We start from the raw sequence: 144,179 nt of genomic DNA, 5'->3' as shown, positions 1-144,179 counted from the left end.
TGGTTTTACAGCTAGTGGCTATGTCACAGAAGGATGGCTTCAGCTGGCCATTCACCCCCAGCCCGGGACCCTCAGCTAGCCACGCAATGGCAGGCTGATTTATGCCTGCCTTTACCGCAGTCCTCTAAGAGCATGCAGCCCGATGCCTCAGACACACAGTGTGACCATGTTGCTGCCGCAACTGAAATGCCTCAGTAAGTTTGTAATGCTCGCAGGCAAAAAAGACAAATACTGGACTTGATATGTATGTCTGCATGATCTCACTGCTTCCTGCCTTTCCTACCTTGTTCCTTGCACATTCAGTCTCGCTTCAAAAGCCTTTACATATGCTGTTCTCTCTGGGTGGAATTTGTTCTCTTTTACCTAATGAATTTCTACTTTTTCTTCTGATTTTTGCTCCATTATGACTTCCTTATCTCCATAATTCAGATAATATTTCCTGGGTTATGTTTTTATATCACCATATATAATACAAATACAAATACAAATAACAACTGCAATTTTACAGTATTTTTTCCATCTAATTTAAGTCTCCCTAACTAAGGCAGAGATGTTTTCCCCCTAGTGTATCTCAAGTTCAGGCATTCTATTCAATATATTTTTTAAAATGACTAGAACTACATAATTCTTTCCTTTTTATTTTATTTCACACAAAATTAATCACATCATCTTTACTAAAAGAAGAGTAATTACAGACCCTGAAACAACATATCTAAATTAGGATGTAATGTACAAGTTGAAAGTTTTCTGTGTCCCTGTGCTGGTAAAAAGTTTTTGTTTTGTTTCTTATAATGTATCTTTTACTTTTTAAAATTTATTATCTTATTTAAGTATAATTAGTATACAATCTTATATTGATTATATTTATTTCAGGTGTACAATATAGTGATTCAATATTTTATACCTTACAATGTGATCAACCCACCAATTGTAGTAATCATCTGTCACTGTGTAAACGGATCATAATATTATTGACTATATTCCTCTTCTTCTTTTTTTTTTAATGTGTCTTTATTGATTTTGAAGAGAGAAGGGGAGAGGGAGAAAGAGGGAAAGAAACATCAATGATGAGAGAATCAATGATCGGCTGCTTCCTGCAAGCCCCCTACTGGGGATTGAGTCCGCAACCCAGGCATGCACCCTGACCGGGCATGGAACCTCAATCTTCTGGATCATAGGTCAATGCTCAACCACTGAGCCACACCAACTGGGCTCTTTCTTCTTTTCGTCCATTTCTCCACTCCTTCCCTCTGGTAACCATCCCATTGATCTCTTTTTCTATGAGTCTGTTTTTGTTTTGTTTTGTTTTGTTTGTTTGTTTGTTTAGATGCTACATATAAGTAACACCATATTGTATTTATCTTTCTCTCTCTGACTTGACTTCGCATAATACCCTCTAGATTCATCCATGTTGTTAAAAATAGCACAATTTTATTTTTTGTTCTTGCAAAATATTCCCTTGCATATCTTCTTTATCCATTCATCTACCCATGGAAACCTAGATTGCTTCCATATCTTGGCTACTGTAAGTAATGCTGCAGTGAACATAAGGGTGCATATGTCTTTTCAAATTACCACTTTTATTTTCTTTGGATAAATACCTAGAAGTAGAATTGCTGGGTAGTATGGTATATCTATTTTTAGTTTTTCAGGGATCTTCATACAGTTTTCCATAGGAGTTGCACCAATTTGCAGTCCAACCAACAGAGCACAAGGGTTCCCTTTTCTCCATATCCTCACCAACATGTTATTTGACATTTTGATAATAGCCCTTCTGACTGGTGTGAGGTGATATCTCATTATGATTTTGATTTATGTTTTCCTGATGATTTGTGGATTTTCATATGTCTGTTCCCCATCTGTATGTCTTCCTTGGAGAAATGTCTTTACATGTATTTTGCCCATTTTTTTTTATTGGTTTGTTTATTTATTTTTTGCTATTGAGTTTTATGAGTTTCTTTTATATTTTGGACATCAACCCCTTATCTACTATATCATTCACAAATATTTTCTCCCTTTCTGTAGGTTGCCTCTTTGTTTTGTTGAAGATTTTCTTCACTGTGCAGAAGTTTTATAGTTTGATGTAGTCCCATTTGTTTATTTTTCCTCCTGTTTCCTTTATTCAATGCTACTCAGATTGAGGTCAGATAATTTACTTCCTATGTTTTCTTCTAGGATTTTTATAGTTTCAGACCTTACATTTGCCTTTCACCCATTTTGAGTTATTTTTTTGCACATGGTGTAAGAGCGTGGTCCCGTTTCATTTTTTTAAATTTTTTTTTGCATGTATCTATCCAGTTTTTCCAACGTCACTTGAGAAGACAGGTATTACTCCAGTGTATATTTTTACTTCCTTTGTTGCAAATTAGTTGACCATATAACCGAGGTTTTTTTTCTGGATTCTCTATTCTGTTCCATTGTCTATGTGTCTGTTTTTTGTGCCAGTACCATACTATTTTGGTTATATGGATTTGTACTATAGTTGGAGATCAGGGAGTGTGATACCTCCAAATTTGTTCTTTTTCAAGATTGTTTTAGCTGTTTGATGTCTTACATGGTTACATACAAATTTTAGGATTATTTGTTCCACTTCAGATAAGAATTACATTGGTATTTTGATAGGAATTGCAATGAATCTATAAATTGCTTTGGGTAGTATGGTCATTTTAACAATATTAATCCTTCTGATCCATCAACGTGGTATATCCTTCCATTTACTTGTGTCTTCAATTTCTTTTTTCAGTGTTTTATAGTTTTCAGAGTATAGGTATTTTACCTCCTTAACTAAGTTTATTCCTAGGTATTTTATTCTTTTTGACACAATTATGAATGGGATTGTTTTCTTTATTTTTCCTTCTGATTGTTTGTTATTAGTATATATAAAACATAATAGATTTCTTTATAGTTTGTATTCTGCTACTTTACTGAATTATTTCATTAATTCTATTAACTAACAGTTTTGATTTTAAGATTTTTGAGACTTGGAAGATCTTCTCTTCACACATTTGATATGTTAACATCTACACTAGTCTTTCTCAATCCAAACATTTTAAGTAACGTTTTCCTTACATATCCTATAACTACATGTGTAAACATATTATTTGTTCAAATTAAATCTTTTATTCTCTAATTGTGACTATTTCATAGTAACTTATTTTCATTTTGTGGGGAAATGTACTCTGTAACCTAAGTATTGAAAATTTATGGTCTAATATATGATTCTTTGTATTTTGTTTTTTTCATTTGTGGGTTTAGACCTTTATTTTTAAATAATTTTCCTTCTGCTTGTATCTCATGATTTTATTTTATATATATGCGAAAACTAAGTTCACATTTATAAATTTAAGAATACATCGTTAATTAGTATGTAGGTAGCTGTTATAGATTATGTTTACATTTTTGTTCTGATACTTTTAAAAAAGAAGAGATTCTTATTATCTGGTCCCAGAGTACTTTAATGGTGTTTATTTCTGGATAGAACTACTTTTTCTTTATTGTCCTATATTCTCATTATAAATGAACAAGGTTATCTCTAGATTTTATTTTCTTCATGTTGTGTCTCCAAAAAAGTACTCAACACTCTCCAAAGACAAATGTTAATTTGTTTAGAAAAATTCAGAGTTTAGTTGACAAATGCTATGGTCCATGGGTTGGCATATGAAGAAATTGGTAAAATAATAATATAAGCAACTCATAAATATAACATTTTCTCATCAACAGATTTACAATTTATTCTGTCTCTTTTGCCCACTCTAAGTTTAGATCCTCTCAGAGCTTGTATGGGAATAAATTCTCCCAACACCACCATTGCCTCTTTGTTGTACTTATGTTTTTTGATGCTATGAATTTTCCTTAAGTACCATCTTATTTTGTTTTACACCAAGTAAACTTTGAATATACTCTTACTATAGTGGGCTTTTGGGAGAAGCCAATGGTAAACACCCCAGCCTTTCAAAGCTAGAAATAACTTTTCTCACATATGAATGCTATTGTGGTTTTACTTGAGATTTGAATGATTATATAGGCAGCAGCCTGGAAGAATGCACTTCGGGAGCTTACAATCTTTTTAGCAATTTTTCTTTTAAGTATATCCTGTGGTTTGGGATATTGTTAGACTCTCAATAAACTTTCTTAGAGTTTGTAAGCCAACTCCTAGTCACTAAGGGGTAGAAATCCGTTGGTGTCTGGGAATAGAGTCATGCGATTTATTGCAGTGCAGTGGATAAACAGTTCTTTTTAACAATTGCTTCAACATGAAAATGCCATTTAATTTTGTTAAAGTATTTTTCTTAAATTTAAGCATAAATTTTTTCAATGCTCTTTAAAAAATTATATTTATTAGGATAACATTGTTTAATAACATTATATAAGTTTTAGGTATACAATTTTATAATATATTATGTGTACATTGCATTGTGTGCTCATCACCCAAAGTCTAGTCTCTTTTCATCACCACATATTTTACCCCCTTTACTCTCTTCATCTTACCCCCACCTCCTTCCCCTCTGATAAACACCCTACTGTAGTCTGTGTCTATGAGTTTGTTTATTTGTTTTGTTTGATTATTGCTTTCAGTTTTATATCCTACATATGAGTGAAATCATATGGTTCTTGTTCTCCATCTGACTTACTTAGCATGATAATTCAAGATCCATTCATGTTTTCACAAATGGTAATATTACATCATTTTTTATGCCTGAGTATATATGTACCACACTTTGTTTATCCAGTCATCCATCAAAGGACACTTAGGTTGTTTCCATGTCTTGGCTACCATGCATAATGCTGCGATAAACATAGGTACCTACATCTTTATGAATAAGTGTTTTCAAAATTTTTCAAGTTGATATGCAGGAAAGGGATTACTGGGTCATATGGTGAAGCTATCATTTTGATAACTTGATATGAATATAAGTGCTGAAAAATAGCAAAAGATTGCTTTATGTTTTTAAATTAATTATTTGATTTAAAACAAAAATAAATCTGTTGCTTCTGGCCACGACAAGGCAATTTATACCAGACTTTCTTTCTTTCCTCAGTAGCTATTTAAATGGACAACATATATATGAGGGATTGTTTTTACTCACCCGACAACAAGTACACCAGGATTGTGGTCCTTAAGGAAAAGGAGACATCCTTTTCACTCTGGCTTTCTGTCTGAGGGAGTTCTGAAAATGAAGCATACTGCAGCGGAGCCCAAGTGGATGGAGCATTATGGTCTCTTAGCTGATGAAGCATCGTGAAGTTCTGGAGCTGCTGGAATGCTGGGTACCAGAAAGGAAAGAGCTACAACAAGGAACAAAAAGCTGAAAGTTTTCACAGTTCCCAGGGCAAGTGCATAGCTTCACATTTAGGCTGAGACTCAAGAGGACCTAACAAAGAAGAGCTTCTTGGAAATAGTGGAACTTCATACATCCTGAGTGAAGAATCTTCACTGATCATCTAGAAATGTTATGTGTAAAGGCCTCACACTTAACCAAGTTCCATGATCCAAGACTGTGAAAAATAATAAATCAGTCCCAAAAAAGCACAAAACAAATACTAAGAGGCTCAACAATATTTTTCAGTAATCTGCGTTCCTTCTAGAATAAAACTAAACATGTATTACACAAAGGCTATATAATACATTCTTTGAAAATCACCTTTCAAATATTCAGCATATAACAAAAAATTATGAGATGTGTAGTGGAGCAGAAAGTGTGATCCATAATTAAGGAAAAAAATAGTTAATAGAAGCAACCTTTGTATGGCACAAGCATTAGGAATGATAGAGAGGGCTTTAAAACAAGTGTTTCAAATAGATTCAATTGCATATGGGAAAATAGGAATATAATGAGTGAATAGTGAATCTCAGCATAGATATCACAATTATTTAAATATAATTATAAAACTGAAAAGTAAAATATCTATCATAAAAATTAACTGAATGGGCTTAAAGGCAAACTCATGAATTGATAAATGAAATTAACCTATCTAAGTACAAAGTTTTTTTAAAAAATAGTCTTACAACAATGAAAAGAGACTTTTGAGTATCTGAGGATGATAGTGGTAGCATACTAAGTATCTTAAAAAATAACATATTCTCCAAAGCATAAGAAAACAACAAGAAGAGCAAAATAAGTTCTACACAAAATCATGTTCTCAGCACAACTTGAAAATACTAAAAATGTAAAATATTGGTGATTAAAAGAGAAACGTCATCAAATACTAGTGTGTGCTTTCCCATGCTCCTCTGTTTCAGTCCAATGCTTTGTGGTGAGGACAGAAAGACCAAACAACTGTGGAGAAGAAAGGACAGGAAGGTTGTCAAAAGAGCTTACTGCTGCTATAGAATGACCACAAAAAGAGATTAAACACACTCTAAATCTGAAATCACTGGAAACAGAGCTAGGCATACAAGAAATCAAACCACAAGGAAGAAATTTTAAAGTATGCACAATTTAAAATACCAGACGCCATTTAAAGTGTGAGGCATGATTTAAAATAGCATAATGAATGCATGTTTAAAGGGACAAACTTAGAGAGCTTAAAGAAGGCCACTTTGAAATGCACATCATTAGGGGAATGAAATAAAGGCAAAAAGGAGAATAGATAGGCTCTTTGACAATAGATGATAAAGGGACAAAGAAGATATAGAGGGCAGATTGTTGTTCTGCCTGAAAATAAGAATCATAAATTAGAGAATGTATAACTTTTTCCCCATTACCAAATCAAAAAAGCAAACAAAAGTCTATTTAAGTACCTAGATTTTGCTATCCTGAAAGAAGAGGGTACAATTAAACTAGAAATATTATAAAACACTGTAAGATGAACAAAATAAGTAGAAATCAATGCAGAGATTTTGCAGAAAATTAGAAAATAAACATTTAAAAATATACACTAATAAAAATTCTTCTCTAAAACAACCAAGATACAGAAGAAAATGGTAAATATCCTAAACAGAATTAAATAGACATAAGCATTTGAGGATATAAATATATCACTTCCCATAGAAATTAAAAACAAAAGCAGAAATAGAATCCAAAACAGGTGGAAACTTTTTTTGAAGATAAGTGACTTAATTCAGGAATGAAATGGTAGAAAAAGAAAAAATTACTTTGGAAATAAAGAAAAAATAGCAAAATAACCAAGAGAGAATAGAGTCAAGTGAAAATTGAGTAAGCAATAATCAAGAAAGTCAGTAAAACCCTCAAGAGGAGGACAATGACATAAAGAAAGAATAAAGAAAGTAAAAGAGTTAGAAAGAAATACAAGAAATGAAAGATACACAAAGGAAGAAGGAATAATTATTGGAGTTGGTGGAAAAGAACAAGGCGAAAGAAGTAGAACAGAGCTATTAATCAAAACTATAATCCAAGTAAGCATGATTATTCAGATTAAAAGGATTCGTTGATAGCTGGGAAAATGAGCTCAGTACAGTCACCTCTGAGAGATATCATAGTACAATTGATTTCAAAGGTCAAAATTAAAAAATCCAGGGAATGAGATCAAATTTTCTAAAAAAAAGAAAAAAAAAAGAAGAGGAATTAGACTGACATCAAACTTTTCAAAACTAACAAAGAATGCCAGGCAACAAGTGATCAGAATTTATAAGAACACAGAACAACAAAAATACTTAATGAAAAAGTAAATCAATGATTTTATATCTAGTCAACCTGTTCTTTAATATCAAAGCTACAGAAAAAAAGATTTCTAATATACAAGAAATTAGGAGGTTATGTATTCACCAACTCATTTTTGAGGAACCTGCTAAGCATTGGGCTTCATTCAATAAAATGGTGACTGGGAAAACTTCATCAAAAGGACTATGAGCATTTAAAAATACATAACTGTGCATCTACAATTAAAACAAAGGTGGGGATGCAGGTGGGAGAATAATATCAGAATACTCTGAATTGTGATGAAATAAAAATAATGCAACTACAATATTGGTGGAAAATGCAGTGAAAAGAAGAAAAAATGAAAAGGATTGTTGTGATATATATCAAGAGTCAGCAAACTCTTTTGGTAAAGGAACATATATTTAATAATATTGTCTTTTATAGACCATACAGCTTCTGTTGCAAGTACTCAACCCAATGCAATGTGAAAGCAGTCATTAACAATAAGTAATGAGCATGATTGTGTCCCAATAAACCTTTATGTATAAAATCAGGTGGCAGGCTGTAGAGGTAATATGTATAGATAATAAGTGGGTTTTAAATGGTAATGAATAAAAGCCTTGTAAATCTAACATTAAAAAGTTAAGTTTAAAAAATATAAAAAATAATCCAGGAAACTAAACACATATAAATTTTAAAAGTAAACAAAAGAACTAAAGCATACAACTTTTTTAAAAATATATGTCTTTATTGATTTCAGAGGGAGAGATAGAAACATCAATGATGAGAGGGTCATTGATTGGCTGCCTCCTGCACATCCCCCACCAGGGGTCAAGCCCACAACCCAGGCATGTGCCCTGACCAGGAATCGAATCTTGAACTCCTGGGTCATAGGTCGATGCTCAACTGCTGAGCCATGCTGGCCATGCAGCATAAAACTTTTTCAATACCAAAAAATATATAAATAATAGAACAAAAACATATCTTGTAAAGAAAGAAGCAGAGAAAATGAAACTATTAGATGAGTCAGGTACAGAAACCCAGGTATAGAAACTCGGGTTCAGAGACTCACCAGGGAAGAAAGCCCTGTATGCTTAGCAAGGGGCAAAACTGGGAAAACAAGAACCTTTTCCTCTGGATAACCTATCCTCCCCCAGTATATTTCTGGTCATGCTGTTTATACCCCCTGAGCATTTCTTCCATAAAGATAACATCTAGGCTCAGAAAAGCAGCAAAACCAAATAAGTGGCACTAAGGTTTCCTCAGGATCAGCTACATTGATTAAGGACCACCTGCCCTTGCACCAACCAATCAGTGGAGACCTTGACCCTGAAAGAATACACCTGGAAAGCTGATGAATATTCTATTGAGACACTATCCTGAGACCTCCCTTAAGATTTTCTACCTGCAAAAAAGAGAAATATGCTCAGGACAAAGTACCCAATGCACACTCCCCACTAAGGGAGCGTGCCAGCACCACCTCCATTCCCCTTTTTGCCTCCAAGGGGACCCCACAAGACTTGCAATCAGGGGAGCAGTGGGCCATGGTGGCTCATCCCAGGCTTACATTCTGAACCTGTGGGCAATGCCCCCTTCTCTCTCTCTCTGACTTTTCAGTAAGCCAAAGCAGCCCAGCCTAGGTTCTCCTATTGCTTCTCCTCTGCCCTTCCTTGTTTCACTGTCCCAAGTATATTTTTGCTGCCACCATGGATCTAATACCCTTTGACTCAGTGCTGTGTAGCCCTTCCCTTTGGATATCCTTATCCCCCATACCCTTTTCCTTAAATAAATCAATTTTTTCTTTATTCACCATCTGAGATGGCTATTTAGCCTCCCTGCATACCACCAACCTTAACCTTTCAAAAACCAAATAAAAATAATTATAAACGATTTCAGATTTGAGAACCAACTTATCGGTCATATCAAAAGTGTGAATGAATTTAATTTTTAAAAGAAAGGCATTTAAATTTCTCTCAGATCAAAATTCAGCTTTGAACTTTGTGGTTCAGTGTGGCTCAGTTGATTGGAGCACCATCCCATACACCAAAATGTTGCGGGTCCTATTCCCAGTCAGGGAAGATACTGGTTGTGGGTATGATCCCCAGGTGGAGTTCATGTGGAAGTCAGCCAATGGATGTTTCTCTTACACTGATGTTTCTCTCCCCCTTCCACTTTCTCTACAATTAACAAAAACATATCCTCGGGTGAGAATTAAAAAAAAAAAAGAATAAAAATATTTAAAAAAAAGATTCAACTATTTCCTGCATACAAGAGATGTGACTAACAAAGTGACTCAGCATGGCTAAAAATAAAGGGATACACTAAAGTATTCTAGGATAATGGAAACAAAAAGAGAGCCATGCAGTTATCCTGGCACCAGAGAAAGAATTCAATCTCAAAAGCTATAACAGAGAAGGATTCTTTGTAATGCTAAAACTAACAATTGACACTGGAGATATAACACTAATGATATAGTATTCCCTAAATAATTCAGCAGCAGCCTTTATGCAGCAAAAATTATAGGAGATGTAAAGAGAAATAGAAATACACATAACTGGAATCTTTGCTATTCCATGCTCAATACAAGACAGATAAGAGCATGTACACACACACACACAGGGTAAAGGGATAGAAGATCTAATCAGTATAAATAAGAATGTAGATCTTATGAATATAAATCAAACTCTACACCTGTGTGTGTGTGTGTGCATGGCCTTCATTATGTTGATGTACTTGCCTTCTATTCCTATTTTATTGAGTGTTTTAATCACAAATGGATGCTGTATCTTATCAAATGTTTTTTCTGTATCTACTGATGAAATCATACAATCTTTATCATTTCTTTTATTAATGTTGTAATTACATTGGTTAATTTATGAATGTTAAACCATTCTTGGAATAAAGGATATCCCTGGAATAAAGCCCACTAGATCATGGTGTGTTATTTTTTTAATGTATTGCTATATTCTATCTGCTAATATTTTTAAGATTTTTACATTTGTGTTCGTCAGCCATAGTGGTGTAGTTTTCTTTGTGTTATTCTTGCCAGGTTTTGATATCAGGGTATGTTGACCTAAAATGTGTTAGGAAGTATTGCCTCTTCAAGTTTTTGGAAGAATTTAAGAAGGCTACATTTTAAATCTTCTTTGAATGTTCAGTAGAATTCACTGGTGAAGCCATCTGATCCTGGGCTTTTATTTTTGAGAGATATTTATGGTTGCTTCAATTTCATCACTGATGAACATTATATTTAGATTTTCCAATTCTTGATTTAGTCTAGGAAGGTTATATATTTCTAGGAACTTATCCATTTCTTCTAGCTTATTGAATTAGGTGGCATATAGTCTTTCATAATATACTAGCACGATCCTTTGTATACCTGCGATGTCTGTGGTAACTGCTCCTCTGTCATTTCTGATTTTTTTTACATGGATCTTTTCTCTTTTTCCCTTTGTGAATCAATTTTATTACTCTTTTCAAAGAACCAGCTCTTTGTTGTATTAATTATTATTATTATTTTGGTATAAGCTTTTTGTTCTCTATTTCATTCAATTCTGCTCTAATTTTTGTGATTTCCTTTCTTCTGCCGACTTTGGGTTGCTTTTGTTCTTCTTTTTCTAGTTCTTTAAGATGTGATGTTGGGTTGTTTATTTGGGATTTCTCTTGAAATTTCTAGAGATAGGCCTGTAATGATATAAACTTCCCTCTTAATACTGCTTTTGCTGCATCCCAGAAGCCTTGATATGTTGTATTATCATTCTCATTTGTCTCTATATATCTTTTGATCTCTTCTTTTTTTTCTTCGTTGACCCAGTCATCTTTTTAGTAGTATGTTGTTTTATCTCCACATATGTGTGGGTTCTTTACTTCCTTTTTGCAGTTAACTTTTAATTTCAAGGCTTTGTGTTCAGAGAATATGCTTGGTATTATTTCAATTTTGGAGGGTCTAGTTCTGTGACTCAGCATATGGTCTATCCTTGAGAATTTCCATGTGCACTGGAGAAGAATGTATAATCCGATGTTCTGGGATGAAAGGCTCTGTAAATGTCAATTATGTCCATTTGGTTTGATGTGTCATTTCTGGCTGATATTTCTTTATTGATTTTCTGTTTGAATGATCTATTTAAAGCTGTCAATGGAGTATTAAGGTCCCCAACTATATTTTGATCTGTTTCTCCCTTTAGTCCTGTGAGTAGTTGCTTTATATGCTCTCTGATTGGGTGCATATATATTAAGAAGTGTTATGTTTTCTTGATATAGCGTCCCCTTTATCATTATATAATGTCCATCTTAGTTTCTTGTTAGCTTTGTTGTCTTGAAATCTATTTTGTCAGATATAAGTATGGCTACACCTGCTTTTCTGTGGATGTTATTTGCTTGGAGACTCATTTTCCACCCTTTCACTTTGAACTTAGCTTTGTCTTTGCAGCTTAGACGTGTCTCCTGAAAGCAGCATATGGTTGTTTTGTTTTTTGATACAGTCTGCTACTCTGCGCCTCTCTGTTGGTGAATTCAGTCCATTTACAATTACAGTAATATTTGATGTTTGAGGATTTTCTATAACAATTTTATCCTTTGTTTTTTGGTAGCTCTGTGCCTCCCATGGTCCTTTTCCCTTGTGTTTCTGTCTGTTGGTTTTGTTTGGTGGTGTTTCATACTTCTTTTCTCTGTTTGCTGTATATTTAAGCTATGTGTTTCAGTTTGAGGGATTTCTGTATGGCTACATTAGTTTTACGAAAAAAGGTGCATATATACAGTTTTTTTTCTTTTGAGTGCCCCCTATCTCCATACTCCTTTGCAAATTCAGACCTGTACCTCTTCCCCTTTTATGTTTTTGTTGTCACAAATTATCCCTGTTTATGCTGTAAGTTTCTTGGTGGTCTTACTCTTAGTTTTGTGACCTTATGCTCTCTGTTTCAGGTAGATTAACCCCTTTGAGTGTTTTCTGCATTGGAAGTTTTCTGGTAATAAATTCCCTCAGCTCCTATGCATCTTGAAAAGTCTTTACTTCTCCTTTATATTGAAAATATAACTTTATTGAATATGTTCTTACCTGGTAATTTCTCTCTTTTAGTAGTTTGAATATTTGATTCCATTCTTTTCTGTCTCATAGAGATTCTGTGGAGAAGTCTGATGATAATGTGATGGGCTTCCCTTTTCAGGTCATTTCTTTGTTTCCCTGGCTGTGTTGAGAATTGTTTTTTTGTCATAATTTTTTGACTGTTTTGATACAATGTGCCTTGGAGAGGGCCTCTTTGGGTTAAGTTAATTAGGTGTTCTATTTGTTTCTTGGATTCAAGGATCTAGTTCTTTCCATAAGTTGGGGAAGTTTTCATCCACTAATTGTCCTAATAGGCTCTCTGTTCCTTCTCTGTCTCTTCTTCATCCGGTATGCCTATTATTCTTATATTGCTTTGGCTGATGGAGTCAGTGCTTGTAGAGCTCTTTTTTTTATGCTCAAGTCTCTCTTTTCTGTCCTCTGTATTATTTCTAGATTCCTATCTTCAATATCATTAATACTTTCCTCCTTGTGATCAGCTCTATTTCCTGTGCTCAGTAGTTCACTCTTGATTCCTTTTATTGAATGCTTTATCTTCAGAATTTTCTGTTTAGTTCTTTTTCAAATTTCAATCTCTGGTAAAGTACTAGTTATGTTCACTAATTTGCTTTCTAAGTGTGTTAAATTGTTTGTATTTTCTTCCATCTCATTGAATATTATCAAAACTGCAATCTTGAATTCTTTGTCATTTATGTCACATATTTTCATATGTTCCAGTTTTTTTTTCCTGGGGATTTTTCATTTTCCTTTTTTGCTTACTTGCTACCTTGGTTATTCATAGTATTTCATGGGCTCCTTCTCTGTCTAGGCATCTATGTATTGGCATTTCTCTAGCAGATTTCTATGAAGATGTCTTTCTACTATTTTCCAGTAGGTGGTGACGAATCACAAGATTTTTAGCTCTGTGGAATCCCAAAGTTGACCTCTGAGGCTGCAGTCAGTATAGTTGCACTGCTTGAGGGTGAGCTTTGCTCCGTCCTCTCAGTAATGGTGACCTTAGATCTCTGTATGGTCTCCCCTCCATCTGCCCCAACTGGTAATCAGTCACAAAGTGAAATAATAATTCTGCAGGAATAGTTCTTGGTTTCCAGATAATGTGCTCTGTAACCATACACCAGGGGCAATAAAAGGCACGTTTTTGGAGTCTAAGGGGTGGCAGGGCTCTCTGCCTATTCCTTTGTTTGGAATGCCTACCTCCTGACAGCAGATACTTGAGGCAGAACCTCTGTACTGTGCTCTCACTTGGGTCTCTCAGCTGCTGTCACTGTTAGCACCATTCACTCCTGATGGATTACCCATCAAGACCCTGTGTTTCTCTTTGCTCTTCCAGGAAGAAGGAAGTGCTTGCTACCGCTCATTTTCTCCCCTCTTCAGGCAGAGTCCACCATGAACTCTAGGCTATGGTCAGCATTCATGGCCAGTTTGAACTCTCCTCCCTTCTCTCCTCTCCTGTTTATTTCCATTTGCACACCTTTAGATGCTTCAATTAACTAATCTCTCAGGTACACCTGTATGTTGAGCAGAGAATCCTTTGTTGAATTATAGCTGATCAACTTGTTGAAATTTCAGGGGGAGAGAACAAGAGGAGCTCTCACATCATCATTCTTCTGATGTCACTAATGCTAATGATTTTAAAAGAGATAGAAAACACAAATATACAAAGTAACAAATATAGTGAAATAATAGTTTATCAGTAGAAATTTAAAAATGAACAATCATAAGTGTCTACTTATAGACCTATTTGCAAATAAAACCTGGAAAAATAGGTAATACATATTACTGATGTTGCACTGAGAAGGATATATCTAAATTCATGTGATATTCATTCTTCTCCCAAATACATAAACTCAACCTAATTATGAAAAAAATTGAAAAACCCAAACTGAGAGGTGATCTACGAAATAACAGTCTAGAATTTTTCAAAGGTATGAAGGTTGAGAAAGACAACGAAAGAAGGTGGAACTGTCACAGAGTGGATAAGGTTGAGACAAAAACAATTAAGTGCAATGTAGGATCCTGGATTGGATTCTAAAACAGAAAATGACATTATGGGAGGAAAATTGGTGAAATTTTAATAATATCTATAGTTTAGTTAATAGTCCCAATCTTAATTACCTGATTTTGATAATTGTGTTATGATTTTTAAAGTTGCTGACATAAAAGATAACTGAGTAAAGGATATATAGGAATTCCTTATACTATTTTAATAACATGTTTATAAGTCTACTATTCAAGATACAAAGTTTAAAAAAAAGAAAAGGAAACTCAGTAGCCTATGATGATATATCAAGCAGTTTAGTGTTTGTTTAATTAGAATCTTGGCAGAAGAGAAGAAAGACAAAAAAAAGAAAAGAAATATGGATAAAAAAATCCTAAAATTGATGGCAAACATCAGTCTCTGAATCCAAAATGTCCAGCAAAGCCCAAGCAACTAAAATTTAAAAAGATTATGCTTAAATACACCATTGTGCATAGGAGCACCATAGTTAACTTATTGCAAACCATGGCATCTTGAAGCAGAATAAAATTTATGTTGGGCTTTCTAATTATTTTCTGCAGCTAGTCAATGTTTTAAAGGGAAAGTGATAATTCATGTACTTTTTAAAAAATTCAAAGAGACTGTCTGGTGAATTCTTTCTGACAGTTTATGGCACAGATTCCCAATTTTTTGTCAGGTTAGGTTACCTTTTTAAACTCTCATTAGCCACTCAAGTTTTTCTAAAGTGACATGACAGGCAACTTAATAGCATTTGGCTGCATACTCTATACTGTACTTTTCAATTTTTCTTGCACCAGAAATTATTTTTTTATTACTTAGCTTGAATATTTATAATTGAATAACTGCATGCCATGTAAAACAAAACTTTGCCCAAATTATGCTGTTCATTTTCCAGCAAGATCTTTCTTTTTAAAAAATTTTTTATCCAAACCCTTGCATCATTTTTAGTTTTTTTACTTATAGCTTACATCTACTCAATTAGCATCTTTTAAATTTTTTTAAATTATTTTTAAATTTTTTAATTTATTGATTGATTTTTAGAGAAAGAGAGGAAGGAAGAGAGAGAAACATCAATTTGTTGTTCTACTCATTCAAACATTCATTGGTTGATTCTTGTATGTGTTCTGACTGGGGATTGAACTTGCAACCTTGGTGTATTGGGATGATGTTCTAACCAACTGAGCTACGTGGCCAGGGTCAATTAACATCTTTTATTTCACTCATTTCAAAGAGTTTTAAAAATATTATTGAGAAGTAAAACAAAAAGGCAAAAAGTTCAAATGACTATAAGTCATTAATTGTGCATATGTGAGAGATTAATTCCTCTAAATTCATGGAGAAATTATGAACTCTCACAGTATTGATATTAAACAAACTTCCTGAAGACTGACACTAACTCAGTCATTATCCATTCCATCACCTCTAAGACTGTAAACATGCCTAATAAACCTAAAGTCATCTTAATTAATGACTTTTTAAATAATATTTATAATTTGCCTTTCCCTTAATATTTTCTGATCTCCTTAATTCTATGTGACTCACCTGTTTGCTTAATTTTGCTTCTGCTTTTTTGCTTTTTGACTCATTTCTGGTCTATAATTAACATTAGTTTTTACTTTTTAAAATATTTATCACTTTCATTCTGAGATTTCATTAAACGTTCCTTGAAACAGCAAGCCCTCTCCATAATGTGATAACTTGGCAACTTGACTCTCTATCTCTAGACATGCAAAGTTCATAATCATAGTACAAATACATAGAAAACATTTTTGGCAAATATTAAGAGGAACAGTGTGTGACTCAGCATTTTAGGTAAATGTATGAGCAAGTTAAGTACTGCCTCATACTTTTCCTTGAGTGGCATGTCATTTGCAAATCAGAGCTTAACAATTTATCATACCTAAATAAAAATGTTTAAATTATATTTAGATCTACTGATGCAGTCTGAAACGTAGTCATATCAGAACTATTCCCACAAGTAATTTGGACACTGTCATTTCCTTACTGGTTTATAGGAAATGTGCCAAATCCTTAATTATTAACTCTATTTCCTGTGGAGATGTGGAAGACTTCAAGAGAAATTCAAATACAAGGTATAGCCATGTCCTCAGATTTGACAAGAGGGAAATCCAAAGCTATATGAGTCTGGACTTCTGCCGTAAGCAATCTTGAATAAATAAATCTGAATTTAGGATATACAGACACACTGAGATTCAAATGAGGGCTCGAGAGTTGCAAGGTCCATTAAAACCCCTTAGGATAAAGCATGTTTAGTGGTGCTCCAAATCCTCCAGCTGATTAACTGGGGCCATTGCCTGTCTATATCCAATTTAAGCCTAAAGTAACTGCTTATTCTGTGTACATATTAGAGTTATATGGATTTAAAAAAGTATTTAAAGACAAAAAATAATAAGTTGTTCATAATAAAATATATTTTCCTTAAAAATAATTAGTTATAAGTCTATGATATAAAGGCATATGAATTGATTTGTTTTGCTTAATGACAAAATAACATTTCCTTGATTCACATTTGTTACATCTGCCATCAATTCCCAATGTTTGTTAAAAACAAAAAAGGAACACAAAGGTGTTACATCCATTAAGAACTGTACACAAGGTGAACACCTTTGAGAATGATAAATATTACTTTAGAATATCTCATAATATGAGGCTTTCCTGAGCAAATCAAGACATATGATCCCTTAGGTTTTGGAAGGTGTATATATACTGACTAGTCTTTTTGAAAATAACAAATGTTACCTTCACTAGGGATTAATCAATACAATCAATTGTCCTACACTCACAAGTAGATAAAAGTGTTTTAAATAAAACAAATAACTTGGATCCATGTTATTTTATTGATTTAGTCTTATGAAATTTTTAAACATTTTTTTCATTTTCTATGGCTTTTGAAATATATTTGGCAATTATTTCTTGGTTTTTAAAGATAATAATCTGTTTAGATTTTATTCTAGTAATGAGAACATAGGTCATACTTAACAAAAGTTTAATTGGATGCAAATCAAAATTATTTATATAGAATAAGAGAGAAATTTGGATGCAAATTTATTTAAATAATATTAGGAGGAATATAAACTTTTTTCCTAAATAACAGTTTATTGCTAGTTCTTTCAAATATTTCTAATGCCCAATGAGATCCATCATTGTAATGATTTTTAGTATGATAGGTATTCTAGTGTTTCATTGGAGGTATTTATTTTACATCACATGTGCATTTATTTTTTGTTTTTACAATTACTGGAAAGATAGTTTGAGAACTAATATTTTATTGGAAAAATCAAGCTGGCAACCATACATTTAAGTAAGTCACATTATCCCTTTGATACAGTGGTGCAGAGCAGACATGTAACATTCAGTGTGGCTTCCTATAGCCCTTAATCATACAGTTGTGTGGCTTTTGAGAAAGGAGCCAAAATAAAATTTCCCCCAAGAGCTCCTTTATCTAAGTCAACTTTCATCATGACAACCAAATTTACTTATGGTGATTGGCTATTACATTTAGATTTATTGAAATTTGTTTTCAAATTCTAGGTGGAGAAGTGTTTGCTTTTGTCTCAAGGCTATAAAAAGAAGATTTAGTTAAATGAATTATTGTTACTACATTTAATAGGTATATAATATCCATGAATCTCTCATAATCTATCATTTCTTTCTTTAATATGTTTTGAATTGCATAACAACTTATATTCTAGCCCCTGTTAGAATCTACTGGCCCACTGCAAGTTAGAGGCTGTCCTAGGTCTAATTATATAATTATATGACTGCTCTCTTTCAGTTTCAACATTGATTCTAGGGGCATAATCCATAAGACAAGATGTACATTTCCTACTTTAAGAGTGGATGTTCTGGAAAGTTTTACTTATGTTCCAATGCCCACACTTTGAGGCAACATTATTCTTTCAAAATGTACCTATTTTTATTAATATGATCATATGATTTTTGCCCACAAGGTATCTTTTGCCTGAACGTTTTTTTCAAATCATGAAATAATTCTCAACTTCATCTCACACTCATATCAAGCTAATTGTAATTAATCTACTTCCCAAGTAATTCTAAATAGAAAACTCCCACATCATGAAGAACTTACCATTTCATATTCTAAAAGATTATGTGATGGGTGATTTTTTGCTGAACCCTTTTGACATCCTAATACTTATATCAAGATCTGTCTTGAAATGAAAAATTCTGAGGACAATGAAATTATTTTAAGTTGCTTTGGACAATATCAAAATGCTGCTAAGTGCAATTTGATGATTAAATATATTTTTGGTTCATGAAAGTAATGTGTCCTTTGAGGACAATTCTGTCCCTAAGTAGATTGGCAACACCAAAATAAGTGGGGGTTTTTTGTTTGTTTTTATTTTTTAGTCTTTTTGGTATAGTTATAACAGTTGCTTAATGGATAAGTAAAATCTGAAATGTATCTAATTATTATTTCTACTTTTCACTGAAAAAGTTCTTATAAATGGAATTGTCTTTATTATATTTTATCTTAGTAAAATTAAGTTTACTCTAAGGAAAAATGCTCAATAGTTTAATAGGCCTAGACAAAATTCTTTACTACATAAATCCTACTACAACTCTATGTCGAGGGGCATGCACTTAAATAAATGCAGAGGATACCTAATACTTCTGAAGCTATTTACATTTCAGCATGAAAAAGGTAGTTAATTGGTGACATCAGTGACATGAAAGGCTGGAATTAGTGCAGTATTCTGTCTAATGCACCTGTTCAATTATCTCTAAAATATTTTATTTCTCAGTAGAGGAGAGGTTTTAGTTACACATATCATTTATGCATGAACTGTACTACCATTGGAAATTAAAAGTAGTTATGGTGCATTTCAGCATAGTAGTTCATGTACTTACCAGAATGGATGATACACAGGCACCTTTTCAGATGTCTGAGTCTATAAGAGAGCTCTCTGCTTATGTGTGACTTTTACATCTTGGCTCACATTTCTAAATGCAAATCCAACACTAAGGGACATTGGGAATTAATGACACATGTTAGATCTGTTATTCCTGTGGACAAAGCTTATGCTTCTCCGTATATTTTTCTTTTTAATGAGGAAAAATGATAGACACAAAAATTGAGGGTGTATTTTAATTAAAGTAATTTGTATGGGGTTGATTCAGTTTTTTAAATAAGAATCTAATACCTATTTTATTTAAATTTCATCTCTTATTTAATGAATGAAAACATAAATTCTTTCATTTGCTGTATGGCTGGTAATAACTGGGGGATGAACAGAGAGTCATACTAATGATGCTAAGGGAAATTGTAGAATTACTTTCTTAAAACACATGAATTAAATTCCTGTGCCTTCCTTTGTTCATTTCAACCTATATTTTTGGGAGTATGAAAATCCTAGTTTGGTAATTAAGTATAATTCCATGTGGTAAAGAAAGGGAAAGTTTAAATGACAAGTGTGTTTTTCTGATTCAAGTAACTACAATGGTAAAGCTTTTCTTAAAGCAAATATTTCCATCCAGTATGTGACAAGACAGTATCTTCTTATAGACTTTGGTTTTACACCATTTTATTGAATTTAATGAAAATGTTGTTCAGAGCAAAATACTACTTGTTTTTTTGTCAAAACATGCAACATCACTCATATAGCGAGAGACAGGTCTAATAATTTAAAATGAAATGAAGTCTTTATTCTTTATGAGTTTCAGTACTCACCAGGTTCTCTACAGAATGAGGCTCTGTTTCTATTCTCCTTCAGGCTGCCCTACTATCTAACCTTCTACATGAAAGCTATTTTAATTTGCCTGAAAAATTACAGTGTAATAATGAAATTATAGAATAACTTAATAAACATTCTAATAGTTATTCATGATGAAACTAATGAACATGTTTTAAAAAATGGTTTGTAACAGACATATAGATCAGTGGAACAGAGCAGAGAACCCAAAAATAGACCCAGGCCATTATGGTCAATTAATATTTGACAAAGGAAGCAAGAACAATGGAGTAAAGACAGTCTCTTTAATAAATGGTGCTGGGAAAATTGGACAGCTACATGCAAAAAAATGAAACTAGACCACCAACTTACACCATACACAAAAATAAACTCTAAATGAATAAAATAATTAAATGTAAGAAGTGAAACCATAAAAATCCTAGAAGAAAATGTATGCAACAAACTCTCAGACAACTCTCATAGAGATATGTTTGCCAATACATCTCCTAGGTCAAGAGAAACAAATGAGAAAATAAACAAATAGGACTACATAAAATAAAAAGCTTCTGCACAGCAAAAGAAACCATCAACAAAAATGAAAACATGAATGAAAATATGAAAACATTACAACATGAAAAGGGAGCCCACTGTATGGGAGAACATATTTGCCAATCATACATCTGATAAGGGGTTAATATCCACAATATATAAGGAACTCATACAACTTAACTAAATGAAGACAAATAATCCAATTAAAAATGGGCAAAGGACCTGAATAGACACTTCTCCAGAAGACATACAGATGGCCAAGAGAAATATGACAAAATGTTTAACATTGCTAATCATCAGAGAGATGCAAATTAAAACCACAATGAAGTATCACCTCACACCTGTCAGAATGGCTCCATCAACAAATCAACAAACAGCAAGTGCTGATGAGGGTGTGGAGAAAAGGGAACCCTAGTACACTGCTGGTGGGAATTCAGATTGGTGCAGCCACTATGGAAAATAGTATGGAATTTTCTCAAAAAAATTAAAAATGGAACTGCCATTTGACCCAGTGTTCCCACTTCTAGAAATATACCCTAAGAAACCCAAAACAGTTATCAGAAAGAACTTATGCACCCCTATGTTCATAGTAGCACAATTTACAATAGCTAAGATCTGGAAACTGCCCAAGTTTCCATCAGTCAATGAGCGGATAAAAAACTGACAAATTTACACCATGGAATGCTATGTAGCTGTAAAAAAGAAGGATCTCTTATCCTTTGGGACAGCATGGAGGGAACTAGACAGTATTATGCTAAGTGAAATAAGCCAGTCAGAGAAAGACAAGTACCACATGATCTAACTTATATGTGGAATATAATAAACAAAATAAATTGATGAGCAAAATGGATCCAGGGACATAGAAGCATGGAACAGACTGAGGGATCTCAGAGGGAAGGTGAGGGTGGAGGAGTGTGTTTATAAGAATAACCCATGGACACTGGTGTGGAGAAAGCCTTGGGGTGGGATAGATGTGAGGTGGAGGGGATCAATGAGAGAAAAAAGGGGATGTCTGTAATACTTTCAACAATAAAGACCATGATTATTCCCCACTCCCCCAAAACCATAAACAAACAAAAAAATAAAATAGTTTGCATGTGAATAGATTAATGTCTTTATAATGAAAATTAGATAATGGTCCTTTTGTATGTTACTGCTTTCATGTTTCTCACACATGCTGATGAATAACTGATAACAATATTGAAACATGAAAAAGTGATAAACTGATAAGCTTGACTGATTTTAGAGAATTTTACAAAATTTAGACATCTTATATGCTATTTTAATTCAGTTTAAGAAAGATTGTTATGTGACTGACTAGGTGACTTTGGTGATATAAAATCAACTTCCCAGATTGTTATTGTTTTCCGTTTCCAGGCTTCTCCATTGTTTCCTTCAACTTGAAATAAACTGGTACCTTAGAAAACTTGAAGTTTCTCACCTGTGCCAATTCCTGGCATCTTCAAGTACAACATTAAAATGTCAAAAAATAAATAGATAAATCATAACTCAATTACCATGCATGATAGAGGCTTAAAGCAAATTGAATCTTAAAACAATCAAACAAACAAAAAGAGGCAATAATCTAAATCTGCAAATAAGTTTACCGTTAAATTTCTTTCATTCTCTTCTATTCTTAACACTTCCTGATGATGTGTCTTCTTGCCTTGCCCACCTAAATACCTATTCATTAACTCATTCTGTTTCTACTAGCTTTTTTTTTATAACATATGTATTCATTCTTATATCATAGTACACTGATCACAGATATTTCCATAAAGATGATTGTACAACTCTTTGGACTTTTGACTGCTATTAACTTTGAGAAGGCATTGTAACAGCTTGGTATGCTGAGCTATGGTCTATCAATCACATTAGTTTGCTGTTGTTGTTTGTTGGTATTATTATTATTATAAATAATTTATAAATTAATCAAAGTAAGTGATATTAGTAGAACTGTGCACTCAGGATGGGTAAAGGACAGTAATTAAATGTACCTTTGTATTAATTATAATCTACTTACTTTACATATTTATGAAGTCTTAAAATATACCAAAGAATCTATGAGGCAAGTATCCTCACCCAAGAAGTTTACTCTTTACAATGCCCCACCCCTCTCAATTTATATTTGGTAGTACTGACTTTGTGTTCTTACAATACTGCCTTAGTCAATAAGTTTGAGGAAGTGAAAATTACTATCGTTATTTTGTTTCATGGACCTTGATTTTGTAGAATTGAAAGAAACATATAGCAGCAAAAAACAGCATGAAGAAATGTGGGTTAAAGGCAATGACTAAGATGCAAGTAAGGATTCAAAGTAAAGGCAGTCCACTTTACCCTGAGTTAATCAAGAAACATCTAAATGGAACTATTAAGAAGTGATAAATTCTCCCAAGATATTTAAACGAATGTGTAGTCAAACAGGGATATTGTAAGGGTATTTTTTGTCAATGAAATGCAATGAACTTAAGCCTTGAGATATGAAATAAAGGATATGAAGTAACATTATTTGGTGAATGACTATGATAGATACCTAACCTGTATTTCTAAAGCTTAACACTTTGTAGGAAGATTAAATGTAATATATGTATACATTACACTTGAATATAGATTTTAAAAAACATGATCTTAAATACAAGACAGAGTAATTTGGACTTTATTTAATAGAATTATTTCATGATGATGCTATGTTGCCAGCTCTACAGACCTAAAAGTATATAAGCAATAGGCCAGTTAAGAAGGGGACATCTGTAATATTTTCAAGAATAAAAATAAATTTTAAAAAAGAAGGTATTGCAATTTCAAATGCAGGAGATAATACTATATGAGGTAGTAAAATGGCTATAAGACTAAAGGAAAAATGGATTTTGTAAAATGAAAAAAAAAATCAATAAAATTTTATTGCTGGTTCTGAAGAGTACATTTGGTATTCATAGTTCAAGTTAGTTATATTGTTGTTGCATTTTCAGCTCTCAAACTACATCAAATTGTTTTACTGATCATCCTTTTTTTACTATTTGAATGGTGCATCAGCAGCTTATTAGAAATGCTTGTTATAGAAAATTTAATAACACTTAACCAGATATATCATAATGAACCTCAATCCAGCACAGACATATACAATATATATTTGAAGTACACTCCTGGCCATGTTTTTTTGTTGTTGTTGTTTTGTTTTTTAAATTTAACTTTATTGTTGAAAGTATTACAGACATCCTCTTTTCCCCCCCAGTGACCCTCCACTTCTCCCCAGGCCATCACCACACTATTGTCTGTTCCCCTGGGTTATGCATATATGCATATAACTTCTTTAATTAATTGCTTCCCACCTCTCCCTTACCTCTGAAATATGTCAGCCTGTTGCATGTTTCGATGTCTCTGGTTCTATTTTGTTCATCAGTTTGTTCTTTAGATTTTACATAAAGTGAGATCATGTGATATTTGTCTTTCTCTGACTTTGCTTAGCATAATACTCTCCAGGTCCCTCCATGCTGTCTCAAAGGGTAAGAGATCCTTTTTACAGCTGCATTCCATTGTGTAAATGTAACACAGCTTTTTTATCAGTTTATCTACTGATGAGCACTTGGGCTGGTTCGAGATCTTAGCTATTGTAAATAATGCTTCTATGAACATAGGTGTGAATATATTCTTTCTGATTGGTTTTTCCAGTTTCTTAGGATATATTCCTAGAAATGGGATCACAGGGTCAAGTGGCAGTTCTATTTTTATTTTTTTGAGGCAACTCCATACTGTTTTCCATAGTGGCTGCTCCAGCCTATATTCCCACCAGCAGTGTACTAGGGTTCCCTTTTCTCCACATTCTCACCAGCACTTGTCCTTTGTTGATTTGTTGATGGCAGCCATTCTGGTAGGTGTGATGTAATACCTCATGGTAGGTTTAATTTGTATCTCTCTGATGATTAGTGACTTTCAACATTTTTTCATATGTCTCTTGGCCGTTTGTATGTTCCTCTTTGGAGAAGTATATATTCAGGTCTTCTGCCCATTTTTAAATTAGATTTTCTTTTGTTGAGATGTATGAGTACTTTATGTATTTTTGAAATTAACCCGTTATCAGATGTATTGTTGGCAAATATGTTTTTCCATACAGTGGAAACAAAACAAACAAGACAAAAAAATCTAACACTTACTGTCAAGAAACAACTAAAGAATATGTTCTGGTTTTCCACAACATAAGAATAACCATGATCTACTGTGTTTGGATAGAGAAATGATATGCTTCATAACTGGAATGTGTAACACAGTGAATATGATATAATTAATGACACCCCAAAGTACAAAAACCAAAAGGCATTTAACAGTGTTAAGGAGATATTATCCTGGGGACTGTTTATCTCTTGGAGGAACTTCTTTTGAACCCAGATCACAAGTTGGGGTATATAATTGCCATTAAGTAGAAGTCTGGCTATTGTCATGGTATACTCAGCACACAAAAATACTGAGTGATGCTCCTTCTAACTTGTCTGCCTCAATACTGAAAATGCTTTAATAGAAACTGAACTGCAGAACTGCAGGAAGGCATTGGAAATACTGCAATCAACCATTTTTAGGACATAATGAATCTCCCTTCATATACTCCTGATAGAATTTGATACTTAAAAGGTGTGTCTAAATAATGACAGAAGTATAATTTGAGTACATACAAGGAAAAATACAACATAGAAAAATACATCAACCATTTGAAGGAATAGCATATGTTCCACAAAGAATCAGCAAAGCTTGTAGAACACTGAAAAACATATGTACTGAATTTAGACTTGAATCAAATTCTAGCAGTACAAGTTAAAAAATATCCAGTAAAGTAGAAAACGTCAGTGTTCTACCTACACAATTCCCCCAGTATGTATATTCTTTAAAGCCTGTTATTAATGTCCACAAAGAGATGCACAGGTTTATTCATTGCTGCTTGTCTGCAAATGGAGTCCATTGATAGGGAAATAAGTAACATATACACATTACTTGTAATAGTAGTTTAATGAGTATGAAAATCAGTAGCTGAAATAAAGCTTACCAACTATGTATATTGATATGGAATAAGTACAAATAATTTTTATCTAGCATGGCACTATGTACATAAACTTGAACACACAAAAATGTTATTATGAAAAAATGAAGAGTCTATATAAAATGTAAAATTATGGATAAGAAAGATATACACCAATTTGTGCGAATGATTGCATCTAAGGTGGATGAGAGGAGAAATGAGACTGAAGAGTCCCACAAAGTGGACTTTAATTTCTTATCATATCCACAAGATATGAAACAAATATTATTTTAACCTGTGTTAAATTGTACCAGTATGTAAATGTGCATGTGCTATAATAGTCTGTGGGAATTTCTTTATTTAAAGACAATACAGAAACAATTTTAAGCATTAGGCCAACTCTTACCAAGGAGTATAGGCCTTTCAGGGGAGATTACTGAATTAATTACAACGCCATTTTTCATACTTACATGAATGAGGGTGATTCTGCCTTCTTGTGAATAATGCGTTAAAAAAATTTAGGAATGGCTCAAAGACCAAATTTCATGCTTGAAGAGTTTATGGATTAGAACACACCAACTCATACAGTATTCTCTTTGCATTTATAAATTCCTGGGTTTAAAGATGACATTGATTTGAAAGAAAATACTAAAGTATTATAAATTCAACAACCACTTTAGTTAACCTATTATTTTAAATTATGCACAATGTTTGAATACATACAAGGAAAAATACAACATAGGAAAATATATCAGCCAGTTTTAAGAATAGCGTACATTCTACAAAGAATCAGCAAAGCTTGTAGAACAGTAAAAAACATTTGTACTGAAATTAAACTTGAAGCAAATCCTCCCAGTACAAGTTTACTTAAAAATAATCACATAAACCCTGTTTAGTTGCTAATCTAGAATTAAACTTTCGAATATTATACCACTTCCTATTTTTCACATACATTTCTCCATATCCTCTATACTGAATTTTCTTAATTGTATAACTATTTGATTAGTAACAATGGAGGTGGGAGAATTTTGTTATAATAACATGTATTTAAATTTTATAATCTTCATATGTGATCTAAAGCTTGAATTCCTAATAAAGAGCAGATATATCCAGATAAAAATGCAGTCTTTTCCTTTCTTACATCCATCATGTAAATTTTGAAGACTAATCACCAGGGGGTGGAAAAGATTTAGTCTTCAATCACAAAAGGTGTTAGGTATTTTATTTGTGTAGACATTAACACACCCATGTCTATACATATGATATATTTATCAACATTTTAATTTGGGGTAATATTGCTGATATAGATTAAAGTTAATTATCTTATGATAATTTGAATTATTTTAGAACATAATTAATAGGAGAAAATTAGAAAGGGTAATAATCCTGTAGTTCCATCTTTTGAATGTGTCAGCACATGCACACATATGTGCACACATGTGTGCACCTTGAAATTCATCCTAGAACAAGATTTTCAAGCAAATGACCATTTAACCTAATTTAGACATTGCATATAATAACATGTCTCTTTGGTAAAGTTAAAATAAAAAGAAATTTCTATTAATAGTTGGGAGGTTTGAGAGATTCTAACATATTCATTGATAAGGGATGGAGGTCTCTGAATAAATATTTTAAATACAAAGTAATACTAGAAGCAAATTGTGAGTAACATACAGAGTGTGCCTGAAGGGTTTGTGGATTAATAATTTGAGATGTTGCCTTTTAATTTTTTGTTTGGCAAATGTCAGTTACCTGCACTGTGACTAAGACTAGATCTCTCACCTAAGAGAAAAAGTTAAGGATTATTTTCATTGGTTAGAAATATCAAGCCTCACTTAGGGATGGCTACAATCATAGCTAAAGTCCAAGTGTCAGATCTCTGATGGGAGGAAGGCATGTACCGCATCAATAATTTACAAAAATGCTTAAGCAACCTTTGACCATCTTGTTTTCTAATTGTGCAGTGTTGCTTATGCTTAAGATTGACTATTTGAGATATTTTGTTAGTTTAAATTCATATTGTATGATACAGATATTTAGGATTTGCTTCAATTATAAAAGAAAATTGTTTTATAGTTATTACTGGGTATTCTTGTTAGTGTCTACTTCTCTTTCTGTATGTATTCTCCTTTGAGTCAACTGCTGCTCAGTCAGCCAAGATAATTAACCTTGGCTACTCCCCATCATGTTAGAGTCACTTCTTATTTTCAGCACTACCTTCAGCAGACGTTTTCTAATATAAGGATGTGAAATGCTTAAATTTAGTGGTTTGTGTCTACAACCTTTTCCCCTCCTAACAAGCATATTCTTTCATTAGCCATCTAATCACCACATCATATTGCAACTGAAATAAATTAGACAATACCCTGAGAAAAACCAACATAAAAGAAAATAATATTTTATCTCAGACTTTAAATAAGTGAAAGGAAATGCAATTTCAAAAAATGAAAAATGTATAATTAATAGGTTTTTAAATGTCAACCTATTATATTGGAAAATATTCTAAAATATGTTTACCAGTGAATTCAGAAAACAAGTTAATTAAAAAATTAATAAGAACAATATAATTCTTTAACTCAGAAATAACATTTTTATTTTACCATAATTATATTTATTCAAGTTGCCAATAAAAATTAGAACCTTAAGTGTATTAATATCACAAGTTTAAAAATCCTACTGTGATTAGTGCTAAGCACAACAACTTAAGGTTATCTTATATATCTTTAAAACAGATAAAATAAGTAAAAAAGTAGAAACGGGCTTCCTAAAGATTTCTTCAATTCTGCAATTTTACTTTTTAGATTAATTTAAACTTGTGGTTTTTAATTATTTTCTTTTTTATTTAGCTTTATTTGACAACTATAAATTTTTGTACATTTAAGGTGTAATTAAGGTATACAATTTGATGATTTCATATACATATACTTTGTGAACAAAGCACCACAATCAAACTAATTGGGTATCCATCACCTCAGCTTGTTACCACTTGTTTTTGTGTGTGATGAGAACACATAAGATCTACTCTCTTAGCAAATTTCAAGTATATAGTAATGTATTGTTAACATTAGTCACATTGCTGTATATTAGACCTCAAGAACTTATTTATCTTGCATGGGTAAAACTTTGTACCCCTTGAACAACATCTCCCCAATTTCTCCCTCCTCCAGCCCCTGGTAACCATGTTTCTACTCTCCTTCTATGAGTTGGATTATTTTAGATTTCCCATATAAATGAGAAATGTGGTTTATAAATATGTAGCAGAGATTCAGAACTGCCTAAGTCTGTTTATAGTAATACAAATACAAGTAATTTAGAAAGTTATTGCTTCATTAGGATGTAAAAAGTGTGTTAGTAAGAATTTTGGAATTTTTTTTAAATATTACAATTCCCAGAATGATATAATTTAACATAAAAATAGCTTTAGGGTATAATTATTAAGTATATACACACTTAAAATAAATTAGCAAAAAAATATTAAGAAAAAATATAAAACATGAAAGGGTGAATTTGGAGAAGAAACTGGAAAAGTAATTAAAGAAATTACATAAGTTTAATATATTAACCCTGGGGATAGAAGTCTATAAAGTATTCATTCTTTCCTCAAGGCTCCCAATTTGTTATATTTTTGTCATTATCATTGAATTTTATCATGGGTACATGTTACCAGTGTAGTTTATCACTTTTTGTAAGTTGTGATAAACTATACATACCAATTTACTATATTAAACATATAAGATGTATTGTTTTTATATGCTTATATGCATAACCCATGGACACAGACATTGGTATGGGGAAGGCCTGGGGGTGGGGTGGATGCGGGGTGGAGGGGACCAATGGGGGGAAAAAGGGGACATCTGTAATACTTTCAACAATAAAGATTAATAAATAAGTAAATAAATACATCAACATTTCAAAGAAAATTCTGTTATTCTGTGGCATTAGGTACATTCACATTGCTGTGCAACCATAGCCACCAAATATCTCCAGAAGTTTTTCAGTTTCTCCATCTGAAACTCTGTGACCATTAAACACTAAACCCTCATTCCCCCTCCACCTTCTTTTTTTTTTTTTTTTTGAGACTTTTAATGAGAAACCTCTTGAACCTGAAACACTTTCAGGTTGATTGGACAGTGAAAATAGTATCTTTCTTGATTTTAAAAGATCTCACAAATTGTTTTCTGGATGTTCTTTTATTAATTGCTTATTTTCATAAAAAATGAATTATCCTTAATGCATATTGATTTAGGCTTTTCTTTTAGTATTCCATCTCTTAAAAAGACATTTATTATTTTGGCAGTTTATTAAAATTCCTTTGCTGGCTGGAGTTCATAATCATGGCAAAAACTTACTTCTGCATTTTGCTTCATTCTTCGTATTTACTGAGTAAATAAGTATTTTAACTGGTAGATATGATACTCTATTTTTAATTATTTGATAATTATTTCTTAATACTTTTATTAGCCCTTTTCTGCTGTTTCTTTTCCTTAAAATTACAGACCACTAAATTATTAATAAGTATATTGGATGTGCACTCTTCCATTACACTGCCTCAATATGTAATTTCAGACATTATAATGTTAAACTAACATTACATATTTTTGTGTTTAATAATATTAGTCACTTGGTAAATATTCACCAGTGCTTTTAGAAAATCCAAATATATTTGTACTTAATAGATTTTTTTAAAAACTAAATATTCTCCATTTCTGTACTTGGTACATGTTAAAATGCTTCTAAAAAGTCAAGTGACTTCAAAAGGTACAAAGAGGAACAATAAGTTAAGTTTTTTTTTCCACATACATCTACTTCACAGTAAGCAAACCAAGGCATTTCCTAATATTGTTAAACAAATGGCTACTTTTATTACTTATAGTGTCAAAAAGTTTATTCTTCAAAATAAACAGATTTTGTTAAGTTATAGGCACTCAAAGAAAAGCAATGGATAAATATTCACTGCTTACCAAGTTGATTTAATGTTAATAAGTATTAGATGCATAAAAACAGTTTCTACACATTTGTTCTTTTGTAGGGCTAATATGGAAAATCATTTTAAATTATTATATATTAAAGCCACCTTATAAAAAGCAAATTAAATTCTTTGATATATAAGCTAAGTGAAAATGCTCATAGTTGATTTAAAAGTAGTATCTATGTTCACATGTACTACATTATGAAATACTAAAAACAAATTAGTTGTCATCATAAAACCATTATGGTGAATGTAAAAAGGATGGAAGAACAAGAAAAGAGATTAAGGGAAATAAAAGCATTGATATTGGAAAGTTATAGAAAGGAAATTGAGAAAACTGTAGGCTCCTCATTTGACATTAAGAGATAAAAGAAAAAATCAAGACAATGTTTAAAATAAACATTGATTTTTTTCAAACAACCATTGTTTGCACACTAATACCTGTGTTCTGAAGTACATTCAGAAAATCTCTGGAGCATCACAACCACTCATTAAGATAGTGTTTTATCTTCACTCATAAAAAATATAATTATAATTTAAAATATTTTTAATTGCCTAAAATGTCAAGGAACAGAACTGGAACTAAATAGAATTCAAGTTTTTCAACTTCATATCCAATGTAATTTATGCCAAATTTCCTGCATCTGTATTGAAAATGCTTTTTGAAATATTTTGTGAAATGAGCCAAAACCAACCATAAGACACATAAAATTAACAAGTCAAATTTCCATTAAGATTTACCAGTGTATATTGATGTGTGACTAGAATTTTAAAAAATAAATACATTAACAAGTCTTGAAAGAAACTGCCAACATTTATTTTTTTCTTTTAATAAATGAATGTTATTTTGATATTAAAATATTCTCAACTAATTGCATAGAGGAGACCACATTTAAATGATTTAATTGATTTTCTATGAAAATAATCAATATAAACTCATAAAGATTCACTGCTTACCTAAGTTGATTTCATATTAATAACTATTAGATGTGTTTAGAAACATATACATGTGAAGAAGAATAGACAGGGTGTCCCAAAAATGTATACAACTTTAACAGCTGATAGCTCAATTTTGTAAATGAAATGTACTTTAATAAACACTGCCTTTATAACTATTCAAAGTGTGTGCATACATCTTTTGCAACACCTTATATTAAGTTTAAAAAATAGAAAACTAAGATTCTATCAAGGGAGTTACAGTTTATTATTATATGGGAAGTTTACATCTGGGATAGTGTTTAATTCTATATATTGCTGATAGCTTTTAAAAATAGTATTTTTTAAAAGATTAATTAAATACCTAGTGTGTATTAGCCAATGTGTCATTATGTAGGTGCACAAAGCAAAACAAGACAAAATAAGATGCCTATGGTCTAGTTGTGATAATGTGTAAAAATACACATCTTTATTTGTAAAACAATGTGCAAAACATATAAAATAATATTTTTATGAACCTTAATTAGGCTTTAGTCCCTAATTAAGATAAGTAGAATGAATCTGAGTACTCTCATATAAATAATTATTATAAAGCAGCGATTTTCAACCTGTGTGCTCAAGAATTTTTAGAACATTCAATACCTGACTATTTAGTCAGGGGCACTGACCTTTTTTTCCCTTAGACTGTCAAATAAAAAAATTATATTATCCAACACAACAATAGCTGTCCAGTGTGAATTAATCAAAAGTATACTTATTTACTTGTCAGATCAGAAAAAAATAAAATTTTTTGGTGCGCCATGCAATTAGTGTATGTGTGCCATGAAATGTGAAAGGTTGAAAATATCTGTTATAAAGTATGGAAATAGTTAATATGAATTGTGAAGATTGTAAATTGCCTTATAATTTAAAATGTTTTCATATGGAAAAAATCTTATACTACATAATTCTAATAATTGGAAATTTATGTAATTGTTTTGTAATTAAGTACAAAGATATTCTGAGAGATCCATTAGACCTCAGTATCATAGAAAATATTTCAAATAATCAGAATATTCCCAAACTTAATATATTATTCAAGAAAGTGAGCTCTCTGATATTGGAAGTGTTCAAAGAGAAGCTGAGTCATCTTCTGAGAGAGAAATTACACATGGAATGACCTGTGTGGGCTAGTGCTTAGACTAAATTACACCTAAGGACTATTTTTATTCATACATTCCATAAGTGTGGCAAACCCTTGCTGGGAATTGATTATGTCACTTATCATAAACTACCAAACCCAGAACTGAATTATTAAATGAGTGCCATTAAATTTATTATATCTTATTAAGATTGACAAAAAATGCACTTCTGGAAAAAATATAAATCTTGAATAATAAATAGTTTAAGTTAATAGGTTGATAAGGGGGTTGCAAATATTACTAATTCTGTCCTCTGTTCCTTCTTTTAACTCGCTCAGGAAAAGTAAATGCATGGACACTAACTTAGAGTTTTAAAAGAGTGAAGTCATTCAAGATAAACTGACCTAATATATATACGCCTCTCTAGTGTGGAACAGAGCAGTAAAGAACTATGTTAATTGATGTTAACAATAGCTTTATTAATATGATGATAAGTGAAACATGTTTTTTACTTAAATTTGATATCTTTAATGATACATCTCTGTTAGTTCCTAGATTATCATCTATTTTCAAACCATACATTTGAAAGCTGTGAGAAACAATTTCTAAAATATCTCACATGACTGCTATTTTTCATTTCTTCTGACATTCTTGCTCTCGATTATCATTAATAACCAGACTATAATATTTTAACCCACCTTTAAGAGTCAATGCATGAATAAAATAGGGTGCTCTATTTTCTTTGATCGTACTTGACCCCAATGACTTGGAGAAATTATGTGTGTGGCTTTCCTCTTTGTTATATACCAAGTTCCCGAGCAGTGACTTCTTTTTCATCTTCCTACTGGAGTTCTGTTTGTTAATGTGGTTCATAGAAATCATACACAAAATGTATATTAAATAAAACTATGATTATAAAAGTCAAATGAATTAAAATATGAGACTATGATGTACTTCATTATAATTATACAGTGTTGTAATGGACACCCTGACTTTTGTTTGTTTGTTTATTTTATTATTTATTTATTTATTTATTTAAATTTATCTTTATTGTTGAAGGTATTCCAGGTGTCCTCTTTTTCCCCCCATTGGCCCCTTCTACCCCTCATCTGACTCCCCTCCCTAGGCCTTTAGTACACCTTTGTCTGTGTCCATGGGTCATGCATACATGCACATAAGTTATTTGGTTAATATCTCCCCATTCACCCTCCCAAGCCCATCTTCCACCTGAGAATTGTCGGTCTGTTCCACGCTTCTATGTCTCTGGGTCTATTTTGTTCATCAGTTTATTTTGTTCTTCAGATTCCTCATATGAGTAAGATCACATGTAAGATACTTGTCTGTCTCTGACTGGCTTATTTCTTTTAGCATAATACTCTCCGGGTCTCTCCATCTGTCTCAAAGGGTAAGAGATCCTTCTTCTTTACAGCTGCATAGTATTCCATGGTGTAAATGTCCCACAGCTTTTTTATCCACTCTTCTACTGATGGGCACTTGAGCTGTTTCCAGATCTTAGCTATTATAAATAGTGCTGCTGTGAACATAGGGGTGCATAAGTTCTTTCTGATCAGTGTTTTGGGTTTCTTAGGATATATTCTTAGAAGTGAGATCACTGGGCCAAGTGACAGTTCATTGTATGCTTTCTTAATGAGAAAAGTACTGGTTCTTTCCTTTGCCTGGGATATATTTCTCCCATTTTACTGGGCTCACACCTTCACTACCTTCAAATTTTTGCCTCCCAGTGAGACCTAAACTGACCACTCAGAGTAAAACTGTAAAACTCTTGATCCCTTTCCCCTGTTTTACTCTGTGTTTGTTCCATAGCAATTGTCTGCTTCTAAAATACTATATAATTTACATATCATTAGGTTTTTGTTCATGGACTGTCTTCCCCTTCTAGAATATAAGGTATAGTAGGGCAGGGATCTTTATCTGGTTTGTGTCTGATGTTTCCTATGCACTTTAATACCTGACTCTTGAAGGCTCAATTAATATTACTCTACCTACTGAGTGAATAAATGTACGGAATTGAACATTTAAAATTTTCAGTCCAGTATATTACTTTACTTGTGATATTCATGGAGTGAAAAGAGTAAGCCATGCTTCCCTTTGTCTTCTATTTAATGTATTTCTTCATATTGTTAGTTAAAATTCAAGCTTGTTACAAGAATGCAACAAAAAGTACATAGATAAGAAATCAATCACCTCGTCCTCTGTTTCTCCAATCTTGTATCTCTCTAATTAGCCAAATTTAACAACCTGGAATATTAATTTTAGCATTTATCTCATGATTTTACATATGTATATATTTATATAGATGCACACCAATATTTGTTATGATTTTATTTTCATAATATGAAGCGTATATTACATTCATGAATTTTCAACTTTTAAACATAATTTAACAAAATACGATGAAGAAAACATCAGCTGTGCAGAAACAGTGATAATTATTTGATTTATCTATATATTCTGAGAGGACAAAAAAAGCATTATTTAGATACAATTCCCCAACAGTCAGTTGTTTGTTTGTTCACCTCCCACAGTGAAAAAAGTGCCAGGATGCAATATTTTTTTAGTATAAATTCCAAAATTGAGATCACTTAGTCATAGAGTACATGGATTTTTAATTTTTATGATTATTTTCATTTGTTTTACAAGTATTTTAACTTTTTAATTAATCCACAAAACTCATTTGCATTAATTCACTTGTCTTTTTTTTTTTTCTTAACCAGAACACTTAGTAGTTTAAAGCCAACATAGAATTTGAGATTTGAGAAACATTTATAACTTTGGTCATACTATTTTTAATTTTAATTTTTTTATTAAATGTATTGTGGTGACATTGGTTACTAGGATCATATAGGTTTCAAGTGCATATTTCTATGATATAACATCTGTATATTGTACTGTGTGCCCACCACCCAAAGCCAAACCACATTCTGTCACCATATATTGGGCTCCCTCCAGCACCCACCCCCACCAGATCCCTTGCCCTCTGGAAACCACCACACTACTATTTGTGTTTACAAGTTTCAGTTTTGTACCCCACATATGAGTGAAATCAAATGGTTCTTACCTTTTCTGACCAACTAATTTCACTTAACATAATATTATCAACGCTTATTCATGTTGTTGCAAACACAAGTTTTTCATCTTTTCTCCTGGCTGAGTATTGTTCCATTGTGTATATGTATCAAATCTTTATCCAATCCTCTATCAAAGTACACTTTGATTTTCTTCATGTCATGACCACCTTGATTAATGCTGCAATGTACTCAAGGGTGCATGTAACTTCATGCATACATGTTTTCAAGTTTTTTCATATATATCCAGGAAAAAGGTTTCTGGGACATATGAAAATTTTATTCTTAATTTTTTGAGGAATCACCAGACTGCTTTCTATAGTGGCTGTAGCAGTTTACATTCCCACCAGCAGTGAGTGAGGGCTCCCTTTCCTCCACAACCTCTCCAACACTTGTTATCACTTGTCTTGTTGATAATAGCCACTCTAACAGGTGTGAAGTGATATCTCATTGTAGCTTTTATTTAAATTTTCCGAATAGCTAGTGAAGTTGAACATATTTTCATATATATGTTAAACACTTGTATGTCTTCTTGGGAAAGGTGTGTGTTCAGGTCCTCTGCCCATTTTTTAATTGGATTGCTTGTCTGTTTGGTATTGAGATTTATGAGTCCTTTATATATTTTGGATATTAAACATTTGTCAGACTGCTGCTTGCAAATATCATCTCCCATTCAATCAACTGTATCTTTGTTTTGTTGTTAGTTTCCTTTTCAGTGCACACTTTTTTTTTAATTAAATTTGATGTGTTCCCATTCATTTATTTTTGCCTTTACTTCCCGTGCCTTTGGAGTCAATTTGATAAAATATTCTCTAAGACCAAGATTCTTAACTTTGGCACCTATGTTTTCTTCTATGGAATTTATTGTTAAAGGTCTTTGATCCACTTTGAATTCATTTTTGTACTTTGGGAAAAACTGTAGTCTAGTTTCATTCTTTGGCATGTGGCTTTCCAATTTTCCCTACACCATTTATTTAAGAGGCTTTCTTTTTTCCATTGTGTGTTTCTGGCTCCTTTGTGGAAAATTATCTGCCCATATACGTGTGTTTTTATTTCTGAACTCTCAATTCTGTTCTTTTGACCTGTGTATCTTCTTCTGTCAATACTATGCTGTTCTAATGATCATAGCTCTGTAGAATAATTTCAAGTCAGGTAGTGTGATGCCTCCAGCTTCATTCTTTTTTTCTCAGAATTGCTTTGGCTATTTGGGGTCTTTTGTGGTCCCACACAAACCTGATGATTCTTTGTTTTATTTCTTTAAAAGAATGACATTGGTATTTTGATGGAGATTGCATTACATCTGTATATTGCGTTGGGTAATATGGCCATTTTAACTATGTGGGTTTTTCCAATCCATGAACACAGAATACCTTTCCATTTTATAATATCATTTTTAATCTCTTTCAATAATGCTTTGTAGTTTTCAGTATTTAGGTCTTTCACATCCTTTGTTAAGTTTATTCTTAGGTATTTTATTCTTCTGATTGCAATTGCCAAAGAATTATTTGTTTGTTTTTTCATTTCCTTTTCTGAAGTTTTCTTGTTAGTATAACAGAAAGCAGTGGATTTTTGTACATTTATTTTGTATTCTGTAACTTTACTGTATTTTTTTATTGTTTCTAATAGTTTTTTGGTGGAGTGCTTAGGTCTTTCTATGCACAGAATAATGTTGTCTGCAAAAAGTGACACTTTTACTTCTTCCTTTTCTGTGTGGAATCCTTTTATTTCTTTATCTTTCCTTATTACTGCTCTGGCTATGACTTCCAGAACTATGGAGTTAGAGTGGTGAGAGTGGGGATCTTTGTCTGTTCTTGATTTTAGAGGAAAAGTTTTCAGATTTTCATGATTGACTATCATATTAGCTGAAGGTTTATCATATATGGCCTTTATTATGTTGAGGTACTTTCCATCCATTCATATTTTATTGAGTGTTTTAATTATAATGGATGTTGTATTTTACCAAAAGCTTTCCCTGCATCAATTGATAAGACCATATGATTTTATCCTTTCTTTTGTTAGTGTGATGTATTACATTGACCCATTTGTGTATGTTGAACTATCCTTTTGCCCCTGGAATGAAGCCCACTTTATCCTGATGCATTATTTTTTAATATATAGCTGTATTAGATTTGCTAGTGTTATGGTTAGAATTTTTGCATCTGTATAGATCAGAGATATTGGTCTATAGTTATCTTTTGTATACTATTCTTACCAGGTTTTGGTATCAGGGTTATGTTGGCTTCATATAATGAGTTAGGGAGTATTACCTCTTCTTCAATTCTTTGGAAGAGTTTGAGAAAGCTAGGTTTCAAATCTTCTTTGAATGGTTTAGTAGAATTCACTGGTGAAGGCATCTGTGACTGGGTTATTTTTTGGCAGGGGAGGTGACTGATGATTGTTTCAATTTTCTCACTGCTGATGGGTATATTTAGATTTTCTAATTCTTCATAATTTAGTCTAGGGAGGTCATATATTTCTAGGAACTTATCCATTTCTTCTAGGTTATTTAATTTGGTGGCATATAGTCTTTTCTAGTATTCTAGTATGATACTTTGTATATCTGTGATGTCTGTGGTATCTTTCACTTCTGATTTTGTTTACATGGGTCTTTTCTCTTTCTTCCTTAGTGAATCTAGCCCAGGATTTGTCAATTTTACTAATCTTTTCAAAGAACCAGCTCTTTGTATAATTAATTTTTTGTATAGTCTTTTTGTTCTCTATTTCATTGAATTCTGCTCTTATTTTTATCATTTCCTTTTTTTTTTTTTTTGCTGACTTTGGGTTGCTTTTGTTCTTTGTCTAGTTCTTTAGGATGTGATGGTAAGTTTGTTTACTTGGGATTTCTCATTTCTTGAGATAAGCCTGTAATGATATAAACTCCCCTCTTATTACTGCTTTTGCTGCATCCTGGAAGTCTTGATATGTTATATTGTCATTCTCATTTGTCTCTATATATCTTTTAATCTCATCTTTATTTCTTCTTTGATCCAGCCATTTTTTAGTGCTATGTTCTTTAATCTCCACATATTTGTGATTTTTTTACTTCCTCTTTGCAGTTGATTTTTAATTTCAAAGCATTATATTCAGAGAATATGCTTGGTATAATTTCAATCTTCTTGAATTTGTTGAGGTTAGTTTTGTGACTCAACGTATGATGTATCCTTGAGAATGTTCCATGTGCACTGGAGAAGAAAGTATAATCTGATGTACTGGGATAAAAGGCTCTGTAAATGTCAACTATGCCCATTTGGTCTAATGTTTCACTTATGGCCAATATTTCTTTATTGATTTTCTGTTTGAATGATCTATCTAAAGCTGCCAATGAAGTAATTAGGTCCCCAGTTATGATTGTGTTTTGGTTCTGTTTCTCCCTTTAGTTCTGTGAGTAGCTGCTTTATATATTTTGGTGTTTTCTGGTTAGGTTCATGTATATTAAAAAGCGTTATGTGTTACTGATATAGTGTCCCCTTTATCATTATAAAATGTCCATCTTTGTCTCTTGTTAGTTTTGTTGTCTTGAAATCTATTTTGTCAGATATAAGTATGGCTATACCTGCTTTTCTGTGGATGTTATTTGCTTGGAGACTCATTTTCTACCCTCACTTTGAATCTATCTTGGTATTTGCACCTTAGATATGTCTCCTGAAGGCAACATATTGTTTGCTTTTTTTTCTAATCCAGTCACTTACTCTGTACCTCTCTGTTGGTGAATTAAGTCCATTTACTGTTAGGGAATTATTGATTTATGAGGATTTCCTATAGCCATTTTATCCTTTGATTTCTAGTAGCTCTGTGTCTCCATTGGTTCTTTTTTCTTGTGTTTCTGTCTGTTATTTTTTTATGGTGGTATTCCATACTTCTTTCTTCTGCTTCCTGTGTTTTTAAGCTATGTGTTTCAGTTTGGGGTTTTTGTGTGTGGTTACCATTAGGCTTATGAGAAGAAAGTTGAATACGTACAGTAGTTGTTTTTGCTTGAGTGCAATTGATCATCCTACTTTGAAAATTCAGACCTTTACCACCTACACTTTTATGTTTTTGTTGCTACAAATTATCCCTGTTTATGCTGTAAGGGTTTTTTTTGGTTATATTACTCATACTGTTGTGACTTTATGCTCTTTGTTTCAGATCAGATAACCTCCTTGAGTATTTCCTGCAATGGAGATTTTCTGGTGATAAATTCCCTCAGCTTCTATATGTCTGAAAAAGTATTTTTCTTTCATATTTAAAAGGTAACCTTGCTGGATATACTATTCTTGTCTGGTAATTTCTTTCTTTCAGTAGTTTGAATATTTGGTTTCACTGTCTTACAGAGCTTGTAGTGATTCTGCTAAGAAATGTGATGGTAACCTGATTGGCTTTCCTTTGTAGATCACTTCCTTCTTTTCCCTGGCTGTTTTGTCATTTTTTAATTTGCAATTAATTTTTGACAGTTGTAATATAATGCACCTGGAGAGAGCCTCTTTGGAGTCAAATAACTAGGTCTTCTATTTTCTTCTTTGATTTGAGGAAGTAGTTCTTTCCATAGTTTGGTAAATCTCTCATCCACTAATTGTTTAAATAGGCTCTCTGTTACTTCTCCCTCTCTTCTTCATCTAGTATGCCTATTATTCTTATATTGCTTTTTCTGATGGAGACAGATAGCTCTTATAGAGCTATTTCGTTTTCTTTGTTTTTTATGCTCAGATTTTTCTTTTTGTCTCTGCATCATTTCTAGATTCTCATCTTCAATATCACTAATTCTTTCCTCTATATAATCAGCTTTATTTCTTATGCTCAGTAGTTTCTGATCTGTTTTATTGAATGTTTCACCTCCAGTGTTTATATTTGGTTATTTTTTAACCTCTTAATCTCTTTTATAAATCAATTGTTTAGTTTATCAATTTGTTTTCTGAATGCATTAAATTACTTTTCTGTATTTTCTTACATCTCACTGAAATTTTTGAGAACTGTGTTCTTGAATTCTCTCCCATTTATATCACATATTTACATGTGTTCTAAATTTCTTTCTGGAGATTTTTCATTGTCTTTCTGAGCTGCCTCGCTATTTTGGTTATTCATGGTATTTGATGAGCTCCTTTTCTGTATAGGCATCTATGTATTGGTACTTCTCTAGATTTCTATGAAGACATCTTTTTACTTTTTTCTAATAGGTAGGACTGAATGTCAAGTTTTTAGCTCTGTGAAATCCCAAAGTAGACCTTTAAGGATGCTGTCAGAATAACCATGCTGCTTGGGGTGTGGTTTTTCCTCAGACCTCTGTGGGGTTTGCTTCCATGGTCCTCAACTGGGGATCACAGTGGGAAATAGCAATTCTATGGTAATACTTCTTGATTTTGGAGATAATTTGCTCACTAACCCAACACCACGGGTGATGAAAGGAGAGTTTGGGAGTCTGAGGACTGGCAAAGCTCTCTGGCTCTGTTTCTTTGTTTGGGACACTAACTACCTGAGAGTGGACAGCTTGCAGCAGAACTCCTGTGCTGTGTCCTTGCCCAGTCTCTAGCCTGGCTCAGCTGTAGTTTGCACCTCTCCCTCCTGGAGTGCCCACCAAGACTCTCTGCTCTCCATGGCTGAAGCCAGTTTCTTCTCCTTTCTGGGCCAAACTGCCTGTGAGCTCCTGGCTGCTAGGCTGCCTTCCTTGACTGTTTGAGCTCTCCTTCCTTCTCACCTCCTGTTTGTTTCCACTTGTCCACCTTTATTTCAAGGGGAGAAATCAAGAGGATATCTCTGATGTACTGATTGCACTGTTGTTTTTTTAAATTTATCTTTATTGTTGAAAGTATTATAGATGTCCCTCTTTTTCTCCTGGAAACTCCCCTCCACCCTTCTCCTCCCAGGCCTTCACTATTTTTAATGAAGATTGTTGACATGGCTCAGGCTTATATTTAGACTTGTGGAGCTATTTTCGCTTTAATTACTTACTGTTATTCAAAAGCCTGAAATTTTCTTGCATGCAGAAGTTGCTCAGTAAGTTCCCATAAATTACTAAAAATCGATCACTTGTCCTTAGCAAGTAAATTCTCATTAAAAACAGCCACAGCTTATTATGGCCAGCTGCTTAGTCTTTTTTCTTGGTAATAAGTTTACTGTCTCTATGTGCCTTTTGTAATCCTGAAGTACTACCTTAATCCATAAACTCTTTAGTTCATCTTGTTTGACACTTTTAATAAGTTAAGAATATGATATTTTAATAATATAATTTTATTTTTCTTTTAATACCATATTTTCTTGAATTAAAAATTCAATTTAAAAACTTAACTTGAGAAAATTATTTATTTACTACAGTTCATCTGTTTCACTTTACTTTTTTTGTCATTGACAATATTTGTGTGTGTTACGTGCTGTTGAGTTGGCTCCAGCTCCTGATGACCCTTTGAATGTGTGATGTCCACAGTGTTCTGTCCTTAGCAGCCCTGTTCAGCTACTGGAGAATTATGCCTGTGGCTTCTTGTACGGAATCAATCCATCTTATGTTTGGTCTTCCCCTTTTCCTGCTGTCTTCTATTTTTTCCCATATTATTGTCTTTTCCAAAGATCCCTGCCATCTCATGATGCGCCCAAAGTAGGACAGCTTTAGTTTTGTTATTTTTGCCTCCAGTAATGTTTCAGTCTTATAACTTTCACATCCATATCTTGTCATTGGAAATGTGAGGGTGTAGGTGATCTCTGCTTTTTTTTGCCAATTTTACATCTTTGCCTTTGGTGATCTTCTCTAATTCTTCCACTGTTGCCCTCTGAACCTCATTCTTTTCTTGATTTCTTGGCTACAGTCTCCACTGATGTCCAATTAATGACAAAATTTAGGTACTGTTACATTTTTCTAAATACACTGATAGGAAGAAATGATGATGACCATCTTATTAAGTACTTCACTGAATTTATGAACAAGCAAAGCATTAGCACTTTATAGCCTATTTCTGGCAGAAATATACCAAGTACCACAAATTATTGGTGCCAAAAAACAGCAAGTTTTGATATTTATTGATTAGGGTTGGGAGGGGTGAGGAGGGTGAGGGGTGGTGGAGATACCACTCCACTACCCAGGTGTGATTTACCACTGAGAATGAAACCTTCTAGAACCATGAATTTTCAGCCAAAGAGAAACTAACTACTAAAATAGAGTTGCTGTGTCAGAACAAAAGTGACTCTGGATGGAATCTACCTTCAGTGAGTGTTGACATAAGGAAAATTATCATGATAATTATCCTCATTGTGACTTTGAGACTCTGTAGGCCATTATAATTCTAAGGTAACTCAAATTAGTTATTACATTTAAAAAGTCATTTTCTAAAATAGAGTAATTAAACCTCTTTTAAAAGCAGACATAGTTATGATTTATACAGAAACATTATAAATTGAAACTTTTTCAGAAGCTAAAGTGTTATATTCTGCAAACCTGTTGGAAACCAAAAGCTGCAGGTGCTTCTTTGAAAAATGACATTTCCATCATCTACCTGACAAGCACAGCTGAAATATCAAAGTTATAAACATGCTGCTTCTGTGTGCCAGCTGCTGTTACCGTGGAAACAGACTGAATTGCAAAAGGAAAGTAAATGTCCTTAACATAAAATTGTGAGGTTTTGAATATTTTGCTAAATATGTTTTTGGATGTATCTGACATTTTAGAGATTATAAAAATGTTCATCTTAATTACATTATTTACATATGTATACATCTATATATATAAGACCAAATGCTATTAAACTATTAAATAACATTCACTTTTATTTTAACTTCAATCTTACATGATTTAAATATAATGTTATAGCATAAGGAATTATACTTATCAAAAATATTATTGATTTAAATATTGGTAAATATCATTGACTGTTCAAAATCTTTAAAAACATAGAGAAAAAAAGAAAATATGTAATATGTTCTTTATATTTTATTTTTTAAAAATATGTCCTGATTGATTTCAGAGAGAGAAAGGGAGAGAGAAAGAGAGATAAAAACATCAATGATGAAAGAGTCATTGATCGGCTGCTTCCTACATGCCTCCTACTGGGAATCAAGCCCACAACCCAAGCATGTGCCCTGATGGGGAATCAAATTGAGATCTCCTGGATCATAGGTCAATGCTCAACAACTGTACCATGCCAGCCAGGCTGTTCTTTATATTTTATATAAATTAGCAACAACTAAAACATAAGTGAAAATTATTCATTTTTCTAAAAATAAACCAACTTTAGTTTGCATTTATTATCCAGATTTTTTTTTTATGAAGAATTAAATCATTGTTGAATTCATGTTAACTGTTCTAAAATTTTTAACTTATTCTGCCAATACAACACACTGTTTGGTATATGCATAAAGTTATGTAGTGATTCAAAATAGCAGTTAAGTGTGGAGTAATCTTTATATTTTCTTGACCTATATAATACTTAAATTTGTGATATATGATAGTGAAAGACTCAAGCTCTTCAATATATTTTCTTATACTTGGTATTTATAAAACAATAGTAATTTTTGTAACTTCAGGAAAGGCTAGAATGTAATTTTATGATGACCTTTTATTGTGTAAGAGCCAATGAAATTTAAAATATACATATGTGAAAAATTATTAAAAGAGTAAATTCTATGAGTCTTCATCACATGGAGAAAATTGTTTTCTTTTTTTTTTTCTTTTTATTATATCTGTATGAGAAGATGGATATTAGCTGAATGCATTGTAGTAATTATTTCACAATTAATGTATTTCAAACCATCATGTTCTGTGCCTCAAACTTATAAAGTGATGTATGTTAATTATATGAATAAATCTGGAAAAACAGTAAAGGAAGTAATGATGATAATGTTTTATCAAATAGAATATATCAAGAAACAGATAGAAATTATAAAAAATTACTAAGTGGAAACTATAGAGCTGAAAGGTACAACTGAAATAAAAACTTCCATAGAGGGGTTCAACAGTAGATCTGAATTCACAGAAGAAAGAAAAACTGAATTTGACATAGACATATAGAGATTATGAAAGCCAAAGAGCAAAGAGAAAAAAGAATGAAGAGAAAACTAAAATCTTCACAGAAATACAGACACCAGTAGGCACACCAAAATATTCATAATGGGGTTCCAGAAGGAGTTGAAAGAGAAAGTAGAGGAAATAATGTTTGATGAAACAAAGGCTAAAAACTTTCCAAAATTCTTATTAAATAATAACCTGCACATCCACCAAGCTCAGCTGAATCCAAGGAAGAAAAATGCAGCAAAAAAAAAAAAAAAATCAGAAACAGACACCTCATAATAAAAATGTTGAAAGTCAAGGCAAGGAAAATTTTTTGAAAACAGTAAGGAAAAAAATTTACATCACTAATATGGAAATTTCAATCACATTAATAACTAACTTTCAGACAGAAGAGAATGGAGGCCAGAAGATTATGGTAAAACATAGTCAAAGTGCCAAAGAAAAAGAAAATTAAAGAAGACTTCTATATCTAGCACAACTACATTTTAAAAATAAAAGCACACTAATTACCTTTCAAGATAAAGAAAAAATCAGAGAATGTTACTAGAAGATCCTTTTTTTTAACAAAATAGTTTTTCCATTTTAAACAGAGGAAGGGAGAATGAGAGGGAGAGAGAGAGAAACTCTACTGACCAAATGCACAATCTGGGCATGTGCCCTGACCAGAAATCAAACCTGACACCTTTTGGTGCAAAGGATAATGCTCCAACTCTCAAGGATGAGCCACATTGGCCAGGGTTAGAAGATCTGTCTTTTAAGAAATACTAAAGGAAGTTTTTCAGGTTAAGAGAAAGTGATCACAGATGGATATTCAATTCCATGCTAGTAAAGATTATTATGTAGTTATATAAATCAGTAAAAATATATATTTTTGTCTTTTCTTTACTTCACGTATTTAAAAAGCTATTGTATAAAATTTTAACATGTATAATTATGTATTACTATTTACATACTGTATACTATTGATATATAGTTTATTATTGAGCTTGTAGCATATAGAAATGTACTGTATATGTAATGTACTTTACAATAACAACACAAAAGAGGCACATGAGAGCAAAGCTGTAGTGGGCTAAGGAGATGACCATAAATAAAAATTAATGATTCTAACAGTGTATTGTTGAGTTTGCACATTAATGCAATATGCATAAAAATAATGCCACAATAATAGGGAAAAGGGACTAGAGATACAAAAGGTAATTTTGGTATATAACACTGGAATTAAGCTAGTATAAGTTGGGAGTTGATTCGAGTAAGTTGAGATGTATATAGTAAACTCTAGAGAAGCTAGTAAAAAAATACTCAAAAAACTGTTAAAATAATTAAAGACATTAAAATGTTGCATTAGAAAATATAAAGTGTCTGGAAAAATATGTGTACACACTTTAACAGCTGATAACTTACTTAATTTCCACTCCTTTTTAGGTTTAACTGATTTGAAATAATATGTGAAGCCAGACTAAGCTTTGAACAAAGAAAATTTATCCTAAAGTGCCACTAAACTTTTTTTTATAAGGATACATAAAAAATATACAGTATAAAACTGGCAACAGTTTATTAACTGAGGGAGCACAGATACTGACAGAAATGATTCTTGATGTTTGTGATTCCATTGCTTTATGTTATCAGCAGTTCCTGGACCAGAATGGTCATCAGTTTGAAAACAGGTATTGACAAAAAATTATTCATTTCTGTAGAGTCTTTTAAATTTAGAAATTGAACTCTATGTTAATGAACACTGACTTTATAATCATTCAAAGTGTGTATACATTTTTAAGGGACACCTTGTACTTGCTTAATGCAAAAGAAAGCAGTAAAGAAGGAGCAATAAGACATGAGACATATGGAAAACAAAATATAAATTAGCAGATGTAACTTCAAGATACAAATAGCTTGGGAGTAAAAGAAAGATGTAGAAAAGCATTTCAAACAACCACCACAAGACTATTTGGTTCTACTAATACTAGAATTAATAGGGTTTAAAACAAAAAAGTTACTGTTGATAAAGTGGGACTTTTTATAATGATAAAAAGGTCAATCCATCAAAATGTTGTAACAATTATAAACTTGGCACCACAGAGACAAAAAAAAAAAAAAAGTGAAGCATAGGCTGAAATAAATAAAGGAAATAGACAATTTTATAATAATATATGGAAACTTCAACTATCTACTTTAAATAATTCTTAGAACAACTAGACTGAAAATCAACCGGGAAATAGACAACTTGAAATTGTTATAAATTGACAAGATCTAACAAACATTTATAGACCATTCCACCAACCAGATAGACTTTCTTCTAAAAATACATAAACATTCTGCAGAACAGACCATATAAAACAAAACTTAATAAATTTAAAAGGATAGAAATAATATAAAGTGTTTATTTGACCAGGATGTGATGAAATCAGATTTCAATAGCTGTAAAAAAATTGGGAAACACAAATATATGTAACTAAAACCACACATACATAAATAACCAATGGATCTAAGAATTTGAAAGGGAAATCAGAAAATCATTTGAGATGAATAAAAATTAAGACACAAAAGTTATGGGAGCCCTAGCCGGTTTGGCTCAGTGGCTAGAGTATCCGCCTGTGGACTGAAGGATCTGATTTGATTCCAGCCAAGGACAGGTACCTTGGTTGCAGGCTCCATGCCAGGCCCTGGTTGGGGCGAGTGAAGGAGGCAACCAATCGATATCTCTCTCTCACATCGATGTTTCTCTCTTTCTTTCTCTGATACATACTACAACATTGCTGAACATTGAAAAAAAGTTGTGTGAAGTTAAAGAAGCAGTCAAGAAGGGCCACATATTTATATTATTTCATTCATATGAAATATCTAGAGCAGAAAAATATGTGTGTGTGTGTGTGTGTGTGTGTGTGTGTGTGTGTGTGTGTGTGTAGTAGTAGATTGGTGATTACTTAAGAGTGGCTGGGGGGTGGGAATAAGGGTTGATAGCTACAGTTATGGGGTTTCTTTTTGAGGTTATGAAAAGTTTTTAAATCAATTGGTTATTGTTGCATCAATTGGTAAATGTACTAAAAATGATTGAATTTTACACTTTAAATGGGTGAATTGTATGTTATGTGAATTATAACTCAATACAGCTGCTTAAGTAAATAACTAATGTGTCATACTAGTTTTAGAGCAAGTTTGTGTCTTGTTCTGTGAAATAAAACACTATCTTTTTTTAAATAATTGACTGATTTATATTCCTTATAGCAGTTTCTTGCTAGTAACAAGTATACAGAACTCACAACTATTCATGGAAGTTGGCAGACTTCCAGAGTTCTGAGTCCTGGCTTAAGACATTTGATCTTGTGACCAATTCTCTAATTGATATCAAAATTTGCTTACTTGGCTTACCATGTTTATCAAATACATCTGAGAATATAAACAGACCAAGCCTGGTAAAAGAAGGGTTGTCTCTGGCTCAACTTATTCTAATTTGCTTCCCTTCTTAAATTATTGATTCATGTGTGTGTGTTTTTTACTTGTACTATTATCAAAATAGGGTGATACAGGTAGCCACAGTTCAATAATTTTTTCCAAAATTTTAAAGATTCAGAAGAGGGCAAAACCATGAATACAAATTAATACTATTGTAATATTTAACACACTAGTATTTTGAATGGTAGTTATAGTGCTCATTATTAAAGATAACTCTATACAAAAATAACTATTATACAAAAAGAGTTATTCGTGATAATGGTTCTACTTACACTTTCTAAAGGCACACTGATCAAGTTTCTCTACTTCGGTAGCTGTGTATTTCCTGGATGGACTGGTATACCTCTGCCTAGAATATACCTGGATAGGGCACCTTACTGTAGGCTGCATGATATGTGGCCTACTTGGGGCTGAGGGCATGTAAGAAATTGATGTGGATTAATGCAATGAGAGACTAATGTAATCAGATTTTCTCATTTAAATTAAAAAAAGTCAAGACACTGAGGTTGTTAGTAGTAGAGCTAATGTATGAAGAAAATGGAGATATCTGTAAGCATATCACATGTAGGAAGTTGAACAAACTAAGAGTAAGTGGAGACAGTCAAATAGCACGTAGAGAGGAGAACAAGGCAAATAAAGGAAAAGGGAAAGTGAAAATCTATAAGAGAAACATATGACATATGACGTGAAGGTCTCTCTTGACACTAAAGATTATCCATTTAATCTTGACATTATTTGCACTTCAGAAATTAGCAATAGGCTTCTTTATATAGAATTTTGACATTTACTTAGAGAGAAAAAAAATCTTTGATAACCCTATTAAGTGAATTTCTCAGTAAAGACATTAAAATTCTCTTTTAAGCTTTTTTTGAGATAACTGGCTATAGAGGTGCTTTTTTCTTTGGTAGTCTTTCTTTCAGAAGTTTCTAAACATTGCCATGTCATTTCACTTATTCTTGACATCTTGATATTTTCCCCTTTAACAACTGTCTATTACTAGCGGCAGCTTCACATCAATGCTTTCCTTGCCAAAATGCCAGAAAAGGCTTAATCCAAATTCGGATTGTTTCAAAAGTAATGGTTACAATTCTGTAAATGATATGGATCTTGAGCTTTCATTCATAAAATAATGTTCTCTAATGTGATATTTTCAGCTAAGTATATTCAGCATTGAAAGTCTGTTAAGGAATGTCAAGGTGCTCTCCGTACACTTTGCTTTGCTAATTATCTTCTCATTGATCAAAATAGTGCATTTGAAATTAATCACCATTGTATAGAACAAAAATTTTTAAATTTTCATGTTAATAATTCTAAGTAAAAATTTATCAGTGTGTTAATTACTTGACAAGGTTACAATGCCTGACATAGTATTTCCCCCATTTTTATTAAAGTATCTGCTAATAAATACATGTTAAAAATAATGAATACAAAAGTATTGAATAATATACATGAAAATATGGAAATATGAGCTTTGAAAATTTACATTATCTCAATATTTAGGCATTTTCATGTTATTATAACTCACAGTTGTGAAATATGAATATAGCGCACCTGCACTAGCATCGCTGCATGGCAACTGAAAAAGGGGATGAGCAACAGGGATATACTAGAGACTTACATACCTTTCCTTTCCCCAGTTCAGGGACATAATGCCTACCTAGTCTAGAAACTTGTAAAGCAACTATCAACACATTATAATATTTGCTCATGTCCTCGATGCATAAAGGACCATAAACTATGACTATATTACTAGAGTAGCATGTAGCTGAAGGGTGAGAAAAAATCTTTTCAATTCCTTCCCTACATTTTATGTGGGTCTCCAGAAAGTAGAAAAAAGAAAAGAGAGAAAAAGAAGTAATAAAAAAAGCTGTTAAACCATTTTCTAAAACAGTAAAAAAAGCATTTTTTTTTCAAATGGAAATATCTACCGTATGTTGAATTAGTAAAAAAGCACAGATCTAGACCATTCTGTTGAACATTTATAAATTTAGGATGATAGCTCATTGAGATTTTATTTTGCTATTCTCTGACAATTAGTGGCATTGAACATTTTTTCATATGTCTATTGGCCATCTGTATATTCTCTTTGGAAAAATGTCTATTCAGGTCCTCTCTCCATTTTTTAACAATTCATAAGTTTTAAATTGTGTGCTTTTCTAAGTAGCATGAGTAATCTACCAGCCTGCTCTGCCCTGCTGGGGATGTGAGTCATCCCTCTGTGCAGTTTATCCACACTGTGTATGCCACCCACCCAGTAGTCGCTTAGTAAACCACTCGGTTTTCAGAGGGATTGTCATGATATCTCAGTGCTTGTGTTCAGGTAACCCTTACTTACTTTAATAATGGACCCAAAAGACAAGAGTAGGGTTGTGGGAAATTTGGATATGTGAAGAGAAGTTCTAAAGTGCTTCCTTTAAATGTAAAGGTACATATGTGTAGGAAAAAACATTATGTGTGTGTGTGTGTGTGTGTGTGTGTGTGTGTGTGTGTGGCTTGGTACTATCCACAGTTTCAGGCATCCACTGGGACTCTTGGAATGTATTTCCTGTGGATAAGGGTAAACTACTGTAAATAATAGACATAAACCTAGTGAGCAGAAAAACATCCAAACTATATAAGCAATGATAGTAATATTAAACTTTTTTTGTAAATATATCTTTATTGATTTCAGAGAGAATAAGGGAGAGGGAGGGAGATAGAAACAGCAGTGATGAGAGAGTTGTCATTGATTGGTTACCTTCTGCACACCCCCGACTGGGGATTGAGCCCCCAAACCTAGCATGTGCCGTCACTGGGAATCAAACCGCAATCTCCTGGATCCCAGGTCGATGCTCAACCGCCGAGCCATGCCCAGCCAGACAGTAATAGTAAACTTTTAAAATAACTACTTAAAAATGGAAACTTTGAAGATTGACTTTTAAAAAATTGATTTGGTATAGACATTTTAGGTGATGTTTGTACATCACATCACAATTGTATGCTATCAAAAGGGCTGTAAACTATTCAGTTTTCAAATTTCAAGACAAAGAGTAAAATTGACAAGCAAATATGCCGGTCATTGTATTTCAATTAAAGAATATAAAGACATACACAGTGAAGTTATTTGCATTCACTTTCTGTTATTGATGGTGGTAGTGGTAGCACTGTGGTATTGGTTTGAATTGTTTTGCTTTTCTTTTCTTTTTCCAATATTTCTTTCTATTTCTCTCTAGGTACAAATATTTATTGTGCTAAAAGCAATTTCCTCACTTATCAGTAATAAAAAGCCATCTTTCTATTTAATATATTTTCTCTTTTAGCTCATTACCTTGTTTATCAATTACTCAGTGGTAAGCCTCATATATAATTCTAAACTACAAGTTAAGGTTTGATGTGAATATGGGTGTACTTGTGAAGAAATCACTAATGTTTATTTTATTGTGCGGTAAAATGTTCTACTTGTCTTAAAAATGGTTGGATTATTCCAGTGAAATCTCAATCTTACTTTCAAAAGCAGCAGGCCTTGCAAGTTGGTCCACCCAATCAAATTTTAGGACAGTGAGACAGAAGAAAAGCATTTAGGGTAGAGTCTCTTTGTAAAGACCATCTCCTTTTCTCAAAGCTGTAGAAAAGACAGCAAGGACTTCCGCTATAAGTAAATAAGAGCATGTCATACCTCTGACATGAGACAATTGTGCTTGATTTTCTGATTGGCCAAATTACAGTGGAGTTAAAGTGCTTGTTTCTTGTCTGTAATTATAATTAAGTTAGCATCAACTCAGAACTTACTCATATAATATTCATATATGTGTTATTGAAAATAGCCACATCTAATAAAAAAATGATCAAGTAAAGCCATTTGATAGAGAAGCTTTAAATTCTAACAGGATATACTTTAAGACAGTTGCTAGGGGCTACAGCAAAAATTACCTAAAGGTTAACTGCACTGAAGATTTCATTAACAAAGATCAGGTGTCCATGTACAAGCTGGTTTAAAGAAGCAAGAGTATGACTTGGGAAACATTTTTAAGTCTTAATGCCATCTTTTTACCCTAGATTTCTGTTTACTTTGTTATACTTTTTATACCTGTATTTAAAATTGCCATTTTGCTATCATTGTTGTTGCAGTTCCTGCTGTCAATGGCTAAACAGAACTCAGAACATTCTAATTACGAAAATGGCAATTTCACAGTTTGTTTTTCCATCCCTGGAAAAGTTGCCTGTCACTTTCAACAGATACACAGTTCTTCAGACTTCATATGAAACTGCCACTTAAACCTTGTTTTTTATTACATTTTCTTTATATTTTTGATTAGTACATTTATCCATCAAATTTGGCAAAATGTGCAGCTTATCCTTTTTCTATGCCTAATACATTGAGTGGGTCTATTTCCTCTGTGTCATTCCTATTTGTCCCATTCATTTCCATTCCCATTGCCACAACATTCATACTTAAAATGTCATTGAGCCTAGCGCTCTAGAAAAAAGAATAGATGTTAAGGCAACGATGGGTATTGGGTAGGTCAAACCCAGGACAGTGAAAATGAGGGAAAGGATAAATGAGACTTGGAGGGTTGGGAAACAAGGTGAAGTGACCCAGGATGCTTATAGCTTGTGCTTCATAATGAGCTGGGGAAAAACTACAACAGGACAGTTGTGTACACTCTGGCAGATGTGTACATTTGGTATTTCTTTACATGGAATGTATGGAAAAACTGTTTCAGATTTGTCTGTTGAAGAAGAGAACATGCATTTACCAGGCTCACTTCCAAGTTCTGTTCTGCGCTGGTCTAAGTTTGCCACACAGGGAGTTAATTTTCTCTCACTTCTGTATTACATGGTGTAGCCAGTTAGAGGCCACAACAGATTGACAGATCTCTTCCTTTCCAATGTAGTGTTTCATCTTGGCCCAGAAGGATCAGGAAGAACTGGAAATTCTAGGTGTGATGTTTGGTGGCTTGGCTGCAGAGGAGTCATCAGGGAGAAGGCCCAGCACTCTTCACTGGGGGCACTGTGTTCTGAGAGGTGGGTAGAACTGTTGGAAGGAATTAAATTGTCAGAACAGTCAGGGATAAGTCAGAGAATCTGAATCATTATAATTATTATGGAAAAAAGAAGCTTATGGTAAGAATGGCCTTACACAATTGTGGGGAGCTTTGAGAAGTAAAACCATAAAGAATTTGTTGGAAGTTTATAAAAAAAAAAAAAAGGTATAAAAACATACTTTTCATCAACCTGAAGCACCAGTGAGGATGAGCAAGTTTGTGGCTCAGTTGGATGCTTCTTTTGTTCCATGTCATTGTCATCTGGTGTCACAGGCATCTGGAATCTCTACTGGACTGGAATGTTCAAGACATTTAGTTCATATAGTTCTAATTAATGCAGCCCCTTGGATGGGAGTCCTTCATGGATGTTGTTGAGAACAACAGTTTTTCTCGGTGTGACTCCCCCATGTGGCTGATTTTTAAGAGGGAGTGTTCTAAAAGGTGAAAGTAGTCACTTCACACCTTCTAAGGATTATCTTTAGAAGTTATGTAGAGTCACTTCAGCTGCACTTTATTGATCAAAGAAAGTAAACAGGGAGAGCCTAGATTCAATGAGAAGGAGTACACTATGTGTAAATACTAGAAAGTCTCATTCACCTGGGGTCATTTTTGTGGATCATTTATAGTAGGAAAGCTTCACAATGTTTGCAGTATATATACAGTGTTGATACCTCAAATCCCCTTATCTGGAAAATGACAATATGTTCTGCTTTTCCGTTTCTCTTTAGTTTTCTACTCTCAGATCCTTATTACCTATTGCCCCAGAATATTCTGTTTAAAAACACATCATACCTATCTTTCCACTGCTCGATACCATTTAATGACTCCCTCAAATTTTAGAATAAAGTTTATGCTCCATATAGTATTATACAGTTTTAGTTCTTAGCACAGGGGCAAGCAAGCATATAGTCAGTGCAAATGCAATTTTATAAATTGGTAGATGAATGAGGAATGAAGTACTATTTGGTGAAAGTGTCTCTAAATGGAAATTGCAATTTGCAAAACCAAGAAGACATATTTAATTCTTCTACTCTATTTAGAATAAGATATGATCAGCATTCTCAAGAAATTCAGTCTAGTAAGAAAAATAAACATAGAAAGTGATAAGGAAAGCATGTATGGTAAATTACAAAATACATTTTAAAATGTAAACACAAGGCAATATACAGATGATGTATTATAGTATTGTAAACTTGAAACCTATATCATTTTATAATTTTATTAACTAAAGTTACTTCAATAAATGTAATAAAATTTTTAAAAAGTACTTTAAGAGAGAAAAAGGAAAGTAGTTAAAAGGAATATGTAAAAAAATATATGTGCACATGGGAAAATAAATTTATTCTTAAAATTATGACTGTTGCATGGATTACACATTTCTTTTTTTACATTATAAGATCTATATTTATATAAAACAATGTGTGCATAAAGACATGCACTAGAAAATGCATGAGTGGATAAAGAAAATGTGCCACACACATTCCTTCTTAAAAATGAAAGATGGATAGATGCATAAGCAGGAGTGATTTATTTTATGTTATGCACTCAAATAATTACTCAAATATAAAGTAGAAATCAATTAGATTAATTTTCATCTTGTTTTGTGACATGTAAATAATAGAATGAGCTGTGTGTGTGTGTTGTGCTGGTAATGCATAATAAAACAATAAATTTATTTGGAACTCTGTTGTACACATTTTGTTCTAATTACTTTTACACTAATTTTAAAAAGTAAGATGTTGATTTAATTTGATTTTAAGGTATTGTGAATACATAATAGGAAGCAGATTCCAAACATTTCTCACTGATTTCAACAAACTTATTCCTTAGTTAAATGAATGTCCTTAGGAAATATGCTTAGAAATATATTTTCTTACTGCCATCATGCACATTTTTGAAATCTCCATTCCTATTTTACTTATCACCTGAAAATGATATGGCTTCTTGACCTAGGTGTGCCCATATAGATGTGTGTTTGGAGAGTTGGAGAAAGAGTTAATTTGGTCTGCATCCCGCTTTCTGGGTTGGTTATAAAAAAGCTTCTCTCCAAGACAAAATGACACATTTTAGATATATTAAATGCTGGTGTTAGAGAGTTAAGACAATGTTTGCCATCTAGATTTCACATGTAGTCAGGTGTGTGTGTGTGTGTGTGTGTGTGTGCATTCATGCAAATGTAAGATTACATTATTAAATTTATATATAACCAGAGAAAGTAGGCTTAATGCAATAATCATACTGTACTGTATATCAACTTTATCGTTAAGTGATAGTTTACTTAATTTCTTCACATAGATTTGTATGTTATCATGTACATGCTTAATCCTCATATTTTTGTCTTAATATTTTACCCAGAAGGACTTTCTTATATAGTCCCCCAAACCTAAGTAAGCTTCCTTCTTCAGTAAGCAGTCTATATTAACAATTGAATATGTATTCTTTCATGTTTTCTCCTTCATGCTCACAGGACCAGTAAAGGAAGGCAGACAATAAGGACATATCATCATGTAAGTCAACATTGTAAGTCACTGGAGTTTCATGCCCATTGTGAAACTTGAGCGATCAATGTAGCACATGCACCTCAAATTATACCCCCCCAAAGGGAGAAGAGAAATGAGGTACTTACTTACCATCTTTGTAGCCATTAGTGGAGGGAGGGCTTTTACTGAGGACATGCAGTGCTGGGCAGCACTGCCAGCCTGCAGCGTCTGCAGGCAGAGGAGGTTTACAGTGTCAAAGAAAGGCCTCAGGTAAGTGATGCAGGGGCTGGTGATTAGAGGGCAGGCTGAAATGTTCTGCTCTGGCAAGTTCCATGAGGCTGTGGACAAGCTATTGACAACAGTTTCTGAAAGAGAAACCATGGAAATCAATTGTGGAAGATGGCAGAGCCTTCACTAGTCTGTATTCTTGAATGACTATGTGGAACCCCCACTCCAACACTGCAAGTTGAATTTTAATATAGAGCAAGAAATAAAGTCATACATGTTGAAGAATGGAGACTAGTAGATTTATGTTACAGTAGCAGATATTAATAAATATCTGATACTTCTACTCTACAGGACTTGAAAAATGAAGAATAAGAAAAATTATTTAATCTTCACCTGAGGATATGTTTTTTGTTTTTGTTTTTTTCATTGATTCTAGAGAGGGAAAAGGGAGAAGGAGAGAGAGAGACAGAGAATGAGAGAGAGAGAGAGGGAGAGGGAAACACTGATTGGTCACCTCCAGTACATGTCCCAAACCAGGGATCAAACCCAAAACCTAGGTATGTGCCCAGACCAGAAATGAACTCACAACATTTTTGGTGTACAAGGTGATGTTCCAACCAATTAAACCACCCAACCAGGGCAAGATTCAAAATTTTAATAGCCCTAATCATTCACTGAAAATGAGGATCTCACCCCATCCATTTCCAATACTTTATTTAAAATTCATGAAAAGAGGTATTGAATACTCTGTAAGCCTCATTCTGCATTGCCATGGAACAATGCATAGGATATTAACATATAATTTGTCTTCCACATGACAATGACTTGCTTGCTAACGTGTTAACAGAAACATCAGAACTTTTGAACCTAACTATATATTCGCTATTGACCAAGACATCTATAGACTTCATCATCAATCAATTAAACAAGTATTTGTTATTCTCTAATGTCTCACCATCCCTTTTAAAATTACTTTAGCAAGAAATTGTTAGCCCCTTTTAGACATTACTGTAAGAACAAACAGGAAAATAGAGATTTAAAATTTTTTAATATTAAGAAAGATCCTTAGTGGTTTATTCTTACTTGAAATTGTTGCTATAGTGCTTCTACTGCTTTGTTGCCTTCTCTGTAAGCTTGTCTTAGGTTTACCATGGCTAGGTTATTTCCAAAGTTATTTTCCCTCTTTGAGTCTCTAATTTCCTATAAATGAATTCAAATTCAATGTGCTTCTATATTTTATTATTGACTACCTTCATCATAGTCATCAAATTTAATTGATTGCTTAGTAAATATAGAAAACTCAGACTCAGTTTATTTACACTGTACATTTTAATCATGATAAACATGCTGTAAAATAGGCACTATTATTCTGATTGACAGATAAAAATACCAAAGTTTGCTGCTGAAGATTTCAGAGCTATTAAATGGCAAGGCCAAGTTTAACTCAAATCTGGCTAAGCCAATATACTCATATGTGTGTACCACCTCTCTCACTGGATTTATTGTACAATGTAGTAGATGCCCAATATTCTAGTAATAGAAAAAACAGATTAAGAATCCATAATATAAAGTATTGAGATATTTATTATTAATTATAAGAATGAAGAACATTTCCTAATATTGAAAATATTTATAGAAATTCCTGTTTACTTATAACACCTAATTTAGGTTACTTTACAACAAAAACAAACTGGACCCAAAATATCATCATGCATATTGTTCCCAGATTAAAAAAGATAAATCAATTGCCATAAGTAATTTATTCTAGGTATATGTCTCTTCCTCAGAAAATACCACATACATGTATTTAGCAAAGTTCTCTATTTGTTAACATGTGGAAAAATCTATTAATTTCAAATATGTGGCATAATTGAGTCAAGTACGAGAAAATAATTAATGTGTTACAGCAACATTGTGTGGGATTTATTCATGCACTGCCAAAATTTGAGCTGAATGTAAGAAATTGGAATAGATCATCAGTGTCTCACAATTTCTTTCAAGTTAAATCAGAGTCACATCTGGAGTCTTTACTTGTGCCTTCCATTAAGTTTAGCTCACTGTAAGTGCCATTCAAAGGGTTGACAAAGACAGCATGAGAGTAAGCAATTTCATGAAATCATGTATTTCTCCTAAGCTATTACTAGCACATACAATTAGTCATAGAATTACCCTTTCCTTTCCATTGTCTTGTACTTAGAGACTTGAATAGTAAATAGACCTCTTCTTACTCTTTCTTTTTTTATTGCTTCTTTCTCATTGCCTTCATATTCTTATTCTTTAAACTTATCATTTTTTTTTTCACATTGAATTACTTTATTTTTAATTTTTTTCCTTCTCATTCAGAGTGCAATTTGCAAATACGGTTTTTGGAAAAGGATTTATTGTTTAGTAATGACCGTAAGTTTCCAAGGCAAGAACCCCTGTGTGGGCAGTAGAGCACACATACCATTGTGGTTTCCAAATTTCAGTGTGTATATGTCTCCTGGGGTGTTTTGAAATTTTCAGTTTATAGAACCCCACTTTAAGATATACTGCGTAGATGGGGAAGGAGAGCAGGAAAATAATTTTAATAAGGAAACCGGCAGATCTGATTCAAGTAGTCTGATGTTGTAGAATCATTTGTGCAGATTCCATGAATAAAAGAACTGAAATAAAAATTATTGCAGAAGTTTTTGGTTGTCAGTTTACATTGTTTCCTGTGGGGGAGGTAGCTAATGCCGAAGCTCCTTGCTTCCTTGAGTTCAGTGGATCTAACACTAACAGGCAATCCTGGCTAGAAAATCTCTCCTATTGCTGGACTTTAGAACAGACAGTACAGGTTGGGACAAAAGTAGGTTTACGGCTGTTTGTATAGAAAATACAATAATTAATAAAAAAATGTAAGAATAAACTGTGTTTTGCATAATCAGTAAACCTACTTTTGCCCCATCCTGTATTTAGATGCATCCGTCATATGTCAGTAATTGCAGCAGGCTTTGCCTTGGTTTTCTAGTCTGTCTTGTCTCCTCTGAAATTGAGAAAGGTAGTGGTGCTGTCCAATTTGCTTAAGACCTCAGGGCAGGCTACTCAACCGCCCAGCCCCCCTCTCTTCCTGGAGCAGGTGGCAGAACATTCAAGTGAAACGTTCAAGTGTACTGAAAGCAGAATGTGCAAATTAGTTTCTCTTGCTCATAATCTAATAGCCTTTCCTATATATGGAACTATGTTGGTTGTGTATTTCAACAGTAATCCTGGTTGGAATGATAGCATTGAATTTAATATGTTACAAACTTCTTACTTCATACCTAAAATGATTTTTGTGTGAAATGGAACTTTGTATTTAAAATAAATAAATACTGTTTCTTAAGCAGTAACCATCAGTATTTATTTAGTATACTGTATATACAGGCTTTGCACATGAGAGAGCTTTACATCTTCATTTGATTGTCCACATTTCATTGTTCATGTACTTAACCAAAGCTTGTTGATCAGGAGAATCATCTAGTGACCACATTATGAACATTCCTTAGGCTTCCTGTTAAATAATATAGCCATAATTTCTTGAAAATGCCTTTTGTGCATCATTAATATAAAAAATGTGCTTTTCAAATATAAGAAAACATTGCTAATATTGACTCAGATTTTAGAAGTTATAATTTGGACAGTATTTCATCTAAAATAGAAAATGAAAAATGACATTAATTAGATATAGTTTTGTGTTTTTTTTAAACAGAAAGGTCTTGAGGCAAACAACTGAAATAAAACTATGTGAACTTAAACTGTTAGGTATAACAGTTTATATTTGATTAATCTGAGTATTATTAGCGTGCTTTTCTTTTAGTTTAACTATTATTTATAGTGTATACTAGGCAAGGTCAGGAGAAGAAAAACTACTTTTAAAAAGTGTCTCCTATCAGCACCACGCTCTAACCAACTGAGCTAACCGCCCAGCTGATTTCTCCACAGAAACTTTGCAGGCCAGAAGGGAGTGGTAAGAAATATTCAAAGTGATGAAAAACATGGAACTACAACCAAGATTGCTCTACCCAGCAAAGCTATCATTTGGAATTGAAGGTCAAATAAAGAGCTTCACAGATAAGAAAAAGCTAAAGGAGTTCATCACCACCAGACCAGCACTACAGGAAAAGTTGAAGGGTCTTCTTTAAGAAGAAGCTAATGAACAAAAGAATCTGACAAACTAAATAGATCCAGAGATATTGAAGCATGCAACAGACAATCATATTTCAGAGGAAAGAGGGAAGGGGAGCGGAGGGTGGGAAGAGATTAACCAAAGGAGTTATATGCATATATGCATAACCCAGGGACACAGTCAATAACAGGGTGAAGGCCTAGAGAGGGGGTGGGAGTGAAGTGGAGGGGGTCAATTGAGGGGGAAAATGGGGCACCTGTAATACTCTCAACAATAAAGATAATAAATAAATAAATAAATAAATAAATAAATAAATAAATAATAATAGTGTCTCCTGTTCTTCTAAAGAAATGTAAAGTATTTTATCCAAGAGACTCCTGAGTGAGGGTATTTTTGTCTCCTCAGCACCAATAGTGGACAAAATATTCCACTCTGCTTTTCTGAATTTTCCACCTAGCTCAACTCTTATTGTTATATAGTTTTAAATTCACAGGAGAGTTGCAAGCAAAATGCAAACACCATTCATACACAGTCATTAATTTCTTCTTTACTCTTCCTGTGTTTCCATTTGCAAAAATAAGCAAATGCTGTATATTTTCTTATTTTTCTTTATTTTAACAAAATTCATCATTTTATATAGACATATAAACATATATTCAGTTGTATTTTTCTTAAGTTAATAAATTCTAGAAATTTCTCCATTTAACTTAGTGAAGATCTCCCTCTCTTTTTACACATACATAGTGCTCAATTGTGTGGTTAAACCACTTGTTTTCAAACAATTTCTCATGTGCAAGAACTTAGGTTATTTTCAATATTTCTCCATTATAAATATTATTACAATGGACTACTTTGTGCATATGTATTTTTGTATCATTGAAAGTATATCTTTGAAGTAAATACTTTGAAAGGAGATCCCTCAGTCAAAGAGTACATGTATATGTGATTTAATAGTTTGTTAGATATTTTCAAATTCTCTTGCTTAAAGGTTGAATTTGCAAGTCTCCTATTATGAATGAAGTTGAATAATTTTTATAAGGACATTTTTTATAGTTTTCTTTCTTAATGAGCTGAATGTTCATGTCTTTTTCCCAAGTCCATTGTCCGTAAGAATTTTACTTTATGCCTTTCCTCCATTTTAAAAATTATTTTTATATTAGGGATATTAGCTTTTTGTCTGTGGTATCTGTTACAAATATTTCCTGAAACATATATGCACATATATTTTTACCATGCAAGTATTGTATTTATTTATGTTTCTTGTAATTAAGCTACATAAGCCTATCCCCATATGCAGTTTACAGAGCAATTAATTCTAGTTCCTTTTAGTTTTTGTATGGCTTTGTGATTAACATTTAGATTTCTGATCCATATTAAATTTTCTTGTGTATAATTTAATTTTATCTATTTTTTCCATATAACTTTCCATTTCTTAAGCCTATTTTGTTAAAAGTCAATTTTTGCCACTAATGTGTGATGCCACCTTTATCAGGTGATAAATTTCCTTATGAACTTTAATTATTTTTGGATTTTCAATTTTATTCAATTAATATTTCTTTATACCCATGTGCTTACAACCACACTTTTAATTAGAGGAGTTCTTCAATATGATTTGATATTAATATATAGTATTTAACCTTTGAATATTCCATAGTTTATTTTTATTTTCCATTTTGCCATTAGATGTACATTTAGATTTTTCCATTTCCTGGCCATTGCTATTGATATCCCAATGGATATTTTTATATATAATGACTGGGGTATATGAACATGAATTTATATTTAGTATATATCTACCACATTTTTAATTACTAAGAGCTTACTCTTATGGTTAGTCTCTTGAATAAATTCCATAATTATTGTATGTTTTCCTGACATGTTGTAATATACATTTGTGGGGAAAAATATGTTGTGGACCTAAGAATGATGTCTTTGGAATTACATATATTATATCAATCCATTTGTTTCATTCAAGTAATAGTATTTTCCCTTTGCTCACCATTGGTTTTGTGTGTCTTATAATATTTACATGACTAGATTCTGTGATATAGATCATATATTTCTTCCTTTGATAACCACACACAAATATGGTTCCTGACATTGGTTTGTAAGAGTGAAAGGAAGATGTTTCACACAGACATTTTAGTAAAACATGAATGAACTATTTTTTTAAATGCTTCTGGGATTTTAGAAGTAACAAAGTGGAGGAAACTTTGATCAAAATATAATTCCAAATTAAGGTGAAAAGACATGCCCATATCAACAAATTTTATTAACTTGGTTGAAACTTCCACGAGTATCCAAAATGTATTGCTATTCCATTAGAATCCAGGTATCCAACATATAGACTGAAATTAACAAGCAGCTGATCAGAAAATCCTAGTATAACACTTCTGAAACTATAGGCAAATACCAAAATTATCTAATTAGTATACCATACATGCAGGGCCACCAAAGCTGTCAGCTGCTACCAATTGCTCTTAGCTTTTGGGAAAAATTTACAGTAATTAGATTGACTTAATTAAATTTGAAAATGCATTTAACACACTATATAATGAAGAGGTTTACACAATTTCTTCCACTAAATATAATAGCAAAAATTAGCCTTTAATGATTACTGAAAAAAATATTTTAATACATTAATTATGCATTCTCACAATATATTACCTAGCACTCACAAAAGACCAAACTCAATTGTCTCATCATTGTTACCAACTTAAAACTGCATGAAGTTCTACATTTTTATTACTAGTTATGTAATCATTTTCAGAAGAGAAAAACAACTAAAAATTATGAAAAGTACTGACATATGTGATTAGTTCAAGGAGAATAAAATACTGTCTTCAGCTTCCCATATACATACATATATATATATTTCAAATATTTTTCATTGATTTTAGAGAGAGAGAAAGGCAGAGGGAGAAAGAGAGAGAAACATTGACCAGCTGCTTCCTGCACACCCAGGCATGTGCCCTGACAGGGAATTGAACCAAGGACCTCTCAGTGCTGGGGAGGATGCTCACCCAACTGGGCCACATTGCCAGGACTCAGCTGCCCATATTCAATTAAAGGTTAGTTATGATGCAGATGCTATGTAAGATACTACACAGGTACTATGTAAAGACATAGTACCAAGTAAATATGCAATGTTATGGGTATTAGAATAAAATCCTACTAATACAGCTATCTCCAGCTGTAAGCAGAAAAATCTAAAGAAATCTTAAGTCATTGCCTATATTAAACAGTAACAAATATAATTTAGTCTATATAATGATGCCTTGTGTTTTATTTTAAAATTTTATTTCTATATAATTTCCCCTTGAACAACATGGGGATTGGGATGCCAAACCCCTGAAAGTCTGGGTTATTTGGGGAGACAAAATTTAACTACTAATAGCTTACTGTTGACCAGAAACTACTGATAACAAAAACAGTTGATTAACATGTATTTTGTATGTTATATGTATTGTATACTGTATTAAAATAAAGTAAGCTAGAAAAAGAAAATGTTATTAAGAAAATACTAAGGAAGAGAAAAAACATTTACATTACTTATTGAAAAAAAGTCTACCTGTTAAGTGGATTCATGCATTTCAAACACATGTTGTTCAAGGGGTAACTGTACAGTTTTTGTTTGCTTGCTTGTTTTATTGAGATACAATTACATATAACATTGTATAAGTTTAATGTGTATAACATAATTATTTGATATATGTTTATATTGTGAAATGATTACCAAAAGTTTAGTTTACAGTCATATAACATTACATTTCTTTTTTGTGACGAGAACTTTTAAGATCTACTCTCTTAGCAAATTTCAAGGGTAAAATACAGAATCGTTACCTATAGTCATGTTCTAAATTACATATGCAGCACTTATTTATCTTATAACTAAAAGTTTATACCTTTAGATCACCTTCATCAATTCTCCCACCTTCCACACTCTCTATCATATTTGTGGCAACCACAAATTATGATCTTTGTTTCTGTGATTTATTTATTTTTAGATTCCATATATAAGTGACTTCATACAGTATTTGTATTTCACTGACTGACTTATTTCACTAAGCATAATGCACTCAAGATCCATTTATAATGTTGCAAATGAGAACATTTTCTTTTCTTATGGTTGAATAGTATTACATGGTGCGTGTGTGTGTGTATGCCACTATTTTTTATCTATTCATTCACTGAAGAATACTTAGGTTTTTTCCATGTCCTGGTTATTATAAATAATGCTGCAGTGAACATGGAGGTGCAGATATCTCTTCAACATAGTGATTTTATTTTCTTTAGATATATACCAGAATTGGAATTGCTATATTATATGATAGTTCTAGTTTTAATTTTTTGAGGCACTTCCATACTGTTTTCCATAATGGCTCTATCAAATTATATTCTCACCAAGAGTACACAGTGATTCCCTTTTCCCCACATTCTTGACAGCACTCGTTATCAATTGTCTTTTTGATGAGAGTCATTCTAACAAGTAAGAGGGTCTTTTTTTATGTTTTTAATTTTTTTGTGTTGAACTTCTTGTTTTGTTCATGCATTGTTTTCCAATTTTTAAAAATTAATTAATTTTTTTAGTGTCTGTGCGTTCTTGTAATTCACTAAGCTTCTTTAAGAGGATTATTCTAAGTTTTTTGGCAGACAGTTCATAAATCTCCATTTCTTTAGAGTCAGTTATTGGAGCTTTATTAGTTTCCTTTGGTGGAATCATGTTTACCCGATTTTTTGTGATCTTTGACTCTGTATGCCAGTGTCTCACATTAGAGTACTCTTTCTCCTCTTTCAGACTTCACATGTTCACTCTGGCAAATTGTCCTCCACCAGTTAGCTCAGCTTAGGGTTTTGGATGCACCAGCTGCTAGCATCTTTGGGCAAAGTGGAGCTTTCTGTTTGGGTTTATTTTTGGACAAGTCAACTTCAGAGCTCTGAGGTTGGGAGGGTTGCTGCTGGCTGAGGAGAGTTGGATAGGATTGCTGCCTTGGTTCCCTGCCCTAGCATTATTGTAGGATGGGCTACTCAGTTGCCTGACTTCTATGTCAAGCTTCCCACTCGGCTAGGAATCAGCAGTAGGTGGGGCTATGTATTAGTTTCACTCCCCAGGGTGGCAGAATAGGCCCCAACCCAGTATGACTTGTTCTCCGGGACTCGAATCAGGCAGAACTGTATACCAAGTCCTCTGGCCAGACAGGTCTGGACACTAGTGTATCTCCACAGAAGGGCAGAACCACTCTTCAGGCTCTCTGCTCAAGCGCTGCTGGAATAAGTAGCTTCCAAGGTGCTTCAACCAGGCTCCCTCATTGGGAGTAGTCCTGAGAATACTCTCAGCAGTAGTCAGGTAATGAATTAGTTTCCCTGCCCTGAGGGGTGGCAGAACATTCTCCAAGGTTGACAAGGCTTGCTGTTTGGGGTCCCAAATCAGGCAGAACTGAGCTCCAAATTTCTGGGTCAGATGGGACTACCATCTTGGAGCTGCAGGTGGAGAGGGCCACTGGTTGGGACTTCTGCTTGCTCACTACTAAGAGTGAGAGTTCAGTCAGCCAAGATTTGAATACTGGTTGCTCTAAATCCCTGTCCACTTCTCCATCACAACCTGCCCTCCAGTAGTCAAGCCCCACAGATTTCCCATGATCCCCATGAGATGAAACCCGAATTGACTTCCCTTGAAGGGACCCAGAATACTGGGAGAGATGCATGTCCACTTCAGCCTCTCTTTTTCTTACTAGAGAAATCATAAGCCCAAGGGTGACCTCACAGTGCAGTGCATGTGAGGCCGGGGAAGGGATCCATGTGATCAAAGTGTAGCTCTCCTCTAAAACTTCGAATGTGGTTCTTTTTGGTCCCTGTGTCCAGGGGAGTTGCTTTAACCTCACCTCCCTGTTTTTGGATCTTCCCAATAATCTCTTATTTATGAACACCCACTAAATTGGTCTTTTTTTTTTTTTTTACTAGGACTGAGGTCAGGAATGGCCTGTGTCACCATCTTGATGATGCATGTGTTTAAATACTGACTGATGGAAGTTAAACAACTCAGCATATCTGTAAGCTCTCAGTTTTCTATGTTAGATGTAGTAGGCCCTTTGCTACACAATTCACACCGTTATTCAAATCATAATCATCACAAAATATCTGCTAGTGTTGTATGGCTTATAAAAATAAGTACAGAATTCTACTATTGGTAATTTTGTAAAATAAATAATCCAAACATCTTCTCTTGCAAAAGTTCTAAAAATGCAGAATAAATTTGATGTTTCTTTTAATTCCATGCCTGAATTCTCAAGAAAAAGAAATCTCAGAAAACAACAAAGAGCAAAACTGAAACAAACAAAAAGAGTAAGTAAAAACTGAACCTGATAGTTTTGAGGATTTTTGCCTATTATAACATCCAAGGGGCAATGATTTTCCATGGTTTAATAATTATAGGAGAGGAATCCTTGGGCACAACCTAATTGGAGATAGGAAATTAAACTTCAAAATTAATTCATTATCCTAGAAAGGATGCATGTTAATTAAAAGGTTCTACCAGAGGCAAACAAATATATTTCTTTGTGACAGAGACTGAGAACAAATCAGACTGTCTGTCTTGATCTAGTTTTGATTAAGAAAAAAAGTTTCCTTTGACAATTTGTAACCACAGATTTTTCTTTCAGGTGTGTTTGGGGTTTGAGTTGAAATTCCAAGATAATAAATTAACATGAATTATTACCCTGAACGATAATATCTCTGAGGTGACAGGAAGAAAGAAGCACAAAGTTATTGGTGAGAGCCAAACTCTTAAATCTCAAAGAAATATTTGATTTCCATATTAAAATGAATGCTAACTCTAAAATCACAAGTTTCACAATTAAAATTACTAACCATGAGTTGTTAGAATTAGCAGAAACAAAACATCAGAATTAGGCTTCTAGATATAATTTACATGTAATAGAATTGTCATGTACTGAACATAGGAAAGAATTAATAAAAATAATTTATAATTATAAAATGTTCAGTTCTTTAGGGAAATTCTGCATAGTCTGATATTTTTATTACAAACACTACTCTAAAACAGTGAGAAGAAAAAAGGAGGGTGAGAACACACTTCCATACAACACTACAGCAAAAAAATGGGATACCACTAAAAAAACCTGCAGTCATAAAAAAGTTAAAGAGGTTATTATTAAAAACTTTATTCTAGTATATATGAAACTTTAGATGCATTGGAATAATTCTTTAAAAGACACAGACAATGGTGTAGAGAGGGCTGGTGGAGGAGGCAATGCCAGATGAAGGGGATCAATGGGGGGTGGGGGAGCAGAACATCTGTAATACTTTCAACAATAAAGATAAATTTTTAAAAAAGAAAGCCTTCAAAAACTGATTTGAAGAAACCTAGGAAACCAAATTATTCCTGAAACCATTGAAGGTATGGCATAAGTAGTTAATATTTTCTTACAAAGAAAATCCTAGGACTTCAGGCAGGCCTTTGCTCATAATTGTTTGACAACCATGAAGGAAAACATGTTTCTACTCATATTCAGACTATTTCAGAAAACTGAAATGTGAAATTTTTTCTATGTCATTAAGCAAGAATATCTTTGACACCAAAATTCAAAATGAGAGTTGATGATAATAAAATGATAGATGTAATATTCCTAAACAACCAAACAAAAAATTTGCAACCTAAGTTAATAAAAAGACAAAGCAACAGAACAGACCTTTTAAAAATTTTATATGTTTTATTGATTTCAGAGAGGAAGGAACAGGGAGAGAGACAGAAACATCAATGATGAGAGAGTCATTGATTGGCTGCCTCCTGCGTACCCCCTACAGGGGATCGAGCCCACAACCCAAGCATGTGCCCTGACCATGAATCAAACCTTGATCTCCTGGATCTTAGATCAATGCTCAACTTCTGAGCCAGGCTGGCCGGGCCAGACTTTTAATGAGTGAAATAAAACAAAAACAAAAACAAAACAAAAGCTTCTAATGGAGTAATATATTGCCTCATAATGAGCTATTTGTAAACTACAGAAAAATAATGACAGAAAGATCATTTGAACTAAAATCAGTTTGAAAGACACTTTAAAAGATAGTGATAATTGTAAAGTATGAAGAAATGCTTAGCAAAATTGTATAAAACTATAAAAATAAAGTTTTAGTTTTGTTCTAGGTATAGCTATAGCACAATACTGCTTTAAATAAATGTGGGAAGTATATAACATTAAATTTTTAATATTTCACTTCCAGAGAGTGTAAACTACATGTAGTGAATATATGTGCATGTCAAGTTTAAGTTATGTGCTATTTAAATTTTACACCTTATAGAGCAAGAAGAGATCAAGTTTGCAATTATATTCTGGTAAACTTGGAAAAAATAACTAGGAAATAACTGTAGACTTTACTCCTACTCTTTGCCTTAGAAAAAAAGAGAAGAATATGTAAGTTTGTATTACTGTTCATCAAAAGAAATTGAAAGATGAAATTCACAATGATATTAATGAAATATGGAAACATTCCATACTTTATTACCTTTATAGCTATACATATACTTTTGTTTTGAATTATTTTAATTTTTCAAAATAATGACTAGATATTATAAATACATTAAAATTTTGATTTTTAGTTGCATAATTCATCATAAGAATAAAACAATATAACTGTAATGTTTCACATACTCAGAAATTGTAGCAGAATAGCATATTTTACTGACATTTTAAATTATGTCTAAGTTTGATTTTTGTGAGGAGTTGCACCTTCCATTTGAAATACAATAGAGTATCCTAAAAATTAGCATCACAAAAAATACCTTAAAATAATAGAAAAATTGTGCATGTTCCTTGTCAGTCTTCTTAATTGGTAGTCACTATTTAGGTTTAAATATAGCAAACATACACAAAAAATGAAACAAAAGGAGCTCTATAAAAAAACCTACCAAGTTTTGAGTGAATACATAGAAATTTTGAAATTAGTCTTTAATTTAGTCAAATAAAAACCTATACTTCTAATGCTGGGTTCAGTCACAGTGACTTTTAATGAAAACAATATGAGTGACTATGTGTGTGTGTGTGTGTGCATGACTGATCAAAAAATCAATAATATAAGTTATTTATAGTTCTTGGTATACATGTCTATTTTACAATTTTTAATTAATTAATTATATTTTTGCCATATATGCAGGGGATATATTTCTTTTTAAACATATCTTTATTGATTTCTGAGAGAGGAAAGGAGGGGGAGAGAGAGAGAGAGAGAAACATCAGTGATGAGAGAATCATTGATTGGCTGCCTAGCCCGCGACCCGGGCATGTGCCCTGACCGAGATTCCAACCCTAATCTCCTGGATCCTAGGTCGATGCTCCACCACTGAACCACGCCAGGCAGGGCTATGCAGGGGATATTTAAACTTACGTAAGCCTGGCCGGTGGGACTCAGTGATTGAGCCTTGACCCATGAACCAGATCACCCTTTGATTCCAGGTCAGGGCACATGCCTGGGTTTTGGACTTGATCCCCAGTAGGAAGCATGCAGTAGGCAGCCAATCAATGACTCTCTCATCATTGATGTTCCGTCTTTCCCTCTCCCTTCCTCTCTCTAAAATTAATAAAAACATATTTTAAAAAACTTACTTAAAATTTTAAAGTTAAATGTAGTGTTTGAAATCTGCCCAAACAGCACAAAAGCATATATAATAAATATTAAATATTAAATTTACTGTAAAACACAAGTTTCCAGACAAGTGTTTCCTTATATTCTTTCTAAATTTTTCTATGTACATGTAAATAATCTTCTAGGTTTGCTTTTTAATTCTTTTATTTTTATCTTGTTTTTATTTTATTTATTATATTTATGACAAAATTGGTATTAAATTAAAATATATACAGAAAAAGTACACAGTTTCAAAGGGCAAAGGAGAATGAATTTTCACAAAGTGAATATATTGGGTAACACTACTTAGATAAAGAAAGAATATTGCTAGCCCTTGAAAGGGTATTGTCCTAAAATTCTGAGACAACAACCTATGTGGAGAGTTGTTCATTTAACAGAAATGTGGTAATTTGAACCACGTGCACCAATAGCTAAAGAATAAAAAAAATGTAGTTCACAGAATTCCATAAGGAGAGTGGGTGAACATACAGGGGAAATGAGCTTAATGCTACACAGTGAAGAGAAGGAGTAACACGGGTAGATTTTAGGAGTTCTTGGATCTTTCCCTGTACATTCTTTCCCAGTAGAAGGTTAGATTTACCCTAAGTAGCCTGGATTCCCAACACTTCAAAAATCTCAGGAATGAAGGTCATGCCACCAGATAAATATCCAAAAATATGGAGAGAATGCTGACAGAAAAGAGAACATGGGACAGGTAACTGGATGTGAGAAATTGTAAGTACTAACAATAACTGCTTTAAAAAAATTTAGAATCTATGTAATATATTTTAGATATTTTAAGTAATTTTCCTCTGCTCTTACCAACTTTCTTCTACTATTTTATATAGTATATTTGGTGATATTTAAATTCCAAATTAAGTATACACACACACACAATATTGAGAAGGAATTTTGGAAAAATTAGATTAGGAAGAAAGATATGTCACCAAATAAAATGTCATATATGTTTGTTTGTTTGTTTTTCATTTTATTTTTTTATTTTTATTATTTTTTAAATAGTTTCTTTATCTTTATTTCTGAGAATATTTAAGATGTCCACTTTTTATCCCCATTGACTCCTTCCACCCCACATCCATCCCACCCCCAGGCTTTCCCCATACCAATGTCTGTGTCCATGGATTATGCTTATAAATATATAAATTCTTGGTTAATCTCTCCACACCCACTCCCCCACCCCTGCCTTCCCTCTGAGATCCCTCAGTCTGTTCCATGCTTCTATGTCCTTCGATCCACTTTGTTCATCAGTTTATTTTGTTTATTGTATTCCACATATAAGTGAGATCATGTGGTACTTGATTTTCTCTGACTGGCTTATATCACTTAGCACAATACTTTCTTGTTCCCTCCATGCTGTGCCAAAGGATAAACAATCCTTCTCTTTTACAGCTGCATAGTATTCCATGGTGTAAATGTGCCACAGCTTTTTTATCCACTCATCTACTGATGGGCACTTGGGCTGTTTCCAGATCTTAACTGTTGTAAATTATGCTGCTACGAACGTAGGGTGCATAAGTTCTTTGTGATTGGTGTTGGGGTTTCTTAGTATATATTCCTAGAAGTGGGATCACTGAATCAAATGGCAGGTCAATTTTTAATTTTTTGAGGAACCTCCATACTGCTTTCCATAGTGGCTGAACCAGCCTGCATTCCCACCAGCAGTGTACTTGGGAGCCCTTTTCTCCACAACCTCCCCAGCACTTGTAGTTCATTGGTTTGTTGATGGAGCCATTCTGACAGGTGTGAAGTGATGCCTCATTGCAGTTTTAATTTGCATCTCTCTGATGATTAGAAATGTTAAGCATTTTTTTCCATATGTCTCTTAGCCATTTGTATGTCTTCTTTGGAGAAGTGCCTATTTAGGTCCTTTGTCCATTTTTTAATTGGATTGCTTGTCTTCCTTTTGTTAAGTTGTGTGAGTTCCTTATATATTTTGGATATTAACCCTTTATCAGATGTGTCATTGGTAGGTATGTTCTCTCATACAGTGGGCTCTCTTTTCACTTTGTTAATGGTTTCTTTGGCTGTGCAGAAGGTTTTTATTTTGATGCATTCACATTTGTTTATTTTCTCCTTTGTTTCTCTTGTCGTAGGAGATGTATCAGCAAACATATTGCTATGATAGATGTCTGAGATTTTGCTGCCTTTGTTTTTCTCTAGGATTTTTATCATTTCATGTCTCACATTTAAGTCTTTTATCCATTTTAAATTTACTTTTGTGTATGGTGTAAGTTGGTGGTCTAGCTTCATTTTTTTGTATGTACCTGTCCAATTTTCCCAACACCATTTATTGAAGAGATTGTCTTTACTCCATTGTTTGTCCTTACCTCCTTTGTCAAATATTAATTGACCATAACGGCATGGGTCAATTTCTGGGTTTTCTATTGTGTTCCACTGATCTATATGTATTCTTGGCCAGTACCAGACTGTTTTGATTACAAAGGCTGTGTAGTATAACTTGATATGTGGTATTGTGATCCCTCCAACTTTGTTCTTCTGTCTCAAGATTGCCATGGCTATTTGGGGTGTTTTTTGGTTCCAGATAAATTTTCAAATTGTTAGTTCTAGATCTGTAAAATATGCTGTTAGTATTTTAATGGGGATTTCATTGAATTTATAGATTGCTTTGGGTAATATGGACATTTTAATGATGTTAATTCTTCCAATTCATGAACATGGTATATTTTCATTGGTTTATATCTTCCTCTATTTCTTGTTTCAGTGTCCTGCAGTTTTCCGAGTAAAGGTCTTGTACATCTTTGGTTAAGTTTACTCATAGGTATCTTATTTTTTCGGTTGCAATGGTAAATGAGATTTTTTTTTAGTTTCTCTTTCTGAGCGTTCATATGATTTTTGTCCTTCATTTTGCTTATGTGATGTATCACATTTATTGATTTGGTTTGTAGAAATGCCATCAATTTCTGGGTGTTCATTTTGTATCCTACTACCTTGCCGAATTCATTTATTAAATCTAGTAGTTTTTTTGGTTGAGTCTTTAGGATTCTCTATGTACAATATCAGGTCATCTGCAAATAATGGGTTTTGTTTCCTCCTTTCCAATTTGGGTGACTTTTATGTTTTCTTCTTGTCTGATAGCTGTGGCTAGGGCTTCCAGTACTATCTTGAATCAGAGTGGTGAAAGTAGACATCCCTATCTTGTTCCTGTTTTTAGGGAAAATGGTTTTAATTTTTGCCCATTGAGTATGATGTTGGCTGTCGGTTTGTCATATATGGCCTTTATTATGTTGAGGTATGATTCCTCTATTCCCACTTTGTTGAGAGTTTTTATCAAAAATGGGTGTTGGATTTTATTGAATGCTTTTTCTGCATCTACTGATATGATAATATGATTTTTGTCCTTCATTGTGCTTATGTGATGTATCACATTTATTGATTTGAGAATATTATACCAGCCTTGCATCCCCAGAATATATCCCACTTATTTGGTCATGGTGTATGATATTTTTAATATATTGCTGGATCTGATTTGCTAATATTTTGTTGAGGATTTTAGCATCTATGTTCATCATAGATATTGGCCTATAATTTTCTTTCTTTGTAGTGTCTTTATCTGGTTTTGGAATTAGGCTAATGCTGGCCTTAAAAAAGAGTTTGGAAGTATTCCTTCCTCTTGGATTTTTTGAAAGAGTTTGAGGAGCATAGGTGTTAATTCTTTCAATGTTTGGTAAAACTCCCCTGTGAAGCCATCTGGGCCAGGGCTTTTGTGTGCTGGGAGCCCTTTGTTTACTGCTTCAACTTCATCAGTAGTTATCGGACAATTTAGACGTTCTGATTCTTTCTTATTGAGTTTTGGAAGGTTGTATTTTTCTAAGAATTTGTCCATTTTATCCAGGGTTTCCAGCTTGGTGTCATATAGTTGTTCATAGTATTTTCTCACAATCCTTTGTAGTTCTGTTGGGTCAGTTGTTATTTCATCTCTTTTTTTTTCTAATTTTGTTTATTTGGGTGCTCTCTCTTTGTTTCTTGGAGTCTGGTTAAAGGCTCATCAATCTTGTTTATCTTTTCAAAGTACCAGCTCTTGGTTTCATTGATCTTTTGTATTGTTTTTTCAGTTTCTATGTCATTTATTTCTGTTCTGATCTTTATTATTTCTTTTCTTCTACTTACTCTGGGTTTTTCTTGTTGTTCTCTTTCTAAGTTTTTAAATTGTAGAGTTAGAGAGTCTATTAGAAGTTTTTCTTGTTTTTTGAAGTAGGCTTGTAGTGTTATAAACTTCCCTCTCAGGACTGCTTTCATCGTGTCCTATAGATTTGGATTTGTTACATGTTCATTTGTTTCTGGGAAGTTTTTTATTTCTTTTTTGATCTCTTTGGTAACCCATTCATTGTTTAAAAACATGCTTTTCAACCACCATGTGTTTAAATGTCTTTTAGTGTTTTTATTGTGGTTGATTTCTAATTTCATGCCACTGTGGGTGCATAAAAGTTTATCAGGGTTTTATCCTCTGTTGGATTGATCCCTTTAGTATTATGTAATGACCTTCTTATGTCTCCTTATGATCTTCACTTTGAAGTCTATTTAGTCAGATATGAGTATTGCTACCCCAGCTTTTTTTTCATTTTCATTTGCGTGGAAAAATTTTTGCCATCCCTTCACTCTCATCCTATGTAAGTCTTTTGTTCTGAAGTGGGCCTCTTGTAGACAGCATATATTTGGGTCATGTTATCCATTGAGCCACCATATATCTTTTTATTAGGACATTTAATCTGTTTACATTTAAGATTATTATTGAAGGATACTTATCTACTCACATTTTGTTTCTTTATGCCTATATTTGTCATTCTCTTTATTTCGACTTCTAATTATGGTGGTTCTTTTAACATTTTCTGTAATGCTGGTTTTGTAGTGATAAATGCTTTTAGCCTTTTTTTTGTCTGGCAATCACTTTATTTTACCATCCACCTTGATTGATAATCTTGCTGGGTAGAATAGTCTTGGTTTCAGATCCTTGTTTTGCATTACCTTGGATACTTCATGTCATTCCCTCTGGCCTGTAGAGTTTCTGATGAGAAGTCAGTTGACAGCCTTATGGGGGCTCCTTTGTAGGTAACAGATTGCTTTTCTTCAGCTTCCTTAAAGATTCTCTCTCTCTTTGTCTTGGATTCTTGGCATTTTAATTATGATGTATCTGGGTGTGGGCCTCTTTAGATTCTTCTTGCTTGACTCTGCACCTCCTGAATTTGTGTGACTTTTTCCTTAACCACGTAAGGGCAGTTTTCTGCCATCATTGGATCAAATAGGTTCTCTAACTCCTGCTTACTTTTGACCTCCTCTGACACTCTTATAATATGAGTATTGGTATGTTTTATGTTGGCCCACATGTCCCTTAGACTGTCCTCCTGTTTTTTAATTGTTTTTTGTTTTCAGGTCTCTGATTGATTTTTTTCTACCCTGTCTTCTAATTCACTGATCCAATCCTCAGCTTCCTCTAATCTGTTGTTTATTCCTTCCAATGCATTCTTTATTTCTGCTATGTCATTTTTCATTTCTGACTGGTCATTTTTCATAGTTTCCATATCTTTTTTCATGCTGTTGAGCATCCTCACAATCAGTATTCTGAACTCTATATCTGAGAAGTTGCTTATCTCCATTTCATTTAGCTCTTTTTCCGGAGACTTTCTTGTTCTTTCATTTGGGGCTTTCTTTTTGGTCTCCCCATTTTGGCTACCTCTTTGGGTTTGTTTTTAAGTGTTGGGTAGATATGCTAAGACTCAGTCTTTTTGGAGGATCTCTGGTACAGGTCAATATCATATGCAGTTTGTGACTGGCCCTGAGTACCCAGCTTGGGGCTATCAACAACCCTAGGCTTGACGTCTCCACTGCTGGTGCTGGGTGTGTTTGGACAGGACCAAGATGAACACCAAAGTCTGCTTTTCTAAGGCCTGGGCCTGGCCTGGGTATGGAACAAAATCAGGCAAAGACTCAAAGCACCCTGAGGCCTCTCTCTGCCTGCAGACTGATTAATCTGATTCACTTAATGCGCCACAGACTGTAGAAGCTCCACAGGGTAGGGCAGCTGGTTGTTATTAGTCTCTTCACAAGACTCAGGCTGTAGAAACTCCTCTGGGCAGGGTGAGAGGTTTTCCAGCATGGTGGGGCAATTGCTTACTCCATAGGCAAAAGCTGGAAATTTGCATCCCAAGAAATATGCCCCCCACAGCCTGGGGGAATGCCTTGGCACAGAAATCCAGGCAGGTATCCCCTATCTCACTCTCCAGATCCCACAACCCCAGACTCTCCCCACACAGCTCCAGTCCACTCCACTCCCCTTACACCAGAGCCCAAGGTGAGTGGCTGCACAGAAAACATTGTGTGTTATCCCTTTAAGAGGGCACCTGCAGTTCCAGGTGCCTCTCCCTGGCAGACAGAAACCCAGCTGCTTTTTGCAGCCAGATGTTATGTGGGCACCTTTCTTAGTTCTGGTGCTCTTGGTTGGGAAGCCCAGCCTGGGGTTTAGGCCCCAGAGTCCTCAGTGGGAGCCCCCCACAGCTGAGATATCCCTCTGGACCTTCAGCTGCTGCCTGTGGGAGCCCAGCCAGCACTCTAGAGCCTCCACACTTCCTACCAGTGTCTGTGCGGTCTCCACTTTTCCTCCTTGCTTATGAGGGTGCTCTTCAGCTAGTCTTCAGTTAGTTTTCAGGATGGTTTCACTATGTTTTAGTTGTAAATCCAGATTGGCCCTGGGAGACTGTCTGTGTAGCTTCCACTCAGTCCACTGCCATCTTGGATCTCCTGGCACACATGTTTAAAATTAAATAATGGTAGTGTTTGCAGAGGAGTGATTTTAGCAGCAGTTATAAACTGGCTAAATAGACAGGGAAGGCCACAACCAGGATGGATATGACTAAGAAGATTCATGCAGTGCAGAAACATTTTTGAAATTGGGATACAAGAGAGTGAGCTTAGATTTGAAATCATGGAAGCCGTATAGATACTGGTAATAACACAACCCAGAGTATAACCATAAAAGTGAGCAGCTGAGGTAGGGTGAAAAAAAGATAATTTGTCATCAGGAATATTGAAAGTATCATTGGTATATATTTTAAATTAATAAGAATTCTGTTGGAGTTGATGACAACGTGCCAGGAACAAAGCTTTGAGGAATAATGGCATAGACTTATAGACAATTATAAAAAGAAGGATGATAAAGTCTGATGATGTGAGGTGCAAAAGTGGGTGTTTTAGGAGGAGTGACAGAAAATGAAGAGCAAGGGAGATATCTATCTTGCTTCTACTTCATGGTATGAGTCACATAAGAGGAAAAATACATCACTTAAGAGGCCTGAAGAAACAGTGTCTTAAGGGGAAATGCAATTTTTTTAAGAATTAGAAAGTGAAGAAACTGAATTATATTTAAATTATATATTTACAAAAGAAAATTATTCATCTCTATTTTATATCTGCAGATTATTAGAAATGTTGGGAACTTTACTGATGGGCTACTGAAATGTGCTGAATTGAGTAAAGGTCAACCATATGGGCACTTAAGCCTTTTCAGTCCTTATGGGAATGGCAAATCAGTAGTATAGCAGGCAGGCAGAAGGAGTTAGAATACTTGAATAAAATAAATTTAGGTATTATGACAGTGCAATATTATTTATGACTATATGCATAGTCTTTTCCAGATGGGGAAGCTTGTACATATACACTTTTCTGTGTATGACACCTGATGAGATGAATAATATGACTCCAAAATAAGTACAGCCTTTCTCTCTGAAAATACTATGTATTTTTTTAAATTTATATTTTACTACCTGACTCTAGCTTTCTCTCAAAAGATGAATGGATGGATTAGATAAATGATAGATAAATTAGAGATAGATGATAGGTGATGATAGATTAGATAGATGATGATAGATAGATAGATGATAGATAGATAGATGATAGATGATAGATAGATGATAGATAGATAGATAGATAGATAGATAGATAGATAGATAGATAGATAGATAGATATAGATAGATGATAGATAGATAGATGATAGATAGATGATAGATAGATAGATGATAGATGATAGATAGATAGATAGATAGATAGATAGATGATAGATAGATGATAGATAGATAGATAGATAGATAGATAGATAGATAGATAGATAGATGATAGATAGATAGATAGATAGATAGATAGATAGATAGATAGATGATAGATAGATAGATAGATAGATAGATAGATGATAGATAGATAGATAGATAGATAGATAGATAGATAGATAGATGATAGATTAATGAAAGCGGCCACCTTAAGAGTTTGGTTGATTGTGATCATCTATTATCTATCTATATCTATCTATCATCTATCTATCATCTATCATCTATCTATCTACTATCTATCTATCTATCATCTATCTATCTATCATCTATCATTTATCTATCTATATCTATCTATCTATCTATCTAATCATCTATCATCTATCTATCATCATCTATCATCTATCATCTATCTATCTATATTTATCTATCTATATCTATCTATCTATGATCATCTATCATCTATCTATCATCTACCTATCATCTATCATCTATCATCTATCTATCTATCTATCTATCTATCTATCTATCTATCTATCTATCATCTATCTATCTATCTATCTATCTATCTATCTATCTATCTATCTATCTATCATCTATCTATCTATCTATCTATCTATCTATATCTATCTATCTATCTATCTCTATCTATCATCATCTATCTATCTATCTATCTATCTATCATCTATCTATCATCATCTATCATCTATCTATCATCTATCTATCTATCTATCTATCTAATCTATCTATCATCTATCATCTATCTATCTATATCTATCTATCTATCTATATCTATCTATCTATCTATATCTATCTATCTATCTATCTATCATCTATCTATCTATCTATCTATCTATCTATCTATCTATCTATCATCTATCTATCATCTATCTATCTATCATCATCTATCTATCTATCTATCTATCTATCTATCTATCTATCTATCTATCTATCATCTATCTATCTATCATCTATCTATCTATCATCTATCTATCTATCATCTATCTATCATCTATCTATCATCTATCATCTATCATCTATCTATCTATCATCTATATCATCTATCTATCCATTCAAACCTTTATCTCCTCCCTCTTCAAGTGACTATTTCCTTGAATCTGATATGTATTATTTAGTGGCTTGTTATAAATAAATGTGTGCATTTTTTTGGTTTTGTTTTTTTACTTTATTTGAACTTACTTTATAAAAAACAAAGTATCATAACCCCAGCCAAGTGGCTAAGTTGGTTGGAGTGTCCTCCTGTATACCAAAAAGGTTGCTGTTCGATTCCCTGTCAGGGTACATACCAGGTTGAGGGTTTGATCCCTAGTTAGGGAATCCAATGGATCTCTCTCTCTCTCTCTCTCAAATCCATCAAATATATCTTTAATTATGATATAATTAAAGGGGGTGGTAACTGTTGCCATTGTGTTAGTTATTAGGAGAAGGATGCTGTTATTTCAGTTGTATTGAGATATAATTGACATACAGCACTGTATAAGTTTAAGGTGTACAGCATAAGCTAATGTTGCTTTAAGAATATTTCATTGGGCAATCTATTTCCTTAATGACACCTGATGGGATGAATAATTTCCTACAATGTAAACTTATTTTGTTCAGCTTAGATGCCTCTCTGCACTTAATGTATGCAAAAAACAAAACAAAAACTATTCACTGAAGCACAACATGTCTTCTATCTACTGTAAAACTTTCTTGTAGCAAATAACAACCTAAGTTAAAATTATTTATTTGTAATACTATCTTGTGAGAGTTTTTTAAGAGAGATAGAGGCATATATTATTTGGGATATGTAATTATATTTAGTTTTGCATACATGGTCATTCTGAGATTGACCATTATTTCAAAATGCTTTATGTCCCCCCTTCTCTCATTATCTCTTAGTTTATATATAGTTTTTCAGTGAAATAGTAAGAAATCTTGATTCTTATTACATACAACGAAGGGGAAATTTCCAATATCTGTAACTATTGATTTTGTTTTTCTCTCTCTGCTTATTTTAACTGGAATTTTGAAATCTCAGATTTCCAAACTACTCAGGCAATTAAAATTTTTATTATTTTACATTTAATATGCAATTTCTTTGTTTTCTTTAAATTATAATTCCTTGACATTAATAAACCTGTATCATTTTAATACTACCAGTATTTCTTATATTTATGTCATGTTTACTTGTGATGAACAATATTCCCAATGGAAATGATAAAAGATTTTCATAAAAAGTTAAAAAGTATATAAAACTATTAAATCATGAACAATGTAATTTGGAAACTGTTATAAGAATTTTTTGTGTCTTATAACAGTTGCCTTACTCAATTTGTCAAAAAATTGTAACACATGTAACTACATAAGATTTTTAATTTTTATGTGAATATCAGAATAAAATAAGGATATTTGCCAAAAATTAACTTTATTTTATCCTCCTTTTAAAATAAGGATGATGTTTAATCAAAATTTTTTACCTTTAGCAATTTGTGAATACATAGTTTCATACTCGTTATACGTATACCTTTCTGAACATTTCAACACCTGGGGTGAATTATGATAATTAAATACTCTATCTTCATGTTCTTACTTTTCCTTTCCAGCCCCTACTGTGAAAATTCAATTTCCAGATGCTTTTGATGTTTCCAGTTTAAAGGTGTAAAAAAGATCTGCTTTTTTAATCTCTTGGGCTCTCCATATTGGAGATTAATTTTATAGCACTCTTCCAGTAGTTTCTTATTTCTTTAACCAAATTAAAACATGCATTTTTTCAGGGGAAAAATGGATTCTGTATTTAAAGGTCGGGTTACATCAAGCGGATTTTAATATTTCAAATTATTTTAATAGTACTTCTTTCCAAAAAATGCAAGAAAGTGAGGTATAATTAAAATAACATTGAATTTGTTTTCTGAAGACATATAATCAAATCCCAGATCAGTTATGTAATATGTAATCTCAACTGAGTCATTTAATAATCTGGTCATATTTTCCTTATTGATCAAATAATATAACCCCTTTTTTATGTAAATGAGTATAAATTTATTAAGATAATGAATATTGTATAAAACATGATATGTGATATAGGACATATATGATACACAATATATAACATATAAAATATAATGTAATGCATCATTCTTAAAAAATTAGTACACTAGAAATATTGAAAGAGATTTTAAAAGTGGATAATTTGATGCAAGTATCTCATATTCAAATTTGTCTTAAGATACTGCAAATGTGTCCTGCCTTACCTTCTTGATGGGGCCCACCTGGCCTGCCTGCCTGCCCAGCCGCCTACGCTTAATGCACCCAGTCCTGCCATCATGACATCTTGAATAATCAACTGCAACTGAAGACCAGCTGGAGAAAACCCTCATAACAAAGAGGTGGAGACCACCTAAAGACTGGTAGGAAGTACAGAGGTGAAAGGTGACTGGCTGGGCTCCCACAGGCAGCAAGTGAAGGTCTGGAGGAATATATTTGTTGTGGGGGGTTCCCACTGAGAACTCTTGGATCTAAACTCCTAACTGGGCTTCACAGCCCAGAGCTCAAAAACTGAGAAGGGTGCACAATTAACATCTGACTGTGAAAAGCAGAGTAAATTTTGCCTGCCAGGGAGAGACAGCTGGAAGTGCAGGCATCCTTTTCAAGGGGAAATGCACAAAATTTTATGTGCAACTACTCACCTTGGGCTCTGGCAGAGAGAGGGAAGAGTGGACTAGAGCTGTGTGAGAAGAATCCAGGGTTGGGGGCTCTGGTGCTAGAGTTCAGATTCCTGTGCTGAGTTATTCCCCCAAACTACGAAGGACATCTTTCTCAGGCAGACATTTACCATCCAAACAGCCTTTGCCTGGGAGAGAAGCAATTACCCCACCCCACTGGAAAACCTCTCCCCCTACCCTGTGGAGTTTCTACAGCTTGAGGCATATTAAGAAACTGAATAATAATCAGCCTCTGGCTGCCTTGAGTCTTTGCCTGACTTGCTTCTGGACCCAAGGCTTGTAAAAGCAGATCTCAGTGTGCATCTGGGTCTTGTCTAAACATATACAGCCCCAGCAAAGGAGACTATAATCTGTGGAGTGTGAAAAACTTCAAACAGTGTACTCAAGGCCAGTCACAAACAACATCTGACATTGGCCTGCACCAGAGACTATCCAAAAGTTTGGGAGTCCTAGCAGAACTACCTAATACATAGAAACAAATCCAAACAGGTAGCCAAATAGGGAGACAAAAAAACAAGCCCCAAATGAAAGAAAAAAAAAATATTCTCTAGAATAAGAAGTAAATGAAATGGAGATAAGCAATCTGTCAGATATAAAGTTTAGAATACTGATCATAAGGATGCTCAACAGCTTGAGAAAGAAAACGGAAACTATGAAGGAAATTAAGAATGGCATAGTAGAAATAAATTTTTAAAAATTTTGGAAGGAATAAACAGCATATTAGGGGAAGCTGAGGATAGAATCCATGAATTAGAAGACATGGTAACAAAAAAAAAAAATCACTCAATCAGAGATCCAAAAGAAAAAACAATTAAAAAACAGGAAGATAGTTTAAGGGATCTGTGGGACAACATGAAATGTAACAGTATTCACATCATAGAAGTGTCAGAGGAGGTAGAAAGTAAGCAAGGGTTAGATAACCTGTTTGATGAAATAATGGCAGAAAACTACCCTAACCTGATCAAGGAAAAAGTCACACAAGTTCAGGAGGCACAGAGTCCCAAGAAAGAAGAACCCAAAGAAGCCCACATCCAGACATATCATAATTAAAATGCTGAAAGTTCAAGACAAAGAGTCTTAAAGGCAGCAAGAGAAAAGCAATCCGTTACCTACAAAGGAACTCCCATAAGGCTGTCAGCTGATTTCTCATCAGAAACTCTACAGGACAGAAGGGAATGTCATTAATCATTCAAGGTAATACAAAGTATCTGAAACCAAGACTACTACATCCAGCAAGGCTATCATTCAAAATAGATGGTGAAATAAAGAACTTCCTAGACAAAAAAAAAGCTAAAGAATTTAAAGGGACTGTAATAAGAAGTTGAAATAGAATGAGAAACATAGGCATAAAGAAATAAAATGGCAACACATAAATATAAATGGATTAAATTATCCTAATCAAAAGACAAAGGGTAGATAAATGGATAAGAAAACAAGACCCAAATATATGCTATCTACAAGAGACCCACCTCAGAACAGAAGACTCATACAGGCTGAAAAAAAAAAGAAAAAAAATTTCTGGAGGACTTTAAAGGAGAAATTGACCACAATGCAGTCATAGTAGGGGATGTTAACAACTTTAATGGATAGATCTTCCAGACAAAAAAAGTCAACAAGGAAATAATGATTCTCAATGAAACACTAGATCAGACATTTGACATTTACAGAACATTTCACCTCAAAGCTGCAGAATATTCATTCTCCTCAAGTGCACATGGGACATTCTCAAAGACAAATTAGAACACAAAATAAGTCTACAAGTTCAAGAAGATTGAGTCATATCAAGCATCTTCTTGGGCATTTACCCCATGGAATACTATGCAGCTGTAAGAACAAAGGATCCCTCACCCTTTGAGACAATGTGGTGGCACCTGGAGAGTATTATACCAAGGGAAATAAGCCGGTCAGGGAAAGACAAGTATCACATGAGCTTACTCATATGTTGAATCTAATAAACAAAATAAGCTGATGAACAAAACAAATCCAGAGACATAAAAGCATGAAACAGACTGATGAATCTCAGAGATGGGTGGGGAGAGTTTAAACCTAAGAATTTATATGCATGTATGCATAATCCATGGACACAGACAATAGTGTGGTGAAGGCCTGGGGGGAGGGATGCAGCAGGAGTGGATCAATGAGGGCAAAAGGGGGACATTTGTAATAGTTTCAACAGTAAAGATAAATTAAATACATAAATAAATAAATAAATAAATAAATAAATAAATAAATAAATAAATAAATATTAATTAATGTTTTCCTTTAAAAGCATTTGTTCTCAAACTTATTAGAAGTAGCATGTTTGTTGAACACACATTTTCAATGAAATAATATTATATTTTCACATATATAATTAATATTTTTTGTTGTTGTTAATCCTCACATGAGGATATTTTTTTCCATTGATTTTTAGAGACAGTGGAAGGGAGGGGAAGATGGGAGAGAGAGAGAAAAAAAATCGATGTGAGCGAGACACGTCAATTTGTTGCCTTCCTCATGTACCCTGACTGGGTCCAGGGATCAAACCTGTAACCCAGTATGTGCCCTTGGCCGAAAATCAAACCCTCCACCATTTGGTGCTCCTGCCAACACTCTTAACTACTGAGGCACACCAGCCAGAGCTACAATTATTATTCTTATATTTTTTGTACATGTACTTTTACAAATGGTTTTAATTGCAGCACTATTTGTTGAACACATTTATTTGCTGAAATTAAAACATACTCATTCAAATATGCAAAAAAAATTCATAGCAACATCTTTAAAACATGTGCCTTTATGAAGTATCTTTAAAAAATATGATGGTGATTACCAGAGGGAAAATAGGATAAGGGGAGGGAGAAGAAGGTAAAAGTGTGATAAATGGTGATGGAGGAAGACTTGACTTGGGATGGTGAACATGCAATACAGTATACAGATGATGTATTACAGAATTGTACACCTGAAACCTATATAATTTTATTAACCAATGTCACCCCAATAAATTCAATAAAAAATTTTACCATAGTGTTTTAAACACATTCACTTACTGTAATAACACTGTACTTAGTCACATGTAAAACTAGCTTCTTCGTAAACCACTTCTGCCTTTACCTGAGCAAGTAAAAAGTATATTACAGTGGTACCTCAGTTTATGAAGCCATAAACCTGAAAGTAAATGCTTCGGTTTTTGAACACACCTCAGAAGTCTAACATTCCACACTGCTTCCGCTGAGTGCAAGATCCTAAGGCCTAGCTGTCGGCTGCTGATCCCTGGGTTTTTTAACGTTTCAGAACTTGAATGGTCTTCCAGAACGAATTATATTAAAAAACCAAGGTACCAGTATATATGTGCCTCCTATGTTGAACATATTTTATCAACAAATAATTGATTTATTGGAAAGTATGTCACACACACAAAACAACAACAAAGAAACTAATACTAATTTAGAAGTTAGAGATCAGGAAGGTGTCCCTTTAATAGTATGTGACACTCATGCTATCTGTTCAATAAATCAAGTCCTTGCCATTAATCAAGTGTCACATAAAATCAACATAACCTTAAGAAAGTATTCCCCTTGAGACACCTTTACTTCATGCATAAAATGAAGATAATACAATAATGACATTACAATTATTGAACCTCACTAATTTAAATTAATTTTCTGTGAAGATTAATCTGAACATTGAACATAAAAATACATTTCTGACCCTAATAAACTCTAGAGAGTAGTCATTTTTTACACATGAATCTGAAAGCCCATAACTGGGGCTCTTTATTACATCACACTAAAGACAATATAACTTTTTAAAAAATTATTTATTTTTGGAGGGGGTTGATATAAGTGACTTATTCTGTAACTTTAAGATGTACAACATATAAGTGTGATACATTTATGTATTGAAAAGTGATTACCACCCTAGTATTAGCTATCACCTCTATCATGTCACATAATTATTTTTGTGTGCATGTGGTGAGAACCATCAAGTTGTATTCTCTTAGTAACTTTGAAGTTTATAATACAGTACTGTTGACTATATTCACTAATGTTGTACATTAGATGTCTAGAACTTATCAGTTTTCTCACCAAACTCCCCCTGATAACCACCATTCTGTTCTGTTTTTATGATCTTGGCATTTTTAGATTCCACATATAAATGATATCATACAGTGTATGAATTTCTCTCTCTGACTTATTTCTAAGAGTCTATCTACTGATGAACAAAGAAAATGTGGTATATATACATGGCAAAATATTATTCAGCCATGAGAATGAAGGAAATCCTGCTATTTGCAACAATATAGACAGACATTGAGGGCATTATGCTAAGTGATACATGACTTTCAAATTCAGTTACACACACTGTTTGTGAGTTACTTACAACTTGAACCTGAAATGTTTTTTTCAATACCAAAAATGTGAGGATTAGACCTTCCATTGATAAGATATACATAATACATGTTTTAATAAATTTGAATTTGTACAAATTGATTATTCATATATAAGGTCATGTTTGTGTGTGTATGTGTGTGGAAAGCATTTTATTCCCCAGTCTCAGTAAATTAGAAGTCAGGCAAATGCACAGCATTACAATAAAATAGGTTCATCTCCAAATACAACAAACTCCCACTCCCACCCCCAGCAGCTTTGGTCAGAGAAATTGTGTAAATTTATGTAGGGAAATTATTTCATTAAGTAATTTAGTCATCAAAACACTAATTTTTGCTATCACAATATAAATATAAAATTGAATATAAATTATCAAAGTAAAGCTATTTGCAATGGAAATGTAATTGAGATAAGATGAGGTAATTAATGTTGAGTTAAATGAGGTTATTTAAAACACTTTAAGTTGTGATTGCATTATTTAAAATTTTACTTTTATTTTGTGATTTTAAGTAGGCAACAAGATGATACTTAAGATATGTGATTTTTATTTTTTGTGATAATTCTACAATTTTAAATAAACCTCATCTCTAATCAATTTATTTTGTTAAGAGACATATCCAAGTCTCAAGTTGTAAAGAAAATTAGCATTTAGAGGACAGACTGATGTCATGTTCCTGCTCTCTTACGACCTGCAAACTGCCTGCAGACAACTTGAGAAGAACTTAAGTGCTCCCATGACTCAACGATATCTTTCTATAAAGTTAAACCAAAGTGTCTTAGTATGGCCTACAAGGAACTTTATAAATTAACGTTTTTTTACCTTTTTACTTCATTCCACCTTCTCCCCACTTTACATTAAGTTTTGTACTCCTATATTCATTCATTATATATATTATACTTATTTACTAAAAGTCTACTCTTTACTTCAAACTACTTTGGTGCTATGGATACTAGAACAAGTCTCTCTCTCTTTTTTTTTTTTTTCTTTTTTTTTTTGTGAAGCACATATTATATGACTCCTAAACTCCTAAACTCTTAATCCCTGAATATATCATACTGTTTCATGTCTTAATGCATTTTTTCAAGTTTTCCTTCTCTCTAGAAGCACAATGCTCTTTACCCCTATGTTTGCTTGGTAAACATTCTATAAATTATTCAGAACTCTAACCAGGCATAGTTACCATGAGGCTGTGAGGTTTTTCTAACAGAACTAATCATTAATGCATGTATAGTTCGTTAATTTTACAGATGCATCCTGTAGCAGTGGCTCCATTTGCAAACATAAAATCTTAAAAGAAAATAAAAACAATTATAAAACTTTATTTGCCCCACTTAGGGAGGTGTGGAATCCAAACAATACCTCAAACTTCAAGAGCAAAGGGAGAAAAGCTGTACTGTCTATCATTTTATTGCAGTTACTGTTGCTCCTGTCTCTTACTGAAACACAATATTGCTGTGTTTTGTGCTGTCCCAACATTTGGCCAGCTAATCGGAACCATATGAGAGCCAAATCCTATAGATCCAACTGCCAGCACAGATCAATGGCTTTTGAGGGAAAGAAACACCAGTAAATGTGCTTCTGTCTTAGTATTAGATGCAACATAGTGTATCCAAACTGGGTTTCTATGTCTATGACTCTTAAAATCTATGTAATATTTTAGGTAAATCTCATATACATTTTTCTTTGAGAGGCCTCAACACCAGAGGTTCAATCTCTAGAGTAATTTAGAGTCCACTTCTATTAAAACCAACAAGTATTTAGCTCGGTTCCAGGCCCTGGATACCATTCCTTTCAGCCCATGAAGCACAATAGCTATCTCTACAATTGTTCTTCTTGACACAATTGCTTAATTACTGCACTGGGGGAAAACTTTGGAATGCCAAAGTGTTATTTTTGTATTATTTTGGGGTGTTCATACTTACTTAGTTTTCCTTTTGCACAGTGAATGCAAATGACTTATTATTCTTGGCCTTTCATGTAGCTTACCTACTCCATCCCTCCATTCCTAACACACAATCTATGGTTTGGGGAAAACTTTTACAAATCTACATTAACATGACCTCTTACAGTTGACCAAGTTGCCAACTTTGATACATCAGAGAGCAAAAAAAGGCAAATTCCATAGATGTTTAATCGAGAAAGGTCCATTATAATAAACATCTTCTGATTGTACTTAAACAATATTTTGTTATATTTGTCTTTATATGCTTGACAATCTTTGTGTGTGAAGTCTTTTATGTATTATTGTATTTCAAATTACAGTGAATTGGGTTATTGGGAATTAACTTTTTCTTCTACTAGTATTTTGATCAATTAATAGGTAGTCTATTATTATTCATAATAGGAGCTTATTTTGGTAATATACATTCCAGAATCATAGCAAGACATATGTTAGTTGGATCTATGACTGTTGATGAGATCATACATGAGAAATATAGACCACTGAAAAATAGTCTTGGTGGAATGGGAGGGGAGGAGGCTCTTGTGAAACAATAGATGTAGGAGGTTTCTTAGCACCAGGGCAAAATACTGACACAGTAATTTTGTAAAATATCATGTTTAGCAATGTTTCAATAGTAGAAAATATTGCAAATTGTTAAATAGGTTCAAAGATGTTAGAATTAACACTTAGTATGTCATTGTAAATGTTCAGAAGTATATGAGGAAAGCATTGTAAGATAGAGAAAGAATTTTTGGGAATAGTGAACTAGACCAAGCAAAGAGGAAAACCAGAAAAATAATTTTAAGTAGGCACTTCAAGAAGTAAAGATAGCAGGAAAACAGTGTTCTCAGAGTGCTTGTGAAACTAAGTTCCCATCTATGGAAGCTTTCCAAACCAAAATCCTTACTAACATATGTTATACACTGCCATACCCATTGTCTGGCTGGACCTAATTTTATCACAGGTATGTATCTGATACAGAGGATGTTAGTTCTTTTTATTGTGCAGAGAATTTGCACTTGGCCAGGTTCACAAAAAGGCTCAAACAAATAGATTTTTACTCTCTTGATTTTGATTTAAGACATGGAGAGACTGAGACAATAGGTCAGAAGCTGAAAATATGGCATGTAAAGTAAAACCTGAGACAGCAAGCTGAAACAATATGCAAGATGGAGATATAAGGGTACAGAAACTATGAGAAAATACTGAATGTCCATGAGCAGGAAGAACAAAAGGAAGAAATGTTGTAAGCCACAGTGAAAATAATCCATGAAAGCATGATGTTGAAAGAGGGGTTGCCCCTAGAGATGAGATGTCCTTGAGAAATTTTAGTTCCAGTTTAACCCAATCCTTAATAATAAATTAGTTTGACGAATTTAAGCCAGTGTTATTTTTGTGTGGTTGTTTCATTTTTTTGAGGGTTTTTTTTTCTCTTTGTTTTATTTTTATCAAAAGGGCCAATACAAAATGCACAATGTTTTCAATGAAGTCAAAAATTCTTTCACTTGCTGGCAAGAGATACTCTTCTTATGATGCATTTAATTTCCTCAGTTCTAAGACTTGGAGAAAGTGGAACCCTAGAAATATTATCAAAGGCCCCAAGTACATAAGGAGGAACAAGACATGAACTTAGTTTCCAATAAGTGGGACTTTATCTTATAGTAAAGCAGATATAGTATAAACAAAACTGAAAAACAAATAGAGTGGGAAAAACCAAGGCTACAATGAAGTTTGATTTCCATGCCCATTTAATTAAAACTACATTTTATTTTTTATTTGAAACTACATTGATCCTGGTTTTAGCTCTCAGCTGGACAAGAGGAGATTTTTTATATTTGAGAACTGACCTCAGCCTTAAGAATTGCAAGGATGAAATAGTGAGCCCAGTGCCCACATCACTGGAGCCGTCTTTTTTATTTATGTTAGTTGGTGCCATTGTGGTGTCCATAGAATGGAAACTGATTGTGATACTGTTGAAATTGGCTGGTTATTGGTGGTGGAAGGGAGCAGAGGGGACAGGCCAGCCATTATGGGAATGTCATTTGGGCAGCTTCACCAGGAAGCTGCAGTTTCCCACTCCCAGGGGACACCAGCCTATTCCCTGAAAAACATTGGGGAAAGGGATCCAACAAAGAGAAGATAGATGCATGCCCAGTAAAGTTGGGTAACTAGAAAAGGTGCCTGTCAGTCAAACCTGGGGATAGAGATGGTTGGGCAGAATGGGCGTAGCTACTGCAAGCATGGGATAATTTGGGAAAACATAATTCCCTAAACCAGAGTTTGCTCTGGTGCTCTTGTTACTTTCATTGTGTTTGACTCTTGGCTTGTAAGGTTCTTTTGCCTGTGCTTCCTTGCACTCTCCCCTATGGCCCACTGTCATGCAGCCCCTACACACAATGGACTAAATGGACTGCAGTGGGAAACACAAGCTAAGCTAACCTGATGCTGGACTGGACCCGCTCCAACGTGGAAAGGAAACTCTGGGCACTGGGTTTTAGCTCTACTGAAACCCCAGCTACACTTCTATGACTGGACTAAGGGAAATGGGGCTTTGAAAACCCAAGGTTGTAGTTCCAGAGGAACAAAGCTGTCTACTATATCTCATCCTCCCGCGAGGGCCTCTGGAAATGCTTATTCCAGCAGTACCCCAAGAACCCCATTTTCACGAGCAACCAAGGTAGACAAGCCCCTCTCTTATCCCATAACAATTGTATGTCTTAAAGTCTTTTGAAATGAATGTATTAATGTTAAATATATTCATATATTAATAAATTGGTGCCATTTTGTTCTCTTTTTAAAGAAGAAAATTATCCCTAGACTAAATACTACACTAGTCCCTTCTAACAAAGATTCATAATAACCTATTTCAAATCCACAGGCAAAGAACCATTCACATAAATTTCATAAAATCATTTAAAACTTTTTCCTTGTTTTTACTGAATGTGCAAATACGGTCATAGTTGATAAATGGTTTTCTTTTTACATTGTAAACTTGATTGTTTTGGGGTTTTTTCTCCACAAACTAAAACAGGAATTTTTGCTCAAACACCTTATGTATCCTCATATACTTATTGTACAAATTCATAAGAAGAAAAAAAGTTTTCCATTCAAATATTATCTAAACTTTCATGCATTTTAAGAAAACTACTATTTGCAGCCACGGTTTAGTATAGCTAATCATTGTAATTAGTTCATCTAATTATTTGAGTTTTATTTGTATATTTTACTAATGATACATAAACACTGAATTAAAATGCTCTGTCAAAATTTGTTAAAACTCAACTCCATTGTTCCATAGTATTTAAAATCTACTGCCAAAGATTCCATGCAGATAGTCAAGTAAAAAAAATAAATATATATATAAATATATACAACATATGTATTACATGTAAATATAACATATATAGTATATATGTTTTACTTAGTATTGAAAACAGAAAAGCATCTTCTTCTTGAATTGTTAATCTGTATTTACATTCATTTCGTTTATTTTTCATTTATTTTCTAGAACTAACTGATAATATTTGCCTTGTTTTATTTTCTGCCTTTTATGGAAAAAAATGCATTTTCAATAAAATATAACACATATTTTTACATTTTTCCTATATAGTAAGGAACCATGGCTCTTTTTAGATCTCACATTATACATTTTCCCAGATTCCATTCATTTTTATGCTATTAACAAAAATCACATCAAATAAAATGGTCAAATTAACTCTTTGGGAATATACTTACTGATTTTCAATTGGAGTTAGTGAGTGGCTATTATTTATTTACAAGTCACTGTGTTAGATATTACAAAGATTCAACTAAAAAAGTTGCAGTAGAGTAAAAATAATGAAAGTAAAGTTGATGACTACAAAAGAAGGTAAAATACTGTAGCAGAGTTATTAACGGTGATATAGGAAGACAGAATGGATCTATATTGCATATAACTAAGGGATTAAGAGATATCTTTTAGGAAGAGATATCTTCCTAAAGCAGGCTGCATTATTCTGGCATCTTGAAAACTGAGGAGTACAGTAGAAAATTTCATTTCTACAAAATTTAAAGTTCAATTGTGGGATGTTAGGTCCTGAGAAGGGTGGAAGTGACATGCAAGAACAGTGATAGCTCAGCACAGACTGAAGAGGGTGTTCATACAGGTTTTTGATCCACAGTAAGACTGCAGATCCTATAAGGCTTCTGAGAGGAGGGTTAGCCTGTTCTGGAGTCTCTAAGTCTGCATGGGCAGAAAAGGCCTTGTGCCTGGTAATGCAGTCCGCTGGGCGATGTGGGACTATGACTGGGGAGAAGAGGGCGTTTGTCCAGGGAATGAGGGCCAGTGTGGAGGTAGGAGATTTGTTACATATGGAGAATTGATTAAATGAGAAGTATATTATGTTAATATAAACAAAGTGCCTCACTGCCAGAGATAGTGGTTAGAACTATAAAAAGTAGGAGCATTGGGATCAGTATGAACTTGTGGTTTTCAATTGATTGATAAATGTGTTGATTGACAAATGCATTGATTGATAAATACTAGGTAGATAGGCAGACATAAATATAGACCTAGAGGTGTTTTTACTTATATAAGAAAATTCTCTAGCTCTGTCTGCTAAGGTTTTGTTTTGTTTGTTCTGAGCTCTCTCTTGCTTTTTGGAAGAACAAGGTGCTCCAGACTCACCTCATCCTTTCAACACACCCCAGCTCTCAAATCACATATGTTTCCAAGGTGCCTGGCCTCCTGTCTAGGAGCTGCAACATCCTCAATAGTAATTAGCATACCAGCACACCTAGCATATAAATCTTGGCTTCTTTATAACAATTTTCAGTAAACAAACCAAGAAACCTTGAGAAAATGTCTGATATGAGGGCTGAGGTAGTGAAAAAACAAGATGAGTCTGCAGCATCCTCTTCTGCCAGAAAGTAAGAAAGTGCTCAAAGAAGGAAAGAAACTAGTGCTCAAAGAATGACACCATATTAGAAGGACAGAGAAACCAGCTACCATTGGTTCAGTCTGGGACAACTTAAGCTAAAAAAAATGGTCATCTTAATAAATTATAATTAATTGCATAAAATATAAAACAATGCATTCTGATATAAATGACAAATAGGTTTTATAAAGAACAAAATGGTATCTTCCCACAAATTAATTATTTACAAAAGGGAAATTATAGTAACTGTATAAAGGAAAAGCATGTCAGGCTCTATCTTAATGTAGTCATTCAAGTAAACTTCGTCAGTACTGGGACAAACTGAAACTGTTCACCATCTGTTAGGATTCAGTAAGAATACAGCAAAACTGCTGTGATACTCCTGCCAAAATTACACACTCCAAATCAATTCAGAAGAAAACATCAAATACATTTGGGTTGATTAGTATTCTACAAAATAAATGGCCTATAAGCTTTAAAAGGTCATGAAAATCTAGAAGAGAATGGGACTCTATTACCTTAGTACTCTACCTCTTTCTATAATCATGGTATATTATACCTAAAAATGTTCCAAATAGTCCTTATATATTAACTCTCTCCTTTCCAAAATTTTTAATCTTGTTAAATCGATCTAGCAAAGGCATGGCTCCTTTCAGGCTAATAGAATAAATCTAAAACTTCCCCATCATTATGTACCCTCCTGGTCTGGAACCTGCCTCACTACCTTGTCTAGCTTCTATTTCTCACAAGAATATTATCTCAAATTTAATAACTTACTGATCATCAAATGGAACTCTTTTATCTCACTCAAGTTTCTCTGTCAAAATCTTATTATTCTTAAGTTTAGCTCATCATTCACCTTCTCCATGAAAGTTTTTGCTTCTCTCAGGTGAATATATTTTTTTCCTCCAAACTCATACTGATCATATTTAGGTAAATCAGCCTTGTGCTTTAGATATGTATAAACACGCATTTTCCCCATGTTTTATGTATATTGCTCATGAGTAGGGGTCTTCTTTTTGTCCTTCATAGTATTTTACAAAAATAGGTGCTCACAACATTTTTGAAATTTTGAATTGCTGCTGTTCATGTACCTGACTGAGAGAAATTATAGGGCATACAAACATAGTTATATAGGAAATTGACATATAATACTTTGTATGAGAGATGATTGCTACTGAAAGAAACACCAGTAATTTTTCCTTGGAATGATGAAAGTTATTGCAAGTGTTTCAAAATACACGTCTAAATGAAAATTTTAGATATAAATTAATTTAAAAAGTTGAATCTACTGCCCTGGCAAGTATGGTTCATTTGGGTGAGCATCCTCCTGTACACCAAAAGGTCACCAGTTCGATTTCCCATCAGGGAACAAGCCCAGGTTGTGGGTTGGGTACCCAGTTGAGGTGGGTGTGGGAGGCAACCAATCCATGTTTCTCTAGCACATCAGTGATTCTCTCTCTCCCCCTCCCTTCCTCTCTCTCTAAAAAAAATAAAATAAAAAATCGATTTTAAAAAAGGAAGGTCAAAATGTGTGTTATTTTTAAGTTGGATCTACTTGTTTCATACCTTCTAAAACAAGAGTTAACACCCTATCCTACCCCATTGTAAGCCTAATGAATACTTCATTTCTTCACATTTTATCTTTAATGGTTACTGTGAGAGATAACTCAGAATAGCCTCTAGAAGCCTCAGAATCCATCTACCTAAAAATTTAATTTTATCTGTTTTATAAATCCATGAACCTCTTTATTAATGTGACTCTATTTAGCACTTCAATATCATTCACTCATTCATTCATTCATTTATTCATTCATTATTCAACAAATATTTATTGAGCACTGCACTGGAGGAGATACTATTCTAGGTCTTGAGAATTTACTCATGAAGAAAAGGAATGCATTCCCTGCCATAATTGGACTTACATTTTAGTCTGGGAGAGAGAGACTGTAATTAGATAAAAAATAAATTCATGGTATGATTTACTGTTGTGATAGATGTTATTAAGAAAACAGGTTTTACGTCTAAGAAGTATGCTCATTTTTTAAAAACTGAGATAAGAGTGAAAGGTCTCTATGGTGAGGAGATATTTGAGCTGAGACCTAAATGAACTGCGGAAGTGTGTCATGCAAGTATAGGAGGGAAGGGATAACCACTTTTTTTCTTAGTTTAACAACTACCTTTATCACCCTTCCTTGATATTCTACCATCATTTGTAATTGATATTGCAGATATCTTGTACTACTTCAAATTATGTTAACATATTATGAGATTTGATGACTCTAGGCGTTTAAATGGGATATTTTGCCGTCCTGCAATGCCCACTCAACCCCTAGTTGAACCAAAAAAATCTCATATTCAATCTTAAATATATACATTCATACAACCAGCATCTAGACAAAAACTGAAGAGAATGGTTGGACCAGTGCCATCACTCACATATCAAGGTTACCATTATCTTGACTTCCTACCTTATGAATTAGTTTTGCATGTTGTAGAACTTGAATGAAATTATACAGCATCACTCTTTTGTGCCTGTATAGTATTTGTGTGTGTGTGTTTCTGTTTGTTTTTGTTTTTTTGCTAAGTATTATATATCTGAGATTCATATATATTGCTATTTGTGGAAGTAGTGTGTTTTTTCTCATTGCCATTTGGTCTTATATATAGACTTCAATTAGGGTTTATGTGTCAAAGATGTTATGCACAGAAGTGAGAATATATCACAATTATCTTTTCTTGTCTATTCCTGTCTAATACCTTAGTATTAGAGTTGAGTTAAAACAGCCTTCTAATATAATGTAAGTAAGTTCTTTTCTTTTTCTGTTCTTCAAAACACTTCTATACCATGAGGATCTGCTAAGTTGGAATGGTGACAGTAACAGAAGTTTACTGATAAAACATGAATTTGACTTAGAGATAATTATATGTTTTATTTGGCATATTGCAGTGGACAATTTTATTCAATCTTTAAAGATGCTCATTTGGCAACAGGTAGTATCAAAACTATTATATTTAAATTAATTTGTGCTATATTTTTGGAACCTCTGATATTTCACTTTACACAATCATTTCTCAAGATTGTTTGTAATGCTGAGGAAATATTAATATTGATAATGCCTTTTTGTAAAATCTTGAAAATAGTTTCTATAAAATAAGTAACATTCCTAATGACCTTTAGTTGAATTTTCACAGGTTTTTAAAATTATCAGAACTGAGGCCTGGTCAGATGACTCAGTTTGCTGGAGTGTGTCCCATACACCAAAAGTTTACGGGTTTGATCCAGGTCAGGACACATACCCAGGTTGCTGATCTGATCCTTAGTCGAGGCACATATGAGAGGCAACTGATCAATGTTTCTCTCTCACTTCAATGTTTCTCTCTCTTCCTCTCTCTCTAAAAAATCAATTAAAAATAAACATATTCTCAGGTGAAGATTTAAAAAAGAAACGGTCAGAGCTGACTTTTTAATATCTGCCCTAACTTAAAAGACTTATTTCATTCAAAGGATATACTTTTGAAATTTGGCAAGAATAAAAACAAAAAAACAAAAAACAAACACATTGTAATTTACATTTTCTTTTACATAAAACATTATTTAAAATGTACTTTCTATTTCAATGGCTTTGCATTTAAACAATCACATGATTGCAAGCAAGAAATAAAACTTAAAATATGGTAAGCTAAAAAATGTTAATAAATAAAGACTGAGTGCTCATAATACATACAAAATAAAAAGTCAAATAATAGATATTTAGGTTTTGCCTGACATGTGGCACATTATTTTTAAATAATTTGATATTTATTAGTTTATATGAATTTGTTACTTAAAGTGACTCATATATCTTCATGATTGTTCAACGGTAAGATTTCAAGTTTTTTAGCCTTTTTATTTTATAATACTTTGTAAAAAAAATGTTTTTTATTGATTTTAGAGAGAGAGGAAGGAAAAGGAGAGAGAGAAAAAAACATCGATGGTTGAAACATCAATTGGCTGCCTCCTGCATGCTCCCTACTGGGGATCTAGCCCGTAACACAAGAATGTGCTCTGACCTTGAATCTGAAACCAGCTACCTCTCAGTGCATGGGAAAATGCCCAACCAATCATGCATGAACCACACCGGCCAGGGCTTATTACACTTTTTAATTTCTTTTTCCTTCATTACAAAGCTAGTATTGAATGTTCATAAACCAATAATCAAATTTAATTCAGGAAATTGTTGTGCCAGTAATTAACGTGTATTTCAAACATTGCTAATTATCAAAATTTTACACCTGCCTTAAAAACATGACTTAAGTATGAGTTATAATTCATATGCTATGATTTATTATAACATATATCAACTTAAATAAAAACACAATAAAATTGTGGTACAATACTCAAAAGAACATATTTTAAGTAACTTGATATCATTAATTATATAAATTAATGCTACAATTAATATTTACATAAAATCTAAAATTAATAGTTGGAAACTTCAAGTCAGCTTCAAAACATTACTTATTTTTTCAAATGTATTGCTTATTAATTGATAAATTTGGCAACTATGTAAAATATATTTTAAAATAGTGTTAAATTCAGGATCACAAATTATAAAACCAAAGTGAAAAGCTGATGTAGTACATACAAGAGCTCTGTGAAACAGAAATATAAAGCAAGCCATATTTGTAATTTTAAATTTTATAGTCACAGTTTTAAAAATGTAAAAAGTGAAATTAATTTAATACTGTATTTTATTTAACCAACTTTATCCAAAATATTTTCATTTACACATTTAATTAAAAAAAAATTATGAGAGTTTTTTGTGTTTTTTTTGCTAAGAAGTTGTCAAAACCTGGTGTGTATTATATAATGACAGTACATCTCAACTTGGACTAGCCATATTTCAAGCATTCAATAGTCACATGCAACAATACCACTGTTTGGAGAGTGCAAATATAAAACATGTGCTTAAAGTGTTCAGTTTAAGGCCTTGAACATCTTAATTTGAAGGCAGAAAAATTTAGATCCAATGTCTAATTTTATAGCAGATGGATAAGCATTTATTGGATCAAACTATATATTTACTAAGTTTGACAATTATTCATGGCAGCTAAGCTGCGTTTAGAGAGCATGAACATTTAAGGCAGGTCTTAGCTTCATGAACAAGTTAAATTATGAAAAATTTATGTATATAAATTTGTATATAAATTTATGTATATAATTTATGTATATAAATACATTGTATAATACACACCAGGTTTTGACAACTTCTTAGCAAAAAAAACACAAAAAACTCTCATAATTTTTTTTTAATTAAATGTGTAAATGAAAATATTTTGGATAAAGTTGGTTAAATAAAATACAGTATTAAATTAATTTCACTTTTTTACATTTTTAAAACTGTGACTATAAAATTTAAAATTACAAATATGGCTTGCTTTATATTTCTGTTTCACAGAGCTCTTGTATGTACTACATCAGCTTTTCACTTTGGTTTTACATACAGGGTGCCCCCCCAAAGCGTAAACACACTTTAACAGCTAATAGCTCAATTTTGAAAATGAAATGTATTTTAATAAATACACACAATTTATAATTATTCAAATTGTGTGTATACATTCTTTTGGGATACCCTATTTATCTACATGCACACATATATATGTATATCTACATACGTACATATGTCTGCATATATATTCATAAATAATATAATCTTCTATTGTCACTTCAATTTAAAAATGAGGGTTCTAACGTTTAGAGAAAAAAATTATCCAGTGTCACCCTTTCATCATTTTCAGACCCTCTTATGCTATTTTCTACATATTTTTATCAGAACCAACATTCTTTACTACTGCAATACATTATCATTAAGTTATCATCTCACTTAAGGGTCTTCTTTAAGACTGAAATGATGGGTAGAAGTCATGCCCATTACTAAACTTTATCAATCCTTTTTGTCAAAGAAAATAAAGAACATGGTATAAACCTTATTGATTATGCTAAGTGATTTTCTGATAGATACATGCTTTCTTTCAACTTTGGCTTGACTATAATTTAGTTATATTAATTTCAATATTAATAATATCATGTAATCTAAAACAATTTTCTTAATCTTACTTTTAAGGGTTGTTAAGTGCTATCACATTCCTGCACTTTTGATTCCATTCCCTAATGATTTTCTTATTTTATTATAAGTTTAATAACATAAAGATAACACCAGAAATATTGTGTATATGTATGTATGTTTACATACACGCATTGTTTTTATGTTCTTTAAAATATAGTTGCATATAAAGAATATACATGTAGGTAAGTTGAAATAATTTAAAATAGTAATTAATTTAAGCCAGCTCATAAAGAACATTGCCACTGTCAGTACCAAAAATTTAATGTATAGATCAGGCTACGGTTCTGCTATTATATTAAATAGCAAGATTCCAACAAATCAAGCATTTGGTAAACACATGAGCAAATCTGAAAAACAAGTTATATCTATAAGTTTTTCTTGCTTAATTTAAAAAATAATTTCAAAGCTTAAACTAGTTGGAATTTTTTGATATTATCTTTAAAAATGCACTTTTAAACAGATATGAAAATGTAAAATATTTATGCTAATATGAGCCTGGTAAATAGCTCTCTAAGAATGAGTTCTCTGTTAGCTTTTAAAATGGTCTTGAATTATTTAATGTATTTCTATTATCTTCAGTGAATCATGGCACAATAATTTTTTCATGAGTTCAGCTAACACAATGGTAGAATTTTAAGGTTTTTAAAATTCACTTTCTTCTTATTTTGAAGGAGAATAAAATCATTCTTCAGCTCATATAGTCTTTATTTCCCTAAATTAGTGGAAATATGTAATGTGGAGAATAATGTCTGATGTCATAGTTTTTGCATAATATGAAGTTATGATATGTTCAATATAAAATTTAGATATTTCCAGCTCTCTTTTCCTTTTGAGGCATCAAAACTCAAAAAAGCCCCTGCAGGTGTGGCTCAGTGGTTGAGCATTGACTTATATGATCCAGGAGATCAAGCTTGGACTCCTGGTCAGGGCACATGACCTGGTTGTAGGCTCAATCCCCAGCTGGTGGCATGCAGGAGGCAGTCTATCAGTGACTCTCTCTCATCAATGATGTTTCCCTCTCTCTCTCCTTCTCCCTTCCACTGTCTTAAATTAATAAAAAATATTTTTTTAAAAAATTGTCTTTAGAAAACAAAAATCAAATTCAAAACAAAAAAAAAGTGACAGGGAAGAGGGTCTGAACTGATAGGGGATTTATGTTTAATTAGACAGCCAATCATCTGAAAAAAGTCTGATGATTGGTAGCCCTTTTCAAACCTCAAGGTATTATAAAGGGAGGCCAAAGAATTGAATCAGGACTTAGTAATGGGAAATTTTTTATATATCAGTGGCTTTGTGTATTGTTCTTTCTCTCTTTTAACCCTCAAGTTACATGTAAAGATTTTTTAAGATTTTTTTTTATTCATAAATCCTAGCAGGTGATCCCTCATAGTTGGGGGAAATTGAAACACAAGGACTGACACCTGAGTCCTAGTGATTTCAATATACCCAGAATGAACTAATGTTAGATTATACTGAGAGCAGTCATAACAATTTAGCCCCTTTTCTCGAATTCCTCTTTACATTTACCTGTGTAAAACTTCAAATTCATACCTTATTGTAGGTGAAAGAAAATAATTTTACAGTTCCTCCAGTCAAGAGCTGAGCTGAACTTGGAGAAAGAAAGAGAGCTGAATTGCCAGGTGTCAGCAGAGTAGAGGATTGAAGCAAAAATGAATGAATTAAGTCTTAATCACTTTCTAAAATGGTGTAGGCAATAGTCTAAAATTCAAGAAAGCTGCAATTCCTCTTGTTCTATTTACCCCCATGGAAGAGAGCAGAGGTGGAGGTTCAGGTGGATCAGCACAGACATAAGCCTGGCTATCTTGTTGTTGAGGAAGTCCTCAGCAAAAGGCTTCAGCGATGTGATGGACCCCGGGTTTGGGGAGAGAACAAAGGGAAGGCCTAGGAGAGGAAAGGCACTGGGTTCTGAGTGAAAATGGGAAAAGTGTCTCCAACTCCTCTTCTCCTATAAGGCATCCTCAGTACAGTGGCCTGATGATTTACACTTAAATTTTAAAAATTAAATATTTTTTTAAATGTTTTTAATTTAAGTAAAAAAAAAAAAAAAAAAAAAAAAAAAAGATCTCTGCTTAAGACTTTAGATTGTAGGTACCTGGGCTAGGAATGTAAATATGCAAAAAGAATGACTGGCCAGAGGTGCCTGTGTCCTTGACTCCAACTCCTTTTGGAGACTGCAGTGCACTGACTATGCACTAAGTCTGGTGTGGGGAGGGCAGCTCTCCCTTAAGTGGCCTACCAGGCAAAGTTTTGTTACTGCCTGTGATCTGGTCTGAAAAATCACTCATAGGATTTAACTGGAAACCAGTTTCCTCACCTCTTTCCAAATTGAAGTTTTATACATCCAAAATAGATCTTAAATGGGAGAGAGGAATAAGCTGTATTTGGATGAGACATTGATGTTTTGTTATTAAAACAAACTGGAATTTTGTTCTTAATTTCTATAAAAACTATGAAACAGATATGGGTTTCAAGGTCTGGGAAGAAAAGACATCAATGAGAATTAAGTTTCTCTCTGTTTGAATGCTACCAGCCCAGCTTGGTCAATAAAGAAATTATACACAGGTATATATTAAAATATTTCACATTTCAAACTTTCTTAAAGTTTTAATTGTATTACCATGTATGTCATTATTGTAAGAGACTTGTCCTTAGGCAATTTTTTTTTCACACAAATGTTTAAATCTGTATAAAAATATGTTTGTCTGTAGGTAGGTATATTTGTCTACTTTTTAATTTATCAAATAATATCATGCAACTTACAACTTTTTCTAATAATCTACTTCCCTAGTGCCTGCTATATCTTTAAAATTAAACAAACTTATGGTGAGAGCAAAATTATATTGTTTTTGTCAGTTCCAAGAATAGGACCAATTGATTTTAGTGTCCACAAAGCACATAATGATGAGCATTGATGCTATTATTTTTAATTTATTTATCTTTTGTAAGTGTCTAGGTGGTTTAGAAAGAACCATGAAGAAACAAGTCCTTTAGCATTTTGCAGAGAATATAGCTGAGTATTCAGGTGCTGAATCTGGTGAGAAAGACAGAAGAGCAATAGATCTGAGAGCAGGACAAAAAAGATTCAGTATAAAGGTCCAAAACTTAGTCAGAAGTAACAATGAAGTTCTGTAGAACAGACAGAAAAATGGAGACCAATTCAACTGCTACAATAGACTATGTAAACTTCTCACTATATGTACTCACTATCTGGGATAAGAAAATGTAAAGAAGTCACTTTTGAATAGGATGGAGGGTTGCTTATTGACAACTTAAATTTTTAATTCACTGAATATATTAAAAAATGGAATGCATTGGGCTTAAAAAACTGATTAGATTAGAAATATTTATCTACTTTTAATTGCCTAGATTATTTTTAAAAACTGTGTTCTGTCTTGTGGGCATGAACCCTCCTGAACAATTTAAGCTTTGTTATAAATAATAAAGAAAACTACACATTTTTCGTATATTTGAATGGAAGAATGAACATTTCAACTTGACTCTAGAAGTGAGATAAACAACTCAAGAAATTTCCATTCAATCAAAATGGAAATAATATAACCCATGAGAATACCTAAATAACAGAAAATTTTACAAAATTAAAGGATGAAATAGAGTAGAACCTGGGTGGAATTATTTCAGCTTCTTTCATGATAGAGCATTAATCTCTATAGTTTAAACACAAATATAGGAAATAACATAACTTCAAAATCCAAATAGCATTCCAATTTCTTCTCTCTGCCTTAGAGGATTTAAGAAATGAACATTACATTCAACATATAAGTGAAATTATATGTATTTTTCTTTCTCTGACTGGCATATTTCACTTAGCATAATACTCTGAAGGTTCAAATATGTTGTTGCAAAAAATAAGATTTCCTTCTTTTTATGGCTTAGTAATATTCCACTGTGCAAATGTACCACAGCGTTTTCATTGACTCATCTATTGATGAGCACTTAGACTACTCCCAAATCTTGGCTATTGCATATTATGCTGCAATGGACAAAAATTAACAAAATAGAAACAGACTCATAAATACAGAGAACAGACTGACAGCTCTCAGAGAGGAGGGTGGTTGGGGGACTGGGTGAAAAAAGGGAAGGGATTAAGCAAAAAAAACCCACAAAACCCTGCATAGACACAGACTACAGTATAGTGATTACTAGATGGAAAAAGGATTGTGGGGGTAGAAGAAGGCAAAGGGAGGGTTATGGTGATGGAGGGAGGCTTGACTTTGGGTGGAGAACACACAATACAATAAACAGATGATGTATTATAGAACTGTGCACTTGAAACCTATATAATTTTTTATTAACCTATGTCACTCCAATAAATTCAATAAAAATTAAAAAACAAATTAAAAAATATAAACCAATATTTCTTGTATGAAAAAATAGTTATTGGTTTCAGCTATTCCTTTTATTCAGTTCTTTACCGTTAAACAGCAGTAAAATATAATATTTTATTAAAGGTGAACATGGAGATGGTGTTCACACACATTTGCACACACACATGTACATGCCAACATCCATATGCTTTCTCTCTGTATATATAATAATCATGTATTCAATCACAATTCTCTAAGGGACCAGGTGCTTATTTAGGGCTTTATAATTTGGTCCACCCAGGTATCATCAAACTTGGTACGAGATCTTTTTTAACTCACTACATATCGACAGTTGAAATTTAAGAAGAACTCTTCCTCAGAAAAAAATTAAGAATTCCTAGTAAGAGCTAACTTGGCTGGCACTCATGTGAGAATCCTGGATGTAAATCTGAAGCCATTTCAGCATTATAAATGTTAAGTGAAAAGCCGATCAAGTGGGCAGAAATGTCAAAAATGACAATTCACCTGGGGTGCATGGGTTCTCAGTAGCCACTGAGATGCCTTTCATTTTTGTCAAATGTAAAGTGATATGAGTAACAGGAAATTTAGCATCTCCATGAAGAGCAGAAATAAAACATGTACATAATATTGCAGGTATAAGAAATGGAAATTTCAAGAAAAATTCAACAAGATGGTGCATAAACATCATTGTGCACTTAGGGATGGCTGACTAGGGTGATTTATATATGATGCCCCTTTTTATATGATGCTAAATGAGTTACTAGAATGAAAATTAGGATTTACACAAGCCCAGTGTCTCTGAAGTGAAAAACTGAAATGTATATCAAGGGAGCTTGTATTCGCAAGTAAAATAAATCTTCATCCCATACAGACTGGGACAAATGTAACCAACCCACCACTGCTGTCCAAATCGTTTTCCAAGGCTGCTGGTCCCAGCCAAAGGTACTGCCAGTAAGACAGGTGCAGCTTTCCCCTGAAAGGACTAAGTGATCCACCACTGCCTTTGTGGCCCCCTCACGTAGAACCCTGCCTCAGACTCTGCTGGAAATCTCAGCCTCTGACTCCCTGGGATTCTTCATCCAAAAGGTAGGGTTTTCTCTCACATGCTTTGTAATGGAAAAGAAAGCCCAGATTTAAGCATCTCACTAGTAAACCTAATTTTGTTGATGAAAAGGGAGTAACAAGAGAGATGTGGTTGTAACTGGACACACAGGCCTGTAACTTTTAAGGAACTCCCTTCTTCTAAATAGTGAAAAAGAAAATCTTAAGTAAGGAAGTAGCTTTTCTTTGTGAAAATGTCCTGAATTTTGTCTCTTATCCTTACTACAAGAGGAGCATTACAAATAAATGAATTAAAACTGGATGTCTAATTAATGATATCAGTACAATTGGCTATAAATATGTAAAAAGAGGATATAAGTAAATGCCTATATTGTATCTTATTAAAGTCATTTTCAGAATGATTAGGACCCAAACATGAAAAAAACCCTCGATTATTTAAGCGTTCTCTATGATATCTTTGATTTTTCTTAAATATGCACAAAACACATACATAATAAATAAGTTAGGTAAATTTCAATATGTGCAAATAAAAATCTATACAAATATATACAGCAGAGATACTATATAAATTACAAAATGGGGACCATATTTAAATATATATTTATATACATGTATATGTATATATAGCTATCAAATATGTGTATAATCAAATTACCATAAACCAGAATATTTAAAGATATAATATATATATATATATATATATATATATATATTTAGATACCAATAAGAGAAAAACAAGCAAATAGAAAAATAAACTAGGGATATACACAGACAATTCAGAGAAAATTGATGCCAGGTGGCCAATGAACATAGAAAAAGGTGTCCAACATTACTGTAATTAGGGAACTATGAAACAAAACAAAAACAATTAATTGCAATTTTATACCTATTAGCCTATACAAATGAATATCTGATTACACCAGTGTTGCCTGGGGAGAAAATGGACTCATTACATATTACTGTGACAGTAATCAGTACAGTTTCTTTGGAGCTCAATTTAGAAATCCCTGGTGGTGTTCAGAAGTGGGTACCATAATCTGGCAACGCATTTCAAAGAGCTCTTCCATAGGGAAATTCTCCCCTGAAATCTTTTAGAGAACATAGAGATTTATGCTTATTACATTACTATTGTAGGCTTCAGTGATGGCAAACAACCTAACAGTTTCTCAGTGAGGGGATGCATGAATAAACACTGGCTTATTTACATGAGGGACTGCGGCAGAGATGTCCAGTTGCATGGAATAAATCTTCGTACCTAAGTATCACAAAAATAATATTGGGGTTTGTTTAGAAGGTAATTTTCAAAGAACAAATTATTTTCTGTTAGACTTTACATATATTTTATTTTTTATTATTCAGCTATAGTGACATATTACATTAGTTTCAGGTATTTTAAATCTCAAAATAATAGAATGCACCTAGTAAGACTAAGACACATAAAATTGCTAATGTTTGATCTTTTTGACCAATAGTAATAGTAATTTTATATGAGTCAAATAATTACCTTAAAAATAGATGGTAAGAGCTAAGTATTACATGAAAATGATCTATATCAATTCAGGATAGTGTTCATCTTTAGAGAAAGAGAATTTAAACAGGAAAGAAAAAAGTTATAGTTTTAGTTATATCTTCAAATTTTGGTTATTTAAAATAAAAGAAAGAGATGAGAAAAAAATATGACCAGTAACTGCAAACAAAATGCTTAGGGATATATTTAATTATAAATACAGATAATTGTGCAGACTATAATGCCTTCAATAGGAACATAACACCTCATTAAATAAAAGAATAGAGCATAATCTAAAATTAAAATTTTGGAGTATATAAAGAGGTTAAAATTAATTTTATTTTTAATTAAAGTCTAATTAAAGTTCCAGTGAAAATATTTTTATTTAAAAATTGATAACATTTTTATTCATAAAAAAGTGAGTATAGAAAACAAATTTGAAAACTGAGGCAGGCTATTTTAATATTATGCTTATTAATCAGGATTCTCAAAAAAAAAAAAAATAGAATGTGTGTGTGTATGAGCTACTCTGAGTCTAGTTTACCATCTCACCTTGCAGATGTTAGAACTTGGCAGTCTTCATAATCATGTGAGCCAATTCCTTATAGTCATTATCTTTATAATAATGATTATTACTAAGAAATTAATAAGTAAAAATTAAAATAATTAATTTATATTAAAAGATTGTGTTGTTTATTATTAATAATTATCATTATAAAAATTTATTATAAGGAATTGGCTTACACGCTTATGGAAAGTCTCAAGATCTTCAGGGTGAGTTGGCAAGCTGGAGAACCTGGAAAGCCAGTAGTTGAGTTTGGCAGGAGAGCCAATGATGTAGTTCCATTCTGAAGGCCAACAGGATCATCTCAGGAAGAGAAAATGTTTACATGATTAAATTATTTTTATAAAGGGTAAAACTCTCCTAAAGCAAGTGAGTAAATACTGAACCTGTATCATGGAGGATATTAGACAATACTTTGATTTTGTAAGGCTGTTACTTGTGATTGTTCCAGTTTGAAGAATAGTTGACACTAACATAAAATCTTAGCAATTAATTCTATGAGAATGCCTGGGTGCAGTGGAAATGGCATGGGTTTTATAACCAGACACAAAAGGATTAACTACACATCTATCACTCACTTTGGGTGATTTGGCAAAATTCCTGCAGTTTTTGTATCACAGTTTTATATTCTATTACATGGAGTTAGCAAACACTACCACATGTTCTAGGGTAGTTTTGACGGGTTGATGAAATAATGGATATAACCACCCTGTCACAACTTAGACACTCAAAACTAATTCATTTCTTCTACTTTCATTATCAACCTCCTATCCATATTTATATGCAAAATCCTATGTCCTGGACTTACGTTTTTTTCTAGTAATTTATTATTTGTCTTTAATTATAATAAAACTGTACTTACTGGAAGTTTGAAGAGGTGTGTGATCATGTAAACTCTAACTCCCTTTAAGAATTTCTATAGTACAGTCATCCCCATGATAAACATTAACTCAGTAAAACAATTGTCTATTAGATTTTTAGTCTTAGAAACTGAATTTTTCCAGTTGAAACAGTGGATCTTTGAGATCTTCTTCAAAACTTGATACATACCAATAAATGTATCAGTATATTCTTCTGTAAGAGGAAAATTATTGTTGAAAGAACCAATTTCTTGGATTGACAAGTTAGTGTATATTCTATCAATAGGTGAGCTTTGTGGTGAACCAGCCTAATACTCAAAACAAGTGAGTATCAATATGTGATTAACATTTTGGACACATTTGCCAGGTAAATGGAAGAACTTTAATCTGTGGAATGTTCTTAGATGGCACTTACAAAAGTATTTCAACTTTTCCAATAGTTTGATTTTTTTACAGGATTTTTCTCTAATCAAGATAAAAGTTGATGAATTAGGTTTCTGCTTTGCAAATTAAATCACAGCTATTTTTGTTACATTGATTATACTCATGATATTATGATTGCAATGTGGAATTTCCCAAACTCTTTAGTGATAATTTTTTACAGTTTTTTAATTTATTTTTTTAATCATCTAAATTTATATGGAGATTTTTGTTTTTAACTCTCAGAATGCAAACTTAGTATTATAATTTTTAAGCATTACATATTTTGAAATAAGTTGACTGTCATTCTCAATTACTTAAAATAAAAATCTTCTTCTGCAGCAAGAAGGCAAAGAAATCTGAGGGCCAAGGTAAAGACATATTAATGGCTGAGTGGTTTAACTTTACAGAAAGTTAAATGTCCAACAAAAGTAGGCTCATCATTGCAAAGTCAAGACTCTGGTTGGGAAAACAATATTTTGATTCATGAGATGAAGATATCTAGGTGGATGTCCCCAAATATTTTGACTATCCAGCCTCATTTGAAACTTCTGAGTCTGCAGAAGTGACATGTTCTTCGCTACAAGAACTAGAACTCGCCATTTGCTAGAATAAAAAATTCAGAGACCTTTTCCCAGAAGTCAAGAGAAATCTTCTTGGGCCACTTCTCCTGTCAATTAAGCCTATAAAGAAGGTTAATTCACAGTATAACATAGATAGGAATGAAAAGCCTGATAAAGGAGGAAAAGGTGAAACCTCAAAGGAGCTAGAAAACCTAGACATCATGTACAAGGAGGGGTATGGGGAATAAATGTGTGAGTACATTTTGAGGGTGCTGGTAAGGGATACCAAGATATAAACTGAGAAGGGAAGAGTTGACTGACTTGAAGTGCTCTCAGCACAGGATACAGGATTTAACCCCTTTGCAAGAACCCAATGAAATGGTGTAAATTCACTACTAGGATGGCTCCTAGAAAAATAGAAAGACTCAGAAGACATATAATTCTCATAACTGTAAGGTTATCATTGAGAAGAGGAGTACCTCTACTACTAAAAAGATCAGGCGTTACTCTCCTTTACAGGCAAGGACTAATGGTATTGGCAAGTTGTCACAGAACTTGCTTGGCAGATACCAAAAGTTATGATAAAACCATGAAACAATAGAGACCATGTGGTAGTGCTTCACCACCAGAAGGAAAGTGGTTATAATTATCATAATCAGTGACAGGGTCAAGTGGCTGGCAAGGGGGCCTCACCACATGGACATTTTAATAGAGCACAGTCACATTAGGAAAAAAATAGATACCTTAAAATGATTTAAAATTTGTGGGCATCTTTAATATCGGAATAAAGATAAGGGGCCTGGTTCTATAATATAGCTATCCAAAAAGTGTTCATTGGTTTTATGATGGAGAGTTGTGTGACAAAGTTCATATACATGTGATTTGAGGTAGAAAAGAGTTGTTGATATGTAAGAATCACAGTGGAGAGTGACTAGGTGCAGGGAGGGCATTAGGTCTCACAAAGTAAATGAAGACAAAACGAAAGATGAAATTCAAATAAGTTTGACAAGGGAATGCAAACAAATGGAAGTGTACAAAAAATAAAGAAAAAATGAATTTTGGATACTCCACACAGTTTGAAAGTAAGGATGAAGGGAAAATAACAAGGAGTAATGGGAAATCAACTATAAAGCCAGTTATCTCAAATTAGACTGAAAGGGATAATAATAGGTCCTTAGTAAAAATTAGTCTTTATTTTACTCACTCAACACATTTTTTTGCACCTTTTATTGTGCTAAAATGTCAATATTGAGATTTCAATCTTTAATAATGAGGAGAGAAATAAAATAAGAACAAACATTAAGGGGAAGTAGTAGGAAGGAGAACTCCTGTGTCTTTCTTTGAGCAGTTGAGCAATTGCTCTTTAAGGATGCATATATATGATAGTACTGGTACAGTGACTGTCACAGAAGAAGACTAAATCATTGTGGGTTAGAAATATTGCAAACTTTTTAAATAACAAAAAACAGATAACTCCTTGCTCATACCTTCCCTGCTTCATATAGTATATATTTTGAAATGTTTTCATGGTTTTAGGTAGTACTACTTACTTCACACTTTATTAAGTAATGCCTTGTCTTGTCTTTTTTATGATTTATACAAATTTATTTTTAAATTTCAAATGATTTATATTTTCTATAAAAAGTTTATGTATATTTTATAATTTATATGCCACTCATAATTTTCCATAGTTCTGGGCCTACCTGAAATACACATTTAATACATATAGAATAGTAAATGATTTGGTTACAAGTTAATATATGAGGACTCTTATTATAAAAGTTATACTAAAATTAGAAGCAATTATCAATGTGGTACAAAACTGAAGTTCTTTAAAATGAGATATGTAAGTTCCAAATTAATGAATATATAATATTCACATTATATATAACAATAGTTTTATATAGTGGGTATGTAACACAATGTAATAGAAAACTTAATCAAATAATGTGTCACAGGACAAAGAAGCAATTGTGATTATCCTTCATATCTAAAAAAAGTTATAACTATAATTGTAAGAGAGATGAGACTTATGTGGGTTTGTAAACTATTGGATATTAAATTAAATCAATCACTTGGCCTTTAAAAAATTTAATAACATTTTTGGTACTAATTTTTTAAAAAGTTTTATTTCAGACCTTTAAAATTTGTTGCCTGGAAATTTTTTATGGAAAAACTCACGACGCAACAAAGACTAAAAATTATTGAATTTTATTTTGCAAATCGGCATTCCATTGTTCTAACCCAAAGAGCATACATCCACTATTTCCATATCCAAATCCACCCACAAAACCTGCAATAGCACTTGGTTCAACATTTCCAGCAGCAGGTGTCTGTTAGTGATTTGCCAGAGCATGGAAATCAGTACACAGGCAGGAAAATACTGACCATGGGCAGCTGAGCTTTCAGGAAAAGCCAGGAATGTCCACTCGAGTTACAGTGAACTTGGAATCTCACCAGCTTCGTTGCAGCGCATGCAAGCACATTTACACATGTACCCACACAAGGTGAATTGCTGCATGAATTAAAACCCAAGACTTTCCAGCAGCTTAAGGACAACATCTGGGAAGAAACTCAAGCGCTGGAACCAGACACGTCAAGAGCCTGTGCTTGTGAAGCAGGAAATAGGGGTCATTTACATGGCATAATTTTCATACCTAATTTAAAAAAATTACCATTTTCTGTACTTTATATTATAAAAAATAAATAGAAAAAAATAATCAAATTTTTATTCAGTTTTTAAATGGTAAAGTGACTTATGGGCTTCCCTGTAGAATAGCAATGAGATACCAGACTGAGTCATGCTCAGAATAACAAGTAAGAAAAAAAGAACACGCAATTACATTTTGCAATTCCAGAGTAAACCGCCTCTGTATTCTTCCCAGCAATATTTTCTGTAAGTGAAATCAAAGATTAAGGGAACACCAGCTATTGGCCTCTTAGGCAAATCAAGTACCAGGTAGCTTTGGGTCAGTGACCGTATTCAAAATTATTTGTACATCATTATTTAAGTGTTATTTTAGTAAATTATATTGTGTACAACTTTAGTTTTGGAAATGCTTTCTCAAGTCTAGAATTGTGGATAGTATTATTTTTTATTTGTAATGATATTTGAGGGACTTCAGAAATATCACAAAAATGTAAAATTTTAAAAAGTAACTTTGCTTTAACTTGAATTATCAATTCAACTAAATTTATGACATATTTTTATTTAAACACAGATTTATTTTCTATTAAATTATTAAATATTGATACATTATAAGAAGAGGGATTTTATTGCCTATTGTATAACCCTGTTTCTTTTCTGAATCATTTGTACCAGAATTATCTGTGTGCATGGGAAAATGGAGATTCTGGCTCTCAAGAGAATTAGAATCTCAGAAAGCAAGTTAATGGGATTTATATTTTTACCTTAAACCTCAGGTGATTTGACTGCACATTAAAGACTGAGAACCACTGGCAGTATTTGAAAATGGATGAGGGCACATGTTGTGTGAATAACAGGATGGAGCATTACCCTTTTACGTTAAATTAAAATGAAACATCTTTGCAACAACTCTGAACTATAAATAAGGATACATTTTTAAAAAATATGTCTTTATAGATTTCAGAGAGAGGAAGGGAGAGGGAAAGAGAGAGAAACACCAATGATGAGAGAGTCGTTGATCGACTGCCTCCTGCAGTCAGTCCCTACTGGGGACTGAACCTGACACCCGAGCATGTGCCCTGACCTGGAATCGAACTGCGATCTCCTGGATCATAGGTTGATGCTCAACTGCCGTTGAGCCATGCCAGCCACACAGGGATAATTTTTTTGGTTTCAAAAAAAAGAAATTGTCTAAAAAATCCAGGTAATATCCTAAAAAATAACAGTTTCTGAGGAGTTTGGATTCAGCCTTAAATTTCGAGATGAATCATCTTACACTTTTCCTAAAATTAAATAATGATTTTTGAAAATTTTATTGAATATATACTTGTGGTTTTTTGTCTATGTTAACAATTTTCAAAAGAATACTTTTAGAAGTAAAATAACTATTTATAAATTAGGCTCAGTTGATTTTCAAGCTATTGAAAGTTTTAGTAACAATTGAAATTTATGAGAATTCAGTCATAAATAACTTGTTCACAAAGCTGAGACAGGATATGAGCTAGAGTTTTTCATATAGGTTCTTTAATTTTGAAGACTGTAAAAAAATTGTCAATTCTTTAAAAGATCCCATTCCCCTTTCTCTGCACACCACATTTTCTACTCTTCTTTCTTACAGGTATGACCTTGAAACTGAGTTCTTACCAATGAAAAGGAGAGGAAGGGATGTTTGCCATTTGTGAACCAGGACTCTGTAAGCTTTCTGCTCCCACGCTCCCCCAAGCTCTTTTCCAAGATGGAAACCCACAGAATTTACCTGTAAGCCGTGTGCTGAAGATGGCTTAGGTTGCCATCGACTACTTTTATGTTCTGTAAACAAACAAACAACAACAAAATTAAGACAAAAAAATAAAATAAAAAATATATAATAAAATAAAATAAAATATAATATTAAAAAACTATCCTTTGTTTTCAAGTCTTTACAACTTTAGGGATCTGTCTGTTAATGCAGCCGAACCTACAGCAATACAAGGAAGAAAATTAAGTTAATGTTTGGTAAACACACCTAAATTAAACCTCAGTATTAGTGGCAAAAAAAAAAAAAAAAAGAGTAATAAAGAGTTAAAGTATATTTACAAATTTTAAGAACAAATGGTACACTTTTACTACCTTGAATCACATGGTCTAACTATGCAAGAATGGCCAATATATTAAATAATATTATACAGGCGTTTCCTAGATGCAAATTCCCTTTTGCTGAATTGTTAAGACAGTTTCACAATGATGAGATACTGCACCATTTTGTGAAATCAGTCTACTTGATTATCACTACTTCACTGAATCTCAAAGAATCATATAGCACTGACCCAATGTGAATATTTGCTAAAGCTGAATTGCAGTATACAGATCTCAGATGTCTGAACATGCTTTTCAAATATTCCTTGAGTCTCTGGACTAAAGGATATTTTTACTTTGTGTGTCACCTTTTCAAAACAATTCCATCTCTTCCCTTGGCCTCTGTGGTAGTTAATAATTCATCCTGGTCTTCTTCTGCAGGGATGATGGGCTAGGTGCTACCCCTCTTCAGTATTTCAGAAATAACCTTTCTAGGGAATCACATCACAATTCTTGTGATGAGTCTTATCTATAGAATAGGTAAAATGCACTTTTAAAGAATAGAATAGGTAAAATTCACTTTTAAAGAACAAAACCATCTTTAGCTTTTCAAAGGATGTTGTTCAACCTAACTTAAAAGTACAGCTTCATCTTACCTTAACTATATTTCCTTGCTTAGCTTATATTCATAAAAATATAGCTTCATTTTCTGTAAGATTATTCAGACACCTGCAATCTGGTGACTACAAACAACATGAAGGAAATTATTGCAGCAAATCAGAAGCCACCAGAGTTCTGAAAAAAAAAAAAAAAAAGATTATATAGGTTTAAGGGGAAAAAAGCTATATGTTTTGGTTTATTTTTAAAAACATCTACTGTGCTAAGTGCATTATGGTATATGCCAAAATAGAAAGCATATAATAATAATTATGTTTTAGAAGAACTTGCACGGCCACTGAAAAAGGCTTAAGGAAGTGTGGTAAAAAAATTAGAATTCAAAACAGTATGAATTTATTATGTAAAAAAATAGAAACAAAAATAACAGGTAAAAGAGTGGTGAGACATACAATATATATTCATTTTCTGTTTTTTGAGGGGTTATTGGTAACCTTTGTTTCTTCTAGGTAATCTTTATTTTTGGAGTTTCATACATTACAAATTTATTTTTATAATCAGTAAAATGTTTGAAACAGACGCCTACTTTTTATAAGTTTAAGAAAATTTGTTTGAAAAAACCAGTGTGCCTTTTTTTTTTAACTTATAAGAATTTTTTCTATTAATTGAAATTATTTTTTAAAAATTTTAAAAAATAGTACAATGCTTATTCAAAGTCTGAATTAATATCTTTCCACTGACCAGGCATATTTCTGTATAATTTTGGAAAAACAGGTGAATTTTAGTTAACCAAATAACTTTAAAATGCCTGATTGTTTTCATCTTTTAAAAATACATATACCGAATATGAAAGTAGAGGAAAATGCAAAATATTTATCGTTACAAAATCTTATAAAATACTAATTGAAATTTCATATTTTTTACCTTCTAAATTAAAATCTTAAAAAAATATGTACTTGAAATTGCAAACCCCTGCTATTCTAAGAGTTAAGAAAATAACCCAACTTTACTTATATCTTTATAATCATAGATTCTTATAAACATCATACTTTTTAAAGAAGGTTCTCCTTTTTCCTATTAAAGCCACATTAAGCTTCTAATGATTGGGTTATAATCATTTCAAGGTCACAAAAGTTTTGACTGCTATTTGATTTCCAAGCTCAGCTGTGAAGGGAAACCACATGAGTTACCGAACTCCTGGTTTTTACCTTTATTTAAAAGTATCTCTCCTCATTGTGGTATTAATTTGCATCTCTCTGATGATTAGCGATGTTGAACATTTTCCCATGTGTCTCTTGGCCATCTGTGTGTCCTCTTTGGAGAAGTGTCTGTTCAGGTCCTTTGCCCATTTCTTAATTGGGTTATTTGTCTTCCTCTTGCTGAGTAGTATGAGTTCTTTGTACACTTTGGAAATTAACCCCTTATCAGACACATCCTTGGCAAATATGTTCTCCCATACTGTGGGGTTCCTTTGTACTTTGAGGCTGATTTCTTTGGCTGGGGAGAAGCTTTTTAGTTTGATGTAGTCTCATTTGTTTATTTTTTCTTTTGTTTCTCTTGCCCTAGGAGATGTATCAGTGAAAATTTCACTGCGTGAGATGTCTGAGATTTTATTGCCTATGTTTTCTTCTAGGATTTTTATGGTTTTGCAATTTACATTTAACATAAGCATGGATCAGACTGAAGAATCTCAGAAGGAAGGCGGGGGTTGGCTGGAAAGGGGGGGGGGCATTAACCAAAGAATTTATATGCATACATGCATGACCCAAAGACATAGATGATGGCGTGGTCAGAGACTGGGGAGAGGGGTGGGACAGGGTAGATTGGGTCAATGGGGAGAAAAAGGGACATCCGTAATATTTTGAACAATGAAAAAAAAGTATCTATCAAAGTATAGTATAGAAAATGAGAAGACTGATGGAAGGAGAAAGCATACATTAGAATAGAATTGCTCAAGGTCTCATATGGTGCTTTTTTAAACATGTCACTGGAAAACTCTTTACCACGACAAGAGTTAGTTAAAAAAATCTTGATTTTATATTATCAAGATATATATTATGATATATTATAATTTGATATAATTTAATATAGAAAATAATGTATTTTATTTAATATAACATAATTTAAATGAAAAAAATTACTATAATCATTTAATTAATCTTCACAATTTTCTCAGTAGGTAGTTTATATAAATTAATATTTGACAAAATTGAATGTTCTTGGCATTTCAAACTCATAAGAACCTTGTAAGTTTATAAATCACTTTTAACTATTTTATTTGAAAATTATTTAGTGAGCACTAAATATATATCTGAATAACAGTTTAGATTTTTTTTCAATGATTGTCTTTATACTAAGGAAGTAATCTGCCTTTCTGTTTTGAAATAAGTAAAGGAATATATTGAAGACAACAGGTAAAATATTTCACATTAGATAACAATTGGAAGTTTCTGTATCGAAAGTTGTTAAATATTCCACGATGGTAGGGTGCTGTCACTGTTTCTAACTCCCAATCCATACTGAATGAAAAGAGAGTAATGAAAAACAAGAGTTGATGATTCAATTAATATAGTTATAATAAGTGGTTAGCTTTTTCTTTCCCTTGCTACACATTTTTTTAACTAAATTTTCTTTCTTATCCATTGTACTATGTAATTTATCTGATCTTTTCTTTCCTCTGAAATTCTATAATCTCTCATTTATTTCATATTTAATATTCTCCTTGTAGCCTCTTCCTCCACTGAAGAGTAGGTGAATTCTAACTTTGGCCAGTAGAATCTGCAATAAGAATATCAAAACAAAACCATATTATATAAAGTAATCACCAAAATACTTATATATTAATTAATGTTTATTTAATAATATATCAGATGCAACATTGGATGTCAAAGACTTTTAAGAATACCAATAACCAATATAACAGATTTCCTTAAAGCTTTCCATAGGATGATTGCTTTGGAGACAGTATCCTGGTCATAGTTGGCATATGGACACTTTTACATACAGATGATTTTAATGGATCCTGTCAGAAGTCTAGATGTACTCTAATTTGAGATTTGTACACCTTACTGCCAAAACTATAGTGAAGGTTCCAATGAAAGAATTGGAAAACATGTATTCTTTTGATTTGTAGCATTAATCTATATTTCCTTGGATCAAGGTACCCATTTTAAAATGATTACTCCTGCCTGGCCGGGTGTGGCTCAGGAGTTGAGCATCGACCTAGGATCCAGGCGATCGGGGTTCGATTCCAGGTCAGGGCACATGCCTGGGTTGCGGGTTCGATCAATGACTCTCTCATCATTGATGTTTCTCTCTCTCTCTCTCCCTCTCCATTCCTCTCTCTGAAATCAATTAAGATATATTTTTAAAAAATAAAAATAAATAAAATAAAATGACTACTCCTTAGCAATGGGCTAAATATCACCTTAGAATTTGGCCACTACCCATTCCTTTTTAACTCATATAGTAGTAATTTAATATAAAATTGAAGTACAGATGTTCTTTGACTTACAATGGGGTTATGTCACCATGAACCCATCATAAATTGAAAATACCGTACATCAAAAATACACTTAAGACACCTAACCTAATGTAGCCCCCCTTAAGTGTGTTCAGAACACTTATATTAGCCCACAGTTGGGCAATTGTCTTGAGTTTCATCTTAAGTGTAACCGCCTGCATGTTCGCCTCACCAGAAGCAGAAGACACAGATGAGTATTTTGTAGACATGATGAGATGCAAAAACACAAAACAAAATATCCAAAAGTTGCTGGCAACCAGTACACGGAGTATTGGCTGTTTACCCTTGTATCATGGCTGATTGGAATCTGTGGCTCATTGCCGCCACCCATTATCGCCAGAGAATATGGTATGGCATATTGCTAGCCCAGAAAAAAAAAAATCAAAATTCAAAATTCAAAGTACAGTTTCTACTGAATCTGTATAGCTTATACACCATTGTAAAGTAAAAAAATTGCAAGTTGTATCATGGTAAGTCGGGACCTTCTACAGTTGATTAAGTTATTTGTTTTAGAAAGCAGTGTGCAGCCCGGCCGGGCATGGCTCAGCGGTGGAACATCGACCTAGGATCCAGGCTATCGGGGTTCGATTCCCGGTCAGGGCACATGCCCGGGTTGCGGGCTCAATCAATGACTCTCTCATCATTGATGTTTCTATCTCTCTCTCTCCCTCTCCCTTCCTCTCTCTGAAATCAATAAAGATACATTTTAAAAAAAAAAAAAAAGAAAGCAGTGTGCAAAAGAACATTGGGGACTCCCTTGGATGAATGTTTGCTACCTTGTATGCAAAAAAATAAATAAAATGGAATCTCCTTTAAAAAGGTTTTGAGGGTACAAAGTAGAAAGTTGGTGTTGACAATTATGCCATAACAAAGCTCTCTGTTTTCTCAACTGTTTGTCATCTTGTGCTATGTAACCAACACAAAGCTTAGTAGCCTTAATGAACACACATTTATCATCTCAAAATTATTATGGGCCAGGAATAAGGGCAAAATTTAACTAGACGTTCTGCTTTGGAAGCATATAAACATATTTTTTAGTATTTTATTTAGTCCCATCTGCATAATAATGAAATTATTGGCAGTTTCATGAAAATTTATTTCAATATGTTTGCCAATAAGCATACAGGAGATAAAAACATTTTGGGGGGCCCAGCCAGCATGGCTCAGTGTTTGAACATCCACCTACGATCCAGGATATTGTGGTTAGATTCCCTGTTAGATTCCCCGTCAGGGCACATGCTTGGGTGACTGGCTACATCTCTAGTAGGGAGCGTGCAGGAGGCAGCCAATCAATGACTCTCTTATCAGTGATGTTTCTGTCTCTCTCTCCCTTCCTGTCCCTGAAATCAATAAAGATATTTTAAAAAAAAAAACATTTTGGGGGAAATTGATGAACCTAATTGAAGGCATACTATCACTACTCTGGATGTTCTAAATTATGTTAACTATTGTCAAAGATGCAGCATTTTAATATTATGTCTTTTCATAAAAAGAAATTTGATGACAAGAGAACAATTTGCCTGTAAAGGTATTAATCAGGAGTTAAGGGGTGGACCAGTGATCTGAACTCTTTCTCAGACCCAGGATTGCCTGGGATATGATCTAGAATTTACTATTTGAAAACACTACCTTCCTAAATGAACAGTGAACAAAGGTAAATGTAGAGTGTTAACTGGTCACTTGTTCTTGAATATTAGAATTGGTTAGTCCTTAATAATTATAGTGACGATATGAGGATGTGGTACTTGGATGTACTTCACAGAGGGGTTATGTGACAAGCACATTATAAGATAGAGAAGGTATTGAGGGATAATTTCTCCAAGTTTACACTGAAGGGAAATGCACCTGAGATGTCATGATAATTCCCAATGTAACCACTGTTTGGCTGAGAGATATGATGTCTGTTTTATGTATTTAAAATGTAATAAATTGTCATGGGATATAGTGTGCATTAGGTGTCATTTGATCAAGTCCTGCAGTTTACTAATATTGAGACAGTGGCATGTAGCATGCAATGATGAGAATTGTTACTATTATGATTTTTTTTATTTTCTAAAAGATTTTTTTTATTTAAAAAAAAAAATCCATACTCAGTGAATAAAAATATGAAAATTGTTCCTACAACACAAACAACACAAAAGGCCATGCTTCTCTAGAGCTTTGGGAAGCGAACAGTTTAGTTTAAATGTAAATGTATCAGAGATGCTATTGGCTCAAAGTGAAAGTAAGATGGCCATTGACTAGATGGGCTTCTAGAGCAGGTCTATTGAAGCAGAGTTTGTTGATTCTTGGTGATTCAGCACAGGACTACTATCAGCCAGTCTTATAGTGTCTAATGGATATACCTGAAAAAACTGTTCAGGTCCTTCAAGCAAGAGTGAAATTTTTTATTTTTAAGTAAGATAACCATATTATTGCCTCGTTTTATATATAAGATATCTATAAAAATAAATTTCATTATCCTTAATGGATATGAGAAGTGGGTACAATTTTTGTCACTTTGTGCATTAGAGAGTTTTCTGACACTGAACATTTATATTTCTGTATTTGTTTAAAAAAGAGGAAGCCATACTGACTCATTTAATATTCAGATAATATAAATGTTTTACATTCAAATACATCAGTGATAATTATGCATTTGTCAAACCAATCTTGTCAGAGGGAAATAATTTAAATTTTTTAATGTTAAACTAACCAAATTTAACTCTGATTTAAATAGATGAACCAATAGTAATTAAATTTTAAAATAAAGTCTCTGAAAATTCCTCACTTCTAATATGTACAGCTTTGTGGTGGTGAGATCTCTGGTAAGCTCATTCTTTAATAGACAGGAACTAGACAGAGAGTAAATATAAGAGGCCTAAATCCTAGCCAGAAATTGAGGCTTCTAACTCAGTCTCAAATTATCATTTATATATATATATGTATATATATATACATGAGTTTATATGTCTTCTATCAATTTAAAAGAGAACCAACCAACAATAAGGAGTCTTTCCACTGCAATCTTGAAGAGGAATGTCATATATTGAGTCTGTCCTTTTTTGAGACAGAAGATATGTAATTAGTGTATTAGACAAGTAGAGACATTTGCAACTAAAGTTAAACCATTTGAGTAAACACATGGTTATCTAATACCTACTACATTCCTGTCAACATGACAGGTTCTGGGGATAGAATGATTACAAAATCAAGCATTGTCCAAGCCCTCATGAACCTTACAAGAGAGAGCAAGATAAATAATAAAAGAAGATTTTACAAATAAATGTAAATTTAAAAAAAATTGCTATTAATACCAGTTCTCAATTTTATGAAAATTTATAAAGGAATCTTGTCAATCTGGAGATGTGAGGTTTCTTTCTAAGTGCATGTTTTTTGAAGTGATTTGGAAGTCTATGTCAGTGCTGACTATGGGAGGGAGGTGGTGGGTAGAGCATAAGGCAGAGGGAACAGTTTGTACAAATCCCCTAAAAGAAGCTTGTAAAGTAGGAATGTAGAGACCCAAAATCGATGATGGTAATGGTGTATAATGAAGTAACCACAGGCAAAACTAGTAAGATTTTGAGAAAATTTTAAAGATTTTTTTAAAAATCACAAAGTAGTAGGAATATATTAGAGGATTTTAAGCTGGAGTGGTTTAATCATATTTGCATTTTGAATAGTTCATTTGATTTGCACTCTTGATAATAATTTGGAACTGAAAGGGTTGGTACAAAATCAATAAGGGGAATATTACAGTAGTACAGGTGAGAGATGATGATCTTTTTGGTTGAAGCAGGTGCATTCAAAAAAGAAAAATATTAAACTGATTCAACAGAAAATAATATCTAGAACCCTTCTTTTTCATTGCCTGCGTATCAGAAAATGCTGAATTTTATTAAAACACAGAGGTATTCAGGGAGAATTTAAATAAGGTGTGTACAATTTAAGCCATTTCTACCATTGGCTATTCTCCCAGACTGTGTCTGCAGTTTATTTCTATTAAGTGCTTTTCATAAACTACAGAGTTTACCTACTGTAGAGTGACAGGTCCCTTATGAGTATCTTCTAGCTTATTTTCAGAAAAAACTCTATGATGTAACTATTATTATTCTGTTTATACAGTGGTGGGCAAAAGTAGGTTTACAGTTGTTCATATGGAAAATAATACAATAATTAATAAATAATACAAGAATAAACCGTTTCACCTATTCACAACTGTAAACCTACTTTTGTGCAACCCGTAATATAAGTGAAGAAGTTAAGTAATTAGCCAAAGATCAGTCATCTAAGAATTATACTGCTCTCATATTTGGCTCCCAGTGGCTTTGAAAGCCAATACTTGAGAAACAGGTTCTGATGTAAGGAAAGTTGGTTTATTCAAGTGCCAGCAGCCTGAGAAGATGGTGGACTCCCTTCCTAAAGACCATCTTAACATCTCAGTGCAGGCAAGGGTTATTACTAGAAGGGAGAGGGAAAGCAGAACAACAAAAAAAAAAACAGGGGGAGGAGTTTGAAAGTTATCTAAGTGTAAGTCAGCACAATCTATTCTGATGATTATCTCAAAACTGGTCAAGTGAAGGTCTGGTTTTTATAGTTGAAAATCAGCAAATCTAGAGCTGGAATCTTTGGTTGCTAGAGTCAGCTTCTTTTGAAGTTAGTTCCTGGAATTCTGAAACAAAAATGCTGTTTATCTATGGGTTACATATTAGTTAACAATTCATCTTTTACAAAAGTACTTTTAACAGAAACAATATTAGAAGAATGGAGGGGTTGTTTACAAAATGTTTCAGAATAAATAATTCAAATTTAGGTAATATAAAGCTCAAGTCCATGGCTAAACCACTGTCTCAAATGTAGCAGGTAGATATTTACAAATGCTATACCAAGAGGGGCAAAAAAAATGTAGCTTCTTTATTTTCTGAAAGTGGTCCATTTTTTTTTAAGTGTTCATCTACTCTCAGAGGAGAGTAGAGGTTGTAGAGTTGAAAGGTGTGTTAGGAAGTAGTACCTTAGCACATGCAGCTTATAACTACTTCCTTTCAATTTCAACTTTCTTCCTTGGAAGTTTCTTACCTAGCACTTGATTAAGATGGCTTTAATATTCCCCTGAGTTTGACTAAATTTAGGCAGATTTCTTTCTAACTATAGGCCCCTAACCTCTATTTTCTTAGAAATTACTCAAGACTTGCTTAGCATTTTGTTTAGATTTGTAATTTTAAATTCTTTCTGGTCTCTTTGAATGTGTGTAAATCTTCTCCTATCCTCTTGCCAATTTTCTAACAGGAAATGTTTCTCTCAAGCACTTGGAAACCATCTCTTTGAAATGTAAACATTGGAAGTGATAGAACCCCAGTCTCCCAGTTTTTGTGGAGGGTAGGAGCCTAAACTCAATCAGAAAGCACAGATGGCTGAATCACAGATAAGAAGAGTTGCAAACTCAGGAATATCTCTAATATCTGGACACGTCCATAGACCAATTTCACCCAGAAAGTCCCTCAGTACTTTTCCATGAGCTCACATTCTGCTTTTTCTTTCAGCAGATTTGAGTTCAGTCTGTCTCTCCTATGTTTCCTTGTCTATTTAACTTTATCTGGTACAATTTTTGCTTTTGCATGCTGAATATTTATTAGATACATTTTTTTGTCCTTCTAGTTACTACAGATGACATTTAACCCACAGTTTTTATCACTACATTATATTTGTAACAGCCTCATTTAAATTTGGTTATTTTCTCCTGTAATTCTGTCTTATGTCTCTTTGATCATTAGACCCAACAGAAGAGGAGTAGACCCATATTTCCAACTTTTATTTTTCCTCACTTCCCACTTACTGATTCCACAGCAAATGCCACATACTTCAGTAATTCTTCCCTTTGGCAGTGTCCCATTTTTATTTATTTATTTATTTTCATTATATTTATATGCTTTTTTATCTTCACCCAAAGATATGCTTCCATTGATTTTTAGAGAGAGAGAGGAAGGGAGGAATAAGTAAAGAGAAACATTGATGTGAGAGAGAAAAAGATCGATCGGCTGACTCCTACAGACATCCAGAGTAGGGATTGAACCCACAACCTAGGTATGTGCCCTGACAGGGAATCGAACCCACAACCCTTTGGTGATACTCCAATCAACTGAGTCACCCAGCCAGGGCAGGCAATATCCCCTTTTTAGTACCAATTTCTGTATCAATCAGTTTTGTTCATAATAATGCTGTATAATACACTTCCTCCAAATTTGGTGGTATTGTGGGGGAGTAGAGTTTGATAGCTCAATATATGCTTTTTGGAGGATATTGATTATTTTAAGCTGGTTATTTATAAGAAGCAAAAATTAGTAAGAACCTCTGATCTTCCTCCTCACTGCACTGCATAAAAGTGTTTAGATAGAACACCTGCTCCAGGGAGAGAATCATCATCATAGATAAGTATAGTATTATATGAACTACTGTGTGATAGAGAGGAACCAGCAACGCCCATTCGTTTAGAGTACTTTCTGTGTCCCATTGTTAAAGATGGCCCAGCAAACATGTGTTTACCAAACATTTGCTTTTCCATCTCCACGTGAATTGCCTGCCTCCCCTGTGAAGTCGCAAACCACAATCACCATCTCTCTTTCTTCTTAGGTCAAGGTAACATATAAACCTTAGCTGCCTCATTTAAATTTGGTTATTTTCTCCTGTTAATCTTTCTCATGTCTATTTGATCATTAGACCCACCAGAAGAGAATAAAATTATGTTTTTCTCCTAAAATATATATATAATCTTTAATTTTTTTTTCCATGACAGTTTTACAAAGTCAGCTGGAGAGGCTCAGTTTTTGCCTGTAGGTCTGAAATTCAGCTGGTGTGACTGCTTTAGGATGTAGTTTGGCGAGGCTTGACTCCAAATTCTGGATCTGCTCCATCTGCCTAGATAGGGTCCAGCTCTAATGGCCAGTAATTACTCAGGGTATGTTTTTCTCATAGTATTGCCAGAAGCTTAAAAAAGACCAAGTAAAATCCAAGTCTTCGCTTACATCACTTCCACTAACATCATATCAGCCAAAGCAAGTCACAGCCCTGCCTGAAATTAAGAGGTGGGGAAGTATACTCTGCTTACCATGAGGCCATGGAAAAGGTGCAGATGTATAAGGCAAGAGCAGAAGCCATAATCTGTTTCCTAGAGAATTACATCAGTGTTTACACTGCCATAGTCCAATGTTCAAAGCTACAGAATCATAACTGGAGTAAACAACAATAGGTTGGTTTAATTTTTAATTTTGTTACAGTAAGGTAGAACTAAAGGACTGCCAGCATCATAGAAAGAGGGAGATGGGAGGTGCTCATTTTAGGAATGAGACACGTGCTGAGTGGTTCTGAGGAGGGTTAAAGAAATAGGAGACAGTTTTGGAGTAGATGTGGATAGCAGAAAGGAGCAATTAAGATGTAGCATATCTGGATAACATTTAATCTAGTAGAGAATACAGCAGGGTAAGAGTTTTCATTGATAAATGTAGTCACTCCTATAACCTGGAAGTGGAGGATATCTATTTAGTTGATTTCATAGTTCCAATAAATTGTATGCCACTGCTTCAGGGAAGAAAGCTCCTACTTCTTCAGATAGGTTTGAAAGATTCAGAAAGCAGGTAGGGTGCTGTTTCTATACAGACCACCAAAGGTCTTTCAGGTTTTCTGCCCTGCATCCATCCTTTCTTGTGAGCACCAGGTGGAAACTTATAGAATTGGTGAGTGAGGGCTCCTTTTGTGTCTGGGACTCCAGGTGACTCTAAACTGTTATTGTAGATCACATTAAGCTTTTATATGTCCATTAAATTTTTACTTGTTTTTCCATACCCACTTTTATTGCTACCACATCTATCCTCCCATGGTATGTTACCATGAGGCCATGAAACAGTTTCTACTAGGAAGGGCTTATTTAACCATTTAAATTTCAGTTTACCTGGTTGCCTTGAAACTTCAGCTCTCTGAAGAACTCAAAAATATTTATCTCTTTGGGGATTGCATAGCTTTTTCTAATTGTAAGAGTACATTCTCCTGTGATTTTCTACATTCTAAATCTCTAATCTATAAGGAATTATTTTCAGAAAAATGAGTGACTTAACATTCAATATATTAATTGTCCTCATCATAATCCAATGAGTTAATTGTTTATTTTTCTTTAAAAATGAGAAATATGAGTCTCAGGAAGGTTAAGTAACTTGCTTCAGGTCAAGGCAATATCATTTGCTATTGTGAGAATATAAATCTTGCAGCAATGTTCATATAAATGACCTAATACCATGCTGGCCCCAGAGGATCTTTCCAGGCCTTGCTAACTCCTATCATATGTTTCAAGCTGATCCGTCCCCCATTGCTTTCTTGATATTGTTCTTTATGCCACACAACTATATCCAAGTTTTAAATTTTTACATGTACTAAACATGTATTTATATTGCAATTTTGCATTCTTTTTCTTAAAGAGAGTCCTCCAAATTCATTAAGTATCAGGCTTCACAAAACCTTGATTCACTCTGCCTGTGGGGTGCTAATTGGAAATTAATCTGAATTTTAAATTGTTAATACTCATGCAATTCCTATCATATAACCATGGCAAAATTATATTCAATAGTACATTCATACATGAAATTAGGGACTAGTTAGGAGGAGTAATGATAACAGATATTTTAGGTATTTATTTTACAAGAAAAGATCTTTCATTTTTAAAGGCACACTAATTTACACCTGGAAAGTGAAATCACTGAAGCACAAAACCACTTTGACATCAAAATATGTCTTGTATTTTATTTTAACTATGATAGAATTGTGCTTGAAGTGATGGACCTATTAATACTTTTAGTCAAATTTACTCAATGAAGCAGTCATGACACAGTAAAAAATGTTAAGTATGGCACTATAGATGTTATGAGACTATTTTGTAAAAGAGGAATTGAAGTAAAGTGATCTATCTTGGAACTCCATTTCAGCCAGGTAATGCTATTATAGTCCTGTCTCTTTATAATAGAGGTGCTTTCTCTAAATGAGAAATAGCATCACAAAGAAGTAACAAGTTCTGCGTGATCCTTACCAATGACTCTGCCTCATCCTATGTGTTTAACGATGCCTGTAGGAAAGCTTACTTACTCTGACAAGATACTTCCATCAGCATCCTTGAGTTGAACAGAATAAAAAATGATGCAAAGATAGTGCTTGCTATTCATTTGGATGAAGATCATGCCCTTAAGTGGTTGCTTTTTATGTGACATTAAAAATATATATATTTCCATGTTATAATTTCTGTACAAGGTGCACATGCCTAGAAAGGTAGTAAAGAAATTTTTTTCACAACTACAAATTAAATTTAAGCTCTAAGGAGACAACTTTTTTATCTTAAATTCACATTTTCATGATTCCCTTAGGTTGACATATCAATAACATTAAATCACCAGGTACTAAGAAATACCTAAAATGTCCTTATAAAATGGTAAATACATTGTACTCTTTGTCTCTGTGGATTTATTGACTTAAGAGTTTTAATGGAAAAGTGAAGAACTTAGCTATAAAATCATCACTATCATTGTCATTGTGAAGAAAATCATCCTTGTGTCCAAAGTGTAGGACTTTATTATCATAATGATAATAATAGCATTCTATACTGAGTGATTAATAATAGAATTGGACACTTCAATAAATGTATGTTTATTAATAAGCTTATATTAAGAATCTAGACAAAACTACCTTATGAAAGTAATTTTTCCTTTTTATCAATAAAAGTTATAAATATGGAGGTAGACTGTTTCTCAACAAATTTCCATTCACTAATGGATATTAGTTCTTGCATCAGATGAAGACTATTGCTAGAATTATTTCTCTGTTAGTTGACTATCACTGATTAATTCTACCATTACTTCTACATTATCTTTCCCCTTCCTTCCTTCCTTCCTCCCTTCCTTCCTCCCTCCCTCCCTTCCTTCCTTCCTTCCTTCCTTCCTTCCTTCCTTCCTTCCTTCCTTCCTTCCTTCCTTCCTTCCTTCCTTCCTTCCTTCCTTCCTTCCTTCCTTCTTTCCTTCCTTCCTTCCCTCCCTCCCTTCTTTCTCCTTTCTTTCTTTCTTTCTTTCTTTCTTTCTTTCTTTCTTTCTTTCTTTCTTTCTTTCTTTCTTTCTTTCTTTCTTTCTTTCTTTCTTTCTTTCTTTCTTTCTTTCTTTCTCTTTCTTTCTTCTTTCTTTCTTCTTTCTTTCTTCTTTCTTTTTCTTTCTTTCTTTCCTTCTTCTCTCTCTCTCTCTCTCTCTCTCTCTCTCTCTCTCTCTCTCTCTTTCTTTCTTCTTTCTTTCTTCTCTCTCTCTCTCCCTCTCTCTCTCTTTCTTTCTTTCTCTATTTATTAATAGTTTTATGAACTGATGAATACCTGTTTTGTTCACTGGCTCATTGTGTTAAATCATTATCAACAGTTTTTAGGGACATTTGGGTAAAGAACATTGTCTCAATGTTTGTTACATATTTGGACAATAGAAGTCTCATGATTTTTTACATACTTATATTCTTCTTTGAACATTTTCTTACTTTCTGGTAAAAGATATCCCAGGCTCCCTCATTCTTTTCCTGCCCAAGACCTGGGCTCAACCATTTCTCTGAGAAACCGTGGTTCACTTGAGTAAGGAATAATATTTGGATGCCAATCCTTGAAGCTAGATATGCTAATTCTTAGTAAATGGCTTTACAGCATAATTCAGAAAGTGTTTTTTAATTGCAAGGTTATGTTGATACCACATTGAATCCAGTATCATATATTTTTTTCTCTCTTCTTCCCACATTTCACATTTACATCACCTTTCTCCTAAAATGAAAACCCAATGTCCCAAATATAACATCTCTATTCATTTGCCCTAGGAAGAAAGGACTTTCTGATATAGTTAACTTCTCAAGTCACATAAAGTCATATTTGCTCTTTCATTGTATTTAGCTCTCATATTACTATAGAGTGCTTCTATATTAATGGAAACAAGTGCCCACTTCAAACCCAAAAGGGAGGTAAAGTACAAGTAATTATCTTACAAGTATTAACCTCAATTTGCAAAAAAACTTAAGACAAGAGATTTAGTAGTTGTAGTTCATGTCCCTGCAGCTGCTCCCAAAGCCATAATTGCTATTTGTCACCTTATTCCTCCAGATTTTCTCACCCTTGATCACAAAATTACTGGTTTTGGCTGCTTGTCTGAGAGTAGAACACAACTTCATCCATGAATGACCTTACCCCTTAGATTATAAAAAGCTCAACATGCTCTCTGCTACCAGCAGATTGAACATTCATAGTAGCAATAGTTAGATAATTATTGAAGATAACTTGTCCATATTTTTAGTTCCACATCATATGCCCACATCTTCAGCCCATTTTACCAATAATAAAGGCTAGGAGAGAGAGTTATTTACATCCATATGATGAAAGACATCTGCTACCTGATCTTTGAGAACTTATATTAGCTTCCTGTGACTGCTGTAATAAATTACCACAAATTTAGCAGCTTAAAACAATGAAAACTTATTCTCTCAGAGTCTGGAGGCCAGCCAATGTTGGGTAGAATCCTTCCTTGCCTCTCCCTGCTTCTGGGGGATGTTGTCATTCCTTAGCTTCTTTAGCTTGTGGCCATATCATTCAAATCTTCCCATTACCACCTCCTCTTCTTCTGCGTGTCTCCTCTGTGTTTTCCATAAGGACAATAGTCAATGGATTCAGGGCTGATCTAAATAATCCAGAATGATCTCGTGATCTCGACACCCTTAATTTATTTTCACCTGAGAATACTTGCCCCACCCCCAAATAAGGCAATGTTTGCAGTCTCCAGGGATTTGCGATGGACCTATTTTGGGGGGCCACCATTCAAACACGTTAGGTGCAAAACTTTTCTGGATGAATGTATTGATTTTGCCCAAGTGTCATTCCTCTTTTATCAAACCTATAATACTTTCATACAGATAACAGCATTTCACAGAGGACATTAAAACAACAACAAAAACTGCAGACAATGGTATCGTCCTTATTCTCATTATTACATATTTTAAGGTGTTTTATTCTGAGATTTCCCATACTTGATATCTAACACAAAATGACAGGCATCCTACAATTCTTCCTGACGTTTCTTGTAAGAAACTTTACAGTCTCTGCACCAGAAGTTCAGTGAAGGAAACAGCTGGAATCAGGAAGATGGCCTGGCAGGTGAGAGTGGCTCCTGTCTGCACAAACCAAGAGCTTGGACACACGAGGACAGGTTTTGGGCTCCCTGGGATGGGACTGAGTCTGGGCCTGGTATGAACAGGTGTCTAGGCCACAAGTGGGGCTTCTGGGGCATACATCTTGCTACTCAGGTCCAGCCTGCTACAAAACAGGGATGCCAAACTATCACATTTAAAACTCATTAATAATTTATTTTCCTTACTTGGAAGTAGTATTATTTTGCCACCAAAATAATTAGTAATGTCAGATTTCAGTATAATTTATAATCCAATGATACAATAACTACAAGATTTATAAAGAAATATTTCCAGTGACAAGATCACAAATATTTAAATATAATTTATTTATAAAAGGTCATCTAATTTTCTTTTCTTTTTTTTTTAAATTTATTTTTATTGTTGAAAGTATTACAGATGTCCCCTTTTTTCCCATTGATCCCTTCCACCCCACACTCACTCCCCTCCCCAAGCCTTCACCACACTATTGCCTGTGCCCATGGGTTATGCATATATGAATATAGATTCTTTGGTTACTTTCTTCCTAGCCCCGCCTTCCCTCTGAGATTCCTCAGTATGTTCCATGTGTCTATGTCACTGAAACTATTTTGTTCATCAGTTTATTATGTTCTTTAGATTTCACATATAAGTGAAATCATGTGATATTTGTCTTTCTCTGCCTGGCTTATTTCATTTAGCATAATATTCTCTAGGTCAATCCATACTGTCCCAAAGGGTACCAGATTCTTCTTCTTTACAGTTGCATACTATTCCATGGTGTAAATGTCCCACAGCTTTTTTTTTTTTTTAAATATATCTTTATTGATTTCAGAGAGAGGAAAGGAGAGGGAGAGACAGAGACAGAAACATCAATGATGAGAGAGTCATTGATCGGCTGTAGCCTGCAACCTGGGCATGTGCCCTGACCGGGAATCGAACCCTGATCGCCTGGATCCTAGGTCGACGCTTAACCACTGAGCCACCCCCGGCCGGGCTCCCACAGCTTTTTATCCACTCATCTGCTGATGGGCATTTGGTCTGTTTCCAGATCTTAGCTATTATAAGTTGTTCTGCTATGAACATAGGGGTGCATATATTCTTTCTGATTAGTGCTTCAGGATTTTAGAATATATTCCTAGAAGTGGGATCACTGGGTCACAAGGCAGTTCCATTTTTAATTTTTTGAAGAGCCTCCATACTGTTTTCCATCGTGGCTGCACCAGTCTGCATTTCCACCAGCCCTGTACCAGGGTTCCCCTTTCTCCACACCCACTCCAGCATGTGCCATTCTGACAGGTGTGAAGCGATACCTCATTGTGGTTTTAATTTGCATCTCTATGATGATTAGGGATGTTGAACATTTTTTCATATGTGTCTTGGCCATCTGTATGTCCTCTTTGGAGCAGTGTCTATTCAGGTCCTTTGCCCATTTTTAATTGAATTGTTTGCCTTCCTCTTGCTGAGTAGTATGAGTTCTTTGTACACTTTGGAAATTAGCTCCTTATCAGATACATCTTTGGCAAATATGTTCTCCCAGGCCATGGGGTTCCTTTGTATTTTGAGGTTGATTCATTTTACTGTGCAGAGGCTTTTTAGTTTGATGTAGTCCCATTTTCATCAAGTATAATTATGTCCTGGTTCTCAATTGTCATTATTATTAGATGTAATTCACAACCAACTTTAACTTATAATATAATTTTGAGACCTGCCTCAACTGAACCACATTACATTTTGTCCATTCATTAACAGATATTTGGTCATATTTCTAACATACTGGTGAGAAATTTGCATTTTACAATGATTACCTTTGAAATAAGCCTGGGGGTAGATATGAACATTTGAATATTTCTGAGTTAAATTAAATTCCTCAACCAATAATTAATTGGGTCCTCACTTTCCAGAAAAGAAAAATATATAAATTCTACAACTTTCAAATTAAGCCATTCAGAATGTGTAGATCGATTTTTAGGAAAAGATAAATAGTGTCATTATACAACCTTGGCTTTTTCTCCTGACAGTCACAGATGAAAAAACAAAGAACATGATAATGAGAACTGGAAGGAAGACAAATATTTAAAGCTTTTCAGAAGTTGTTTGTTTTGTTTGTTTCTTTGTTTGTTTTTCTGAGGTACTATTGTGCCTCATAAGAAAGATAAAGCCAGGGAAATTGCAAGGCAGAGCTGAACAACTTTCTCAAATAGAGAATGCTATGTCCGCTAGAAATATATCAAGGCTGCATTTTTTCTCCTGGGTTTTCAACATAGACATCCATGTATGAAAGGTTGAGTCAGTTTTTGATATTTAAGTCTTATTCATTTATATAAGTGCATTGTCATTGTTAGGAGCATAAGCTCTGCTCCAGCAATTTTAGGTTCAATTTCCAACTTCACAACAAACTAGCCCTGTGACCTAAGACAAATTAATTAGCATTCTAAGTTTTAATTCCCTATTTGGTAAAAATGATATGGGCTGCATGTAATTTGCATGCAACATCAGGTACATACATATAAACTATTCAATAAATTGCTAAAACACAGCTAAAAGTATACTTACTATTGTTAGTATTATTATTGGCTTTCTATTTTACCTCATCCAGGTCTTTGCTCAACTGCTACTTATGTGAGAATATTCTGATCTCTTCATTTATATGTGTAAGCCCTGACCTTTTCTAATCCTTTCCCTGGTATGTTTTACCTCATATCATTTATGGTCATCAGAGGTACTCTATTTTATTATGCAATAATTCATCATTTAATTATTTATTTTCCTGTATTTACCACCCTCATTAAAATTTAAGTTCCTTAAGAAAGGAATTTTATCTGCTATGTTATCTATACTTTTTACAGTGACTAGATTCCAGACCCTAGAATAATGCCTGGCATAAAGTATATGCATAACAGTTTTGAATGAATTAATCAAAGTTATTAAACTGTTGTGAACTTCAGCTTATAACACTTTTAAAGCCCATCATATCCATCTGAGTAAGTGGCTTATTCCAAATCACAATGTGGTTTCTAGTAGTAGACTATTATCTGTTCCTCTGATTCCCAGAAATCTTTTGCTTACTTAATCATATTATTTGATAGTCATGGATTATTGAGCATTTATTACATGACTACAAGTTAATTGATGTCTTGGATATTGTAGATAATTTTAATTATCACAAAAAGTTGAAACATAAGTGTTATCTTCTTCATTTTTAATATGATTTTGGTGGCTCACATTCTATGGGGTGCACCTCTCTTTCTTTGCTTCCAATTTTTTTCCTACTAACTATCATGTTGAGACAATTCTTGAATTTTCTTGGCTATCAGCCTTCATTGTTTGAAAGTGCGATCACCATTTAATCACCTAATCTGCTGTTATGTCTTCTCTCAAATTCCCAGAGCTTACAATAAATAAGATGATCTTAAAGATAGCCAAACAAGACATTGTTTCTTATTGTGTTAGAGCATCTTATATCTTTAAAATATTCTTCAAAATAAACTCTAGTAGATGGAACTCTAGTACAGGGTCATACATAAATTTGAACATAATGATCCCTGAGTGATGATGGCTCTTTGAGGACTTAGGAAATCTTACTTCTTTATTAAATAAAACTCTGCTTAAAGTTGGACTTAGAGTTTGTAGGTTAGTCCATGAAGCCATTTAAATTGTGTTAAATTTGCTCCTTTTGTTTTACCTATTTTTTAATGGCCTGTCACTTTCATTTTTACTGATAAGACTTTGAGGAAATGCTTTTCATCTTAAAAACAAGAAAATAAAGAGCAACCAATTAAAAAGAAAATTACTGTTTACTGAAATTTACCAAAACTCTGTCAGTTACAGAAATGCACTATTTCTGAAAGGTAGTTTCATTCCATTTCTTCAATGGAGAAAATATTGCTCAGGATATATAACTTCGAAAAGTTTTCAAATGGATGACCATATCTTCTTACTCACAAAATCAAAATCAATGTTATTTCAAATAAACTATATTGGCACTTCCCCAGGGCAAGTAGTAGCAGAAGTAATAATATACAGGGCATTTCTGGTATTAGAACTCCGCCTTTCCTCTCACCTTCCCCCTTTTACTGAAAATGGGAAAAGAAAAAGAATGCTTGATAGATAACATTTTACCTTTCATGTTTACTGATATTATGAGACAAGGAAATGCTGTAACTCTAGCACAACTCAAATCAATACATTTCTAAAAAGATTTATGGAAGTTGCAAAATATTGAACAGTATTCCCCTTCCTTCTCTCTCTCCAGTGATCGTAGAAATCCACATTCAATGTGAATGCTATGGAAGCATTATCACAGGACTTAACCACAGAGAACCTTAAGGGTAGTGCAGAGATTTTTTGGGGGGGAGGGAATTGCCTAGGAATACTATTTTGTCCTTGTACCTATTTTGTATCTTATATCAAATTATTACTGTGTCATTGGGACATTCTTTTGTTGATAAAGCTATTGTGATAATCATAACCTGCATGTCTTTTTTCTTATGAACGATAAACCTACTTTGCCCACCCCTATATCTATTATATCTATTACACACTAAAGCATTATATCTTAAATGAATACAGATATATTTAGCATAAGTTGTACCTCAGTATTGCTTAGAGCAATGCATACTCATGCCAGCATCTATAAATATGTTAAATACTAAATCGATGTAAAAATTTGGAAACAGGAAAAATCTCAGCTCCATTATTTCTAGCATTCTAACTTGTAAGCAAGGCAGATGATCACTTACCTGATATTTTATTTCTTGGAAATGAAAATGTAGAATATTAGAGAATCCTGGGAATAGTGTATTCCTTAGTAACACCAGTAACACTAGGAACTAAGCCAAAAAGGACTGAATACAAATATATTCTCTTTAATTTTGGTAAACCTATTTTGATACAATTTTATGTCTATACCCTGACACACAACAAAAGAAATTTCGAACATTGAGTTATGAAATTTTCTGAGTGGCTATATCTCTGTATCAGTGAGTAGGATACAGAACAAGTAGGAAATATACATGTGTGTATGTTTGTGTGTTTGTGTGTGTGTAGATCGAGAGAGACAGAGAGAGAGAGAAAGACAGAAAGAGAGCTATTTGTTACAAGGAATCTGTTTATGTGATTATATGGGCTGAATAGACAAGACTGCAGTGTGCTGGTGTGAACCTCTCAAGCAGAAGTTGATACTGCAGTGCACAAGTGAAATTCCTTTCTTTTTTTCCTTAGGGAAACCTCAGTTATGCTCTTAAGAACTTTCAACTGATTAGATCAGATCCACCCAGATTAATCTTCTTTACATAAAGTCAATTGAAGATGTGGTTCACATCTACAAAAGGCTTTCACAGAAGCACCTAGATTAGTATTTGACTGCATAACTGGGGACTACAGCCTCGCCAAGTTGACATATAAAATTGGTGATCTCAGTACACCTGTTGTCAATTTGGCATTCATGCACTTCTCCTTAATTCACACCTAATCTACAAATGAAGACTTATAAAGTCATACTTCAACTGAACATGCTACACTTGTTCTGCATATAATCAAAAACATGCTAAAGTTTCCCCCAGAAAATATATCAAAGTCCTTGGGTGACTCTTCTTAATATAACATAACTTAAATAAATGAAAAATAAATTATTATTAATACATCTTATGTGAGACTATAAATGGATAAGGAAGAAAACATAAAAATATTATATACATATGTGTGTATTTATATATATTTATTTACACTCACATGGACAGTCATAACAATAATAAAGAAATGCTCATGACAATTACAGTCTTTGTTTCTGCCGCTGGTCACATAGTCATAGCTAGTATTTACAACTGCCTTCTTCCACCACCCATTCCATATCTCCTTCTCCATGAGCAAACACCTCAGCTGGCTATGGTCCACGGCCAGGTGGCATGACCTGAACTTTCGCTTCTAAAGGGTCTTAGCACTCCTCTCTGAGTTGAGTTTAGTTTTTCCATCGATTTCAATCATAGGACATATTACTAAGAGATGCCCTAAGGAACCTCCTCTGTTCCAGACGTACACTTACTACCTCTACTGTGTAGTAGCAGTGCGATTTCCCCTTGGTAAGCAGGATCCGTCACTTCATTCAACATATGGTAACACCCTTCTTTGTCTGTTGCTTCAGAGGCATGAGTTCAAAATGGCACAGTGGCTATCATCACTTTGATTCAGTGGGAACTTTGTTGTGGCTCCTAGTAAAAGCGTTTCTTCTTTTGGAACTAAGACTTCTGAAACCCATTATCACTTGATAAATAAGTGCTACCTCATTGTGCATACCCAACTTTATGACTTAATGAGTCATAAATATGACTTAATGAGTCATAAATAATGGGTAACTCAGGTGACGTAATATTTTGGTGGCCTATGGCTAAGTATTCCATCTCTACTAAGATGCGATAGTTTTAAAAGAAGAATAGTTATTCCCAAAAGATAGTCAAGCTTTGCTCCAAAACCCTAAGAGACTGAGGCCTATGGACACCTGACAAAGGCAACAAAGAGTCTCTCATTCTGCCACTGCCACTTCAAGCACCACTGGACCTGCTGGATTATATGCTCTAAAAGGCAAACATTATGCATGGCAGCCTAGCTCAGTTGCAGAACTTTTTCTTCTTCTGAGCTTCACTCAAAATGAATGCTCTTTTGGTTACTTGATAAATGGGATGGTATAGCATACTCATATGAAAAACATGTTGCCTCCAAAATTCAAAGAGTTCCACTCAGTATTGTTGCCTCATTTTTGCTTATAGGAAGGACCAGATATAACAACTTATCTTTCACCATAGTGAGGATCTCTAAATATGCTACGTCACTGGACTCCTAGAAATTTCAATGAGCCTAGGGATTTCTGAAATATTATCAGATTTATTTCCCACCCTTTGACATGCAAATGTCTTTCCAATATATCTAAGAGTCATTGTTACTTCTTGTTCACACATGTCATTCCTTCTTTTACCATATCAACAATATGGAAAGAAATAGAGAGGAAAGTAATCAATATTTTTGTATGTTCCAAGGCTATATATATAAGCAATTCCCAATATATCATATTTTTTCCTATTAATAAAATTATATTTATTTATATAATAAATAATTTATATTGCTTTATAAACAAATTTTATTGAGTCTCTTGGAATTTTGACTGTTCAACAACAGCTCCTGATTCTTTAAACAATCCTTTTTGTTTGTTTGTTTTATGATGCAGCAATCCGCTGTTTGTTCTCCCTCTGGATCTCCAGTATTAGTCCAGTTTTCTTTTTTGGACATCTGAATCTCAAATAGCTCTATTTTGGGATCTCCTCTGATTCTGCACCTTTCCCTTAGAAGTTCTTATGCAGCCATATGGCTTTGTTTAACTTCTCTAAATCATAATCTCCAATTTCTGTCTTCAATTCTAGAGCTTTCCTCTTGGTACAGACTATATCCAACTGTGTATTTGAAATTGTGGTATCGTTTTCCATGTCAGGACAAATTATAGAGCTAAACTATAATATTAGCAATATTAACCAAAATGTGGGACTTAAAAACAGAGAATCATAAGAACTTGGTTAGAAGAGGAAGTGAGGAGAAAAGTAGACTTCTCTTAATTTTGAGGGACAGGAGACACTGCAAGGACAAAGTTGCGTGTGTATCTCAGAATGGACTGGAAAGCCACTTACATTATTTTTGTATAGTTTCTTCTTGTTTGTGCTTTGCATGACTGTGTGTTTGTATATGTGTCCACGTTACTTATGCCCTCTCTGAGCAACAGATTCCTTTTCTTCTTAGTCATACTGAGGAAAGATAAACTTTATAAAATTATCTTGAAGACACATTTCCACAATCTTTTTATATTTTTTCTTGGCCTGTCACAGAGAAATTGGATTTGCTTCTTCCTTAATACATCAAAATGTGCCATGTCCATTAATTATCTGCCTTTAAATTAAATCCCTCATTCTCCACAGAAATTTGCTTCAGTTAGTTTTTAAGGAGAAAAACTAACATTCTAAATTATAAGGCCCAAATAGAATGAAATGTTTTCATGTCATGGAAGTTGAGGTTTATTAAGTGAAAAGAGTGGGTTATAATTGAATACTTGTTCTTATACAACAAAGTGAGGTTTTGAAAGTTTAGTTTAAGAGCAGTAAGTTTTTAGTTTAACATTCTAAAAAGTGTTCAATATTTAAGGCCATATCATAAGTATAGATATCAAAATAATGTTTTCTGGAGGATTATATTACTTTTTAGTAACATGCTCTAAGAGGAAATTACAAACTGTTATGTGCCTAGAAGCATAAACTTGATGATGAAAGGACTTGAAATTGTTTGATAAAAAGATTGAAGATATTGGAGATATTTAAACTGGATACTTTGGGGTTTGTAGGGTCGGTAACAGGCATTTTTACATATTTATGGTTGCTCAGGAAGATTAATTTGGCCCGGCCAGGCATGGCTCAGCGGTTGAGCATTGACCTAGGATCCAGGCGATCAGGGTTTGATTCCCAGTCAGGGCACATGCCCAGGTTCTCCGCTCAATCCCCAGTCTGGCTCATGCAGGAGGCAGTGGATCAATGACTCTCTCATAATTGATGTTTCTCTCTCTCACCCTCGCCTTTCTTCTCTCTGAAGTCAATAAAGATATATTTAAAAAAAAAAAAAAAAAGATTAATTTGAATACCTGTCTCTGGATTGAGGAGCAGACCATTAGAGCCATCAAAAAATTATTTAAGGAAAAAATGGTAAAAATGCTAATCATTATATCATTATATTTTATATAGGGGTAGAAATCCAAATATCACATAAGAATTTAAAAATCTGTTTGTTTTAAATGTCAACAAATAAATGGAAATAAATGGAAACTGCAAGTACTTCACTGACCTTACTAGGAAAGGAATCAGTTCACATATTTAGCACTCAATAGAACCATTCCCATTTCTTTCTGTACGTTTTAGAGCAAACTTAATTGTTCCTGCTGCCTTGACATTTTTACTACTTTGGATGTCTCATCATTTACTTCTGTGACTGCTGAACCATTGAGCAAATTGGTTCTTCAGATCAATATTTTAGCTCCAAAAAGGAAGAAGTCATGCACAGGTGTCTGGCAACGTTTATTCACTGAAAGCAGTTCATCTACTACTGTTGATTGTTAGTGAAGTGACACTCCATTTTAGGTCTTTAATCATTTAAACCATTTTTTAAGAAAACTACAAGTTGAAAAAAAGAGAGCAAGCTCAATGTACTATTAAATTAAAATGGCCAATCAGTTAACACAGACATCCTCTCTTCACAGCAATCAGCAACAGCTGTATCCCAATTAAGGCTATGATTTTGCAGGTGCTCACAAAAGTCTATGTCGAAATAAATCCACTTATTTAAAATGTTTTGAAGAGTTATAAAGTCTTTATAGCTAAGTTCAGGCAAGTAATTTGTAGGGTTTTTCAGCCAACTTATTTATAAATGTCAAGATTTTTGTATGAAAGAAGGAAATGATAGCAAAACAAGATGTCTTGGTATAAATATCATTCTCTTATTAGCTGCAAGACAGATAGAAATGGAGAGTTTAAATAGCGCTACATATAACTGGTGGAAACAGATGCCTCACTATTCAGTGTATTTCTCAACTGCTTACAGGAAGTTGTTTATTTTTAATTATTCAGTTCAAATAATGTGTGAATGTCATAGTATACACACTTAAGATCATTCCTCTTAAAGCATTTTAATTGGATTTTAATAAATATGTATATATAAACTCTAAACAGTCATTTTTTTTTTTCTTAAACTTTATTACCCTACATCCATACAACCCCCAGGCCCTCCCCACACCAATGACGCTGTCCATGGGCCATGCCCATAAACATACAAGTTCCCTGATTAATTTCTCCCCACCCACACCACCCTCCTGGCCTTCCCTCTAAGATCCCTCAGTTTGTTCCAAGCTTCTGTGTTACTGGATCTACTTTGTTCATCAGTTTATTTTATTATATTCCACATACAAGCGAGATCATTTGGTACTTGTCTTTCTCTGACTGGCTCATTTCACTTAGCATAATACTCTCTAGTTCCTCCATGCTATGCCAAAGGCCAAAAGGTCCTTCCTCTTCACAGCCGTATAATAATCCATGGTGTAAGTGTGCCACAGCTTTTTTATCTCCTAGGGCAAGAGAAACTAAGGAGAAAATAAACAAATGGGACTGCATCAAAATAAAAAGCTTCTGTACAGCAAAGGAAACCATCAACAAAACAAAAAGAGAGCCTACTGTATGGGAGAACATATTTGCCAATGACACATCGGACAAAGGGTTAATATCCAAAATATATAGGAACTTATACAACTTAATAAAAGTAAGACAAACAATCCAATTAAAAAATGGACAATGGACCTAAATAGACACTTCTCCAAAGAGGACATACAAATGGCTAAGAGACACATGAAAAAGTGCTCAATGTCACTAATCATCAGAGAGATGCAAATTAAAATCACAATGAGGTATCACTTCACACCTACCAGAATGGCTCCATCAACAAGTCAATGAACTACAAGTGCCAGTGAGGGTGTGGAGAAAAGGGAACCCTAGTACACTGCTGGTGAGAATGCAGACTGGGGCAGCCACTATGGAAAGCAGTATGGAGTTTCCTCAAAAGATTAAAAATTGACCTGTCATTTGACCCAGTGATCCCACTTCTAGGAATATATCCTAAGGAACCCCAAACACCAATCACAAAGAACTTATGCACCCCTATGTTCATAGCAGCACAATTCACAATAGCTAAGATTTGGAAACAGCCCAAGTGCCCATCAGTAAACAGTAATTTTAAATATTATTTTGCATAAGAGTTACAATGTAATGTTATAAGTACAAATTTCTCTACATAACTTCTAGGGATTCCGATTTTGTAAGTGCATTGTTAATTTGTCCAAGAAATCTATATGTTTATCAAATACACCTAGTAACTATGAGATAGTTATCCTACTCCAACAGAATTTTGAGAAAACCTGTTCTAAATTTGTGCATTTAGAGAGTCAGAGTTTTAAGTTTCCTTTGAATGTTTTTATTTTAAAAAATTTATTTCTGAAGAAACAAATACCTATTTGCTTACATACACAAGGCAACTTTTTCTCTCTCCGAGTCCACTCACTAGTATAGTAATATATCTGTTTTATAAACAGGTATCATCATAAATGCTTACATATCTAAAGCACTAGAAAGTTGTAAAGTTTAATTATTTAATGCTTGCATGATGCTTTGAAGATGAGGTAGTCTGTTTAAGAGCTAAATATTATTGTAGCTATTAAACATCTGCTGTATTCTAGTTAGAGTTGGCAACATTTGAAAGCAGCATATGAAATAATTCCCTTAGTTATTTATAAATTGTCTGAATTGAACATATATAAGACAAGATATTATTGATATAAGAGAAGAAAGGAGTTTTAGTTGTTCTTACTGCTTTTTAAGGGTATTCAGATAAGTTTAGCATAAATTTAATTAGAAATTAGAGGACCAACAATTTGGTTTACAGTATGCTTCTCAACAGAAATGACAGAAGACAAAAATAATAAAGTTATTTCATTCAAGTACTTCGAAGAAATAATTGGCAATCTAGAATTTTTTATGTAGAGAAAAGATTCATGAATCAACTAAAATTGTATTCTATAATTTTTGCAGGTAGAAAGGTAGATTACTATAACTACTTATTTATTTTACATTTTAATTGAAAGATAACACATTTTTTATTGAAGTTTAAAATACACCAATTCTAAGTAAAATCTGATGACATTTTTCAATGTAAACATACCCATCTAAGCAAAACTCATATCAAGGTGTAGAGTGTGTTATAAATAACCACACTGAAACCTCCTAGCTTCAATGTGGTTACTTTATACTAACATATTCAAAGTCACCAATTCTTAATTCTGCCCTTATAACTTCTTTTCAAATGCATTTATTAAATTATTAGTTTCAGGTGTTATGAATATTTCAATTAAAAATATTATTTTGATCCCTTTTAAAAGATTTTTTGATTTATTGTGAGATGTTCTATATTTTTATATTTTTTCTTTAAATATTAATTTTAGTTATTTAGCGTCCTTGTTTGATCATTTCAAAATCTGTATTACCTGTGGATGTGTTTCCTTTGTCCCTTTTAACTCTTAAATTTAGTCATTAGGATTTGTTTTTATTGTGTCCTTGTAACTTTTTTATTATATGCCAGATATTGTACTTAAAAATATTGGGGCTCTCTGAGGTTATGTTATCGTCTTCCAAAATAGTTAAGCTTTTATTCTAGTATCTAAATGGAATAAAAGTAGATTGTCTTGAAAGTGACTTATTTACATTTTACTCTGTTCCCTGAGTGAAAGCTTTCAATATTCTCAAATGAAATTTTAGAGTGCTTTTTATGATCCCTTTACCTTTGTGGCCCTGACTCCACTTTTTGTATCTACATGTTATGAGATTGCCAATACTTATCTTTAGCATTTTTAGCCTCTTAACATCTCTTCCCTGCTTTGTTTCTGAGAGTCTTGCCTCACACCTATGGAGCTTACAAATCACCAAATATGTTGAGGGCTAATTACATACAGAATGGTTCACTTCTTTGTGTTTCCCTTTTCTTCTGTATTTTATTTTATTATTTTTTTATTTTATTTTATTTTTTTTAATATATATTTATTGATTTCATAGAGAGGAAAGGAGAGGGAGAGAGAGGGATAGAAACATCAATGATGAGAGAGCCATTGATCGGCTGCCTAGCCCGCAACCCGGGCATGTGCCCTGACTGGGAATCGAACCCCGATCGCCTGGATCCTAGGTCGATGCTCAACCGCTGAGCCACGCGTGGTCGGGCTCTTCTGTATTTTAGATGTCTTAGTTTTCAGTAAGTGTTGGCCGGGTTTCCTTTAAATTGCTTCCTCCCCATACTCTTTCTCCTTCCCATCTGGGATTTAATTTTGTGTGTGTAGGCGCACTTTCCAACTCTCCTAGGTGATTTCTAGTTTCTGTAATGAAGAAACTGCAATTTTTCAGTGGCTCAACATAATATTTATGTATTCTATAATCATGTAACAATAAAACAGGTCTCTTCCTGGTTAATGGGAAATTGTTTTTGGGAAGCCATTCAATAATCCAGGCTTTTCAGCCTTGTGACTCTGGCATCAGAGAACCGAGGAGTCCCCCAATTTTATAAAGTTTTGTTTCATGAAAAACTTGGTCTGAAAACCCAAGTAAAGCACAGGTGTGTTTTTTTCCTTCCAATTTTTAAATTATTCTTCTTATAACACAAACAGAAAAATAAGTCTCTTTGAATTAGGCAATGAACAAACAACCCATTTCTGAATATAACTTATAGGATCATTTCAGCATGGAGATCTACGGAAAGAGAAAACTTTGGTTGTTGAAATGGAATTACATGGTGGGAATGGTGTTGGTAAGTCTTACTACATAGATGGAATTTTGAGAAAACCCAAGTAGAATGAGTAAAAATGGGGGTTAAAGATAATAGTAGAAAATACTATAATATAATTCTATTTTTATAAAACCATACACAAAAATTTAAGATGTTAATAGTATTTTTCTTGTGTATGTCCACATTAAATATTAAATTAGAAATTTAACATAAGAACATGGTTTTATTTAAAAAACGATTAAATGAAAGTTCTACAAGATTTAAAATGGAACTAAATTTTGGCATCCTTTTGACTCATGTTCAAAATAATTCAAATGCCATTTCCTTTTCTATATCTGTATTCTAAAACTTCTCTCATAAGGCAGAATATCTAATTATGTCTGATACACCACATTTTTTGTAACGCCTTTAGAAAAGGTGTATGTAATTTGATGTGTATGTCTTCAAGACTTAGCATTTGGTCATTTCATAGACAGTGAATTAAAATACTAAAAGTTTTGTTGAAATCTTCAACACTTGATAGAAAAGATGATCCTGTCTCTGTATACTTTATGTCATTATTCAAAATGCATTATGTACAAGTACATGTAATTTTGCTCTTCAACGAATAAGGATGACATAATTATTTTTTGTTGCTGTTTATAAAGGACAGTCAAGATTACTATCCTACTTTAAAAAAATGTATTGCTTTTATAGACAACACATTATATTTACACAATGATTTTTAGATTATACTCAAGTAGCCTATTTTTAGAAACTTGTGTCTTTGGTAAATTTCCTCTCAATTTTGAAATATCTTTAATAACTCTCAATAATAACAGTTTGTCCTAGAAAAATTGGAATGGGTGGCAACTTAGTAGTAAAATAAACTACTGGTTGCCAGGATATTATTATTCGTAAAAAACAGACCATAAAAACTTGAAATTTGGCAGTAATTGAGCAATATAAATGACTTCCAGCTAAGCTTGATATTTTGAGGCTTTATCATAAACTTTATATTTTTCTCCAATAAATCTGATTGAAATATAAAAGCTAAATACAGGAGCAAATGATATGACACATTATTTTAACAATATCTTTTGAGATAAATATTTTATATCTCTCTGTTAGAGTGTTTTGGGAAGATCAAATATAGATGTGTATTTTTTATGGCAAAATCATTCGTATCTTATTGATTTAAAGAGGAAGGAATATCAATAGGGCTATCAAGAACAGGAAATACTATGCTTCAAAATAGAAAAAAAATACCTTTGGGTAGGGAGCATTTTTGAACTTCAAAGGAAGAAAAACAAATCGGGGCTGAATCACACAAGAGGATATATTTTTATTTAATTT

The sequence above is a fragment of the Miniopterus natalensis genome, chromosome 1 (assembly GCF_054644295.1).
Source record: "Miniopterus natalensis isolate mMinNat1 chromosome 1, mMinNat1.hap1, whole genome shotgun sequence".
In the NCBI taxonomy this organism is placed as follows: Eukaryota; Metazoa; Chordata; class Mammalia; order Chiroptera; family Miniopteridae; genus Miniopterus; species Miniopterus natalensis.
The sequence above is the reverse complement of the archived record's forward strand: the minus strand, read 5'-3'. Positions refer to the sequence as shown.